This window comes from Prunus mume, linkage group LG1 (assembly GCF_029339155.1).
Source record: "Prunus mume cultivar Tortuosa linkage group LG1, ASM2933915v1, whole genome shotgun sequence".
NCBI classification, from domain to species: domain Eukaryota; kingdom Viridiplantae; phylum Streptophyta; class Magnoliopsida; order Rosales; family Rosaceae; genus Prunus; species Prunus mume.
The window spans coordinates 7,142,593-7,276,245 of NC_142698.1; the positions used below are offsets into that span (position 1 = coordinate 7,142,593).

General features: G+C 37.3%; 9 protein-coding genes, 2 long non-coding RNA genes and 2 pseudogenes across 17 annotated transcripts; 5 read left to right on the plus strand and 8 right to left on the minus strand.

Annotated features, from left to right (window-relative positions):
• Positions 1-13,271: 13,271 nt before the first annotated feature.
• Positions 13,272-15,396, minus strand: LOC103333508 (cytochrome P450 71AU50-like). Its single transcript, XM_008236357.3, has 2 exons — positions 14,181-15,396; positions 13,272-13,997 (listed from the first exon to the last, which is right to left on the minus strand). The coding sequence occupies exons 1-2, from the start codon at positions 15,057-15,059 to the stop codon at positions 13,380-13,382; spliced, it is 1,497 nt and encodes a 498-aa protein (XP_008234579.2). The 5' UTR covers positions 15,060-15,396; the 3' UTR covers positions 13,272-13,379.
• Positions 15,397-17,214: 1,818 nt separating this feature from the next.
• LOC103333404 (translation initiation factor) lies at positions 17,215-22,015 on the minus strand. 4 transcript variants are annotated; one of them, XM_089043842.1, is made up of 7 exons: positions 21,743-22,015; positions 19,833-19,974; positions 19,098-19,430; positions 18,927-18,973; positions 18,478-18,540; positions 17,693-17,825; positions 17,215-17,425 (listed from the first exon to the last, which is right to left on the minus strand). In XM_089043842.1, exons 2-7 carry the CDS (start codon positions 19,957-19,959, stop codon positions 17,409-17,411), a joined length of 720 nt encoding a protein of 239 aa, XP_088899968.1. In that variant the 5' UTR covers positions 19,960-19,974; positions 21,743-22,015; the 3' UTR covers positions 17,215-17,408. The 4 variants fall into 4 exon arrangements, with proteins under 4 accessions (XP_088899968.1, XP_088899969.1, XP_016646779.2 ...); XM_089043843.1 differs by having other exon boundaries at positions 19,833-19,977; XM_016791293.2 differs by lacking the exon at positions 21,743-22,015 and adding an exon at positions 20,420-20,679 and having other exon boundaries at positions 19,833-19,977.
• An 813-nt stretch (positions 22,016-22,828) lies between these two features.
• On the plus strand, positions 22,829-26,668 carry GGT1 (gamma-glutamyl transpeptidase 1). The gene is made up of 7 exons (XM_089042885.1): positions 22,829-22,977; positions 23,044-23,404; positions 23,497-24,012; positions 24,083-24,321; positions 25,026-25,287; positions 25,460-25,597; positions 26,294-26,668. The coding sequence occupies exons 2-7, from the start codon at positions 23,222-23,224 to the stop codon at positions 26,531-26,533; spliced, it is 1,578 nt and encodes a 525-aa protein (XP_088899011.1). The 5' UTR covers positions 22,829-22,977; positions 23,044-23,221; the 3' UTR covers positions 26,534-26,668.
• Positions 26,669-38,895: 12,227 nt separating this feature from the next.
• Positions 38,896-55,988, plus strand: LOC103333432 (uncharacterized). Its single transcript, XM_089042893.1, has 18 exons — positions 38,896-39,423; positions 39,512-39,601; positions 39,711-39,822; positions 40,063-40,090; positions 40,346-40,444; positions 40,547-40,594; positions 45,877-45,898; positions 45,989-46,023; positions 46,145-46,219; positions 46,315-46,410; positions 46,968-47,031; positions 47,131-47,184; positions 53,551-53,636; positions 53,757-53,817; positions 53,904-53,968; positions 54,189-54,294; positions 54,650-54,738; positions 55,464-55,988. Exons 1-18 carry the CDS (start codon positions 39,358-39,360, stop codon positions 55,621-55,623), a joined length of 1,356 nt encoding a protein of 451 aa, XP_088899019.1. The 5' UTR covers positions 38,896-39,357; the 3' UTR covers positions 55,624-55,988.
• LOC148920886 (uncharacterized) lies at positions 47,348-50,102 on the plus strand (annotated as a pseudogene).
• A 2,100-nt stretch (positions 55,989-58,088) lies between the features above and the next one.
• LOC148920887 (uncharacterized) lies at positions 58,089-62,511 on the minus strand. The gene is made up of 3 exons (XR_016123298.1): positions 62,190-62,511; positions 61,986-62,064; positions 58,089-58,327 (listed from the first exon to the last, which is right to left on the minus strand). It is a non-coding gene; the product is annotated as an uncharacterized LOC148920887 (long non-coding RNA).
• A 2,310-nt stretch (positions 62,512-64,821) lies between these two features.
• On the plus strand, positions 64,822-69,748 carry LOC103333451 (alanine--glyoxylate aminotransferase 2 homolog 1, mitochondrial). 2 transcript variants are annotated; one of them, XM_089042897.1, is made up of 10 exons: positions 64,822-65,206; positions 65,849-66,079; positions 66,398-66,568; positions 66,666-66,710; positions 67,252-67,395; positions 67,507-67,686; positions 67,888-68,113; positions 68,558-68,671; positions 68,794-68,880; positions 69,367-69,748. In XM_089042897.1, the coding sequence occupies exons 1-10, from the start codon at positions 64,931-64,933 to the stop codon at positions 69,408-69,410; spliced, it is 1,518 nt and encodes a 505-aa protein (XP_088899023.1). In that variant the 5' UTR covers positions 64,822-64,930; the 3' UTR covers positions 69,411-69,748. The 2 variants fall into 2 exon arrangements, with proteins under 2 accessions (XP_088899023.1, XP_008234501.2); XM_008236279.2 differs by lacking the exon at positions 66,666-66,710 and having other exon boundaries at positions 64,824-65,206.
• Positions 69,422-69,923, minus strand: LOC148920888 (uncharacterized). Its single transcript, XR_016122710.1, has 2 exons — positions 69,783-69,923; positions 69,422-69,591 (listed from the first exon to the last, which is right to left on the minus strand). It is a non-coding gene; the product is annotated as an uncharacterized LOC148920888 (long non-coding RNA).
• A 476-nt stretch (positions 69,924-70,399) lies between these two features.
• LOC103333461 (transcription factor TGA1) lies at positions 70,400-77,154 on the minus strand. 2 transcript variants are annotated; one of them, XM_008236300.2, is made up of 9 exons: positions 76,921-77,154; positions 75,103-75,271; positions 74,935-75,009; positions 73,865-73,924; positions 73,703-73,780; positions 73,549-73,612; positions 72,551-72,822; positions 71,882-72,109; positions 70,400-70,975 (listed from the first exon to the last, which is right to left on the minus strand). In XM_008236300.2, exons 2-9 carry the CDS (start codon positions 75,259-75,261, stop codon positions 70,823-70,825), a joined length of 1,089 nt encoding a protein of 362 aa, XP_008234522.2. In that variant the 5' UTR covers positions 75,262-75,271; positions 76,921-77,154; the 3' UTR covers positions 70,400-70,822. The 2 variants fall into 2 exon arrangements, with proteins under 2 accessions (XP_008234522.2, XP_008234510.2); XM_008236288.2 differs by having other exon boundaries at positions 73,549-73,615.
• A 16,428-nt stretch (positions 77,155-93,582) lies between these two features.
• On the minus strand, positions 93,583-97,404 carry LOC103333474 (uncharacterized). The gene is made up of 2 exons (XM_008236315.2): positions 95,886-97,404; positions 93,583-93,883 (listed from the first exon to the last, which is right to left on the minus strand). Coding segments are annotated over exons 1-2 (1,401 nt in total). The 5' UTR covers positions 97,286-97,404; the 3' UTR covers positions 93,583-93,882.
• Positions 97,405-99,118: 1,714 nt separating this feature from the next.
• LOC148920889 (L10-interacting MYB domain-containing protein-like) lies at positions 99,119-100,150 on the minus strand (annotated as a pseudogene).
• Positions 100,151-104,405: 4,255 nt separating this feature from the next.
• On the plus strand, positions 104,406-111,330 carry LOC103333483 (RING/FYVE/PHD zinc finger superfamily protein). 2 transcript variants are annotated; one of them, XM_008236335.3, is made up of 7 exons: positions 104,406-104,803; positions 105,169-105,254; positions 106,210-106,356; positions 106,449-106,557; positions 108,474-108,597; positions 109,786-109,987; positions 110,749-111,330. In XM_008236335.3, exons 1-7 carry the CDS (start codon positions 104,680-104,682, stop codon positions 110,854-110,856), a joined length of 900 nt encoding a protein of 299 aa, XP_008234557.2. In that variant the 5' UTR covers positions 104,406-104,679; the 3' UTR covers positions 110,857-111,330. The 2 variants fall into 2 exon arrangements, with proteins under 2 accessions (XP_008234557.2, XP_008234550.2); XM_008236328.3 differs by having other exon boundaries at positions 104,407-104,803; positions 109,717-109,987.
• Positions 111,331-121,070: 9,740 nt separating this feature from the next.
• LOC148920890 (putative E3 ubiquitin-protein ligase XERICO) lies at positions 121,071-121,794 on the minus strand. The gene has a single exon (XM_089044146.1). The coding sequence runs from the start codon at positions 121,703-121,705 to the stop codon at positions 121,214-121,216; it is 492 nt and encodes a 163-aa protein (XP_088900272.1). The 5' UTR covers positions 121,706-121,794; the 3' UTR covers positions 121,071-121,213.
• Positions 121,795-133,653: the final 11,859 nt, after the last annotated feature.

Consider the following 133,653-nt stretch of genomic DNA (forward strand, 5'->3'; position numbering starts at 1 on the left):
GTCTTCATCAACTAAGTTATGCTACTGGGCAATTTTGATGGACTGGACTGTAATTTCTGTGGGCAGAATCGCGTTATGTCCATAGGTTAGAGCATATGAGGTCATACCAGTTGCTTCTCTCTTTGAAGTCCTATAGGCCCACAAGATTTCTGACAATTTTTCATGCCATTGCCTTGGATTATCCTCAAGAATTTTCCTTATGATTTTAATGATCACCTTGTTGCTTGATTCTACCTATCCATTTGCTTAAGCGTGGTAAGGAGCAGACTAGAGTAACTTGATCTTGAGGCTACTTGCCATATCTTGCATTTCTCTGGATATGAAAGAAGTCTCTCTATCAGTTGTGATTGATTATGGTATGCCAAACCTATGCACAATCTGCTCTTCAATAAAAGTGATGATCTCTTGAGATGTGGTGGATTTGACTAGCTTAGCCTCTACCCATTTAGTGAAATAATTTGTAGCCACAATGATGAAACAGTGTTGTTTGCTACTGGCTGGATTGGTCCATATCTTTGGCAAGCTTCACATCCTTTGGAATACTTTATGCAGTCTTTCATCATGGTAGGCCAGAAATAACCATACCTTTTGATTAGCCAGCACATTTTTCTTCCACCTTGATGTGCTCCACAGATTCCTTCATGCACTTCTCCCATGACTTTCATGTATTTTTCCTTTCCCAAGCATCTCAAGAGTAACTCACCCTTCCCTTTTCGGACCAAGTCTTCATTCCAATGAGGTAGTTCATAGAGCCATGATTCTTTCCCTCTTCTCGGAAGGAAGGGTTGGATATTGCAGATAACTAATTGTAGGCAATCTCCAATCCTCCTCAATCATTATATGGAAAAATTGACATCTATCTCCATTCCCCTAGTCAGAACATATGGTAGACTTTTCTTCCCCACTTTGATGATTCTCTGTACACAGTCTTCAGGTATTTGCACTCTTGCTGCTATTTGAGCCATTTCATTGGCTGCGAAATTTTCTTCCCTTAGAATATGTTCCTAAGTGGCCTCCTTGAATTTTGCCCCAGAGATTTCTGGCTGCCACCAAATAAATAGCTAAGGAAGGATTCAAACACTTGTATTCCCCAGCAATCTACTTTGGAACAAGCATGTAATCTCGCAATATTTCCACAAACTGGATTCCTAGTTCTACCAACATCTTAAGACCAATGATCAAAGCTTCATACTCTGCTCTATTGTTGGTGCATTGGAAATCCAGCTTAAATGAATAACAGTGTTAGATTCCCAATGGATCTTCTAACATAATTCATGCTTCAGAAGTCATGTCGATTTTAGATCCATCAAAATACAACTTCTAAGGGGTGAGATGGACTTAGTATATGGGATTATTGAGACATATGTGAGCTCTGCTTAGCATAGATCTGTATTGGCTATATCCATGGAGTCCATGTTCTCAATCTCTTCCCTTGGATGATCTACCAAGAAGTCGGCAACAGCCTGTCCCTTGGTAGCCTTTTGAGGTCCATTTACCAATTATGCCTTCAACATTGGCCTCGTTAGCATGTATTTAATCAAATCTGTGTTGGCAATGATGTAGATGGTAAAGGGTAACATGTAATGTCTGAGTTTTATAGCAGTGAAGTAAAAAGCCAAACATAGCCTTTCAACAGTAGAATAATTTCTTTCTACTTCTGTAGAGTTCTACTTAGGTAGCAGACTACCTGTTCCTTCCCTTCCTTGTTATCTTGAACCAAAAGGCTCCCAATAGATACTTCTGATGTAGAGACATACAGTTTGAGTGGTCTGCCCCTTTTTGGTAGAGGGAGAACTGGCGAATTTGAAAGATAATACTTGATTTCTTCAAAAGCCTGATGGTGCTGTTCTTCCCATCTAAACGCATGTTTTTGTTTCAAACTTAGCAAGGAAGAGAAAGGATGGATTTTCCTACATAATTGGATATGAACCTTCTGAGAAAGTTGATCTTCCCCAAGAGACTTTGCAATTCTTTCTTGTTCCGAGGTGGCAAAGCTTCTATGATAGATTTCTCTTTGTTTTTGTCAATTTCTATACCTCTTCGAGGGACCAGGAACCCTAGGAAATTGCCAGCTTGAACCCTGAAAACGCACTTCATAGGATTCATCTTCAACTTGTGTTGTCTCATTCGTAGAAAAGCTTTCTTCAAATTGGATACATGATATCCTTTTTCTGGAGACTTAATCACTACATCATCTATGTATACTTCTAGGGAATGGCCTGTCATGTCGTGGAAAACAGAATTCATTGCACTTTGATAGGTGGCCCTTGCATTTTTCAAACCAAAAGGCATTACAACATATTCAAATGCGCCTATATGTCCTGGACATATGAAAACACTCTTGTGGATGTCTTCATTTGCTACCATTATCTAATTATATCCTGCGTTGCCACCCATGAATGATAGCATTTGGTTATGAGCAACTCTGTCTACCAACATTGCTGTCATTGGCATGGGGTACTCATATTTGGGACATGCCTCATTCAGGTTCCCGTAATCTACATAGACTCTTACTACTCCTGTTTTTCTCTTAAGATCTAGCACAATGTTAGACAGCCAATCAACATAAATGGCTGGTCTAATGAAGCCTGCTTTAACTAGTCTCTCTATTTCCTCTTTAACTTTCAATTCTGTCTCCATGGACATCCTTCTTCTGGCCTACTTGACTGGTAGGTATCCCTCTTTTATTGGCAATTTGTGCTTTACTAATCTTCTGTCCAATCTAGGCATTTCATGGTAATGTCATGCGAAACAATCTGTGAAATCATGTAGAAGTGCAATGATTTCACCCTTCAATGGTCCCTCTAGCAAAGCACTGATAAAAGTAGGCCTGGGATCATCTTTTGTGCTCAAGTTTATTTCCTGCAAAGGGTCCTCTACTTCCGGCAATGAGTCATCCAAGCTGGTGCAGACTCCAATTCCTCATCATGTAGACTTTCTTCTTGTTCTTCTGCACTTGCGTGCATGAATTCTGCCATATTAACGACTGAATTCTGCATAGATAGCCTCATTTCATCCTAATATGCCAACAATCTATTCGTACTGGATCGGATTGTTGCAACTCGATCATTCTTTTGTTGGTTTGAGCTAAACATCAGGATTTCAGAGGTTTAGGACAAAAGGCCTATTCTAGTCCTCTAGAGAACTGGCCGGACCTTCTTCAGTGAGCCTCTGGGTCGTGACACCATGGAGGTAGCCGTTCTGATTGACTCCAAAGAAAGTAAAAGATCCAAGATCATCATGATAATACCTAGCCTCGAAACATAATGTAGATGGTAGAAATGGTAGTGGATCGGCCTCTACTATCTCCATAAAACCCTCTTCATACCAGAGGGCCAACTGTTGGTGTACAGTGGAAGGAACACAAAAGATTTAGTGGATCCAGTTCCTGCCAAGCAATGCATTGTAAGTGGTAGAAGTGGTGTCTACCACAAAGAAATCAATCTTCAACTTCTTGGTTTCTATTATGACATCTACATCTAGTATCCCAGGGGTTTTAGTGATGCCCCCAACAAAATTGGTGACTGTAAGACGTGTTGGGATTAGGTCTTTTTCTGTTCTGCCCATATTAACCAAGAGTCTGTGAGGTAGTAGATTGATGGCTGCACCTCTATCCACCATTAATTTAGGGATAAGAATCCCATCAAAGTTTGCAGTGATAAACAGGGGTCTTAGATGATTGGCCATCTCTTTGGTAGGCACCGTTTTGCTGTTCTAGAACTTCTTCTACTTATGCATTCAAAACTTTCTTGGGATAGTACATCCCCTTCCATGGTGCTTTCTTGTCCTTCTACTGCTCTAAATTCCTCTGATAAGATAAACACCATGTTTATGCCCAAATCACCTTGTAACAAACTTTCCAGTTTTGCACCGAAAGCTTGAGTTTCTTCATTTAGTTTTCCATCGTATTCCACCTGTTCTTCTCCATATGCCTCTATCCAGTCTTCTTGCTCATCTGTTTCAAGAAGTCCATCTGGTTGTTTGCAGACAGTTCATAATCCACCTACTCTTCCTCGTATTCTTCAGTCTAGTCCTCTTGGTCATCTACTGGAAGAGGTCCAGACTGACCTTGTAATTGTGAAAACTCCAACTGATTATTCAAAGATGAACCTTAGTAGATGGATAATTTATTTGGAAATCCTGCTTATGTCAACTCCTCCTGTTGGTACACTGCATGCTCTACCTGAAAATCCTCTTCTGGATCATTCTCAATTCTGGCGAACTTATCTCTGCAAACACTAGTGTGTTGTCCCTATTCTTGAGGAAAGTGTAGTATGCCTCCGGATTCTCCTTATCTGTGTTTTGGTCAGCTCTAAAGTTGGTATGCCGTTCTTTCCAACAGAATACCATTTGCCTTCTATGATAGTCGCCAATGGCCTATCATTCCCAGTATTTTGATTGGTATTTCCTTATTTAGCTGCTCAGTCACCTTTCGATGTGTTAGGCAAGCCTTTGATATGATAGGATTTTGATGTGTCCGCATGGAGCAGGCGAGATCTGCGGCATGACGCCCAATTGTCAAAAACACTCATTGTGCGTCGTTTGCTCATCCAAAGCTATCTCCAGCTCGCATTGACATTTGCACTGGTGCACAACACCACCCCATTGAAATAGGATTTTTGGCTTTCGATTCACCTCTTTTGTGACTCTCCTACCAATGTTAGGGTTAACTTACACTGTTAGTTTGCCTTTATCCTGTTCTAGCTAGTTTAAATTGACCATGTTCACTTGTGGTTGAGGAAAAGTGTCTGTTGCCACTGTTGGGGGTTCTCGGCCACTTGAGCCTTTCTCTTGTTATCCTTTCTGTATGAGCGTCTCTGAAAACAACACAGCTATTGGTGGAGTGATTACAAGAGTTACTGCATTTGCAATATTGTCTACCCTTGAGTTCTTCTGACTTAGGCAACTTGTGAGGCATTTCTATCCCCCTTTGTAGAAGCATTTCATCAAACAAAGCATCAACTTTGGTTAAATCGAAAGAATAGACCTTGTTTTACTATGCTAGTTTGTTTGGGACAAACCCTTCGTAAATGGCAGTGGCTTTTGATCCTTTGGTCGCTTTATCAAAGCCTTGCAGCTGATAGGGTGCTTTGTTTTGCCATTTCTGCTACTGCTACCTGCATTTCATTTGAACTTTCTTGGCCTTCTTCTTATTTGAATTCAACTGAATGGATTAAGGAAGATAGTGTCTTGTAGTACGTGCCTTTGGAAGACTTTTTGTTATGATGCTCTTCCTTTAGCAATTCTTCATACTTGGTGGCCTTGTCTGCCAGTTCTGCCAAATCTCCAAACATCATTCTATTGAATCTCTTTCTCAGAGAAATCTTGAGGGCGGTCTAGGCCATTTGGATGAAATGTCTTTCTTCCATGTGGATTCTGCACTTCATTTTGAGCTTCCTAAATCTAGTGATGAAATCCTGGGCAAGTTCATCTTCACTCTATTTAAGAGTAGCAACGTCACTGATGGTGACTTCTGACTGAATTTTGAAATAGTAGTCATGTAAAGCGTTCTCCATTTGCTCCCATGTCTAGATAGAATTGGTTGGTAAATTGGTATACCTAGGTAAAAGCTTGTCAAGACAGGGAATTCCCGAAAAACCTAAGCTTGAGTAAGGGATTATTATCTATAGCCATGCACTGGACAGAGAATCTGCCTATGTGTTCGATTGATGACGCATAAGCGTCTTCTCCATTGGTACTTTAAAACCTGGGGATAGAGGCATCTGATTAATATAAGCTGGATATGGCTTCCTGTAAGTGGGCCTTTCTCCTCTTCTAGCTTTAGGATTCATCATTTCTCTGATCATTCTTTGCAATGCCTCTATGTCATTCAAGGCATTAATAGGAGGTAAGTTTCGTCCCAGTTCTGGCTGATTGTGTTTAGCCCTCTGCTCCATTCTGTATGGTCTGGGTATGACCTCCTCCCTATGCTCCTCTTCATCTTCGAAATTTGGATAATTTCTCCAGTTTGCCCCTAGCCTATTCCTGTCATTGTTGGCAAAATGGTTCATTCCCCCTCTGCTTGTTGGTAAAGGAGGAAATGGATTGGGATCCATCATTCTAGGTATGTAAAGCAATACGGCTGGCTGTTCAGGCAGATGTGCCACTAGCTAGTTACGTGGAACCTCTGGCTGTGGAATGTGGAAGTTCTAGCTGGTTATGGGGGCCCTGAATCGCATCGGGCCTGTGGAAGAACTGGAGCTTCCTACTCTTGGGTGGCGAAGACTCCTCCCTTTTTTCTAGCTTGGATCTCTGTTGGTCCCGGTATTCTAGGCAATAAAGGGATTTTCCTAGTATGGCCATGCCAATCCTGGTGGAGGTCTAAAAGGGAGTTCCATTTGTTGGACTACAGCATATGAATTTGGATTTCTTGCATCAACAGCCTTACGATCCTTTTTGAACTGCCTGTTAACCTACCATTACATCATGGTTGTCATGTTGTTCACACTGTTGGACTACAGCATATGGATTTGGATTTCTTGCATCAATAGCCTTACGATCCTTTCTGAATTGCCTGTTAACCTATCATTACATCATGGTTGTCATGTTGTTCACAGTGTCCTGACTTCTTTGTCAAAGCACGGCATCCTGTATCTAGTTCATCCTTTTGGAGCCGGATTCGGAACGTCTACTCTTGGTACTGCCTTGAGTTGAATGCCTAGCATCACTCTCCTCTAATTCATCTCTTTCTTCTCGGAAAGCTAGTTGATCTCTTTCCATGGCAAAATGTGGATTCTGGCAAGAACTTCCAATATTCATTCACTAAAAGAAGCTCTTTAGGAGTATGCATACTGAGAAGTTGCACTGGGCATGCCAAATTGTTCACACGTTTAGACCTAGTCTTGTGATGGCAGCGTAAAGTTCCCTATTAGCTTGAAAACCATTGGTGGTCAACAAGTCACATTTCTTTGGTGTGTGAGTATGCCACTGCTAGTAGTTTTAAAAATCCTAATAGACTTATGAAAAATAGATAACTTGTGCCCCAAGTTACTGACTTTAAACAAGTGATTATGAGTTTGGGTGAGGAATATCTCCCAAGTAAGTTCTTTTATTGCCTCAGACTGGTGAGGACTTCACAATTTATCACATTAAACTGGTAGTTCTGGCCAAAATGAATATTGAAAAACAAATCAAAATGTTTTAAGAAAAACTTCCTATTACACAACTTTCAAGACAAAAGGGGACTGCCATGTTTGAAGGGACAACAAAATATTGGGCTTCGATTTTCTGCTTGGATTGTTGCCTATAACTCAGGCTGGACTGGGTGTATCTATGCTGGATTCAAACATAGCACCTTCAGCTGATGAGGCTCAGCTGGAAATCGATACCAATGTTGAGATTGGCAGAGCTTTAATCTATCCTAGCCATGGAGAGGCTTGCTAGATGGGCAGAATGGAGATTTCTTTAGTCTGGACAAGATTGGAAGTGGCTGGATTGATGATTGCTAGCCTAGAGCTTCACCACAGTACCTGTTCTACTTGATTATGAATCATCCAAAAGCTATTCTCGCAATCCTGAGAGATCGAGGAATTTCTGTGAATTTGTTAAGGTTTTCATATTATGGCAAACCCGAATTCTGCTTGATTTGACTTACACTGAATCAAATTTGTAACGAGAGAAATCTCATTTCCTTCATAAACTGTTTCTTTAAATTGAACTGAAGTCAGAAGGCTGAGTTTTGGCTTATCTGTCTTTTGTCAATCAAAGAGGTTGGTTGCTTCGAAGTCCGAAGACTTTTGAGATTGACTGATCTTGTTTTGAATTCTGTTAGTATGACTTTGAGAGTTTTTGTTTTGTTAGAATTTTTTGGCTGCCTCCAACCCTGTTCACCTCCTCTTATATTTATAGAGAATCTGAATGTGGGCTTAATCTTTAATATTTGGAGGGGAGATCTTTCGAAAGGATTTTCTTTTCGTAATGCAAGAAAAGGGGGAGTTATTATTATGACAAAAACAACAGACTTATTAACTGTCATTTTCTATGATGGTCCATTTGCTTTTCCGACGAAAAACTTCCTTGTCTCCTGTTTATTTTTTGTAAACACAACTTGTCTGATGCAGCGCCCCAATGAGTATAGGAAGGAAACTTGCTCTTCCTTTTCTAGCATTAAATGGTTATGGGGATGTGGTTTTCCGATTAACCCTTTTACCAGCTCCCCATCACATCCTCTGCCCAGTCGAAAATTTTGACTTTTTTGAAGTCACATGGGCTTTCTTCTGAGAGAAAAGATCTTTCAAAAATATCTGCTTATTTAGAACTCTAGAATTGAGATCAACGGTGACGATCAAAATTTTTTGACTTTTGAAGAGTTTTGAAGTTAGGCCTAATCCTGAAATCAATCAGAAACTTATTTTGTTCATATTAAATCACCATTTAATGACAATTAATCTTTAATTTGTGAATTTTATCCTTGCTAATTGGTTTTACAAAGGTATAGGCATCTACAACCCATTTTAGGCTGATTTCTAACTTTTAAACAAGGCCCAAACTCCAGCTTTTTGACATGGACCAATGGCAATTTGGCTGGCGCATGGAATTTAGGCCCAAACATGTATGGGCCAATTAGTAGTATAACAAGACAAGTACGAGGTCATACCCATGACGACCGAGAAGTTCAAATTAATTTTGCACTTGGATTGCCCAATTCTAGAAACTAGAAGTTAAGGCTAAAACAGATTTTAAAGTGAGATTGAATTTGGAAACAAATGAAGCCAAATGAAATTGGAATTTGAAGTGAGAGGGGTTGTAATTGTAAAAACAAATGGACAAAATGAAATTGCAAACGAAAGCAAGTAAACAAGTGTAATAAAGAGTGGTCTTAAGGGTTGGAAAACATATTTGGAGGCTAGAGCATTTGATTCACCATAACAATCCAATTCTAGTTTATAAGGATTCAAGTGACAAGTCTAATTCAGATTCAAAGATTGATTCTAGCTAAAGTATGATTAAGCTATGGTGCCTGGTCCTAACCTTGTATTCCTAATTCCCTAATTAAATCCTTGTTGTCGAACCTAAATTAAGTATTAGAAATCCATTAAGCATAGAAGAATGTTTTAAACAACCAAGCATGTATCTAATCTCTATTGTCAAATGACCATACATACTCTTCCTATTCATAGTTCAATTAGAATTAAGGCATATGGTGTCTACTCTTAATTCCAACCAAGATACACAAATCTGAATGGTAGTTAGGCATTCCGACTAGCAAATAGGCAGGTAGGCATAATGAATAAGGACATGATCATGAATCAAACTTGAAACTTGAAATTTATAAACCTAGAATGTTCATGTTAGGTTACATCGAAGCCCTAGATATGAATTTAGCTACTCATAATGGGAAAGAAACTTAAACAGAAATGAGAAAACAAGCCCAAAACTCGCCAGCTAGGACATGAATGTCTTGAAAATTACATTGGTGACCTCATAACTAAAACATGTTTTGTAGTCATGCTTTCTATTAGAGAAATCAAATATTCCAAACGAAGCAAGCTTCGTTCACCTCTTCGAACTAAGCTCAGTATGATCCGTTCCAGATCTCCGCTTTGATTCTTCCGAGCGTGATTTTTGGTGTGAGGTGTAGATTGGAGTTCTATTGCCCTTTTTTTTTTTTTTTTCCTTCTTCTTCTTGTTTGAATTGGTGATTTTTGGAGTGGTGTTGTGCGATCTGCAATCTTTGATTTTGAGGTATTCGGTTTTTTTCTTGTGAATTCATATTCGATTTTATTATAGTCTAATTTTTGGTGATTTCATGTTCAATTAATTAAGTTGTTGATTAGGTTTTTGTAATTTTTGCTGTTTTGGAGTTTAAATTTGAAATGCATATCCAATTCTTCTCAATTTTATCTATTTATTTTTGTTATTATTGATTTGGAGGTAAGCTATTGGATTTTTTGATTTCATTCTAATTTGTATTTACATATTCGTTTGAGTTTTACATTGTGATTTTAATTTCTTTTTGTTTATAATTTGGATTGATTTCAGATTCGGTTTGATTGTGAATTTGCTCTTGTGTTTTGGTTTGAGTTGTGGTTACAAATTTGTGATATTCGATTTGGTTTTCGTATTAATTGAGGTATGTTTTTTCAATTAAATCTGAGCATATTCGTGTTTTTTCTGTTTATGCACTATTGGTTTTTTAGTTTTTGAGTCGACTATAATTCGCTGTTAAGTAGCAGTGTTATTACCATATACTGGAACTTTATAGTGGGTAGACATGCATTAGAAATAGGATTTCATAGGAAACAAGCAATGTTATTAACTTATTACCATATACTGGAACTTTACAGTGGTAGACACACATTAGAAATAAGATTTCATAAAAAAACTAGTAGTGTTATGACCCTATACTAGAACTTTACAAGCGGTAGACATGCATTAGAAATAAGATTTCAGAGGAATCCATCAGTGTTATTACCATAGACTGAAACTTTACAATGGTAGACATGCATTAGAAATAGGATTTCTTAGGAAACAAGCAGTGTTATTACCCAGTGGTAGACATGCATACGAAATAGGATTTCATAGGAAACAAGTAGTGTTATTACCCTATACTGGAATTTTACATCCATTAATCAACATGACAGTAAACTAGATGTGTTAAGAATGGGTATATGACTAAATATCTCTTTTTTTTAGTTGCTGAAAACCGACTATTTTATAGTCCTTTGCAGTCAGTCCAATAGTGAAAATCCAATATAATTTCAAGATTTTGTCCTGGATTCAAATCTAAAATATTGTTATTACCTAGACTGGAACTTTATAGTAGCAAACATGCATTAGAAATAGGATTTCATAGGAAACTAGGTGTGTTAATACCCTAGACTAAAACTTTACAGTGGTAGACATAAATTAGAAATAGGATTCCATAGGAAACAAGCAGTGTTATTATCCTACACTAGAACTTTATAGTCATTAATTAACATGACAGTAAACTAGTAGTGTTAAAATATGTATATTTCTAAATATTTCTTTCTTTTTTGAGTTGCTGAAAACTGACTATTTTATAGTCCTATGCAGTCAATCCAATAGTGAAAATCCAATATAGTTTCAAGATTTTGTCCTGGATTTGAATCTAAAATACAGTTATTACCCTAGTGTTTGCCCGTTCTTGGTTTACTCCTATGATGGAAGGGCAAAGTTCCCCATGAGAACCATAACAACTGCTAGCAAAATTTCTAGCACTTGGTTTGGAATGGATAACTTGCATCCCAAGTTACTGATTTCTGCAAACAAACGATTGTGAATTTGGGTGAGGAATATCTCCCAAGTAAGTTCTTTTCCTGTGGTGAGGACTTTAACAATTTATCTCAGTATAAGGAGGTTGCCTTGGCCAGAATGGTTTGATGGGATTTAAATTGTTCTTTAGGCGGAACTGCCTTTTACAAATATATATATATATATATATATATAACAGTGAATGCTTATATTAGAGGAAGATGAAGGGACAAGGGCTTTATTTCTGTCGAGATGGTACCGTTGACAACCTTGGCTGCTAGGCTTCAACTTGTAAATCGATACCAAAGGCTGATGGCAGAGCTTTGATGTACCTCATGCTTTTGTGAAGCTTTTGAGCAATCTTCTTAATATGCAAGTGACGGTTTTGAGGGCTTGTGGGCTAGAGCAGAATTTTGTTGAGGTTTTCCATACTTGGAGGAGACTCAAACCCTGCCTGTCTTGGTTTGCTGAACCAAATTTGTAACGAAAGAAATCTCGTTTTGAATGACTTGTTTCTCAAATCTGGATTTTGTGTATTGAAGCTGGTTTCACTTGAAATTCAAGTGGGCTTGTTGGTTGATTTTGAACTTGTCTGTTGACGGTTTTCTTTGTGTACGATCTTTGTTTGATTGGGTGATGATTTTTTTTTGTTGTTGTTGTTGTTGTTGTTGTTGTTGTTGTTTACCCTGTTCACTCCTTCTTGTATTTATAGTAAAATTTCTTTTAGTAGGGTGATTGTGTTTATTTATTAAGATATCTTCCCTTTTCTCTTCTTTAATGGAAGGAAAGAAAATAGGATTTCTTCAGTTTTGGCAGATAGGCTCTCAAATAGGCAATCACTTTGATTTTCTTGAAAAGGAACCTAATCTCTTTCCCAATTTCAACTGCCCCTTGTGATATTTTACCCGTGATGGTTAGTTTGACTCCTTTTCTGGACAGCTCCCTGCTTATCCTCTCTGAGATTGTACTTGCTTATCTCCTTGGGAGAATTACTCAATCAATATACATATATATGTAAGAGATTTGATCTTTTTTTCAGAATCAACTTGATGTCATGAACCTTCAATCACTTCTTCTATATTGCCATTGTGACTTTTCTTTATCAAGATTTTGCTCCTCTTCCTATTATATTGGGCTGGATTTGAATCGGTTTTGAATCTTTCTTTGATTTTTTTGCATATTCTGGGCCATTGGGCTGGGTGTGTCAATTTTTGGCCCAAACACCTAGATTGAAATTTTACAACAATTAATCAACATTACAGTAAAGGTTTGGTTTTTAAATGTCTTACCTTTGAAGCCTTTTCTTGTTTAAATTGTTCTCTGAAATTTTGTCTTGGTTTTGTAGGTGGAGGTTAGTGTGTGGTGTTGGTTTTTGAAAGTAGATCAAGCTTGGTGGTGGTTATGGAGTTTCAATTTGCATAGATGATGAAGATGCGTTGATGAAGACGGTGAAATGAAGAGACATTTTGCAGAGATGGTTTAATGAAGATGCGTGCTTGAAGTTACGGTTTTCGATATAGTTTTGGGTTGTAATAAAATGTTTGGGCTTTTTGTAACTCCAAAAAAAAAAAAAAATGTTTGGGCTTTTTTTATAAAATTAGGCTGGGCATGTTTTGGGTGCTTTTTGAGTTTTTTATTTTCTGTTGGGCTTGATCAGTGGTAGTCCTATAATTTATAGGAACTTCAACACCAATTTCTTATATAGTAAATGGATTTTGGGTGTGTTTCTAAAGTGCATTCCATATGAGTTTTTTTATTTTTTTATTTTTTATTTTAATTTCATCCTCTATTTTGAGTATATTAGTGAAACTCCCTTTAATAAAATCTATAAACAACACTCAAGAATTATGAATTAAGGTGATTTAGCATGAAATTTATGGTCACCTTTGGTCAATCCTAGGCACCTATATACATAGGTTGCACGTATTTCAACACTCAGTATATAGTATATAGAATTAAATACATTCATAACAAAGTGAAACTCAAATTATTATGACAGCCTTATAACACATGAGTAAATCATGGATAATAGAACTTGTTAATTTGGCTCATTGATATCCCCGCAACAAATAGTCTTACCTGATAAATTTGGTTGGTTTATTCTGACACTACCAAATATCAAATTATGAAAATGGAAATTGTACACATACATATTAGTATCGATATCATTGCTGCTGAAGGCGATAAGTAGGAACTGCCAATAGATGCTTAGCCCTAGGAACTGTTAGACCAAACTCCTCCGTCATGTCCAACTCAGATGGCAACATATTATTTGGAAGCTCCCAATCAAAACAATGAACAAGTTGTGCCACCACAAGCTGGACCATAGTTATCCCTAATTGCATTCCGGGGCAACCTCTCCTGCCAGACCCAAATGGAATAAATTGAAAGTCACGTCCCCGAAAATCGATATTGCTACCGTAGAACCTTTCGGGTATGAACTTCTCTGCATCAGTCCAAATACTAGGGTCTCTCCCAATTGCAAATGTGTTGATCATAACACGAGATTTTCGGGGTATGTGGAAGCCATTGACATTGCAGTCCTCAATGGCTGCATGGGGTAGCAGCAATGGTGCCACTGGATGAAGCCTCATGGTCTCCTTCACTACCATGTCCAAGTACTCCAACTTCTCCAAGTCTGATTCTTCCACCTCCCTCTCCATGCCCACTACGTTTTCTAACTCTTTCTGGACTTTCTTCATCACCCGCGGATGTTTGATGAGTTCAGAGAGTGTCCACTCGATTGCTGTCGCTGTTGTGTCCATTGCGCCGGCGAGCATGTCCTGCAGGAAATTTTTGGACAGAAATACCAATTATTATAAGATATGTAGTCGGGTTTGGCAAATTGTGAATTTGGACCGTTGATTAGGTTGATTGTTGCACATGGATTGATGCATGTTTTGTCCAAATTCACAATCTAACAATATAAAAATATGCATGCTAATATATTGGGTATGTATAATTACCAAAATTATAGCTTTGATGTTGGAGCGTTCGATTCGGTACTCGGATTCTTCTGACCCCATGAAGCCCAGCATGACATCAACAAAGTCCTTAGTTCTTTCTTGATCTTTAGATTGAATATGTTCATCAATGATCTTCTCAAAAAATGCATCAAACACCTTGCTAACACCCTTCATGCGCTTAGTTAGCCCCTGGAGGTCAAGTGGAGCAATAAAAGGAATGAAATCACCAAAGTTTGGGGTGGCTGCTAAATGCATGCCCTCTTGGATCACAGCCTTGAAACCCCTCTCGTCAAATTCTTCATCCATGTACTTCTTCCCAAACACCATCAGGCAGCTCATGTCGGCAGTGAGAGACGCAACCTTGCCACTGAGATCAACAGTAACACGATCACAAGCAGCCTCTTGAATAAACTTAGTCAAGATGGAAAGCTCTTCTTTCCTCATGGGCTTGAAAGAATTGATTTTGTGGCTGCTAAGCAACTCTAGGGTGCACATCTTACGCATGGTTCGCCAATAAGAGCCATATGCACCGAAGGACAAATTCCTTTGCCCATAGGAAATATGTTCAGCAGCTTGAAGAGGTGGCCTACTTGCAAAAACAAGGTCATGTGTTTTGAGAAACAGCTCAGCAGCCTGAGGGGATGAGGCAACAACAACAGGAGCAAGGCCTAAGCGCAGATACATGATGTCACCATGCTTTTGGGCTAGTCGATGCAGATCCCGGTGAGGGAACTCCCCTAACATGTGCAGGTTTCCGAAAAGTGGAAACCCTCTTGGACCAGGAGGCAATCTCTTCTTCTCGTTTTTGCTTTTGGACAGCCATGCTTGCAGTACATAAACAAGAGCAAGCAACCCAAGTATTGCCCCAACCCAATCCATGGCTAACTCTACTACACAGCTATAAGGTTGGTGATTGAGCTTGTTGGTTGTGCTTAAGTGGTTGAGTAGGTTAAGTGCTAGACTGTACTGGTTTAATATTGCACTGCAAATATTTATAGGAGCACTTTGATCTCACGATTAGTTACAATATCAATGACTTGAATTATTTTTTTCTTTTATTTTTTGGGTTTAATATTGACATGAGTAGGGGCAAGTTCAACCTCTTGTCTGAGGAGCCAAGCTTTATTTAAATATTTATCCGGCATTGAAGATGGAATTAAAAAAAATCAATAATGCTATTTGGACCATATTTACTGACTACCTTGAAGATGAAATTAAAAAAACCAATAATGCTATTTGTACTATATTTATCTACCTTATCTTTATTAGAGGTGGACCACCAATGTATGGGATCCACCTGTATTTGTGTTAGAGAGATGGTCAGCAATAACTAGTCAGTAAATGTGGTCCAAATAACAACACCCTAAAAAATCACACTCTTAGCTAAGTTTAATGTCTGGCCACGCTTTATTATTTTCTAATTTTTATTTTAATTAAGGAATGAGTAGCTTTATTTTAATTGATACCAAATTCTCGTAGACATGGATGAGATAAGTTGTTTATGGAACTGAAATTATTTTGAAGTGGATATCAAGGAAAAAGCACACTCTTGGCTAAGCTTAAATTATATTTTCGCATTCATTAAGAAATGAAAAAAACTTTATTTAATGACTCCCAAATTCTCAAGGATATGGATGACAAATAATTCCCAGTTGTTTATGGAATTTCTTGTCTCAAGCTACTGCCGACTAAATTATTGTGAAGTGAATATCAAGGAGGAATTATAATAAACAAGGGTCCTAATCTTTGTTTCTTTGTTTCCTTGTGTTTGGTAAATACTACTTAATCTTTGTTATATTTGGGTGGATGTAATATCAAGGCACGCTTCAAAATTAAAATATGATGTCGATCGTTTCTATGATGGAGTATATTCAGCCGGCAGAGAAGAATTCCCTACTGGCTTATGACAGGATTCCATCACTTTCTTTCTAGGCCTACAAGACCAATTTGATTTGTCCTCAAAACTTCAGTTTTTTTTTTATGACGCAGGGGAATTTCAGACAAAAAGGGAGTTTCACTAAAACACCCAAAATGGGATGAAATTATAAAAAAACCCAAGCACTATTTAAACATATAAACACACCCAAAACTCATCATTACACACACTCAAAACCCATTTATAAACACACCCAAAAAGTTGACTATGAGATTGATTTTGGGTGTGTTTCTATGTTTAAATAGTGCTTGGGTTTTTTTATAAATACATGTCTAGGATTGGGTTTATTTATAAATTTGTAAAAAAATTATCCATTTAACAACTTTGAACTCGAGTTACTTGAATTTATTCAACATGTTCGGAAAGGGTTCCACTAGCAAAACAAAACAGAACAAAAGAAATCACACCCAAAAAACCAAAACCAAAACGAAAACGAAAGGAAAAAGAGTGCATAATTACCATACATTCGCTTATGTAAAATTTTGCTTCATCTACATTAGAAGAAATCACACACAAATGTGAGAAGAGTAGAGGCCTTTTTTTTTTTTTTTTTTACTGTAAAGGGGGAAGAAGATTATAATAGCAGTAGAATTGCAAGAAGATGAAAACGGCGGAAGAAATTATTACCAGGCAAAGTAATAAACTTCTTTTCTGTTTCAATTCAAAGGGAAGCCACTAAAAGGACAAGAGGAAGACCAAGAACGCATGGGATATAAGACCAAATGACACTTTAAGACAGCAACGCCTGCTCTATCAGCAGATTGAAGCGAATGGGGCCGGCAGAGGCAAGAAATAAAAGTTAATGAGATACCAAAATCTTACTCATGACATGCGCCTAAACATGACACAAACACACATTTCTACAACACAGAAAATTACATCAAACCAAAAGTTAAAATTATTTCGCACTTATGGAAAATCTGAAAGGGGCAGACTACATTTGTATGACTAAGAAGCAAAAATCAAAGCAATGTTGGTGGATAGAAATGAATTGTGAGTAAAACCGAGTAGTCTATCACCATGCTCTGGCTTAAATCAACGTTCATGTTCGATTCTCTTGGGAAATTACTAAAACAAATGACAAAAATTACATATGAATTATATACAGGGAAAATGGTAGAATATATTTCACATAAATCCAATCTCAAAGGTGTCAGTACAATGATACAAGAGCATTTTCAGGCACTACAGTGATTGTTAGCACAATGCTAGCAGTAAATTAAAGAACCTTAGATTGGCAAGTAATGCACGGTCGTGAATCCTGACTGACCACTTGAGCCATTTCAAGCCAGTCATCCTTCTTCCGATTCTGCCCATCAATCCAGAAATTAGAATGAAAGCAGAAGAAATGAAAATCTTCAGTTTAAGGGACATATTATTCACTCCCATACATTGTATCAGTCCATCCATTACATAAAAGGGTATATTTGCCATAATCTCACAAAAGGAAGAAAGATAAATTTGAAATTCAAAGGCCCAAATAAATTCCACTTGATAAATGGCAAGCATGTGCTAGTTGTAGTGTTGATATTTTAAACAAGAGAGAGAACAGGTACTCATTGGAAGGGATTCATACCATGTATGGCTTCCATGTTGTCTTCCTTGTAAACACCAAGGGGTGAGCCATGGACAGATAAAAGCATCTCCCCAGGCTTCGGGAGCCTTCGCGTCTTGGGTGTCATCCCAATAGACAGCCTCTGGCTACTCACCTGCAGTGTCAACCAGGGCTGATTAGATCATACGGACTGGAAGAGCCATCAAGATGCTCTTTTTGCTCAATAGTATATCCAACTGTACAACAGCAGAGAGTTTTAGGACAATCAACAACTATACTGGCAGTTAAACTAAGTACTAACTTTTGCATACTCTTGTCACAACTCAATACCTAGAAAACTTGTCCTAATCACTTATTTTTCTCTCAACACAATTAAGGTCACTGAAACTTAATAATATTTTCCGGTTTTCCCCTTTACATATTGATGTCTATGTCAACATTACTGTTATTTTTTTCAGAAGTCCAGAACTTTGGACTCTTCAACATTCTGAAAGGGCTTACAACATAATCTCCCTAATTTACGTAAATTCAATAAAGCAACAAGGGTTCGCTCGTAGTTGTTAGCACTAATAGAAAATCAGCTTAGCACTTCTTTTGGGTCCTGATGATAGACATTGATAGCATCTATTCTTCTGGAGCTCATGCACTTCAGTAAGCCGTTTAGGCCTTCTACTTATTCAAATTTATGGTAAAAGAATTTGAAATCTAACCAAAAGCCATCAACAGAACAACACAAATTGTCATAATAAAACCAATTGCAGCTCAAATAGACCTAAATATGATAAATCAATCGAGAAGCTACAAACCCCAGGAGTTTGGAGAGTATCTTGCTTCCCTAGCATCAGAGTATCAAATGGCTCCTCTAAACCCTACAATAGAAATTTCAGCATGGTTTTAATCTGTATGTGTATGAATGGATGGATGTACGCATTACGTACGCATATGCATGTGTGTGTGTGCATATATTTGCATATGCATGTGTGTGTATGTGCATATGCATGTGTGTGTATGTGCATATACATGTGTGTCTGTGTGCATATACATGTGTGCATATGTGTATGTGTGTGTGCATATGTGTATGTGTGTGTGCGTCTGTGTCTGTTTGTGTGCACAACATGGAATTGAACCTTTACTATATATTAATTGCATGTGTGCTACATAAGCATATAAAAATGTATTTACACATTTTGATTTTCGTGTTAGACACATTTGAAAACTCCACTATTCTAGACGTGTATATAAGAAGAGAACATACAAAGTCGCTGATCTGCAGATTATCAGCACCCAGAAGGCTTGTTCTATCTGCCACCAACCAACTCAATCATGTGAGATATAAAAAACACACAAACAAAGAGGGGTACAAACTCATTCCTCAAATTCGAGATCCCCATGTCCAAAAAATAGGAGTTTCTAAAGTTGTTAATACCTGCTTTACTAGAAAACTCAAAGCCACCAAGAGATGGAATTGCAGCTGAGCAACCAGAATAAGCAATGGACAACCGGCGAAGAAGAGTCTCATGTAAATCCATTCCATCATTCATGGATATATTGCCATCCTTGTCAATCCATTGCACTTCCATTTGTCCATTTTCTCCATTTCTTACAATCGACAGGTTTTGAAAGTTCTCTTTAAAATATTGCAATAAAGGGGTTCGCTGCTGTTCCTTGTTGAAGTAGGAGCGAAGCAAACGCAAATTAGTCAGGAGATGTTCAGTCTCAACATCACGAATAGCCCTAATGGCAGAAATTTGTCGCTCAACTGTGAAAACACAAACAAACAATACAAGCATTTGGTCACAAATTAATTGAAATTTGAATTCTAAAATATAATTTAGCAACTTAAATGCCCAAAAATTGCTCATTGAATCTGGATTTTGGACAGATGACAATAAAGAGGGGATTAGAAAATCAAAACTTTTTAAGACTAATAGAAGGATGGACAGCCCCAACATCAAAAGAAAAATAAAGACATCATTCTTTTCCGATGGAGAATCAGAAGCAGAGTTTCTCATTAACATGGAAACTGTATTACAACTACCCATTGAATGTTTACAATCAACCTATAAAAAGAAAAGAAAAAAAAAACCCAAAAATGTAATAAATTAAATACAAATGCTGTCAGTAGAAACACAAATATAAGATGCGCGAAGTGAAATTATACCATCTGGGTCTGTGAATTGAGCTTCTTGTTTCGCATTTTGGGGCTCCTTTGCCTCCGCAACATTGAAATCAGTCCCTGGTGACAAGGCAACTTGTTTTACAGTTTTCTTAGCTCTTTTTCTTGCCATTTGAACTGGTAAATTCTGCTATCATATCCACACAAAAATTCATAAATCAACTATAAAATTTATTCACGACACACAAAATTGTCAATTTTTCAATTTGTGTTCAATGTTAGCTTCATGCGTGAAACAACAACCAGAGTATGTTAAATCAGAAATGCCAAGCAACCCAATTTGCATACTCCAAAAAGAAGGGGGAAACATTTTCAGTTCTTTCTTTTCTTTTCAAATGGTAAAAAAGAACGTCAGTTCAATGTTGCAGAAGATTGAAAACATAATACTAAGGGCCGCTTTGATAGAAAACAAGTCAAGCACAAAGCAACAACAAAACCCGAAAACACAGCAACAACAAAACCCAGAAACACAGTAACATCAAAACACAATAACAGTCCAAATATCAAATACCCACAGCCTAAAAACACCAAATCTGAAACACCCAAACAGTCCAAGTCAGAGAATTTCATACCTTTGATGAAAGTCCAAAGGAAGAGAGAAGAGGCAGATTGAGAGTTGCGAGAGAGAGGGTTGAGAAAGCGAGAGTGAGTGTGAGAGCGAGAGAAAAAGAGTTCAGAGGGCGAGAGCAAGCGTGAAAAAATAAAATAGAAAACTGAAACCTGAAATTGATTTTCGGTAGCTTTCAAAATTATGTCTCATTTTGAAATCAGTTTTCAGTTTTCTACAAACTAAAAATTATAATTAGTTACCAACACATTTTCAATTTTCAATTTCATGAAAACTGAAAATGAAATTATTATCAAACAGACCTTGAAAAAAAGATAGGGTGTGAAGAGGTGTACTTACCACTGAACTTGAAAATAAAAGCGATTACCCGATAACCCATAAACATTTTAACATTCCAATATCACCCAATCATACACTTTTTTAATACTCATAATAATAATAAATAAATAATTAACACGCTAAACTTCGAATATCATAATAACACCCAATAATATCATCAAACACTATAACATAAACTTGTAATCCAAACATAATTAGAAAAGTTCACAAACAGTCAAACCTCGTTTACATTGTCATTCTTGTACTACTCAAAGGGTGACACTATCTCGGAGGACTCACGATCAACCGAGGATCAAACTTCCTACACTGGGTCAACTGGGCTCTCGGGGCCCACGACCTCCGATTTCCAATCTGAAAGTTCTTATGGGTTCAACAAGGTTTACTATACATGACCTTTAAGTTTGGTCCGAATCGAACGGTCGGATCGCTCAAGATCGCACGATCAGATGGTTATCGTTTATCTAAACTTTGAATTATTGAATCGGAGTATCCGGGACTCCTATTATCGATCCGCAAAGTCATATATGAACCTAGAAGTGCTTAGATCACATATTTGAAAATGAAGTTGATCCAAAGGTCTGAACATATCAAACCCGGATAACGCGTAATATCCGATATCCGATCGACAATCAAACGGTAACCAAATTCCTATCCGAGCATACCGTCATGCTCGGGACGACATGAGGATCATTTTAGGACTAAGAGGGACACCTAAACAGTGCCCACAAGCCGCTACACAAGTGGACAGCGCGTGGGTGTCCAAAGCGATTCCGGCAATCAGAAAATCTTCAAACCGCCGGTCAAGCAGAACAATGAATGGAGCAACTTTTGTTCTTGGACCAACCCCAAAAAGCAACCAGAAGTGGCCGAAATCGAGGGCCGAAACCGGCCAAAACTTTGATCGCTTAAATCCGTTTCAAAACGCAGAAATTAATCCTAAACAACCCAACCAGCAGCTAAAACACACTGAGAGTATGAGAAAGCATACCTAGATCGCAAGATTTGGTAGTCGGAATCGCCCGAACGAACTCCGTGAAGTTATGGGTCAAACCGGCCGGATTTTTGCGAATTCCGGAGAGATACGGCGGCGGCTGGGGCGGCGAAGGGTCAGGATAGCAAGGTGACGTCGCGCTGGTTCTTTTGGTACCAACCTCGTCGAGTTTGGTGGTCGGAGGTGGTGGTGGCGACCCAAAAATGGGTCGGATGAATAGTAACAGCGCAGGGGGAGGGGCTGATGCGAACCAGAGGGAGAAGGGAGCAGAAAAAATAAGGAAAAATAAAAATTTGAAAACAGCCCGGTACTGTACCGATACTGTTTACTACAGTAACAAATTTTAAAATTCCCATTACGTATTTTTTGTTTCTAGACCTTTCCTCCTTTATTATAATTTGAAATTGGGTGTGCCATGTGTATACGAACTCGTTTCGATGAGCCCAATGCAACGGTGTAACCCAATTCCCCAAATTTTTTCCCAAACACAAAGTCACTCTTAAGCCCATTAAAATATTTATGGAGTAAAATTGTCTTTTATTTGAATACTTTAATAATTAAATATTAATTTATGATCGGGTTATTATAATTTAGTTGTCAGAAAGCGCTTTTAACTCTTCAATAAGCACTCCAAAACAGTTCCATTACTTCAAAGTATTTTTGTTAAGGTTTTTAGTTTTAGACATAAAAACCATTACTTCAAAATAAAAATTTTTGTAAAATTTTTGTTATTGCAAAAGCATCCAAACACAATGTTCAACATTTTTTTTTTCTTTCCAAAATTGTACTTCCAATCCAAAATAGAAATTCTAATATAATGCTGTGAGAAATTCCCTCTCAATGTAATTTAGACAATCGTTTATACTAAAAAAAATTAGTGTTATGTAAAGCAAAACGTAGCTTTAGACACTCTTATTTGGGCTAATATTTGAAAACTAAACATCAAAGCCCACTCGACCGGTGAAAACTTTAATGAAAGAAAGTGAGTGACTTTTGAACTCTCTCGCTCTCTATCACGAATCTTTGAATTAGTCTCTCCTCTATCGCTTATCTATCGCCTAATCCCAACTATGACGTTCTCGCCTGTGTGCTTTCGCCACCTGTGCACAATTGCTATTTTAAACAGCCCATTGGCGGCTTGTAGATTGTCTTCTTCTGATCATGTAGACGAAGAAAAAGGTGAAAAAGCAAGTGTTCAAGCTGAGCTTTGTACGGGGTGGTAACCATGCAATGTGAGTAACTCTGGAATTTTCTTTCATCTGTTTCAGCAAATGGGTTTTTGAATTCATAATTTGTAGATGCTAATTCTTTGGTTGCAGATCCGCGCTGCTGCTGCTGCTGGTTACCATAATTCTTTGGTTGCCTCCTACTTCAAGCCTTGATGCTACCAACAGTACAACCAAAAAAAGGCGAGAGGTAATTTCAGGACGCCATGCTGCTGTTGCCACGGATGATGGCCGATGCTCCAGAATTGGGATGCATGTTCTTCGCGAAGGTGGTCATGCCGTTGATGCATCAGTGGCTGCTGCTCTTTGCTTAGGGGTTGTGAGTCCAGCATCAAGTGGCATAGGGGGAGGAGCCTTCATGCTTATCAGGCTAGCCAGCGGGGAGGCACAAGCCTTTGATATGAGAGAAACTGCTCCCTTGCTAGCTTCTGAGGTTTAGACCTGCTTTATACTAAAAGCTCTTTCTTCCATTAGACTTGAATGAGTTGCCTGGTGCTTATGATTTTTCTTTCTTCCTACTTTCAGAACATGTATTCTTCCAACACTACGCTGAAAGGTAAAGGGGCTCTCTCCATAGCAATTCCAGGGGAACTTGCAGGCCTTCATAAAGCTTGGAAACAATATGGAAGGCTTCCATGGAAAAGGCTTGTAAGTCCAGCTGAGCGTCTCGCTCGTTTGGGATTTAAGATTTCACCATACCTCAACATGCAGATGCGCAGAACAGAATCAGGAATCTTGGCAGATGAGGGACTTCGTCATGTATTTACATCAAACGGAAGTCTCTTGAAGACAGGTGAGACATGTCGTAACTGGAAACTGGCGCAGACACTCAGAGACATTTCGAATTTCGGTCCCAGAGCCTTCTATAATGGATCTATCGGATCCAAATTGGTTAGAGATATTCACAAGGTTGGAGGAATACTGACAATGAAGGATTTGCAAAATTATAGGGTTAAACTGAGCAAGCCTATATCTTATGACACTCTTGGGTTTAAAATACTTGCTATGCCTCCTCCTTCCGGAGGTCCTCCAATGATACTTGTGAGTATATATCTCTGTTCTTGCATTCTTTTCTCTTTCTTTTTTTTTAACTCCAATTCCACTGTTACAGATGCTAAACATTCTTTCTCAATATGGAAGAAACGTTTCTGGAGTTTCTGATCCTCTTTGGGTCCATCGAGAAATCGAGTCCTTGAAACATGTATTTGCGGTGAGGATGAATCTTGGTGATCCTGAGTTTGTTAATGTGACTGATGTTCTAGCTGATATGCTTTCTCCTAAGTTTGCTGAGGAGTTAAAGAAGACCATATATGACAACAGGACTTTTGACCCAAGCCATTATGGAGGCAGGTATGTTGTCTAATTGCCAACAATATTTATTACCTGTTAGATTATACATTCGTTTAACTAATTATTCTTGTTTTGGTTACCAAATTTTCTATCTCTTCTGTCCAAGATTTATTAATATAAATTCTGTTTCTTGCTAATGCATGGAATAGTACATATATGCACTTTAGTAGCAATGCTTCAATGTGCATAGAACTAATGTTGTGAGTTCCTGATTATACTACTGAATTCGTTTTCTCGGCGATGAGGAAGTGGTTTAAAAATGGTGGCGCATTGAGTTTGTTTTGTCTCTATTTAATTTGCTACTCAAGCTTCTTATACATCCATTTAGAAGTCCATTTACTTCTAATGCGTCTAGTTTCATCAATTTCAGATGAAGGGAATGCTATCCACATGTATGCAAGCATGAGTACAAAGATGTACTAAACCATTTTTCATCGTTCACTAATTCATTCATGTTGGCAGTCAACATTGGATAGAAAATGGTAATGTTGCGATATGAATGTTGTGGGATTTTAGTCTAAATTATATGCAAAATCTGCCTAACTAAAGCAGTAAAGCCCTGTTTCCCAAAAAAAAAAAAAGTAAAATCCTGTGTAACTTGCTCTCACTCTCACGTATTTTGCTTGTGCTTGTAGAGGCCCTTTTACATATTCTCCTAATCCAAGACTTTTTGTTTGTTTATGCTAATCCTTGTTTCCTAACAGGTGGAACCAGATCCATGATCATGGAACCAGTCATTTGTCCATCATAGATAACGAGCAAAATGCCGTCTCCATGACTACTACTGTGAATGGATATTTCGGTGCGCAAATACTGTCGTCAAGTACAGGAATAATTTTAAACAATGAAATGGATGACTTCTCTATACCTGGAAATGATTCTACAGTTCCACCTCCAGCACCGCCCAATTTCATCAGGCCAGGAAAGAGGCCATTATCATCCATGACACCTACTATAGTCCTGAAGGTAATGCATAAGTGATATGGAGAAATGAGGAGAGAGAGAAGTAGAAGAGGGAGTGAAAGAGAGAAGACAGGGGTAGATAAAAGAACAATAGGAAGTTTCAACTTTAATGTTTTTCTATGCAGTGTGTATTCCTGAGCAATATTTTCATGTCTTCCTATATATGCTCTGACAGGATGAGCAACTGAAAGCAGTAGTAGGAGCAAGTGGGGGAGGCATGATCATTGCTGCAACTGCACAGGTTCTTTTGAATCATTTTGCAAGGGGATTAGATCCACTCTCTTCGGTCATGGCTCCGAGGGTCTATCATCAGGTTTTCATTTAAGTCCCATTCTGATTACACACACTCTCACGCACGCAAGATATACCTTCAGTGGAATTTATACTTTTCATAATAAGTTCAGCCATTATGCTGAATGGTAAAGATGGTAACTGCTAATGCTGACATTTTTAAACAGAAAAATGGTACCTCATTGGGTTTGAGATATGTTATGTGACATAGAACCATAAGTTCCTGATTACGGTCAAGTTTCAGAATAGAGCTGAATCTCCAGTTTAAAACGTCTTTTTGAAAGTTGATTTGTGGGGTCTGTTCAATATATAGCATGTCACTGCAGGAGTGATAGTTGTAGCGTTGCTTGATTTAAAACTGACTCATAATGAATTTAAGGTAGTGAAGACTTCACCCATATCTTGTTATGGGTAAAACATGTCTTGGATAGCAGCTGAATAATAGGATTAAGGGATATTTTAAAAAAAAAATTCTTTTTTATGATTCATTTCTGTAATTGGTTAACATATTAACTCTCCTTAGGTGATGGTCCATCCTTGAGCAACCTATCGTTGCTCTAACCCTGCCGCCAACTGCTTCAGCTTTTCCAGTATTGAGCTTTTGCATTTTGTTTGATTAGAAGAGAGGCTTACTCTTTTACCGTTCATAAAACGTAAAGTTCAATTTAGTTATCCATTAAATTAAAGCTTCTAATCTGGTGCATTTCTGTCTTAACAGCTATTACCTAATGTGGTTCAGTATGAAAATTGGACAACCGTGACTGGCGATCACTTTGAAGTTCCTGCTCAAATCAGGAAAGCCCTACACAAGAAGGGCCATGTCCTAGATCCCCTTTCTGGTGGATCAATTTGCCAGTTTATAGTTCAACAAATAGAGGCTTTGAAGAACAATGGAGGCACTAGGGAGATTGTGGCAGTTAGTGATCCAAGAAAAGGCGGTTTTCCTGCTGGTTTCTGAAATTGGGGGATGGTGTAAGTCGCTACGGAATTGAAGCTAGTTATTGCCTTTGTTCCCATGCTAGTTTTCTCCCCCCTTGTGGTAACTAATTCAAAATTTCTATTATATAACAAGATTGACAATTTGTTTAGTGCAGTTCATTTTGTTTTTATCCTTTGCTCCACAAAGAAAAAGGCACGATGGTTATGATATTGCTAAAGAATTTGAGAAAATAATACTCAAATGTTAGTTCTTCTCAACTCAAAGAAGGTGCATATTCCACAAATAGTCTCAAGAAGACTCCCAACTCAAACTTGAGGAAATGAGTGATATTAGCACTTGAATGAGAGATTAGTTTATACAAGCCAAGAGATTAGCAAATGCTGAAGAGATACAGAAAGTAAGTATAGGGGAGTGAAGAGATAAAGTACCACAACATGGTTGAACAGCAGCAAGATGCTGTGTTCGGGTTTGAGGTGAACTCACATGATTCTGTTGTGGAGTTGGATTTTCTGCATGGTTTGCTTTGCATTCAATCGTAAATTTTCATTAACCGAACCGGGTTGCTTTCGAAGATGGCAGCTTATTTGTAAGGCACCGGAATTTGAAACTAGGCCTTAGTCTCGGAGAGATGAAGGCTAGGATGTAGGGGAAGACTCCTCAATGCCCAAAAGATGATGGAGAGGGCCAAGACCCTCTGTCTAAAATTCTTGCCAAGCGTGGAGAAATATAAGAGAGAGCAAAGATAATGGAAAGGGTTTGCTTCCTTTTTCTTCGGCTAACTATACAGATTGCCCTGTGTTATCAAATTTGTTGGACCTAAGCGGAAGTCTCAAGGCTTGTATAAAAGCTACACTGACTGAACTGTGTGAAGAATTGAAAAATGCAGCAGTCTTGATAACATTTTGGTGCTGGAACAAAAAGCTTCTAACTCTTGATTTAGCCGTTTTTAGTGATTCTGCACTGATAGAATTAGGTTATCTTCCTAATCTGGTATTGGAATGGAAAGTACCAAATACTTAGTCATGGATGAAAATTTGAGCTTCAAAATAGACCTTAAATTCACTTATGCCAAAAGAAGAGAGAGCTACTAGTGTTGAAGAAATAGTCCCACATCGACGTACCGAGTTTAGACAGAACGCTTTTTAACCACAGTAAGGCGACGGAACATTGCCGAGCTAAGTAACGAGAGCTTGTAATTTGAGTGGGGGCATTGAGGTGATGGAACTTTGGCCTAGAATTAACGGGTCGGGTTAGATGTGTCTCTTTACTTGCCCGCCCATTCCAAGCAAAGAGTTGTTCCATGTGATCTGAGCGATAGCTTTTGGCCACGTGGCTCCTAAAGAGGAGGAGGCCACCGCGTGAGGCTGGGGGGTTGGTGCCACCTTGATCCACTGCCCGCTAGACTAGTCCAAGCGAACATAATCTTCCTTTTTTGGTTTTATTTCTCATCACATCGCTTCTTCCTCTCTCATCTTCATGAACTCTAAAAAATTCATTAAGTTCGTTTGTTTGTTTTAAATTAATTTTATGTCGATTTTGGTAATGTATTATGGAGATTCTCTTACAAGAGGGCTTTATAAACATTGCTTTGAATTCCTCTATCAATTGTAATGAAGCTTTCTCTTTTCCCTTTTTTCTTTAGAGTACAATTAATTTTTTCTTCCTCATCATACATTCACCATTAGGTAAGAATAATTCCTATTAGAATTGGTTACTAAAAATTACAAAACGCGAAGACACGGTGAAATCCCCGTCTTCCTCAACAACTGAAGACGACGAGTCAACGAACCGCTGTTGTTGTGCAGTCCTTCTGAACAATCGAGGTCCTCGGCTGTCGTTTCCCTGAGACAACGTGTCGAGATCGAGGCTCCTTTGATATCACTGTACAATTCTACCATAATCTCAATCTAATACCTTCGTCCACAAATCTACAAGCAAAAACAAAAATATGAAGAAGAAAGTATATGAGAATGAACTTGGAGAGATCAAGATCGAGGTGATCCGATTTGGCGAGCTCAGGCTTGGTCCCTTGAAAAAGTGTCAGAGCCAGCAGTGGAGAAGAGACATAAACATCCGCACAATCAAAAAGTCCAAAGAGAAAGATGATTTCAAAATAAAAAATGGAAGAACAAAAACAGAAAGATGGGGTTGAAGATGAAGATTGGAGACTAGAGCTTGTGAAAATGAGCTCTGCTCTTGCTTCAACGCCAAATAAAGGGATTAGAATTCCAATTTTATGTTAAAAGGGCAATAAATGTATTTCATTTTATTAATTAAATTAATTAAATGTAAAGTTGTTGATTTTTTAGTTTTGGGTTTTTTTTGGGCTTGTTTATAGAAATTAAATGGTATAGGATTTCTTTATATCATTATGTCTAGGAATGGGTATTTAACTAAATTTGAAATTTATCTATTTCATAAAGCCTTCAAAAGTTTCAAATGATCATTTTCCATAGATTTTTCAAATATTAAAATCAACATGCAGAGTTAAATCTTTCGTTCTATTATTTTTACGTTCATTACTTGGATGGCATGCTTACTAATCCTTAATTGGATTAGGAGGAATTGAATTGATTTGAGGAGAATTAGATTCTGGATTCCTATTGAAGTTGTTTACTAAATCATATGGATTGAGAAGAGTTAGATTACGGATTCCTATTGAAGTTGTTTACAAAACCATATGGAATTAGGGTATGAGTGGTACTAATTACTAAAGGGTTATTGACCGAAATGTTCCCCCAACTATTACTCCAGTATTATTTTGGTCTATCAACTAAATTTTTCATTTCAATAGTCCTTTAACTCTTCATTTAGTATCAAGATGGTCTTATCATGACAGATTCCATCACTTCTGATCATGACGATGACCACGTGACTGAGTTTTGAAGGGTACATACAACTTTTTGAGAGGCTCTATCCTTTAAAAGCAAAATAATTAAAGTTTGGTCAATGTTTCTATCATTTTAGACAATTACCATGGACTAAAAGGGATTCTTATGCAAGTCGCTGAATTGGTTCGTGCTCTAGTAGTATGCAAGTCGCTGAATTGGTCAAGTTAGTGTGTAATTTCAATATTAATTTTGGAGTTTGAATTTGGGAGTTTGGGTTAGGGTTTGATTTTGGCGATTTTGGGAAATTCACTGCTTGCTAGTAATGGAGTTCGAATCCCATTCTGGTGAAGAGGCTCCTAAATATGATAAGGGCTTCTGTAATGCATTTTATATTGTTTTTGTTTGCAAATAGATGAGTTGTCCTTGTCTGGAAGTGCGGTTTCTTTATGTGTAAAAGATTCTTTTTCCTATTTTTGTGTTTGACTTTTTGGTTGTTTTTGTTTAAAGTAAGGGTAAAGGAATCATTTTCCTGTATGTGGGTTTAGCTTTATGCTACATTGACTACAGAATATGGGGTTTTTTTTATGTCTGTGGTCCCTTGCTTCACACCAAACTTAGTAATTGTTGTCCTTAGCATTAATAACAAAACTATGACTTTAAAGTAACATATTGTTATTTCAATTTTGCAGCTACCAATGGAATATGCACTATAGAATTACAGCATGGAGGCTGGTTTGAAAATGGGGTTTATAAAAAGAGTAAGGTATGTAATTTGGACAATTTTGTAGATGATTTTCTGTCTTTGTTAGATTTAATGAAAATAGGGAGAGGTCTTGGGTATATGTTGACATTTCTCAAGTTCAGCAAAATTTGAAAATTAGGTATAGAAATGTTGAGGGTGGACTGGAGCTTCTTACATTTGATGCTAAAGTGGTTGAAATTGTTAGTCACATACCACCCAATAAGGTTATTGTGTTATACTATACTCATATTGAAATTTTTAACAGAGTTGGAGTCAAGCATCTATTGAGTGGTCTAGTTTGGAAATGAAGATTATGACTATGATGTAAATGCAGAGAATTGTGGTAGGGTTGTGACGTGGCCTTTCATTGATGAATTGGCAAATAATGACTTTTCCCAAGTGAAAGAGGTGGCTTATAATGAAGATGAGGAGACTTTTGAGAATGTTGGGACAAAAGTGGCAAATGAAGATGCAGGGATAGAATTACCAAATCAAGATGTAGTGGCAAATGTGATAATTGATGATGAAGGGGCAAAATTACCAACTGAATATGAGGATTTAGAATTTAAAGACAGTGACTATGAGTTCAGTGAAAATGAGGTAGAGGTCAAGGTTCAAGAGAATATAGCAGATGAGGGGACTACTCATAAGGCTCCAAGAAAGGTGTCATCAGATGGTGCTAACATATCAGAATTTCACACTGGAAGTGAGAAAGAAGATGAAGGTAACATTAAAAAAAAAAAAAAAAAAACTACCAAAGTTTAAGCAGTATAGAAGAGATGTGGATTTGAAAAATCCTGAGTTTAGATTGGGAATGAAGTTTGCGAACAAAAAAACTACTAATAGAGACTATCAAGGAGCATGCAATTATACATGGTAGAGAAGTGAAATTGATAAAGAATGACAAGAGACAAGTTCAGGCAAAATGTGTGGAAGGATGTTCATTCCAAGTATATGGATCAAAGATTAATACAGAGGAAGGGACATTTGCAATAAAAGCTTTGAACCTAGATAATGAGTGTGGGAGGGTGGACAAGCTTAGGTATACCACATCAAACGGCTTTGTGATAGATATGCAAACAAACTCAAGCGAAACTTAGAGTTTGATTTGGAATCATTTCAAGAAGATGTGTTGGAAGATTACAAAATAAATGTTACAAAAATTCAAGTTTCTAGGGCAAAGAAGCTGGCCAGAGATTTAATTGAAGGTACTTACAAAGAACAATATGCTAGGTTGTGAGATTATGCAGAACAATTGAAGAATGCAAACAAAGGTAGTACAATTGCAATTAAAACTCAAATTGTGAGGGATGAGAAAGTGTTTCAAAGGATTGCAATTAAAACTCCCTTTTTTTTTCCTAAACCATTTCTTTCAATTTCTCTTGTAGTTCTTTCTTTTATGCTTCCACAAATCTCAAATTTTCCTCCTTTACTCTACCTTCCTCCTCCATTGCTCTAAGTCTTCTAAGCAAACCAGGGACCACTTGTTTTCCTCTTGGACAAGTTTCATTATCCACCCACTTGAAAAAATGCATACCTCTTCTGCTATTCTGCAAATAACCAATTTTAGACCTCACCAAGAAATTGGAAAGAATCTTTTCGGCATGTGGCTTAGTCGTTTTAGAGGAGGGTACTGACCTAAAAATACGATTTTGTCCCTCAATTTCACGTGATAGTTCACAGACTTTGACAATAGGACCATCTTAATACCAAATGAAGAGTTGAAAGACTATTGAAATGAAAAATTTAGTGGTGGACCAAAATTATACTAGAGCAATAGTTGAGGGACCATTTCGGTTAAAAACCCAATTACTAAAATGTCCTTGTTGTTGGGTTAAAGTAGATGGCAAATTTACGTGAGGATATAATAGGTAAAAAAGATGAATTCCTAATGGGTTAGTTCTCTAGGAATTAGAATACCACCTCCCACCCAAGAATTGAATTCCTCTAAAATCAAGAATTTAATTCCTAATTTTGTGTAGGCCCCACTCTGTGTGTGTGTGTGTGTGTGTGTGTGTGTGTGGTGCATATAGATGGGAAAAAGATGACAAAAAAATGAAGAAACATGGTAGATTTGAGGAGGAAAAGGAAGGAGGCGAAAACATGTACATTTTCGTTCCTTTTTCTTTCCTTTGTGTATGTGTGTTTTTGTTAGGAAAGTTTATTGTGATATTGTTATACCTTCCAGGTTTGAGAGATCAATGAAGAAAGCGAAAGAAACAGCTAAATGGGGGAGACCGTGAGGCTGATCTTCTCAAGGGCTTAGTTTTGCATGAACGCTTCTCTAAGGGCCCAGGTTGGCGTGAACATCGGGTTGTGGATCTAGCCTCTCGTGCATGTTGATCCTTGGATTTAATCTCAATCGAAGACTCGATCTACTTTGAGTGAGGCTCACGAATTCTTGCGACATGCCGACATGCTAAGCACACTCTTGTCCTTCTCCTTGTCTACTTACCCCTGCTCAACCTGCATGAGACCTCTCAAACTACCTGCAGGTGAATTTATCCATCCTTCTATCTTCGCCTTGCGGTCTAAGGCCAAAGTCTCGGACCAAGTCAATCTGGTTGAGGAGCTATCCAACCAAGTTGTTTTGGTCTTCCACTCTTTAAGTCAACTGGTCAACTCTAAGACTAAAGTCTACTTGACTTCGTGGATCAGGAAGAGAGAATTGCTTAGAGCCCAATTGCACACGGGCTAGGGTTTCACTAGAGGTGTACACGGGAGTGTACGTTGAGGCGTGACTTGTGTCGGCGGTGGCTGGATCAGGCCTACGAGCCTAGTTGACTTAGATAGTGGGCTATGTAGGCTCAGTTGAGGCCATTTAGTAGTTGTAATTGTAATTAGAGTTTGTTTTAAATTGGTATTATGCTTTGAGAGTTGTATTAAATGTTTATGAATTACTATGCAATCGTTTTTACTTTCCAAGCATGTTATATTATGTTTAATTGTGTGGAGTTGGGAACGACTTAGATAACCGGATTTTGGCATGAATAAGGAATTAATTAAATGCTTGATTATATGTCTATATTTAAATATATGTTCGGTGGCTTGAAATCGATGAATTATGGATACTAGTTTTCTCAATAGTATGTTGTACATATTTGAATGTAGGTTGAGAACAGTTTTGAAAGATTATTTATGGTCAAAATTCAAGTTAAGGAATGTTGGGATTGATCCCGTTTTAAAAAGGGATTTTTGGTTACTATTTAAGAACTGATTTTTTGGAAAGTTGAGAAAGGATTTGGAAAATAGATTTGTGGGAAAAGATGAATTTTATGTTAAGTTTCGAAAAATGGTTTTCAAATCCACCACAGGAGTACCCCTCAGTTGCCTTCGGAACAGTCTAGTCATTTATGACAATGCCCCATAAGTCTCAGGGACGCCTGAATCATGTGGTGCGAGGATTTGTGTTCTCAGGTTGATTATATCTTCCTGAATTCTGCGAGGGAATTTGACGGATGTGCATTTTGGGCTGACCACGTGTCCCCCGAGTTCTGTGAGGATATGCGTTCTCAAGCTGACCATATGTCTCCCTAGTTCTTCTAGGAAATGCGTTCTCGGGCTGACCATGTGTCCCCCGAGTTCTGTGAGGATGTAACATATATGGTACTTAGAATTGACGGAATATCATTGGAATTGAGGGATTATGATTGGGGGTACGCCAAGGTGGAGAGTATTTGAGTTTTGAGATGTTTTAAACTAAATTGTTGATTTTATCTTGGTACTTATTGGTGAAAGTTTTAATACATGTTTTCAAATTTATGAGACAAAGATTGAGAGTTTTCTAAGTTTTAAGGATTTTATACGATTCACAACTATTTTCTTAAGTGATGAGGTTGTTTTTACATGTGAAAGATGGAAGCATGTTTTATTCAAACCGTTGATATTGATATTGAGGTTTCACGTGGCTAATGTTATTTTAATAATTTTCTCGTTTTCCTACTTATCTGTAATGAGCTATTATTTATATATATATATATATATGTATGTATGTATTTGCATATGCACATATGTGATGGGTGGAAGATCAATACTTTTGCTTAAGTTTCAGCAGATTGATTAGAGTTTGAAGTTTTTGGTTTTAGGAAAGTGTGAAAGAATATTTAATTCATGTGCTTACATATGGGTTGAATTTTGTTTTCTTGTATAAAGAACTACTTGTGACTTGATCCCTTGGTAAAGGTATGTAAGCAACCTAGAGTTACTAGGTGTAATCGCAAGATCAAGTGCTGAAAATTTGTTCAGTTAGGTCATTTTGGAAATTGTTAACGTATCCATGTTGTTCTGAGAGTTGAGACCATATTCAGATGGTTGAATGATTTATGTAGTATAAAGAGGCCTGATGCCATTCAGATTTAATTGTCTAATGCATGCTGAACGATTGAGATTTTTTTTAACTGCATATTTTTTTTACAAGTGGAAATTTATTGGGAAATGTCTGTTTTTCAAGGGAGACTCTGCCGGTTTTCTGGAAGAAGTTAAACCCATAAGTGTGTTTTCGTTTTGCGGTTCAAGGCAAAAAGGGTATTTTGGTCATTCGTACACAACACCTACCAAGTGTCGGACATGCACGAGGTTCAACCTGGATTCCAAAGTGGAATTTGGGTCGGGTCTTGTTAGATAAAATCCAGAATATTGTAGATGTCATTTAAAGAATATATGTTCTCATTATCATGTATTGGATCCCAGACTAGCAAATAAGGAGCATGAATTCCTCATACTTACACAATTGACAAATCAAAGCCAACAAACATAGAATATAAATTCACAATCCTTTATGTATTGAGATCTTATTACTCTTCGTGATTATGAGTCATTGCATCATTAATGATAACCTTTTATGTATGTAGGAGTATTCCACTCATTAACCATTTCAAAATTAGTCTTTAGGGCTAGAAACTTTTGACAACCATTAAGGCACTTTCATATTTTTTATTTAATCTATTGGCTTTGAAAAAATGGTTAAATGCTGAAATAATCCTTGTGTTTTATCAATTTCGCTAATTTAGTCATTGTGTTTTTAATTTAGCTAATTCAATTCACGTATTTCATGTTAGCCAAAACACAAATTGTTTAAAAACAAAACTAAGATTGAAAAAAGAAACAAAACACTCTCCAACCATGGAAGTGATGGAAAGAGTAGGGGTGGGCATCAATCCGACTGAATTGACTAAACCGATTGATTTAAACCATAATTATCGGGTTGGTTGGTTTTGGCTAAGAAACAATCAAATGGTTTAGAAATCAAACCAAACCGTAAATGGTTTGATTTGGTTTGGTTTTGAGCTTTCACAAACCAGCCTAAACCTTATTGGACCTTCTACTTGTATATTTATTTATTTTAAGTTTATTATACATGTGTAGTTCTCTCATTGGATAATAACTAGATATGGATGTTGACTTTTAAGTTTTATGACACGTTTATTTATTTATTTATTTTTTGTTGGAAATACAGCAATAACAAATTATAAAATACAAGGAAGGGGGCCTCAAAGATAACAAGGGGTTTCAATCCTGGGTGCCAAGCATTTTGAGTTTTAGGATGGTTTGATACACTAAAAAATGAAAAATAAAAAGCATGCTATGATTTTGTGTCGTTGTATTTGGGCTAAAAATGTTGAAAAAAAATACTAAAGGAAAAATAATTGGGCTTAGGCCCAAATCAGCCGAACCAAAACGTCTTCAATTGGTTTGGTTTGGTTTGGTTTTCTCCATAACTTTTGTCAAAATCCAACTGAACTAATTCGTTATATTGTAATTGGTTAGGTCGAGGTTTTGTGGTAAAACTGATCCAATTCGAACCGTACTCACCCCTAACAATGACTAACGTAGTTGTTTGCCCGTTTGGCGTTCACTGTGATGGAAGGGCAAAGTTCCCACGCTTTGAGAACCATAAACTGGTTGACAAGTCAGCTTTCTTTGGTGTGCGTGCCATCGCTAGCAATACAAATTCTAGCAGACTTAGTTTGGAGTAGATAACTTGCCCCAAGTTACTTGATTTCTGCAAACAAACGATTGTGAATTTGGGTGAGGAATATCTCCCAAGTAAGTTCTTTTTCTTGCCTCAGACGGGTGAGGACTTTAACAATTTATCTCAGTATAAACAGGCTGTTCTGGCAAGAATGGTTGATGGAATTTAAACTGTTTGAGAATCGATGGGATTTAAACTGCTTTTAGCGAATGATGGAATTTGAATTTTTAGCGTAATCGATGGAATTTGAACTTTTAGGCGTAATCGATGGAATTTGAATCGCTTTTTTAGGCGTAATCGCCTTTTACAAAACTATAACAATAAATACTCATGCTAGAGAGATGAAGATACAATTGGAACTCCATTTCTGGATGGGAGGCTCGGTCGGACTGAAATGTCCGGCCGAAATCGGGCCTGGATCGAATGTTGACAACTCGATTGCTAAGTTTCAACTTTAAATCGATACCAAAGGTTGATTCTGGCAGAGCTTCAATGTACTTTAGGCTTTTGTGAAGCTTCCGAGTGGCGCGGCTTCTTGGGCGTATGGGTCGTTTCGAGGACTTGATGGGCTGCATTGTGAAATTTGAATGACTTATTTTCTAAGTCTGAACCTTGGGAATTCTAATCTAAAGCTGGTTTTCACTTGGAATTCAAGTGAGCTTCTGGTTGAGTTGTTTGTTTGTGTCTTGGCTCGATGAGCTTTGGTTGCTTCAGTGTTTTGAAGTCATTTTGAGTTTTTGTTTTTGATTGATTTTTTGGTTTTTTGAGTGTCCTCTACCCTGTTCACTCCTTCTTGTATTTATAGAAAAACTGTTTCTTCTCTGGAGTAGGGTGATTGTGTTTTTTTATTGGGCGGCAAAGATATTTTCCCCCCTTTTCCTCTTTTCTTCAATTCTGGCAGATAGGCTCTCAGATAGGTGATCACTTCCCTGTTTTCAGCTGCCCCTTGTGATGTTTTACCCGTGATGGTTAATTTGATTCTTTTTCTGGACAGCCCTCATGCTTTCCTGCTTATCCCTTTCTCAGATTTGTGACTTGCTTATCTATCTTGGGAGAATTACCTTCTCTGTAAAGACAGGAAAATCTCTGTATATACATATATAAGGGGGACTTAATCTTCAGTTCTTCTTGATATCACGAAACCTTCACCACTTCTTCTATGGCGTTGTTATTGACTTTTTTCATTTCAGAGGTCGCTTTGCGACTTTTCATCCTCGACTTCCGCCATTGCGACTTTTATCCCAGAGGCTGCCATGTGGGATTGTTCCCTCTTAAGTGGACTCCTCTTCCTATTATGTTGGGCTTGTGAGGCCCAACTTTGTTTGTTACGATGGGCCTTTGGATGTGTCAATTTTTGGCCCAAACAGTAGTAAAACACATAAATTGAAACATAGGTACCACATTGGTGAAATGGATAAAATACATAGACCATCTTAGTATTTAACCCTTAAGAAAATGCCCTTCCTTTTTTTAAACTTTTCTCCAACCTACAAAAAATTGGACTAGGCAAATTCACCAAAAAATTGCTCAAATTGACCAAACCGAAAATGCTAAAAACCAAGTTTTATTGCTTGTAATCTATATTGCACAAATACGAATCCAGGTATGCCAATACGTATGATTCACCAATATGACAAATCTCAAAAAATTAGAATACGGATATGGCACCGATACGGCAATTAAAATAATATATATTTTTAAAAATAATATAAATAAGTCAATAATGGGCCCAAAGAATCATCAAAGTTTGGGCATCTAGGTTGGACTTACTTATAAGAACCCAATTTGGTTCTCATTGGCATTGTTATGCTGTGAAAATAATCGCGATTTGTTGTGAGAGAAATCAGAGAGAAAGCAGTTTGACGTTTGGTAAACTTTTTGTTAAAAGTATTGTTGGTACTATTTCCCGAATAATCAGAAAATGATTCCCGCATAATTATTAAACTCAACGCCTTTTCAAACCGATTCCAGATAATCAGAAAATGAAAGTACCTCATTAGCTACTTTCCCTTATAGCTTTCTCTAATAGCAATTTTTAATAATAAGTTATTTTCTTGTAGTTTACCAAATGGGCTGGACTTCTCAAAATTTTAAAAATCACTTATCACCCCTAAATAAGCAATGTCAAACGGGCATTTATAGTGTTCTTTTGTCAAAACTAGGGACGGCAATGGGCCGGTTAGGGCCGGTATGGCAACACCATCCGCTCCCCATCCTCGCCCCTGTCCCCCGCCTAATCCTGGTTTAGGTTTTTCGGGAATCCCGTCCTCGTCGAGGAAGTGCCTCCCATACCCGCCCCAATCCCCAGTTTTTAATAAGATATTTCTTGTTAAAATAATTTCTAAAGCATAGTCACATCATTGTGAAATTTTAAAAACAACCACCACAAGATATTTTTTGTTAAAATAATAACTCAACAAGGCAAAGAAGGAGGACACAAAACTTGAAATAATTTCTATCCAAATCTTTAAAAACTTTTTTAGTAAGCACAATAAATCCATCTAGTCTCTAGGATAACTTTGTTTATTATATTATATTAATATATATATATATATATATATTGATTATAAATAAATATATTACTTATCGGGCTGGGTTTGGGGATGGGGATAATAATCCCATCCTCGCCCATCCCCGGTCGGGATTTTGCAAATTTGAGGATCACCGTACTCGGCCCTGATTTCCCCCCGAAAACTCCCGTTAGGACCGGGGACCTGACCCGACATGTATTATTGTCATCCCTAGTCAAAACAAAGCTTTTTGGGGTCTGATTTGTCAAAACAAAGCTGGCCCATAGCGAAAGCATGCAAGTAAAACGATGCGTATTGTCGTTGGGGAACCTAACATCTTCTTCTTCACGAGTTAGCCGCCTCTTCTCCGCAGAGCAACTAGTTGCTCTGGAGAGCGCAAGTAAGTTCTTTTCTTCTTCCTTCTTATTCTTTCTTCCCTACCTGCGAAACCAGTAAAAACTAGCCTCTATCAAATCCAGAAGAAGAGCTAAGTATATTGCGAAATAACTCCCGCCATATCCTTGACCGTATCGCTTGTGTCCATGGCGTATCGAAGACGTGTCGGATGGTCAACATAACAGGAATGTCCACGATACGTTTGCCGTATCCGATACGTACAGGAGGCGTATTGTATCGGAGGAGTAGCAGTGCAACGTAGCTTGTAACAGTTCGAAAATTGGTTCAATTATCACCCATCTCTTTCTCTCTTCCTTGCCGTCTGTTTCACTCTAAGATTGGTCTTCCTCGCCGTCGCTTCCCCTCCTTCTGCGGTTTAGAACTTAATCACAATGAAGGTGAATGTAATATCTCGGTCCACAGATGAATACACTAAAGAACGAAGCCAAGACCTCCAGGTGAGTTTTCACTTCTCTCTTACTCTCAACTCAAATTTCTTCATTTTTTTTCTCTATAAAAATATGATTTTTGATTTAATCTCCGTAGAGGGTATTCCGTAATTTCGACCCCAACATCCGAACGCAAGAGAAAGCAGTGGAGTATGTCCGGGCATGTAACGCCGCAAAACTAGAGAAGGCATGTTTTGGGATTTGGATTTTTTTTTCTGAATTTTTTTATTGCATTGCATATTTCGGATGCTAAATTTGATTGAATTATGTTTTTTTTTTTTTTTTTGGTAATTTAGATTTTTGCGAGGCCATTTGTTGGAGCCATGGATGGACATATAGATTCTATTTCCTGTATGGCAAAGAATCCAAACCATTTGACAAGAATATTTTCTGGTTCAATGGATGGAGGTACTTTGTTTTCTCTTAAAATTTGTAATGCCTTTTCTCTCTAGTTGGTATCCTATACTACTGCTAAATCTAAGAAAAGCAAGTACCAAGATTTCATCTTAAGAAAAAGAACCATGGAGATTTCTAATTAATACTTTTAGATTATAGAACTTTTAATATACTTTGTTATTAAGCTATCGAGTTTGAATTTGCTTTAATTTCTCAACCCATTATAGTGTTTGATATTTTTTTCTTTGGCAGATATTCGGCTCTGGGATTTAGCTTCCAGGTAACCACACACTGCTGAATTGAGTTGCTCAATTTCATACAGATGGGTTAGAATCTCAGTATTAGGCATTCTTCTGTAGAGAATCCACATATGCTTTTCTTGTGTGGAGTGTTATATGATTTAATTGAGATTTGGACCACTGTCCCTTTATTTGTTTTTTAATCTATAGTTCAGATCCTTTAATAGCATTTTCAATACTTCATGCATAAGTCATTGAAATTTATTGTATTTGTTATAATCATTGGACCCAAAAAGGCGAACAGTTTGTCAATTTCCTGGTCACCAAGGCGCTGTGCAAGGTTTAGCAGTATCTACAGATGGGCGTGTTCTTGTTTCTTGTGGAACGGACAGCACGTAAGGCATAACCTTCTGGGTTACTCCCACCTCTGTACATTTGATTGTATCTATCTGTTTATGAAGATTGTTCATGTTGAAATCACTATCTTCCATTTTCAGTGTCAGGCTTTGGGGTGTACCTGTTTCTACTCTTCTGGAGGAAGATGTCTCATCTGTTAAATAACTCGCCTTCTAGATCTTGTTCTTTGATGTAACCGACGGCAATAGACTAAACTAGCAAATATTAAAACACTTAGAAACACACAAGAATTATACTGGTTCGGCAGAACTTTTGCCTACGTCCAGTTGTGATTTCTCTAGGTAGAGAAATCACCGCTCCTTTGATTAATAATAGAGATTACAGAACTTTTGCAACCCTAGAACTAATCTCAAAACTCTTGGCTGTCTCTGGCTGTTTTTCCTCTCTTTAAAATAAGCCTTGCCACACCCTATTTATAGATATAGAGTTGGCTTACATGTCCCAAGGCTGATTGGATTCCTATTCCTAAATAGATTAGGAAATTACACTTATCCAAATCCTAATAGACTTCTAGAAATCCAAACCTGAATTGAATAAGGAAAACTGAAATTCTTTCCTAATCCCTCTAGGACAAGAATTGGTATACCTCTAATTTTCCTAAAACAATCCTAAACCAACTAGGACATATTTGACGAGCCAAAATCCTAACAATCTCCACCTTGGTGAGTCAAACCAAGTCTTGATCGTTGCACCCCAGAGTATCTTTGAACCTCCTTGAAGCAGCTCTGGAAATCTTCAAGAGTCTTCACCTTGGCAATCTTCTTCTTGCCTCATTGCACCTCAAGTGAGGAGGTGCTCCACTTTAATCAATCAACGAGATTGATCAAGTTCAAGCAATGCTTGAACTTCTTGGCCGGCACTATCTTTGTAAGGAAATCTGCAGCATTGTCATCCGTATGAATCTTTTCAATCCAAATCTCCTTAGACTCCACCCAATTTCTGATTCTGTGATATCTTGCTTCAATGTGCTTTGATCTTCCAGAAAAAACTTGATTCTTTGCCAAGTGAATGGCACTTTGACTATCACACTTCAGCTTCACAAAATCTTGGGTGATTCCCATTTGACTTACCAAGCCATTAAGCCAAATTGCTTCCTTTCCAGCTTCGGCCAATGCAATATACTCTGCCTCTGTGGTCGACAAAGCTGTAATTGGTTGCGAGTGTTTCCAACTGATCGGTCCTCCTGCGCATGTAAACACATAACCAGAAGTTGACCTTCTCTTGTCCAAGTCCCCTGCATAATCAGCATCCACATATCCCAACACCCTTGCATTTTCTTTTTGCTTCTCAAACATAATCCTTTGTCGCCAAGAACCCTTCAAATAACGCAAAATCCATTTGATCAAGGCCCCAATGTTGCTTTCTGGATTTCCATGTATCCGAAACGACATTGATTGCTTGAGCTATGTCTGGACGTGTGCATACCATTGCATACATAAGGCAGCCCACGGCATTAGCATAAGGAACCTTCTCCATTACTTGCTGCTCTTCCTCGGACTTAGGACACTGTTGCCCACTTAACTTGAAGTGAGCTGCCAAAGGAGTCGAAACTGCCTTTGCTTCTTGCATGTTGAACTTCTCAAGAACCTTCTGAATATACTTGGCTTGTGATATCCAGATCCTTCCAGCGGTCCTATCTCTCTGAATTTCCATGCCAAGGATCTTTTGTGCTGCACCTAGATCCTTCATGTCGAACTCCTCGCTCAACATCTTCTTCAAGTCTTGAATTCTAGACTTGTCTTGACAAGCGATTAGCATGTCATCCACATATAACAACAGCAATATGACCATCCCATCTTGGAATACATGATAGTACACACAACACTCATATAAACATCTTCTAAAATTGATTTTCAGCATGAAGTAATCGAACCTCTTGTACCACTGTCTTGGAGACTGTTTCAGGCCATACAGGGACTTCTTTAGCTGACATACTAGGTTTTCTTTCCCATATTCAACAAACCCTTCTGGTTGAGCCATGAAAATTGTCTCCTCTAGATCCCCATGAAGAAACGCTGTCTTCACATCCATCTGCTCAATCTCCATGTCATGCTGAGTTGCCATTGCTAAAAGCAATCTGATAGAAGTATGCTTAACTACGGGTGAAAAGATCTCATCATAATCCACCCCTTCCTTTTGTGAGTACCCTTTAGCCACGAGCCTTGCTTTGAATCTCACGGCATCTTGTTCATGTAGTCCTTCCTTTTTCCTAAATACCCACTTGCATCCAACTAGCTTTCTGTCTTTGGGCTTAGGAACCAACTCCCAAACAGAGTTCTTGTAAAGAGACTCCATTTCTTCTGTCATAGCACTTATCCAACTATCTCGCTCATCACTTGCTATAGCTTCTCGATAAGTAGTTGGATCTCCTTGACTAATGTTGAGAGCATAATTAACTTCGTCTTGGTCAAACCCAAACCTGTCAGGTTTCTTCTTGTTCCGATTAGGTTTGTCCAGTGCTATGCATCTCTGGAATGCAGGTGGATTGTTGGTTGGAGTTCTAACCCTTTGGGATGTCTGGCGGATTAGAGTGCCTTCAATCTGCCCTATTTCTTGCTCCACCTGATTCCTAACTGGTGAACGATGCTGATGCTCTTCTTCTTCCTCAAAACCATCAGATTCAGCATCTTGCTCAATTTGCTCCACCTGAGCGCTTCTTCGTCGAATCGATTAACGGAATCTTTGTTGCTTCAATTTCAGCATCGTCTTTCTTCTCCCTACTGCTCTCGACTTTATTCAGAGGCATGGTTGTCTCATCAAAGACAACATCTCGGCTGACAACCTTTTTCCTGTTGTTGATATCCCAAAGCTTGAAACCCTTCACTCCTTTCTCAAAACCTAAGAATATGCAATGTGTAGACTTTGGTTTGAGCTTGGACCTTTCATCGCTTGGAATATGTGCATAAGCACTGCAGCCGAATACCCTGAGCTTGGAATAGTCCACCGACTTCTCAGACGATACCTCTTCTGCACTCTTAAAACCGAGAACTGTAGATGGTGATCTGTTAATCAAAAACTTGCATGATTAACAGCTTCTGCCCAAAAACTATCAGGCAATCCTGCATGAAATCGCATGCTCCTCTCTCTCTCTCCATGAGAGTTCGGTTCATCCTCTCAGCAGCTCCATTTTGTTGGGGATTCTTCTTTACTGTGAAGTGCCTTGTGATGCCTTCTTGCTTGCAGTAATCGGTAAACTCATTACTTGTATATTCACCTCCATTGTCACTGGTACTTGATCTTTCTTCCAGTTTGATTCTCGGTTTCTGTTTTCCATTCCTTGAACTTTGCAAAAACCTCGGATTTCTGCTTCATGAAATAAACCCAAACCTTCCTAGAAAAATCATCCATGAAAGTAACAAAATACCTGGCTCCACCATTTGATTTGGTTGGTGCAGGGCCCCAAACATCTGAGTGAATATAGCTGAGTTGCTCCTTGCTTCGGTTATCTGCACTGCTACTCGTGAATGATACCTTCCTTTGCTTTCCAAGAACACAATATTCACAAAAGTCCAGTTTGCAAGATGACACGCCTTCCAATAAGCCTTGCTTGTGTAATTCTTGCAACCCTTTCTGGCTTATGTGCCCGAGCCTATGATGCCAGAGTTCAGTCTTGTCTTCTATACCTTGATTTACAGAAACAGCTGCTCCCCCAATTATAGTGGTCTCAATTAACATATACAGCTTATTGGGTTGTAGGTCACCCCGCATTACCACCAGTGATCCTTTGGCTACCCTGAGTCTTCCCTTTTTAGACTCGTACTCATAGCCGGCCTCATCTAAAGTACCCAAGGAAATCAAATTCTTTCTTAGTCTAGGGACATATCTAACGTTCCCCAAAACTCGTATCATCCCATCAAACATTCTGATTTGAACAGTGCCGATTCCTTTTACAGGACATGAAGAATCGTCCCCCATTAAAACTTCCCCGCTGTTGACTTCTTTGTAAGTATCGAACCATTCTCTTACTGCACACATATGAAAAGTGCATCCGTGTCCAAAATCCAATTTAGAAAGCCTTGAGCTCGATGTTACAAAGAAGCTCCCGTCACTCTCATGCTCGGTGATCGCACTAGCTGAACCCGAGCTTCCTTCCTCTTGGCTTTCTTCTCTTTCCAAATCTTGCAGCCTTCTTCCAATGATCGGCTGAACCACATTCAAGCAACCTTCCTTCTTTTCCTTTTTCTTCTTGGATTTTGACCTACCTCTGTTGCTGTTTTCTCTTCCTTTGTCTTTTCCCGCCCCCTCTCCTTGCCTTTGGCATAAAGGCCTTGAGAGCTTTCAGTTATATCATCTAGTTTAGCATATGACTGAAGAGCTTGAATCACGTCTTCAAGCTTCAGGGACTCTTTTCCAAACATTAGAGTTGTTCGAAAGTGCTTGAAAGACGAAGGTAGAGACCTCAGCAAGATGATAGCCATATCATCATCTTTGTAAGTTTCTTCGACCTTCTGAAGATTAGTTATGCAATTTTGAAACCTGCATACGTGATCTTCAATATCACCTCCTTCTTCCAGTCGAAGTCCGAATAGTTCATCCTTTAGAAAAAGTTTATTGGACACGGTTTTGCCCATATAAACATTCTCCAACTTTTCCCATGCTTCTTGGGCAGTCATCTTTTCTGTGATGTGTGACCGAACTGATCTTGTGAGATGGATCTCGATGGAACTCTTGGCTTTCTTGAGAACCTTAGTCCATGCTGTGTCTGTCATGCCTGTTGGCTTCTCACCGCTGAGTGCATCATCCAAATCTTGCTGTATCAGTACGTTCTTCATCATCCTTTGCCAATCCGTGAAGTCATCCTTGCCGTCAAAGGGCTTTAACGCAGGTCCTAGATCCGCATTCATCTTCCCTTTAGACATCGTAGAACCCCTTAACCTAGGCGCTCTGATACCACTTGTTAAATAACTCGCCTTCTAGATCTTGTTCTTTGATGTAACCGACGGCAATAGACTAAACTAGCAAATATTAAAACACTTAGAAACACACAAGAATTATACTGGTTCGGCAGAACTTTTGCCTACGTCCAGTTGTGATTTCTCTAGGTAGAGAAATCACCGCTCCTTTGATTAATAATAGAGATTACAGAACGTTTGCAACCCTAGAACTAATCTCAAAACTCTTGGCTGTCTCTGGCTGTTTTTCCTCTCTTTAAAATAAGCCTTGCCACACCCTATTTATAGATATAGAGTTGGCTTACATGTCCCAAGGCTGATTGGATTCCTATTCCTAAATAGATTAGGAAATTACACTTATCCAAATCCTAATAGACTTCTAGAAATCCAAACCTGAATTGAATAAGGAAAACTGAAATTCTTTCCTAATCCCTCTAGGACAAGAATTGGTATACCTCTAATTTTCCTAAAACAATCCTAAACCAACTAGGACATATTTGACGAGCCAAAATCCTAACATCATCTGATAAATCTGCTGTGGTATTGCCTTACTAATAGTGTGATATGTCGTTCCAATGAATGATTTTTCTTTATTGTATGTACCTAACTAATTATAAATGATATTTGCAGCCACTGGAAACTTATGTTTGGAAGAATGCATTTCGGTAAGTTTCTTATTGAATTCTCGGAGGAGATGTTACTTAATTAAGTTAGTTGTACAAATTAATAGACATGTGCTATGATTTTTATGGGTTTTACTATTAAGGTTTACTTTCTCATTTTCAGGGCTGTTGATCACCAGTGGAATTTTGATCGTTTTGCTACAGGTGGAGCTGGAGTAGATATATGGAACCACAACAGGTTTTGATCTGGCCTGGTTATTCTTCTATTAAGATGAAGAAAGAAAAAAAACTGTTTATCCCTCTTACCATGACAATATACTTTGTGTTGCATAGGTCTGCACCAGAGCAGAGTTTTGAATGGGGAACAGACACAGTTGTATCTATAAAATTTAATCCTGGACAGCCAGATATCTTGGCAACATCCGCAAGGTCTGCATTATTGCTTGTAGATAAGATACTCATCTAGTTCTTAAAAACTTGTACGTTAACCATATTAGATACCATGTGCTTGTTTGTAATGATTTTTGGTCTGGATACATTAGTTTCTAATTTGAGTTTTGAGTTACATTTGTTTTGCTTAATAAGGAATAGTACTGATAAAAGACTTTAAGTATTTAGCATCTTGGAAAACAAATGGTTTCTTGTAAAAGAAGGTTCAGCTGCAAAGGGCAGCTTGTCTGCTGGTCAGCATCCATTTTTTCTTATGAAAACATCTTCCTCTTCCCCCTTGTACTCTCTTCCTCTTAATATGCCATAAATTTGAAGGAAATTCGAAAATTCCACATTGTAAAATCTGAATCTCTCTTTGAAAATTGTTGTGAACATGTGGCAAAGTGCCAAACCAACAATTAGTTCATCCATTTGAGGAAGTTGGTGGTTCTATTGTTACAGTGGACATGATTGTTTTCAATTCATGCTTACTGTAATGATTTTATTTTAGTTTATTGTATTTAGGAGAGAATAATATATGATTTTTTTTATGGCAGTGATCGCAGCATAGCAATATATGACTTGCGCATGGGTAAACCAGCAGCGAAGTTTATTATGAGGGTATTGTTAATGTTAACTTAAGGGTTCTTAGCAACATCCGTACAGTCTCTTAAATTTTTGCATGTATTGACCTTTCTGACTTACATTTTCTTTGGACAGACAAGAACCAATTCCATTTCTTGGAATCCAATGGAGCCAATCAACTTCACTGCTGTAAGCATGTAACCTAAAGTTACTTAAAATTTTGGATTTTGTCATAGTTTTTTATTTCTGATATTTGCATTACGTAAGGCATTTGCTTCAGATTATCTTTGTGCATCCTTTTCATGGTTTTAGGATGTTTGATCATTACATATGTTTCTGAGTTGAGTTTGGAATGGAACTTTATATCTGTCTACCGACTGCAATTTGGTAATATGATTTGGAGCAACTTCCTCTGTGCAAAAACCTTCTAATTATATGTAAAATATTTGAATATCATGGTTGTTACACTTATTATTGGTTTTTAGGATCCTTCAACCTTCGATCTTCCTATGATGTAAAACATAAACCGTGTAATCTGATGCCTTCCAGTTCGAGTACACCAATGCTAGAATACGTGGACTTTCTTCCTTGTGTAGCATTTTATTAGGGTGTGAACCGGGCGGCCGGAGCCGTGTGTGGTCCGGAGCCGTGTGAAGAAAAAGTGTGATGCAGAATGCATATTATTAGTTTTCCTTATTCTACTTGGATTAGTTTTCCTATTATTAGTTCTCCTAACTCTTAAAAGGCCTTCGGGGCTAGGTTTCGTAGAGCTAATTTGCTGAGTTTATTTCTACCCAAATTCCTTCTTGTTAAAGGATCGAGTCTTATTAGTTCTAATTTGATATTATCTCTATTTCTTAAAGATTACATTATTTCTCTTGTCCTAGGCTAAAAAGGGTTTTGTCTCTATAAATAGAGCTGTTAATGTAAGATCTTTTATCCCAGGGGACTTGATTAATTGATAAACTTCCTTACTTTAAACTCTCTGATTCCTTCCCTTTCCCTTCGTCTCTTCGATCTCTAATTCTTCTCTTCGATCCCTTATTTCTTCCCTGCTCTCTTGCTCTAGTGTTTACTCTAAACCTAAAGGCTATTTACTCTAAACCCACGGGCTGTTCTACATCAATTGGTAATCAGAGCCTTCCCTCACTTTCGTTTGGAGTTTTCTCTCTACCAATAGGCACCCCAAATGGCCAGCCTTGCAGTTGTCCAACTTAACAATACAGGGCTTCATGCGTTCCGCGACAAAGTTTCTACGATATCGCTGGCATGGAAACCCAACTCTCCAAACTCAGCGTTGAGAAAGACGAGTTGGTACAGGCTCACACACATCGTGCGAAGACGGAGTTGCCCATCACCAAACTCCAAGACTCCGTTCAGTTCGCTTATCAATCACTTTCGGGCTGGACGTGCTGATCCTTCTACCTCCGGTGCTCTCAAGTTCATCTACGCCAACACCAACGAGTGGCCTTCTGCCCAATCCACGGTGGATCAAAAACTCAAAGGTGCCATACGGCATGTCGATGGCTAGATGGCCCAAGGTCAAGGATGGTCTCGCCAGCCATTGATGACCCAACATGACGGGCCCTCCTCCCGTTTTGACTAAACTCAGGCTCATACCATGCCACCCGTTCCACATGATCAAGCCACTCATCGCCATTTTGGACAACGATGTCATCCGCCACATCAAGCGATCTACCGCTCCTACTTTTGATGGTCGTGGGGATCCTCCGATGTTTCTTGATTCGAGGTGTCAAGCCATGGAAGATTACTTTGGAAGTCGACTTGCAGATGCTCATAAACTTCGCATTGGTAAGATGACGCTACAAGTTGAGCCGCTAGACAATCAATTGGAGTTGATTCTGTGGAAGCAAAACTCTACCAATTTGGACAGCCACCTGATGACTCTCTGGCGACGAGATGAAATTAAGAGCTCATCGCGAACGAATATCTTCCCACCTTTTATCGCCATCAATTGTATGACCAATTATGGACCCTTTCACAAGGAAGTTTGACCGTTACTGAATCCATGCTCGCAATTTTTCAAGTTGAACATCCAGATCTTTGCGGGGATTCGTGACCAGAACCCGACATCACTGTGTCTCGCTTTATCCTTGGTGCTTTCGTGATGATATCAAACGTGAAGTTCGGTTTCTTTGGAAGATGCATATTGCCAACGCAGGAAGCTGAAACCATTTCTTCGTCCCAAACGTAGATATGGCATCTTGGGCAGACGTCTTCCACTCCTACTCCAAACCGTAGTACTCCTAGCTCTAAATATGGCGTCTCCGGGCTCTAATAGATGAAAAGGACCTTCCATCTCTTTGTTAGCTTTTGCCATAGTCGCTCTCATTGTCCCCAGAGAACTTTAACCCTTGGTCCCTCAATGAGGACTCTTGTTATGTGGAGTTGAACTTATGACCCAGAACTTGTCACAATTGTTAAGGAAATTTCACCGTTATCGTTGTATTTATTCACCTACATCTCCACCTCCTGATTCATGGAAGCGCACAAGTATCTTTCAAACTTATGTCCCTTGCGGTAACAGATGCCAACTAGTTATTGATGCTTCTGAAACGTTGAATGTTATTTCTAAAAGCTGTCGATCGCCTTCAACTTGAGGGTGAGCCACACCCATCCTTTTCATGTTGGCTGGGTAGATAAAACCCAGGTTACCTACCGAAAGATGTCTTGTTCCTCTCCAATTGGGTACTTGTCATGAGCAACTTTATTGTGATATCCTACCCATGAGTGTTGCACATGTGCTACTAGGCCGGCCTTGGCTTTATGACCACCATGTGAAAAGTTGCGGCAGGGAGAACACCTATACTTTTCAACATGAGGGAAAGAACATAACACTAAAGCCTTCCAATCCGGCCATCAAACCAACTAAAGATGTTCAACCAACACTGTCACCTAAAGAGAAGGCTTATAAGCATCGGTTGAGTATTTTATCACCTGTAGACTTTGCCCATGAACTGCAAGACACTGGCGTGGTCTTTGCTCTCTTGCTTAAACCGGCATCTGATTGCACCCCCACTCCACTTGTCGAACCCATACAACAACTCCTCCTGAATTCTCGATATCATACGATGACTTACGGATGACTTACGAAGAGAGATTCGATGCCATGGTGACCTTGTTCTGGCAAATTCCTAATCTTTCCCATTATCGATGAATCCACGAGTAACATCAAAAGTAACTTGAATCGACAAATTCGAGGATTAGAGCCGCTGAAGGTGAAGAGCTTCATGGTCATAGTTTAAGTCCTTGTGCTGGGTATTTCATTCTCTTAGAACCCCTTAAAAAGATGAAAGGGCTCTGGCGAATGTGTGTGGATAGTCGGCGTAAATAAAATTACAGTTAAGTATCGTTTCCCCATACCGCGACTTGAGGATATGTTGGATGACTTGGCTGGTTCCCAATGGTTTTCTAAGATAGATCTTCGCAGTGGCTACCATCAGATCCGCATTCGGGAAGGAGATGAGTGGAAAACCGCGTTTAAAACCCCTGATGGCTTATATGAGTGGCTTGTTATGCCCTTTGGCATGTCCAATGCACCCAGCACGTTCATGAGGGTGATGACTCATGTGTTACGACCTTATATTGGTAAATTTCTGGTAGTTTATTTCGATGACATATACTTATATACAGCCACTCTCATGAGGAACATCTTCAACATCTTAGGACGATATTCCTTACTTTACGAAAGGAAAAACTTTATGCCAACTTAAAAAAATGTTCGTTTCTTCAACCACAAGTTTTATTCTTGGGGTTCAATATTTCTTGCTGGGGATAGCACAGATGCCAAGGTGGAGGCTATTCTTGGTTGGCCAACACCACGACGTGATCTACGCTTTTCATGGTCTTGCCTCTTTTTATCGACGTTTTATTCCGGGTTCAGTACTATTATGGCACCAATAACTGAGCGCTTGTATGAAACAAGGTGCTTTTCTTTGGACCTCTGCGGCTGCCAAGGCCTTTACAATTTTGAAGCAGAAGATGACGCAAGTCATCACACCTGTTCTTCGACATCCTGATTTGACTAAAGTCTCTTGAAGTCGCATGTGACGCTTCCGGAGTTGGGATTGGTGGTGTGCTTATTGCCAAGAAGGACATCCCATAGCATACTTTAGTGAGAAACTTAATGAAGCAAAGCAGCGTTATTCTACTTATGATAAGGAGTTTTATGCTGTGGTACAAGCACTTCGGTCATTGGCAATATTACCTACTGCCGAACGAATTTGTGTTGTATTCAGATCATCAAGCTTTGAAATATCTGCACTCGGATCAACGCACCATTAGCAGTCGACATGTTAAGTGGTCCGAATATCTCGGATCTTTACATTTGTTTTACGACACCGTCCGGCATTGACAATAAGGCAGCCGATGCCCTTAGTCGCATGGCTAGTATTTTGCACACAATGAGTTCAGGTAACCGGGTTTGATCGTATTAAGACTGAGTATTCGTCTTGTCCAGATTTTGGGATTATTTTTCATGAAGTTTCCAATGGTAACCGTCGCGAATATGTGGACTTTATTATGAGGGATGGGTTCCTATTTCGAGGAACACAATTATGTATTCCCCGTACATCTCTCCGTGAATTCCTTGTTTGGGAACTACATGGTGGCGGCCTCGCAGGACATTTTGGCAAAGACAAGACTATTGCCTTGGTGGAAGATCGTTTCTATTGGCCGTCGTTAAAACGTGATGTTGCTCATCTCATTTCCCAATGTCGTACATGCCAGCTAGCTAAAGCTCGCAAACGTAACACAGGTTTATATACCCCTTTGCCGATACCTCATGCCCCATGGAAGGATCTTAGTATGGATTTCGTGCTTGGCTTACCTAAGACTAGTCGTGGCGACTCTATTTTTGTCGTAGTTGATCGTTTCTCCAAAATGGCACATTTTCTGCCTTGTGCTAAAAATACTGATGCTTCTTATGTGGCCAAGTTATTCTTTAAGGAAGTAGTCCGTTTGCATGGGCTCCCCGTCTCCATTATTTCTGATCGCGACGTCAAATTTGTTAGTTATTTTTGGAAGACTTTGTGGAAGCTCTTCGGTACTACTTTGAAGTTTTCTTCTGCTTTCCATCCCCAAACAGATGGTCAAACTGAGGTGGTTAATCGCAGTCTTGGTGATTTACTCCGCTGTTTAGTTGGGGATAAACCTGGTAATTGGGATCTTTTATTGCCTGTGGCTGAGTTTGCTTATAACAACTCAGTTAATCGAAGTACCGGTAAGAGTCCTTTTGAGGTTGTTCATGGGTTTTCTCCCCGATCACCTGTTGATTTGGGAGTTGCTCTTCCACCTGTGGCTGCCCGCGCATCAGATTCTGCTACGTCATTTGCTGAACATATTAGGCAACTACATGATGATGTCCGTAGGCAGATATCCATGCACACCGACACTTATAAACTAGCAGCCAATGTTCATCGTCGTCAACAAGAGTTTCAGGAAGGGGATTTTGTTATGGTGCGTATTTGTCCTGAGCGTTGCTTCCTAAGCATGATCTTTTAAGAAGCTTCATGCTCGTTCGATGGGTCCTTATCGTATCATTAGAAAGCTTGGCTCCAACGCTTACTTGCTTGAGTATAACTTGCCTGCAGATATGCATATAAGTCCCATTTTCAATGTTTCTGATTTAACTCCTTATCGGGGAACCTTTTCTCCACCTATTTCTATGGATGCTGCTCAGGGTTCCGCTCCTTCTATGGTGCCGCGTCTTCCTGCTACTAGTTCTGCCATTACAGATCAGATTGAGTAAATAGACCACACGTCTTGGAGGCCCTCATGAAGTTGTGGCCTCGTCTACTGGAGGTTCTACCCGTTATCTGGTTCGTTGGGTTGGAAGACCTGCTACTGAGGATACTTGGATTACAGAAGCTGAATTTCGCCAGTTGGATCCCACTCTTCTGCACAATTATCAGGATGCTCTTCATGATCTTGATTTGGCTGCATCCCGTCCTCCCATCATCCATACTTACAAACGTCGTCGTCATCCTTAGTCTTGGTTTACTCGCCGGTGTCGAGTTCTTTTTCGATGGGGGAGAATGATGCAGAATGCATATTATTAGTTTTCCTTATTCTACTTGGATTAGTTTTCCTATTATTAGTTCTCCTAACTCTTAAAAGGTTCCTTCTTGGTAAAGGATTTCTTATTAGCTAATTTGCTTTCCTATTTCTTAAAGATTCCTTCTTGTTAAAGGATCTCTTATTAGTTCATTTGCTTTCCTATTTCTTAAAGATTACTTTTCCTTGTCCTAGGCTAAAAAGGGTTCAATTGTCTCTATAAATAGAGCTGTTTGTAATCTTTTAAGGGGACTTGATTAATGATAAACTTCCTTACTTTAAACTCTCTGATTCCTTCCCTTAGGAAACATCCCTTCGTCTAAACTTCGATCTCTAATTCTTCTCTTCGATCCAATGCTAGAATACGCGGATTTCTTCCCTGCTCTCTTGCTCTAGTGTTTACTCTAAACCTAAAGGCTATTTACTCTAAACCCACGGGCTGTTCTACATCAAAGTGCTAATCTAATTCCTCAATGACAGGCAAATGAGGACTCCAATTGCTATAGCTTTGATTCTAGAAAGCTTAATGAAGCTAAGTGTGTGCACAAGGATCATGTATCTGCTGTGTAAGTTGATAATTTTTCAATGGAAATATTTGGTCTTTTTCTCCACTCTGAAATCCATTTTTCCTGTTGTATATTTAATATGAAAGTTTTATACGCCAAACTTCTTTTTTCCATTTCCAGGATGGATATTGATTATTCTCCAACTGGTCGAGAATTTGTCACTGGATCTTATGACAGAACAGTGAGTTCATTTCTTATATGATTTTGACAATGTTGTCAATGTGTATATATGGCCGTACTTCTTAATCAAAAAAATTTCATTTGCAGGTGAGAATTTTCCAGTATAATGGTGGTCATAGCCGGGAAATTTATCATACAAAGAGAATGCAAAGGTTTGGTCTTCATGTATTTCCCTTACTTGGGTTCTCAGATTTGTTGAACATATGTAATTAGCTTTTATATGCCAATCACTTTGTGCTCCATTTCTTGAACTGTGCGGACATTGGATTCCAGAGTGTATTGTTTCCCATAACAAAATGGAAACTATAGCTTTATGTTGACTAATTTCATTATTCTGACTCTTGTGTTTCCCTCTTCCTGCTTTTTATGTAGGGTGTTTTGTGTCAAGTTCAGCTGTGATGCCAGTTATGTTATTTCTGGGAGTGATGACACTAATCTTAGGCTTTGGAAGGCTAAAGCATCAGAACAATTGGGAGTTGTAAGATATCTCTTCCTTTCCTCATGTTTCTGTTGTTGACCTTGGGTTGCAATATGGCTTTCTTCTGCTTCCATTACCTATGTGGAATTCACTCATTTACTTCTTGTATATGACATTGCAAATGTTGAACTGCTTCTTTGTGCGTAGTATTTTTTAAGGGGTTTTTTTGGGATGGATGAAATAAATACATAAATGGTTTGACCATAGAATTTTATTGGTACCATGCACACTATAACCAATGTAGGCTTGAAACACACAGACTAGTAACTGCGAGTTGAATGGTTTCTGTTGACTTTTTCGACATCCCTTCTTTTAGACATCCTATTATAAACTTTTAACTACTTGTTACCTGCAGCTTCTTCCAAGGGAACAGAAAAAGCATGAGTATAATGAGGCTGTCAAGAATCGCTACAAGCACCTTCCCGAAGTCAAGCGTATTGTGAGGTATGATAAAAGGATGCCAGCAATTTGCCTCTTAAATTTGCTATTTTGTTTTAGAAAAAAGAAAGTAAATATTGTCAATATATTTCCTATTGAGATATTACAAGATCCATCATCTTTGCATGTTTCCTATGAAAGATTGTGGGAGTATTTGATGATTTTGTGGGCAGATGTAATAAGCATAGAAAGATGCCCTTTTGATAAACTTCCATGTATAAAACCACCATTGTCCTTTTTTTTTTTTTTTAAGTAGCAAATTTTTAATGTATTTAGGACCCTTCCCACATTAATCTCTATAATATATGAGCTGGTTGCAACTTGTTATAAGTTTAGGTCGGGCTTGCAGATTAGCGGTTCCTATATCTTAACATGTGAACCTCATTCATTGGATGTTCCTAAACTAAGCATTACCTTACGTATTTAAGGGATAGCATGCAGTTTCTGCAGAACCCTACAAAGATTGTATGGCTAATTTCAGAGCCTCTTCATTAAATAATAATTATTTTATTATTTTTTATTTTTTATTTTTTATTTTTTTGTGTGGAAACAAATAGTGAGTAGCATATGACATATCAAATGGTTAATCGTTGTGCCCTACAAAGATTTTATGGCTAATTTCAGAGTCTCTTCATAAAATAATGATTTTTTTTTTTTTTTGGCGTGGAAACAAATAATGAGTAGCATATGACATATAAAATGGTTAATCGTTGTGAATGATGATTCTGCAGGCATAGGCACCTACCAAAACCAGTATACAAGGCAGCTGCAACATTGCGTGAGATGACTGAATCTCGAAGAAAGAAACACGAGAAGAGGAAGGCGCATAGCGCCCCAGGAAGCATCATTGAAGAGCCATTACGGAAAAGAAAAATCATCAAAGTTGAGTGATAAATGTGGGTAGTTTGTAATCAGCTGATGCATATCCATGTTAGAGAATGGTTCTTTCATGTGCAATGTTCGTGAGCTCCATATCAGTGCCTTTACAGTTCCAAGTGATTTCCCAATCACCTATCCTCCTCTTGCACGTGCCCTGTCTATGGTGGCTTTGACGGACAATGTTTTCTTCATGCTATAGTAACTTCAGGTCAGTGTAGTTTATTTCTCTTGTTTAGCCTTGTGCAATTTTGTCTGGAAAATTATGTAACTGAATATTAAAAGGTGTATTGAGGGGACTAATCTTTTTCAGCCTGTGGACCCTTAATCTCTTGTAATAGACTGCCTAACCCAAAAGTAATACATGGAATTGGAAGTCAGCCATGGACAAATCATCCTTCGCCCGTTTGGTTTGCGGAAAGGAATTGATGAGAAATCAACATTCATGCCTTTTCTTAGGATCCTTAAGAAAACAGTGAACAGATCATAGGAAGCAAGAATTCGTACCCCTTTACCAGGTTAATTCCAAACAAGGAACAGTTATAAAATCTGAAATTTTGATTGAAATCCCAACGGATATACCAGAATTAACTTGAAATTTAAAACAACTAATGATCTAGTAGTAAAATATAAATAAAATTTTTGCTATAAACTCCACCATATGCGTCAAACTAACCCACCGAATTATAAAGGATAAATAACTAGTGTGGTCATCATGCACTAATAACTAGCTTAATCATAATGAGACATTTTTGGAAGAACTTTTTTTACAAATTTATAAATAAACCCAATCCTAGACATGTATTTATAAAAAAAACCCAAACACCAAAATCAACCCCAAAGTCAACTTTTTGGGTGTGTTTATAAATGAGTATTGAGTGTGTGTAATGATGGGTTTTGGGTGTGTTTATATGTTTAAATAGTGCTTTGGTTTTTTTATAATTTCAACCCCCATTTTGGGTGTTTTAGTGAAACTCCCAAATTTTTTATGTAATCCGAGTCATCAGCTACCTGAGAAAATTTGCTTAATAGGATTCCACTCGGAAGAAAAAAAAAAGGTAGATGCTGCAAATAAGAAGAAAAAAAACACACAGAATTTTAAGGGGAAACACCTAATTTTCTATGTTTAATTACTTCTTTGTTTCAGACAAAAAATAAATAAATTTATTCTTTGTTTATTTACAATGTAAATAATCATTTTACAACAGAAAATATTTTTTATGACCACTTTAACCGAATGTGTACCTTTATCATCATCAGGAACGGACCGACCCTTTGGTTAACATGGGCTATAGCCCAGGCGATTCTTTTTTATTTATTTATTATATAGTATAAAATAACAAACGCAGCACCTACCCGAAGTTCCAATCAATATAAATGGACCTTAGCTGTGCGTTGACTTGGTGAAACAATGAACATTTTTGTTTTGAAAATAGAGAAACAATTAACCTTAAAAAACTTTAATAAAAAACCACATAAATGAGTTTTGAGTATGTGTAATGATGGGTTTTGGGTGTGTTTATAAAGTGTTTTAGGTGTTGGGTTTTTTTATAATTTTAGCCTCCATTTTGGGTGTTTTAGTGAAACTCCCTAAATTAAAACCACAACTCCTTGCTCAGCTTTAATACATCAAAAAGAATTTTGAGACAAAGAAACAAGTAATACGTCAGCTCCAACAAAAAATAAAACAAATAATAAATGTTATATATATATTTTTTTAGAGATAATAAATGTTATCTTTTAACTCCTTATACCATTTATGAATCAAAATTTTGTTTGCCAAATTTGAATTTTTTTAAAGTTAAATGTTCAAGAAAATAAATTACAATGATATAAACTAAAATTAAATTAAGAAAAAATTAAACATAAAATTATTTTAGAGTTAAATCATTTTTAAACAATTAATAAAGTTGAGTATGAGATATACATGAATAGTTCTATTTTAGATCGAAAAATTTGGGTTTGAGTTATCTAGCATTAGAGATGGACTTAATAGGTTTATATGCAAGGTAAATTTAGCTCACCCCATTTTAAAATCTTGGATCCGTCCTTGACCATCATTTTCAACACTTAACACATGTCTATAGACATAACTATAGTTAACTATTTGCTTTATATTTGTGGAACCATGATTATGTCCATGAACACGTGTTCTAATGCTGGTTGCGGTACGATTACTGCGATTTTTTGGCTAAACCGCAAACCGACCGAATATTTATTGTTTGGTCTTTTTTGAAGCCGCAAACCGACTGCGTTTTGCGGTTAACCGCATTGTGGTAAAACCACAATTTCGGTTGATTATCATGAATTAATGGTTTAAATCGATTGGGTTATTTTGGACCTAAATTACACAGTTTTAGGTCTTTTATGTTGGGTCTTTTTGTGTCATAAAAATCCAATCTTCCATTCTTTTGTAGGCCTAGTTTTGAAGCTTTTTTTGAAACCTTTCGAGTTCAAGCATACTTTACAAATTTAAGCAATTAAACTCACAACCTAACGAAATAAATTTAAACCCAAGAAAATAATGTTAAAATTTAGTTACAACCCAAAAGAAAAATGCAAAATGCAATGCAAACTTAATTAAAGTTACAACCTAAAAGAAAAATTAATCAAAGTTACAACCCAAAGGAAAAATCTAATTCAAAATTAATTAAAGTTACAAACCAAAAGAAAAATGCAATTGAAGGACCCGGTTACGATGTATTGGCACCAATGATATCTACAAATAAAACAACACAAGTTTAGTACATTTTATTATAAGAAGAAGCATAAATAACATGAACATATATAAACTAATGACTTACAAGTTGTAATATATTCCATTTCCTTGTAGAATTCAACCTTATCATCTGTGGGTTCCTTATAAAAAGAAAGTTTATCTGCCCTAAGCTAATCACAAGTACACACTAATGTCTTTACCATTTTAGGATGCAAGGAGGTTCTAAAAGGATCCACAATTCTCTTGCCTAGGCTAAAAGCATTTTCACTACCAACCGTAGAACTTGGAATTGCAAAGATGTCCTTGGCAACTTGTGAAAGAATCGGATATCTTGTTTGGTTCTCTTTCCACCAATTCAAGAGATAAATTGTTTGCTCAAAGGGCTCTCAAAAGGATCCGTCAAGTACTTATCCACTTCATTGGATATCTCAACAGATTGCTCATCCTTCCTTTTTTGCACAAATTGTTGCCTTAGTTGAAATGTGACATAAACATCGTCACCAATTTGTGCAACCTCATCATCAACCTTATCCTCATAAATTTGGCTGACAACACTGCAAACACGAAAATCTGCGACAAATGAGACAGAAAACGTGTACAAAAAAATATTTGTATTAATGAAATTTAGGGTTACAATCTTTGTATTGAATCCTCTTATTCGATCTCCAAAATATTTAAAGAAAATTTGTTTTTGATACAAGGGTCGTAGAGACTTGATCTTGATCAAACGGGTAGCATGAAGCTTGTTTGGTATTTGGGAATTTTCTAGGGGGAGGAACCGACACGTATTTGTTGTGCTTGGTGGCTCTTCCAAAGTGGGGTGAAGAATGCTGAGAGTTTTCTGTTTCTTCTTAATGCTTTGTTTTTCTAAACTCCTCTTTTTCATCTTGAGGCCTCCTATTTATAGACTCGTGCCGAATGCTTGACCTAAATAGCTTTCCTTCTTTAAGACCTTCCTTTGTGGAATTCTGATTTGATTTAAAATCAATTCCAATAATTTGGTAATTTAACCAAATTATATTTGATTGATTGACTTAATTAATATTTGATTTAAATCGAAGTCAATCACAGAAGATTCTTTCCTTTAATTTTGTCTTCACTTTGAACCGTTTGATGCACTTCGTCGGATGTCGACACGTGTCACTTTTGACAACTAATCTGATTTTGATGAGTCATACATCACATGGGTGAATTATGGGGCCCATAATTCAATCCACCGAACCCTAGTTATTTTTCTTATCTAATGGAATTTATTGCACCAAAATTTCTTTGTCTACAAACACCCCCAACCCCTTTATACTCATTATACAATCCATTCAAATACTTTACAACCTCCTTAATAATCTCATCTTGCTTTCTAGCATCCCCCTCAAGATTACCAAATCTTATTTGAAGCATTTGAAGCTTCATCCTTGGGTCTAGCACATTGCCCAAAAATATTAGCTTATTCACAATCTCAAAGCTCCCCAATATTTGTCAAATTTCAACTTCATTGAAGATGCTACCCGTTGCATAGTAGGATTCCTAGGATCCTTCATTTTTGCTTCTATTTGAACTTGTAATGCAGCCAATTCTAGGAAAATTATTAGGGATGTACAAGTTTTGGTTGCACTAAGCTTCAATGTAGCATCATAAATTTTTTTGAGAAAATGCACAAAAGCTAATGCCTTCTCCTAATCATCATCTTTTGAAGGTCCCACTCTCTTAACCATCACTTTCTTAACTTTTTCTTCCTCTAGAAAGTAAGCTTGAAACACTTCACAAGAATATGTCATCTTGTCAAAGACTTGCCTATACTTGAATGCACCTTCAAGCATTTTATAGGTTGCATTCCACCTTGTAGGCACATCCATTAGCATATTTGCCATCTTGTCCATCCTTCATGCAATGGCAAACTCTCTAAACTTATCCAACCTCGCTAGAGAAGAGTGAATAAACTTCACATGATTTCATATACCCTCAATTGAGGCACTGAGCTCCTTCAACACATCCTTAACAATTAAATTAAGAATGTGATCAGCACACCTCAAGTGCAAGCACTTCCCATCTAACATTAAGGTGTTCATTGCCTTTAGGCTTTGTGCCATGTACTCAACCACCCCATCATTGGTGGAAGCATTATCAATGGCAATTGTGAACACTTTGTATATAGCCTAATCCATCAAACATGCATTTAGGGTTTTCCCTATGTCAATGCCCTTATGACTAGTGATCTTTGTGAAGCTAATTATTCTTTTGTGCAAGTTTCAATCACTATCCATGAAGTGGATGGTCACAACCATGTAATTTATATTTTGGATCGATGTCCAAGTATCAGTTGTGATACTAACTCTTTGTCCACCAATCACACTTATTATCTTTGCCTTTTCAACCATGAATAACTCCTACACCCCCTCAGCAACCTTCTTCCTACTTGGTACCTTCAAACGAGGTTGCACCTCGTACATCATCATTTCCTTAAAACCCAAGCCCTCAATGACTCTAAAAGGATGCTTATCCTTAGTGAATGTGTGAGAGACCAATTCACTACCCATTGTATTCGTTGTCAAGGAAGGTGATGCAGATAAAGAGCCAATAAAATTTATGGGGCATTTGAATCAAAAGCATTAATAAGTTCAATGCATGAACGTTTTGTTTTGGCTTCTAATAAATTCCATGTATTTGGAATGGAATAACTAGAGTCATAATTATTTGGATGGGGCTTAATGTATCTGGATTAATGGGTTAATTAATTTAGGTGCTAGTTCGATGTATGCGATGAGAGATTAAGTCTTTAAATACTTGTATGCTCATATTTCTCAAGGGGGTGGTGGTTGTTGATAATTGAAATTGAAAACAAAGAGAGTGTTCTCTCATCTTTGCTCATAATCTGGGTATTCTTAGAATTAACGAGTTTGAGCATTTTATTCTATCTTTTATGTCAAGTTTCTGGTATTCTTAGACTAAACGGGGCTTGGTGGTTCGTGGTTCGTGTTTTCCAACATCCTTGCTCGAGTGCTGCTGCATCAGAAGGTTAATTTGCATCACCTTGTTGTTGATAGAGAGGAGAGAGCTTGCATCTCCTCTCTATGTGATTTTTTAAACCCGTTGTCCCATTTTTTCTAGGGTCCACTAACATCTCCACTTTGCAATAATTGCAAACCCCTATAATATTCTCTATCTCATTACCATCATTCTTTATTTGTTTTATGCAATGTAACCGCACAATCAATTTTAGGGCTTTCCTCCCATCTCCCACCACAAGCCCCTCATGTGTGGGATTTTGTGTTTAAGTTGGAGGTTGTGTTTCGGGTTTTTCGATTTGTGTTTGGGGATTATAGGCATTAGGTGTGTTAGAGTGGCTAGACTCCATGTATAAAATACAACACAACAAGAACGACATAGAAGCATATTAATAACAGATTAAACACAACCAAATTAAACTAAAAAAAAGAGGAATCAAATATTTAACTCAATTCAACAATTTAATTCAACTCAATTACACCCTAAAAAATGTAAGCATTATCAAATTAAACCTCCAAAACATACCAAATTAAACTAAAAAACCAGAAAGAAAATCAATTCAAAGATAATAAAAAACAGAATCCAAAACAGAATACTCCCAAACCTCCAAAAAACACAATTTAATTAACATACAAAACACATTATTTAGATTTACCTCCGAAAAAACATATAGCAAATTATCCAAGCTCAGCAACCACTCCAACCTCCAAACCAAACCCAGCTCAGCAAAAATCCTTGCCAAAAATCAAATATGTCATTAGAAAAGCTTAGAAAACCTTCATTTAACCATAAATTGAAACCTTATTATGCCCAATTCCATTCAAAATTCTAAACCCTCAATTTCAGAAATCAGGTTTACCTGATTGATAGCTCCAAATCGATGACGACTGATTGCGGTGGAGAGGTTGAGTTAGAAAGGCACAGCTGGAGAGGTTGACTGGAGACAGACTTGAGAGAGGTTGAGAGCGGCTGAGGTTTAGGGTGAGAATGGTGGCGGGTTTGAGTTGAGATAGAGATCTAGTTGAGAGAGGCTGAGTTTGAGTGAGAGTGGTGGAGGTTGAGTTGAGACAAAGATCGAGTTGAGTTGAGAGGGAAGAGAACTGAGATCGAGAAAGGATAGAGTTGAGTTGAGTTGAGTCTAAGATTGAGAGAGAGAGAGAGAGAGAGAGAGAGAGAGAATGAGTGAGTGTAGAGAGAGAGAGAGAGAGAGAAGGAGAGACGAATGAGTGAGTGTAGAGAGAGAGAGAGAGAAAGAGGCTTAGGTATGATCGTAGCTGTTAGACGAATGAGTAATTAAAAACAGTTTGCGGTTGCGGTTACCACAAGTTTGGTATTTTCCAAACCGCAATCGCAACCGCTATTGCAGGTCGGTTCCTCAAACCGCAAATTGCAATCGGTTTTCTCGCCTATTCGATTCAAATGTGGTAATATCTCTGTTGGTTTTTGCAATTTTTCAGTCTAAAATGCCACCCCTAATGTGTTCACTGTTGAGAATGATAATAATGATACACCTGGTAAGCAAAAATGCTTCCCTAATCTACATCTTCTCTACCAAATCTGGCAAAAGGTATAATTTGCATATGCATATTTGGCAACCACTTGCACCACTCATTTTCTTTTTAATATGTCACCTCAAGATTTTAAATCTCCAAATGGACGAGTCAAAAATTAAGGCAATTTTTCCTTGAAGGTTTCCATAAAGTAAATTTTGTCTTGTTGAAATGTTGAAGCTTTCTAGGCATTTGCTTAACCATTTGTCCCATCGTTTAGTGACAAATTTTTAATAAGGTAAATTTTGAAAGCAATGATGAGCATGAAATGAGATTTAGTAAAATAAATCAAATTTCTACGACCTTTATTTTAGTGCTGCTAAACAAACCTTAAAATTAACAGAGTACACCTTATGATCTAAGTACACTCTAATATTTTAATCAAAATATAAAATTAACTAAGTACACCTTATTTAACTCACAAAAATACCCCTTGTACACCATAATATACTATATCACACAACACCCTAATATCAATCCTAAACTAGGTTTCTCTTTTTACATGAATTCGTTCCCTCTTTTCAGATTTTGGGTTCGCGTCAAAATCTTTAATTTCGTAAGTTGTTGCAGGAGTAGATTTGCTAGCTCCTTCAATTCAAAGCTTGATTCTTGTAAATCCTTGTGATTTTCTTTGCAATATGTGGAGGGGACTCAAACATCTCTATCAAATTACTAGTAAAATGCATCATTCACCAGTCCAAAATCCTTGAGAATTTTGGATGCTTCTAAGTTAGAAGAAAAGTTTAAACACCCTAGGATTTTAAAGTCATCCACTTCAACTTTATTGTATGGATGATGTTGAGCTAAGAAGTCATATGAAACAAACTTTTTCATTCAAATATGGCTGCCCATCTTTTGCATCAGAAAGAATCAAGTACAGTAAGAAACGCTGACACTTGTCTTTCGCTGTGTTTGTAAGAAGCTCTAAGCCTTTGAAGCATCAAAGACCCTTTAAATTATACCTAAAATTCTCTATGTTTGATTAGGATTGAATATGGTGAGTAGGGTAGACTTATTAAAATTATATTTGTTTCACAATTCCATATATTCTTTTTAGTCATTTTATATCAAGGTAAATTATTAATTCAATAAATACTTTGGTAGTAAGGTGTACTCAATTAATTTTAAAGTTCGTTTAACATCACTTTTTTTTTCTTTTTTAAATTCAAAAAGAGCTGTGACTTGATTATTGAAGACGGGTAAGGTATGTAGGGCCTACAAAATATTCACCTAATTCATTGTCTATTAATAAGATACTGAATGATAGCTTTAAAGCATTATATTATTATATCATAATTATCATGATGGAACCTAAAAAACATGATCTTGATCACCATGAAATTTTTTAAGTGTTGAGTTTAGTCCAATCAATTAGCAATGTACACAATTTAGGTTTGCATATTTACTTATCAGGAATAAATATTCTATATCTGCTTATGTGTTTATCAGCTAATAGTATTAAAATTATTCCAAAGAATTATGTGGATTTTACATTAAAATACATAATTTAATGACTCTAAAATTAGTCCAATCAAACCTTTATGTTTAAAGAGACTCATCCAATCTCTAGAATATAGCTCGGTTTTTTTATACTTATTTCTCCTTTATCAATAAAACATTATCGCTTTTTGCATTAAAAATAAAAAAAGAAATAAAATCAATTAGGGAATAGTTTATCTAACTTCAATTAATTTCTGATAAGTATACATTCTCGATTATGCTTGCTCTGTTCTTAATAAGTAAACATGCCGCGGGAGTGAAGCGAATCATATATATCTCATACGAAGGAATCTTTTGAGTCAGAAGCACGCAACACTAGCTGACGCCGATTCTTGTAATCTTGTTCCTCCTCACCAACAATCAAACAAATCCAGATAATCTAAAAATATTGAAAGTCCACGTCATCACACACTGTGCCTGACAATACAAATTCACACATGGATTCAGTTTAACACATCCGCTTTCTCACTGAAGCTCAGAAAACCGGGTTTCACATTTCATCTTCTTCTCCAACATTTTCTCTGCCTTTTGGTCTCTTTGAGAATCAGCCATGGCATTGCAGAGGCAGTTCTTAAAGAAAGCTCTAGGGGAAGCCAAGACCAAGATTGGTGGCTACCATTTTCGTCACAGGCCGTCTCTCTGCGGTTCTTTCTCTACGGTGCCTTCTTCTGCTGCTGGTGCTGGTGCTGATCATGAGGCTTCTCTGCCTTTGCTGCCGCCGTTTGATTACGAGCCAAAGCCTTACAATGGACCTCGGGGTGATGAGGTCTTCCAGAAGCGAAAGAAGTTTTTGGGTCCTTCTCTTTTCCATTATTATCAGAACCCTGTATGTTTGTTTTTCTCTACACTTTCTTTTACCATTTGGATTAAATGCCGCATTTTTTTGTTTTGGTTGAAATCATTTGCGATAACTTGTTTGTTTCTCTGTCATTGGGCTTCAGTCTCTCCGGCCGTTTGGCTGCTGAGAAACCAGAGGAAAATTTAATCAAACAGTATTTTCATGGGAAAATTTTAAAAGGAACTGACTAAAATATAAAACAAAGTATCAATTTTGCTTTTCAATGGCTCTGTCTGATAAAATAAAGAATCATGTTGCTTCTCTTGCTATGCACCAATCAATAAGAAGTGAAATTTGAGTGACTTTTGACATTTAGCCAAACTCTTTCAATCTTGTATTATTGGTAAAACTGCTTGCCGCCGAGCAATTATACAGTCAAGTTATGTGGTAGAGTCTTATGTTGCATGTATTTCATAGTCGAAAAATTCTGGTTCCAAGGCATAAGGGTGTTCCTATATGATTTATTGCCTTTGCTCAACACCACCAGTTCATTTGCTAGTGAATAGAAATTATTCTCTCCTCGCCTGTATGATGTTGCGTTTGCTTTTGTGCTACCGGATGTCCGCTGTTATATTAACACAGTTTATGCAGAAACTGATTTCTTTGTTTTATTTATCGTTGTGTAAACAGCTCAATATTGTTGAAGGGAAGATGCAATATTTGTTCGATGAGAATGGCAGGCGCTACCTTGATGCTTTTGCTGGGATAGTAACTGTTTCTTGTGGACATTGCCATCCAGAAGTTTTAAATGCTATCATGGAGCAGAGCAAGCTTCTGCAGCATGCCACAACCATTTACCTGCACCATGCAATAGCTGATTTTGCCGAGGCATTAGCTTCAAAAATGCCTGGAAATTTAAAGGTTCAAGTTCTTCAAACTAGATTTCCAGACAATTTCTGACACTAAATTTTATTTTTTCTTAATGGTAGACAATTTCTTTGTTTAATTACGGGCTGCGTAAGCTATTATATTTTAGCCTTCCCTTTGAAATGTTAAGTAATAGTACTGAATAGAGCAACAGTGTTATGGTTTATCTGGTTTCAAAACTTGAGATATTTCTCAATTACTGTAAGGACAGAAGACTTCTGGGACTGTTGTGTAATCCATTTTATGTGCTTCATTTATCACCTGTTTTTTTTTTTACTTGCCAACTACTGAATAAACAGTTGTAAAATGCAGGTTGTTTACTTTGTGAATTCTGGGACAGAAGCAAATGAATTAGCAATGTTGATGGCTCGTCTATATAGTGGTAGTCTTGATATGATTTCATTGAGAAATGCATATCATGGGGGCAGTTCTAATACAATTGGTTTGACCGCTTTGAACACTTGGAAGTATCCAATTCCACAGGTTTGTACAATCAGTAGTCAGTATAGCTCCAAAGATCCATCTTCTGGCATGCTATGTTTAGAATACATCCAAATTTGATATGTCATTACTTTTATAGAGAAAGTGGGGAGAACCAGAGTTCCAATTCAGAGAGGTAGGCAAGGTGATCCGTTAACCAGTTTATCACATTTTAATTACAATCACATGTAAATTATTAGTGTTCCAACATATGTTACCTGTGATATGCGTCTATGCTGTTCAATTTGGTCTCTTAAGGTAAACCAGGGTTATGGAAGAATTGTTTCTCATCTTTCTGACATAATTTATGCTTTTGCAGGCACAATATTCTCAAAATAAAAGTTCTAAAAAAATGTTAATAAGACTAAATTTAATTAAGTTATTTTTTTCCATTATGATTAATAGTAGTTATAAATACACATGGTAGGAAGTTCACTAGAGATAATGTCCTATCATCGCAAACTTTCTACTCTATGATGAGATTGTTTGTAACTCATTCTAACATAGCAAAACATGCATATGCAATGCACATTGATCAATTCATACCCTTGCTGAGTCTTCAGTCTTTGGCTCATTACTATTCTTTCAGTGTCACCAATATAAAGTTATACAATAATCATGCATGAACACTATTGAGACACCAACTTCTCTATATTTTCTACTTACTACTTGCTTTATCATTGCAGGGTGAAATTCATCACGTTGTAAATCCAGATCCATACCATGGAATCTTTGGCTCGGATGCCAAAAGTTATGCTAAAGATGTACAAGATCACATTGCTTATGGAACTTCAGGAAAAGTTGCTGGATTTATATCTGAAACAATTCAGGTTGGTACTGAATGTTGTTTCAGATGCGGCTTTAAATTGATACATAAAACGCCCTGTGCTTAGGAATCTGATACTTAATTCAAAATTTTTTTTCACATTATCTAACTGTAGGGAGTTGGAGGAGCAGTTGAATTGGCACCTGGATATTTAAAACTGGTTTATGACATTGTTCGCAAGGCTGGTGGTGTCTGCATTGCTGATGAAGTACAAACTGGGTTCGGGCGCACAGGAAGCCATTATTGGGGCTTTGAAACGCAGGGTGTCATTCCTGATATAGTTACCATGGCTAAGGTCTTTAAATATCAATTGATAGTTTGTATTTTATTTTGGAAAAGTTTGACTTATGTGGTTTGGTGTTACAACAGTAGTATATGGTTGTGTTGCATATTTTCATTGCCAGCCTTTTCCTATAGATGACTTTGATTTTTGTGAAACACAATAACTTATTTACTGAACTATTTACCAATTTATTCGTTTGTTAAAAAAATTCAGGGCATTGGAAACGGTTTGCCATTGGGAGCAGTGGTGACAACACCAGAAATAGCTAGTGTACTAGCCCAGAAGATTCAATTCAACACTTTTGGTGGAAACCCTGTATGCTCTGCTGGAGGGCTTGCAGTGCTCAGAGTTATTGATAAGGAGAAGCGTCAAGTTCATTGTGCTGATGTTGGCTCTCACTTGCTTGGGCGTTTGAGAGATCTTCAGCAAAGATATGGAAGTAACTACCCTTTGAACTCGATGTCTTTAGAATTCTCACTATTATAGGCGTGTATCCCTGGAATTTAAATATTTATCTATAGCCCATGTCATGGCCCTTTGTTAATGGGGAAATCAGCTGAGCCAGTTTTATATTTTTGAATGTAAGCAAAGCTTACTCTGTAGTAGTACACAGAACTACTCTAAGGTTTGTCTCATGATATTATATTCCAAAAGATGGAGTTACTCGTTTCCTTTAATTTCCCTACATATAGTTAGCTAACCTCATTAGGTTTATTGTGCTTAGACTTGATTCTATTGCCTCGCTTTATACTCTGCCTTGTAGACTCATTTGATTCCTAACTGATTGTTTGCAATTTGGCTCTCTCTTTCTGGTGCCGTACTTTGGTCTCTGAATCTGTCAAATATTACCGCAAGTGTTCTTATGTATTATATTCTGTGTCAGTCATTGGAGATGTCAGAGGCCGAGGCTTAATGGTGGGGATAGAGCTTGTCACTGACAGGAAAGAGAAGAAGCCTGCGAAGGCAGAAACCACAGTTTTGTTCGAGAAACTCAGAGGTATCAACACACACACTCTCCCAGCTCATAGTATAAATTATTTCAATGATCCCAAGTTAAATTACATTTATCTCCATGAATTCCTTTCTACATACTAATCATCATTTGGTTATTGATTGAAGAGCTCGGAGTTCTAGTTGGCAAAGGGGGACTACATGGAAATGTTTTTAGGATAAAGCCACCGATGTGTTTTACCAAAGATGATGCAGGTACTTTTTATGTCTTAGGCTTGGTATGAATTAGCCCAAATGGTAGCTGGAAAGCATTCTATGAGCTGAGAGACAACAGCTAAATCTACACAACACACACACACACACACACACACACATTATTTATACATGTGAATATAATAATTATTTTCCCCCTCCCCGCTCGAAGTGCAGCCCACGTAGAAGACAATCTTGAGGCAACTCAATATAATACTCCCCCCTCCCCCTCCCTAGCGAATGACAAAAATATATATAAATATATATAATAAATATTTTCTAATAAGGTCCATAACTTCTGTCCCGAAGAAGGTCCTTCAATGAAGACATGTTTTTCAACTGTTACACATGAATGGTTGATATGCATATTTACTGTGAGCGTGCATTTGGACGTGCGCGTGTGGTGACATATAACAGATGAAATAATTGTTTTTGGGTTGTGTTTTTCCGGTTGAGATACATACTTAGGTTAAACTTTTATGTCTGCAGATTTTCTTGTCGATGCTTTGGACTACTCCATGTCAAAGTTGTGAGGGCTAATACATGAAGAACCAAATGATATTGTGGATTGTAAAGAACTTTCAATAATGTAAAGTTAAATTCCTAGAGTCTGTGCTCATTTTACATGAGAAATATCAGCTTGGTCATCTCCCCGAAGGTGTCTAGCAACCGTTGGATGAAATCGATCCATGTACGACGAGTGAGGATGCCAATCTGTGCACCAAAATGGATTCCGCTACCTTATCATTAGATGCCATTAAGAGAGCGAGATAACCATTTTTCTCTTCTTTTTTTGGGGGGTGGGAGGAGGAGGGGGGAGAGAAACATCACAACTCTAAATTTTGGTTTATCAAGTTCATATTTGCAATTCAAGTACTCCAACACTCACGTGGAAGAGGGACTACCTGCATGAGAATGTTTTTGAGTTCTGGTTTTTCTTCCTCCAAAATGTCACCTCAAAGTGGAAAAGTGTTGAATAGAGAGCCAACCAACATTCTGTAAATAAGAAAGAAAAATTGTCAGTGGTGCGTGGGTTATTTTCAACACTCACAAACCTCATGATCCAAAGAGGGTTGTTAAAATTACATTCCAAATAGCTTTTCAATTCTTCCAGCTAAAGTTATAAATAATTATAAGTAACCCCTACGATTATAACTTAAGCGGCCTCTAGATACTCTTGACGGATGTAAAGGATGTGATTTTACAACTTCCAAAATTTTATCTCACATAAAAACGCAGCATGAAAAAGTAAGCTCAATCTGATAAATTTAGCAATGACACAGTTGGGAGTTGGCTCGCAGCAAAGATTGTGTTCATTGGGTCAAAGACAGCCTTGCAGCCGAAACATGCATATAGCAAGCTCCAGCAGTCAGCTTCCATGCCACTTCTGGTAAAATATTGCAGTGATTCTATAACAGGAGCTCAGCTCACAGCTCTGATTGTAATAAGTAAAAACTATCTTCGTTGAAGTCTGCAGTGCTCTGTGAAAAGTTCAAAGACAGACCTGAAAGAGCATATCCCATACATGCCAAAATGTCTTATTTTAACTTTTCCATCTTCAAAGCACAATGATACCCTCACTACAAATGTACCTGACCCATTTGAAATAAAGAGAAACCCTCAAACAAACATTTACATGATACAGTTCCGTAGGTAGACTCAAAATGTAAGTGCTAAAGAAATATTTTCTAAGACAAAATAATATACAAAAACATTGAGAATAATATATTTACAAACTTCCTGCAGACAAAATGGTTACCCATATTTACAGCTTCTCAAAACATGGGATGCTGCTTGAAAAATGTCAGCAGCTTCAATTATGTCTGCATATATGCATGGAACAACATTACCAAAGGGACCTGTGGTTGTAGATGCATGATTCTTTTCTGCTGGTGATTATCTTGTTGAATATTGAGCTTGGCAATGTATGCTCTTCGTGTTAAGATTAGGCAGGCTCACGAGGACGAGTAGCCCAGAGCGAGCTCAAAGCCCGAAGGCGTTGGAAGTACTCCCCCAAGGCAAGAAGGCCGCGAGCTGCCTGGCGGATTGTTAGGATGCATGACATCTGCTGTAAGGTACCCCGCCGAAGATTATCAGCCTGTTTGGGTAAAAAGATCATTTAGTCAGAAAACATGTCATTGAAATGTTAAGAAAACTAGCACAGAACTAACATTACAAGGAAAATTACATAAAGTTAACACCAAATACTACAAAAACAAAAATATCACAATGATTCACGTAAGATGAAAATCTCAGGCAAGAGCATTCGGATGTAATGAAATGCACCCCAAAACTTTTTGTTCACCCGTTAACATAGAACTCATTATGTGATTACTTTCTGCCTTGTCCTGGTGGAAGCTGTACATTACCAAATAGCTGAGTAGTTCTAACCCTATTTTTTCATTAAGTTAATATCACAAATTCACCGTGTCAGTGAAATTTCCAACAAAACTGTTCCTCTATCTTTAATTAATCCATTCATAAAAATACAAGTCAGTCTGTACTATCTTACCTACCCAATAATTCAAAAGATTCATTATTTCAGCTTCGATCGAGACATGAGAGACGTAAGAGATTAATAAGGGTTCCTTTTGACATTAGTGTTCCTTCTAGTCAAATTTGATGTGAAAAACTTGACTTAATTTTTTTTTAACCTCAGATTTTGTTAAAAATAAACAACACCAAGATGGCCCTAGTAAAAGTTTACAAGCTGTAGATTATAACCACAGGAAACAGGGGCATAAATGTTTTCTTCATTCAGTGACAAAGTTATATCCCACTCATTCCATTTGTAATATGAAATCTAAATGGCTTCACTTTTGATAAAGCCGAAAATAATTCATGGCACCTACATTTACAAATTAAAGCCTACAGAAAGCACCAACATTTCCAACATTTCCAACATTTAAACAGACAGTTTTGCAAGATTAGATATAAAACACACTTGAGTCGAAGTTTGGAACAAAACCATCCAACAGGTCTATGGATACATGCAGTACATTACCTGTTGCACAAAGCTCACGAGCTCTTCCAATTTCTGCATGGCATTAGCCATCTGTGGCACATAACTACCTTCACCCAGTTGACCAGCTGCCACAGTGTCAGCCAGAGTGAGCTGGAGTTTATCCATACCTTGCGAAAGAGCATCTTCTGCTTGTTGACATGACTGCCTAAGATTGTAAACATCCAAAACTTGTTGGTCTGTCAAGGGGTCAAGGTGAGGCTGAAGAACCTGTAATCAACACAAATATAAGAACTAGCTTTACCCTAAACTCACGTATGGAACTTATTGCTGAAAGAATATGCCAAATGAAGTCGTTTAAAGTATAATAGTGTGCCACTAAATACATCAGTTTGCAAAGATATCAAAACTGTAATGGATGATCTGCCTCCAAGTTTCCACATTCTCAACGAGAAAAAGGAAAAATAAAATAAAATTTGGCCCGAAATGGAAACTCTGCTGCACTGCTGGTACAGTCAACACTCTTCATTTAAAATTCATCAAAAATATTAGATTAAAATGAACCAATTCTCATTCCCCTTCATCCTATAATTGGTGATTTGGTTTTAAAGAATAACTCTAATATCCTACAAGTTCTAATGCAACGCGCAAGTCTCGGGAACAAAAAATGCATTATCTTCAATTAATGACTTCTAACACACCATACATTACCTTAAGAATCTCTGAAGGGCGGAACCCTCCAATCCATGAGAAAAACCGTTCAGCTGATGTTTTCCACATCCCAGACATCACATAGAATACGTCAGCTTTTGCGGCAGTTAATTTCATGCCGAAAAGTTCAAAATAGTGACTCATGCCACTATCCACAAGGAATCGAAGCTCTATATCACTTATATGAGCATGCAAAGCAGTCCTCAGTTCATTAATTTGCCTATTTTGTTCTTCCACCCAGTGTCCATACTCCATCTCAAATGTTGTTACACCTGCATAACTTGGAGTTTCAAATTTTATATTACAAGGACATGAAAAAAAAAGAAAAGTCATGATACAATAAAATAATGTACCAGAGGAAACATACGCATAAAGATATATAAAGAAGCATCCAAACATTAGAGATTATGATGTTTGAAAGACGCCCAGGTAAACCTTCTAGAGAGCTTTGTTTTTACAGGACGCATGAATGTGTCCCTGTATATATATATATATATATATACATACACCTTTTGGATAGAGTAAGAGTCTGGACTTCCCTTCAGGCTTCAGGTTGTCCTGAGTTTCGGAAATTATCACTTTCTATTATTCTTGTAGATTGAGCATGCAGTTCAATAGTTTCCATCACCATTTTTCGTATTATTGATGGCTGGCTCATAGGGAATTATATGCCTTCTTTGTTGTATGTGGTGGACACGTCCACAATTTTCCATTATTAACAATGCATAGACTTTATAGCCTTTTGCACAGACATTTGATGTTGAAGAATGGAGCACTTATCCATTCTCATCATCACAATACCAACAAAAACTCATAACCAGAAGGGATGAAAAGGAAAGAAAATTAAAACAAGATGTGGCATTTTATTGCATAGAATCAATAAATTGCTTAAGCTGCTGACCACTCCAAGTTTCATATGCAACCCTATAATACATATCAACATTCTAGATTGACAAGATAAAATCAAAGATATGGCAGAAGCACACTAACAAACAAACCTGAGTTTATAGTGCCCGAGAATCCTAGAGGACTAGCATCCAGTCCACTGCCAATATAAATACCCTGCTATAAATTACAAGAAGAGAAGTTATAATTTTTTTCTTTTCTATTGAATCTAGTAATAAATTGTAGAAAAGCTAATCTTCTCCTCACCTGTTGTCTTGCTCGGTCAAGCTCTTGCTCTAATTGAATAAGCTTCAAACGACTTGTTTCTAACTGCTGAACATAGGCCTGTATAGGAAAAGTCATCATATTAGTCCATATACATCACTAGTTGCATATATGATATATTTTCAAATGCATACCACTTCCTACCTTCTTTCGCATCCGGCTTTTACGAGCAGCCTCCCGATTTTGTGCAAGACGTCTTTGCACCTAAATAGTTTAACACATAACCAAAGTATAAGATGCTGGTTTGAAAGTTCGCACCATTGAACTCCTAAAATGAATTACTACAAAATGCATCTGGAAGAATACAGTAAATCTTTAGTTCACAAACATCAATTTCAGTCATAAATTGCTAAGTGAACATGACCAATCCCCAGTTATTTAAATCCACTCCAAAAGTAACCATATGATTCACAAATAATATTTTAAATCTAATAAGAGCCATAAAGTAGGCATGCGAGCAGTAACTAACCTCTACTTTTTTCGTTTTAATCTATACCTCAAAACCAAGCCTCAGACTTGAGGTTTGTACGGAATATTCTATCTAGTTTACACAATTTAAAAGGTGGCCAAACCAAAATCAACTTTGATAAACGAAATTAGACAAGAAGCTAAGGTCTAGCACCCAAATCCCAAGGAAAAATAAATTATAGAAAAGTATACAGTAGTAAACAATTTCTTCAAAAAGGAAAAAAGTCCACAACATTTACCCATTTGAACTCCATAGACCTGTTTTCCTGATTTAACCATACATATCAATGAACGTTACAATCTCAACTAGTATTTCACAAATCTCAAGCTCCATTCATGACTAATGTCTGAAATCATGAACAGTAATAGAACAAGGATGAAAATAAAAAAGGGATCCACCTTGAACTATACTTCTTTACTACAGAGATCCCTGAATCTGTTATATATTACTCCTTTACTACACCCAATAAGAAAACGACACGCTGTGACAAAGTATATCAATTGGACATATTTGGAAATGAATTTCTATGTGTTGTATACAATATTCATCAGCCATTTGTAAGAAGCAATTTCACAGTTGGTCAAAATACTAGGTTATTAGTTTTAGAAAGTCAGAAGCGATAGTGCCAGTGGTGAAATTTCAAATTTTCAACCAAGGTTTGTATGTCAGTACGATTAGCCTTATGTTTTGCTAAAGAAAGAAAGAGATCACCAGGCGAGTGATGCAGAAGCTCAATTTCTCTTACCTTGTCTGTAGGTTTAGTTGCTTCTTGGTCATACTTGCTAGAAGGTCCCAGGATTCCATGAGAAGCATCCTCTGACTAGATAAATTTAAATGATAACACAATGCATAGAAAATGGATTAATGTCACTCTAAGAAACAAGAACCAAAACAATTAATATCAAATACTCACCTGATTATCTAATTTTGTGTCAGCATCAACGATCATGGATGCTGAGGCATTAAAATTACCATTACTCTTAAAGCTTTCCTCCCACATGCTAATCTGGTGGATAGGCTCATAGGCTCCCATCCTTCTTGAGGTGACAAACTGGGTGGATGGAGAATTCATGTTTCTTCAACTGACAATGGAAGGAATCCAATGAATTTTTGACATAAAAGGATGTGATGTAGAACCTAGAAGAATTTCCAGAGAGAGAAGTAGGATAACCATATTTCTGTAATGTCAATCAATATGCAAAAACTGAAATCCAAAACAAATGGCCTACTTTTATATGCAGTCCAATTAAACTAATAAAATACTGCAATTACGAAAAACATAATTGTAAAATTTATATAAAACCAGCCTCAATTCCATCCTTGCACCAACAGTAGAAACATTTGAAATCTCCTTGTTATGATCCCAATTAGAGTATGACTCGCAGTTGGGGTGAAAAGGCCAATATTTGAACAAAATTCATATCAACTAGCTCAATGTTAATATAGTAGCAACAGAGATAGGAAGGGAAGTGAAAACCAAGGCATGAGAAGTGTAATGATTATTTTTATATATAAGAAAATAGGAAACAAAATATTATTGAAGAGGAGAATGAAAGGTAAAAACAGTAGACAAGACGGACTGGAGCAAAAATCTAGAGTGCTCTAAAACAGCACCAACAACCTAAAATACAAAAGAACACCAGCAAAGAGCAATACAATACTAAAATACAGCCGCATTCCAATTTGATAAAAACTGCAGAGAGAGAACTCCTAAACTCTGAAGAAATCAAAGCCCAACAACTATCTCATACCCTCATTTAATACCAGTCCAGTATCAAGAGTTATGAACCTAGATGCACATCAACATAGAGAACAGAAACAAAAGAGATGGAAGAACAAGAACAGGAAGGACACATTTTCAGACACAATATTGAATGAACTGAGCATGTTCTTGGTTTTCTAGAGTTCCAATTTTTCAGAAAATAAGACTCTAAGTTCCATCATAGCATAACTTGAATATCCAGATAAGCAATCGGGTACAATTTCAGTGGTGTCCTTAAAAGCTAGCACCAAGCCCACAACTTTTGAAGTTACCAAAGTACATACTGATCACAGAAAAGTAGCACCTTTCATTATGCACACAGCTACAACAAAAAGATGAAGAAAACACAGAAGTTGGGGGGAATTTACGAAATGATCGGTACCTTTCACCTTGTCATGCTGAATTTCTCATAAAGAAAAAAAAACAGTAACTACAAGCCAAGTTTAGAACTTTGCAGGGTTCCAAAAAGCCTAACCACCAAAGACTCTCAGTTCCTTTAATCAGTAAAAGTTTGACATGGATTTTGTACTTGTTGCTTATCAACTATACAGTAAAAGTTTTTAGTACAAGATACTCAGCTCCTCTTATCAGCCACATAAATACAGATGAAAACTGAGAATCCTTTTCTCATTTTCTTCATCAAACCCATGAGAGCCCAAAACAGTATTGGCAATCAATCATAACAATAACAGAGCAAAACTATGTAACAGAGGGCTGAGATAAGAAAAACTTCTACTTTCTTAAGCCAAGCTGCAGCATCTTCATTTTCGACCCCCAAAAAAAAACCAAAAAAGAGCTGCAGCATCTTTGTATCAAAAACTAAAAACTGAAAAAAAAACCAAAAAAAACCAAAACTCAGACTTCCTTTTACTTCCTTTTTCTTTCTTCTGCTTTCTTTTCTCGGAAACCAAACATGCCCAAAATGAAATTTGAGGGAAAAAAAAAAGAGAGCAAAAACAGAAAGTGAACCTTTGAAAGGCCAGTCTGAGGAAGTCAAGTCTACTTTTCCCGCTCTAAATTGAAGCAGAGGAAGCAGGGAGACCAAACCTTCTGCAGAGTAGCAATGGAAACCCTATCTCTCACTGCAAGTCCCATCATCTCGCAGAAGAATCGAGTGAGAGAACACGACAGCTTAATAGACAACTTTCAAACTTCCTAATCCCTTTTCTAGTCTTTCATTAAGATATTAATAAATTCCCAATTACAATTATTGACCATTTTCCTCTCCCTTTAAATCCATTAATTTCTAATTTTATACAAATTTTTTTTATAGAAAATAAAATTTGTATTTTTCTGAATGTGTGAGAGAGAGAGAGAGAGAGAGAGAGAGAGAGAGAGTGTCAAAGACTACAGAGAAGATGAAAGAGAGCGTCGTAATCCTCATCCTCCTCCCACTATAATATCCCACCCACTGCTAATGTGCGCACCAGGTGGATCGCTCTGCGACTCTTTCCTTAACCTGCGCACACCCCGCGAGTGATTCGCTGACGTCATATTCCGGCGTGTTACCTCGCCGGGTGTTTGGGATGCGCCGGAGATATGAGCGAGGGCTTGAGTTCCGGTTGGGATTTGGTGCGAACGCGCGAGGCGAGCGCGTGGAGAGGTACTGGGGTCAAGTGGGAGTTGATAATTTCGCGGGAATGGAGTGACAGTTAATTGGTATGGGGTCGGCTTAGCGTGTTTCTGTCTAATTCTCTAATTTGTCTAACTGGTTTTTAATTTTAATTTTAATATTTTTAACTTTTGGGTTTTGACTTTTTTGGGTTTTGAACTTTTTGAGAGTGGGAACAGTAACGGCTACATGAACATGATGATTCGCTTTATGAATTTTGACTACTTCAAATTTGAGGCCATGCATATTTTGATATTTGATATTGCACACAAAAAGGGGGATTATCCTAGTTTCTAGGAGGGAAATACTTAGCCTCATTTTCATAGAAGTAGAAACTTTCGTTTTCCTACTAGTTACAGTTTGACACATGTGTAGAATTTTTTTTTTTAAAATTTTTTGATGAATTATTTTTGCATATATATAAAAAAATTGTCATTCTATAATACTTAAAATCATCGAAGAAAATATATTGTCCTGTAAGGAAAAAAAGGTCTCATCATTGCCATAGTTTCATACTGCCATTCTGCAATACTTCAAATCATTGAAGAAAATATTTTATCCTAGAAGGAAAAAAGGTCCTATCATTGCCATAGTTTCATTTACTATCATTCTACAATACTTCAAATCATCGAAGAAAATATATTATCCTCTAAGGAAAAAAGGTCCTATCATTGCCATAGTTTCATATTGACATTCTACAGTACTTGAAATCATCGAAGAAAATATATACTTTCCTATAAGAAAAAAAAGGTCTTATCATGCCATAGTTTCATACTGCCACTCGATACTAGTAGTGGAGTGGAAGATAGAAACAGTAATAGCATGAATAAGGGAGAGGAATCAAAAATGTCAATGACCATGGAGTATGTGAATAGTATGGAATCAAAAGAATATAATAATAATAATAATATTTCTACCCCGATTTGGTGGAGTCAAATAGAGGAGTCAAGCAAGGGGATTATATTTCAAGTGCTTAAGAGTAGTTGTACCTGCATCCGAGGTCATGTAATCCTCCTCTACTAATATCACTTGTAGTTAAAAAAAAATTTGGAGAAGCCAAAAATTAAGTATGATGCCTATTTGCTCCACCACATTGGTGTTGGGCTCCTTCACCTATGGAGTTGAATATGACATTTTACTTTATTTTTCTCTGTGTTTAAATGTCGGATCTTTATTACCATTCTTTTTACGATTTCTTCTGTGTGTAGTTTTCACCTATCATTTTGTGAGAGTTTTTCACATCTCTTTTGTGAGAGCTTTTCACCTCTTTTTTGTGAGAGATTTTTATCTCTCCTTTTTTAGGGTTAAGCTAATATTTTTCTTGGCTTTTGGGGCTCCAAGTAAAATAAAATAATAAAAATAATAAAAATAATAATAACATTTTAAATAATTTAAAATAAATAAATAATCTAAAACAAACCCTTTCTCCTTCTCTGAAAAAAAACAATTCTTTCAAATAACATAGGAAAAAAAATCCCCAAAATTTAACAACCAAATCCCCCAACAATAAAAGTTAAAATTTAATAAAACCCACAAAATTTAACAACAATAACCTAAATCTTATCACTGTGAGAAGGATTTCTTCACTCTGCATCCGCTTCTCTATGTGAGAGAGAGAGAGAGAGAGAGAGAGAGAGAGAGAGTGATCGTGAGAGTTGGGATAGAGGGAGAGATATGGAGAGGGAGAGTTGAGAGAGTCAATGAGAGAAGGAGCAATGAGAGGAAGAGAGAGAAGGGGAGAAGTTGTGATTCACACAAAGAGAGGAAGAGAACGAAGCATAAGAGAAAATAAGTTGAATACAAAGAAGAAGAAAAAAACGAAGTGGAGAGAGAAAAAAAAAGTAGAAGAAGAGAGAGTTGGGAAAGCAGCCAAAATTTGATTGGTTTATTAGATTAAAAAACAAAAAACCGCACTATGGCACACAAGAGACGACATGTGGCAAGGAGGGATAGGCTAATATTTGTGGAAGTAAGGACATCTTGTAAAATTTGCACCAAAGTCCAATATTTTTAAATCTTGCTCTAGGCTGGGGCCCACTCTAGCCTGTAGATCTGTTTTTGTTTGTATTGTTATGGCTTGATTTTTTCAAACTTTATCCCTTTTTGATTATTATGAGTTTGCAATCTTAGTTGAGATCATATCTAGAGTTTCTTCAATCATGTGTGATCGTTAGTAGAGGTACACCAGACTGTCTTAATTTTGATGTTAGATCACTCTGTTATTATAATTGCCCTTTGTGGTTTTGTAGCTAGTAGCTTTTTTGGCTGAATTATAAATGCAATCCCATAATTTCTCAACCAAAAAAAAAAACTCCATTTTTAATTAATGTTGTCATTTTTTTTTAAATGACTCATTGGTTTAGCGATAAATGCACTCTATTGTTAAGGTATGGAGTTTGTCATCTCCAAGTTGGGGGGATAAGATTGGTAAAAATGTATAATTTCTCAAAGTTTAAGGCTTAAACACCAACTAAAATTAATCTACACATCAAGGGGTTTGTAGACCAAACGGTTAAGAGTATTTTCTCTTACACTCAAAGTCCTAGATTCGATTTCCCCCTCCCTCAATATCCCTTGTATAAAATAATAATAATCTACACATGCTTGTTCAAAGATAATGAAGAGTTATTACGAGGATCCAATCCTATGCTTGAATTTTCTCTACTAGGTTAAGAAGTGTGTGTGCTTTCATAGACCATTCACATAAATGCATACGGCTTCGAATGGGGATCTGAATTCTCTGCTTGTTTTTTCTCTGTCATGATCTGCTTGACTTTTATTTTTGATACGCCACCTCATTGAAATTTAATCCAAGGGACTTTAAGTTGACACATCATCTTTAAAACAAAACCCAATTATCTCATAATAATAAAATAATAATAATAACCCTAATTGAACTAACAAGAAACTTAACACCGTTAAACTTTTCTCTACACCACATCCTCCTCCCCCTTTCACACTGTGACCTCTGCAACTAATATTTGAGTTGAGTTACTAAAATGTAACTTTGAGTATAGTTGAGAGACCATTGCTACAAATAACCCTATATATGAGGTGGTGTATTCAAAATAAAAGTCAAGCAAATTATGGCAGAGAAAAAACAAAAAGAAGATCCGGATCCTTCGAATGGATGCCATCTATGCATGTTTTGTTTAAATATTGTACTTGCCAAAAAACCATGAGAATTTTTTATTTTTTATTTTAAAAAAAGGGATCGTTATGCTCTTCATGGTTATCGTACCAATGAAAAAAAGTAATTTAAAAAGAAAAGGTAGTTACTTGCCTTGTTTAACAAAACAATAGCACAAAACTTTCTTCTTCTTCTTCTTCTTCTTTCTTCTTCTTCTTCTTCTTGTTTTATATGGTAAACAACAGTACAAGTTGCATTCGCGTAGCACTTTAGAATAAACCTGCTTGTCTTACTTTAGAACAGAAATCTCACCACTCTCACTTTTGATTATATCCATATCTGTGAAGACCAAACAGAATGCATGGGTCCCCCCGTCCTTATGCAATGCAATGCATACAGGCTTCCACAATCTGAAGTTAGGAAAATAATCTATATTATCTTAAATTGAATTCACACTTGGTGAGATTCCAACGTCGAACCTTTTCAAGTATTGCCAGATTTACCATGAAGAGTTATAGATGATAATATATTATATCTGGAGTGCCAATACTATTTAAGAGAGAACAAAAAACAGGAGCTAATACTTTTTCTTTCTTTCTAATTTAGGGTTAGGAGCATGGAATGGAACACAATTGACTAAAGAAGCTCAGGGAAACAGACACACAGAGAGAGAGAGAGAGAGAGAGAGAGAGAGAGAGAGAGAGAATATTAATTGTACTTGTCGCTAATAAGTTGTCTTTAAAGGGCAAGTTCGATTTGGGAAGTGAGTCCATTGGCATCACCAAAAATATTAGCAATAAATTAAGGATTGGATTATCTTAGAGAAGAGTTGATTTGAAAAAGAAAACAAGTAGGATAAGATTAATAATAATTATATAATTAATAAGGTCTTGGTGGCAATGATGTGTATAAAGTTGGGATGATGGTGGTGGGTGCCCTACGAATGGTTGGCCGATTCCTTAGTGATTTTCCCTTTCAAATTCTCCTGTGTATTTGTTTTGAATAAACAAAAGAAACGTCACGTAAACAATTGCTTTTCCTGTTTGTGGTCTTATTCTTAAGTGCAATCTAAAGTGGCGTGCCACTGCCACTAAGAATGGCTAGTGTTGGCGTCACCAATTTTCTGTTTCAAAAAAATCATGAAAATTTTAGATTCTCAATCCAAGTTTGGATGCGATTTTCCTTTCTCTTGTGTCCCCGAATATGTATGCTTTGTTGAAAATAACTGAATTTCATTCCTTTTTCACATACTCACGAACATCAAACCTGTATTTGGGCTTTGTTGAAAATAAGGACTTCAATATTAAGTGTTGCAGAGCAATAAACTTAAAAGATAACTCGGAGTTGTCAACTGGATATCTTAATACAAAGGAAATTAGTTGAGTTCAACGAGATTAAGTGTTGATTGAGTGTGAAATCTTTTTTTGGGAGAATAGTTGTGTGGCTATAGAGCTATGCTCAGCTGGTATATATAAGCTCCTTGGTTGATGAAGGGATGGTTGAATCTACTATGAATCCTTTCTTTGCAGGTTGAACTGGTGAACTTAAGTGCTTTGATTTTTGTGTCGACAGTGAGAACTACCCAAGCATGGCCTTTCTTCGACAAGTTGGTTCAAGAGAAGCTCATGGTCCAAGTCGCATTTAATGTGGTTGCTCAGCCTTTTTTTTTGCCGCCTAACTTCTTCCCAGTTGTCGAAGTCAACTTTGAGCTTCGATTTGGGTAAGCGTGCCTTTACTCGAGTAAAAGGTTTTCAAATTTGTGAGCAGCAACTTTAAATTAAAAGGTAAACATTATTGGGAGGCATGAGACATCCTCATACAAACGTCGTCAGACCTAGATGAAGCCTAGCTGCCAAACTGCTGCACGAGCCGTGATCCAGCAACCAGGCCACGGCGCGTCTCGCACTCCTCAAAATCAGCATGCTGCTCTCCAAACTGGGAAAAAAAAAACAAAAAAAAGATACGCAGCGACAATCACCAAAGCAGCCACCATTGCAACCACCTAGGCTACCACCACCCAGGCACGTCGGTTATCTCCTACAAACACGGTGACAAGCAGTTGGGCCCACCCCACTGGTCCTCCCTCTCTATAAAATAGAGGACTCAATTTAAATAGGAGTGAAGAAGAAGCCGACATCCTGGGTCAAGGAGACAAGAATTGCCGCAACCATATTCCTCAGGCCTAAACCCTAACCAAATAAGGATTATTCTCTCAAAACCCTAGCACACAAGGAGGCTATAAATACATGGCTACACAAGGCATTCAAAGTAATTCTTGTCTAATTCCCAAATCCTACGAAAAAGCCCTCTCTCTCTCTCTCTCTCTCTCTCTCTTTGTTGTCACCCATCTCATATCTCCTTCTCCCACACTGCTAAGTACCACACTAAGGCCACTTGGCTCTCCCTGTGAGAGAAAACTCTATCCATTTTAGTTATTACTGCATCTTTTGTCAGAGATCCAATTAAATTAACTTAGGTATTGGAGGGCCTTTGGCCAACAACCCCCGAATGTGGTCTATATACTGATGTTTACTTCGCAGGGATCAAAGAAGAGAGAGAAGGAAGCTCAGGGGGAGAAAAATCTACATGCGAATATTCTCCCATGAGAAATTTGCACAAACACTTAGAATCATTCCACTAGTCAAACCACTGGTTGTAGTCCTTTTGAGGTTGTTTATGGGCAAAATCCTATAAGCCCTCTAGATTTAACTCCTCTTCCAATCAAAAATCAGTTCAATGGTGGTGTAGAAGAAAGAGCTAAAAGCATCAAACGATTGCATGAACAGGCCCACAAGAAAATCCTTCAACAAAATGAAAAATACAAGAAGAGTGCTAACAAGCATCGGAAACATGTAGAATTTAAGGAAGGTGCACCTTGAAAGTAAGCCTAGGGTTGATGGTCCATTCAAAGTATTTAAGCGCATAGGTAATTGTTTGGGCCAAATTTCTGAGTGCCCAGCCCAACACGGAAGAGCCCAGAATAAAACCACAGGCCCAAGCGAGTCTGGGCTTTGCGAAATAAACAGGAATTAAGGGCCCAAAAGCCAACAAAGCCCAGCCCATAACCTATCACACCATAAGAAATACTTGAGCTTCGAAGAGTTCCAAAAAGGGCTTGGCATGATTAAAGGAGAAGAAGAAGCCCAAAAGGAAACAGACCCACGTGAATCTTTTTTCTCTCTAAAAAGTCAACAATTTAAACTGGGTTGATAAGGAGTTGACAAAGGAAGGCGAAAAAAAAAAGGGACATCTCTGAATCTCTGCCACCAAAAGATCAAATTCCTTTTACATATTCAGAGATATTGCTTCAACTCTAAAGAGGGCACCATCTTTTAGGGGATACGCAGACTGTGTTTTCTAAAAGAATAAGCAGGAAACATGGAGTTGTTCAAACTGAAAAAAATCAAACTAACCATCACAGTCTAAGCTCTTACAAGGGGCAGTTGGAATTAAAGAGGGGTTAGGTTCTCTTTCAAAAAATAGGGAAGTGATTGTCTTGAGAACTGACCATTGAGGGCTTATCTGCAGAACAGGCTGATAAAACCCCCTTTTTCTTTGCATTTAAAAATGAAAGATCTTTTGAGAATTTTTCCGCCCATTATTAAAACAAAAAAGTCCCACTCCAAAGCATTTTTTTTATAAATATAGGAGAGGGTGAACAGAACAGACAATCAATCAAACAACCAAAAAATCAACCCAAGACATGAACTCAAAATAATAACTTGATCCTTGAGAACCCTCAAACAAACTGAAGCAACCAAAAGCTCATTCAAGCCACAGAAAAAGCCATCTATAAATCAGAACTTCCAAGTTCAAACTTAGAAAATAAGTCATTCAAAACGAGATTCTTCTCGTTACAAATTTGGTTTAGCAAAAGCCAAAACAAGCAGAGTTTGAGTTTTCACAAATATGAAAACCTCAACAAATTTATGGAGAGCCCTCACCAAGCAAAATAGGCACCATAGTGCGATTCAGCTCAGTAATCCTCAAGTCCACCATACGCCGTTCGGACCAAAGACATTGCAGATCTGCCCGTTCAAAAAGCCTTTAAGGCTTGAAATAGATTAAAGCTCTGCCAAACTCAAACTTTGGTATCGATTTACAGCTGAAGCTTAACGATTGAAGTTGTTGTGATTCAGACCAACACAAACATACCCAGTCCAGCCGGATCAGAGACTTCTATCGGCAGAAATGGAATTCCACTTTCTATTTATCTTTCTATAATTGAATTTTTTTTCTTTCTAGTTTTGTAAAAGGCAGTTCTGCCTAAATCAGTCCACTTTATTATCAATTATTCTGGCCAGAACCACTAATTTTGTATTGAGATAAATTGTGAAGTCCTCACCAGTCTGAGGCAGGAAAAGAACTTATTTGGGAGATATTCCTCACCCAAATTCACAATTGCTTATTTAGAAATCAGTAACTTGGGGCGCAAGTTATCTATTTTAAGAAGTCTACTAGAATTGTTATTGCTAGCATTGACACGCTCGCACATTAAAGAAAGTTGACTTGTTGACCAGTCAATTGTTTTCAAGGCAATAGGGAACTTTACCCTTCCATCACAGGAGCAAACATTAAACGGGTGAACAATTTGGCAAGCCCAGTGGGACTTCTCAGTATACATACTCCGACATAAATTTTCTAAAAAGTACATGAATATTGGAAGCTTTAGCCAAAACCCATGCCACGCCATCAAAAGAGATCAGGTAGCTCTTGAGAAGGTGAGTCCGAGGAAAGTGATGTCGGACACTCGGCTCATGGTAGTAGGCGGACATTCCAGGCGGCACCGGGAGGTTGAATCGGATCTGAAGTGTATTTCGACAGAAGCTACGGACAAAGGAGCCATGATACTCTGAACAACATGGCAGCCATGATGCAATGACAAGTTAACAGGCGATTCGGGAAAGGACCGTGAGGTGCCATGGCGAATTCCAAACCGGATGTTGTAATCCGGAACTAGACCTCCCTTATGGCCATCCACCAAGATTGGCATGGCCATACCGGAGAACCTCTCATAGCACGGATGGCTGGAATCTGTGGCATGGAGAGATCCAAGTTGGACAAAGGAGGAGCCCTTCCCATCCAAGAACATGAGGCCTCGGCTCGGCGAAAGGCCTGCATCGGTTCAGTCTAACAAAATCAGCAGAACCTCTGCCTATTCCACGGCCCGTGGCCCCACATGATCAACCCTTGGCACTTCTACCTAAGGCACCGGTGTGCTACCCTATAGACCGAAGCATGGATCTCAATCCATTCCCTCCACCGCGAGGCGAAGAGGCGGATGGGAATCAACCAACAATGACAAGAACAGACCGTGGGCAAGCTGGAGGAATCATCCAGTTTTGAAGAAGAGGAAAAACACGGGAGGAAGTTACGCCCGGCCACACAGGATGGAGCACAGGATTGACCACGCCTAGCCGAGAATAGGGACGAAATCTGCACCTTGTCAACGCTTTGAATGACATGGGGGCACTACAGAGAATGATTAAGGAGATGATGGAGCCAGAAGCCAGAAGAGGAGAAAGGCCCACCTACAAAAAGCCATATCCTAGCTTACATTGATCAGATACCTCTGTCCCCGGGTTTCAAGGTCCCAAACTTTACCTTGTTCAACGGAAAATATCCTCATGCTTCATCATTGAGCACATAGGCGAGTTCTCTGTCCAGTGCATAGCCATAGAAAATAACCCTCTATTAAAGCTAAAGTTTTTGAGAATTCTCTCTCTGGACAAGCTTTCACTGGTACACGACCTACCTAATTACATTTCAAACACGGGAACAAATGAAAAATGTTTTCCATGATTACTATTTGAGATCCACCAAAAGTCACCATCGGTGATTTTGCTGCCCTCAACAAAGATGAGCTGCCAAGACTTCATAACCAAGTTCAAAAAGATCTCTACGAGAAAAGATTTGATGGGATGTTGTTTGGAGATCTGGCAGTGAACAAAGCATCTAAATATGAGGAGCTGCTCGGGAAGAACAATAGAAGAGGAACTCTTCTAAAAGCACATACTACAAGACTCATTCTTCTTCTGTTCATCTGGTTGAGGGGGAATCAGAAGAAGACACAGAAGGCTCGGAAGAAAGAGAAATTGTAGTGGTAGAAATGGCAAAGTTAAAACATCCAATTAGCTGCAAAGCCCTTACAAAGCCACCAAAGGACCAGAAGCCACCACCATTCACAGGAGGGTTTGTTCCAAACAAACCAAGCCAGAACAAGGTCTATTCCTTTGATCTAATCAAGGTTGATGCTCTGTTTGATGAGATGCTGCTACAAAAAGCAATAGAGACATCCCACAGGTTGCCCAAGCCGGAGGAACTCAAAGGTAGACAATATTGCAGATGTCACAACTTTTAGAACCATTCCACTAACAGTTGTATTGTTTTCAGGGATGTCATACAGGAGGGAATAACAGCAAGAAGGTTAAAGCTGGCGAAGAAACCTCAATCAATTACAACAAATCTTTTCCCCAGCCTCAAGTCAACATGGTTAACTTCAATTGGCCGAACATAAGAGAAACAAACCGCGAAGTTAGCTCCAGCAAGGCGAAGAGTCATGAAGGAGGCTAGTCGGAGGCCCAAGGCAACTATCTCATTTGGGGTAGTATTGTGCAGAAAAGTGCAAGTGTGAGAGTGAGCTAGAAGTGATTACGGATAGACAGAATCAACACACACCTAAGCGTTTTTGGCGAGATTGGAACATCACACCAAGAAGGTCCGGTTACGCTATATCTAAAGACAGAGTCAGACAGAAGGACTATCTAATGCCTGCCCAACACAACAAAAGAATGGCAGAGCAACCAAAGAAAGAGATACCAATCAGGATGCCTGGAAATGACAAACCTTTGGCAACCATCATAGAAGGCAAATGGCATTCTGTTGGAAAAAGCGGCAAACAAACTCGAAGATGAGGTTCAAAGACAATACTGTACCTTCCTCAAGAACAGAGATGACACGCAGTACTTCCGAGACCAGTTACGCAAGAGAGGAAAAAATCTGAAATAACTCCTCAGGCAAAACAAACAACCCGTCGGCTACAAAAGGCGATAAAAGCGAATCTCGAGCGGATATTCCACCCATCTTGCCTCATCTTGATCAATTAGCTTGAACCTTCACAAGTACAAGGAGAATCCGAACCTATTCCAGTAGAAGGACAAGAAGACTGGTGAAGAGTATGAAAATGAAGCAGTTAGACTATGAATCGTCTGCAGATGACAGTTGGGCTCCTCAAAGCAGAAGAACAAGAGGACTGGACAGAGGAATATGGGGAAGAACATGTGGAATATAATGGAGAACTAGATGAGGAAATTGAGGCTTTCGGTGCAAAATTAGAAATCCTGTTGCAGGGTGATCTAGGCATCAACATGGTTTTCATCTTACCAGATAAGTTCATAGCGGCAGAAGGACAAGAAAGCACTCTGGAAGAAGACGTGTTTTCTCAAGAAAGCTTTGAGTGCAGGCTAGCAGAGGTAGAGGAGGTGCCAGAACAGCAAACACCTCTGCCAAGGACAGCGGAACGCCATAAAACTAGCTGCACAACAGTTATGTTTCTCCAAACCAACCAAGGAGATGGCCAATCACCTCAGACATCTGTTCATAACAGCAAACTTTGGGGGTATTCATATTCCCAAGGTGATGGTAGATGGAGGTGCAACCATTAATCTTTTACCCTACAGATTGCTGAGCAAAATGGGCAGAACAGAGAAGGATTTGATTCCAACACGCTTAACTGTCACCAACTTTGTTGGGGGCATCACTAAAAATCAAGGAATCCTGGATGTGGATGTCATAGTTGGAACCAAATATTTAAAGATTGCTTTCTTTGTGATAGACACCACTTCTACCACTTACAATGCATTACTTGGCAGGGACTGGATTCACCAAATCTTATGTGTTCCTTCCACTCTGCATCAGCAACTAGCCCTATGGAATGAAAAGGGTTACATGGAGATAGTAGAGGCCGATCCACGGCCATTTCTGCCCTCTGCCATGTGTTTTGAGGCAAGGTATTATCATGATGACCTTAGACCTTTCACTTTCCTTGGAGTCAACCAGAACGGCCGCCCCCATGGTGTCACGGCCCATAAACTCATTAAAGATGGTTTAGCCAGTTTTCTAGAAGACTGGAATAATCCTTTTGTCCCAATCAACAAGAAAAGGATCGAGCTGTAACAATCTGATCCATTACAAAAAGATTGTTGATATATTAGGAAGAAAGGAGGCTCTTCATGCAAAATCCAGCCATTAATACGGCAGAATTCACCCATGAGAGCACGGAAGAACAAGAAGAAGAGAGTTTACAAAAGGAAGTACTAGATTTTGCACCAGCAACACTGGATGACTCTTTGCCAGTGGAAGATCCATTACAGAAGATAAACTTAGGGACAGAAGATGATCTAAGACCAACTTTCATTAGTGCACTGTTGAAAGAACCACTCATGAGTGAAATCATTGCACTTTTGCATGATTTTGGAGATTGTTTTGCTTGGCATTATCATGAGATGCCTGGACTGGATAGAAAATTGGTGGAACACAAGCTGCCAATCAAAAAAGGCTATCTTCTAGTCAAACAGGCCAGAAGAAGAATGTCTATGGAAACATAACTAAAAGTTAAGGAAGAAATAGAAAGATTGCTCAAGGCAGGATTCATCAGACCGCCCATTTATGCCGATTGGCTAGCCAATATTGTGCTAGTTCTGAAGAGAAAAACAGGGGCAGTTAGGATCTGTGTGGATTATAGAAATCTGAATGAAGCATCTCCCAAGGATGAATATCCTATGCCAATGGCAGATATGCTTGTAGATGGAGTTGCTCATAACCAAATGTTATCTTTTATGGATGACAATGCAGGTTACAATCAGATTATGGTAGCAGAAGAAGATATCCATAAGACAGCCTTCATGTGCCCAAGGCACGTAGGTGCTTTTGAATACACTATAATGCATTTTGGCTTAAGAAATGTAAGAGCCACTTATCAAAGAGCAATGAATTCTGTTTTACATGATATGATAGGACATTCTCTAGGGGTGTACATAAATGATGTAGTGATTAAATCCCCGGAAGAAGGAGAGCATATGTCAAATCTAAAAAAGGCATTCTTAAGAATGAGACAACATAAGTTAAAAATGAATCACAAGAAATGTGTTTTTGGAGTTTAGACAGGAAATTTCTTAGGTTTCTTGGTTCACCAAAGGGGCATAGAGGTTGACAAAAATAAAGCAAAATCCATCATAGAAGCTCTACCACCCCGAAACAAGAAAGAACTATAGAGTCAACCAGGAAAAATTAATTTTCTAAGAAGATTCATATCCAATTCTGCAGGAAAAATCCAGCCCTTCTCTTCCTTTCTAAGATTAAACCAAGAACAGACGTTTAAATGGGAAGAACAACATCAACAAGCTTTTGAGGAAATCAAGCACTAGCTCTCAAATCTACCAATTCTGTCCCCAATAAAGAAAGGAAGACCACTCAAACTTTATGTTTCTGCATCAGAAGTGTCCATTGGGAGTCTGTTAGTCCAAGATAACAAGGAAGGAAATGAACATGCAGTCTACTATCTGAGCAGAACTCTGACAGAAGTATAAATGAAATATTCTGCAATTGAAAGGCTTTGTCTAGCCTTATACTTCATTGTTGTAAAACTCAGACACTACATGCTGCCATTCACCATCTACATCATTGCCAAGACAGATTTGATCAAATGGACCCTTGCTTTGACAGAGTTTGCTTTCAGATATGTTCCTTAGAAAGCTGTTAAAGGACAAGCTGTAGCAGATTTTCTAGCAGATCATCCAGGGGAAGAGATTGAAAACATGGACTCTTTGGATATAGCGAATGCAGATCTGTTGACTAAAGCCCATACTTGCCTTAACAACCCCATCTATTCAGTTCACCTCACACCTTGGAAGCTGTATTTTGATAGATCAAAAACTGATGTAGCTTCAGGTGGATTGTTTTAGAGGAGCCACTAGGGATCAGACACTGTTATTCTTTCCAGCTAGATTTCCAGTCACCTATCTTTGGAGAGTTGTTTGCTTCTTTTTAAACTCCCCATTGTGTTCTGCTGGGATATTGAGTATTGAAATGGAAAGTTAGGTTCTTTTGAACTTATTATCCTTCAACTCTGTATCTCCTTGGAGGATTCCATTGAGTGGTGAGTTCCCTTGACTCTATATCCCAAGATGAACACTTTGGGTGGTGATTTCTGGATCCCTTGAGTGTATGTTGGGTGGTGAGTGTTTCTTTGTGCTTTCGATTGAGCCTCTGGTATCACAGTCGCAAGCCATTTATTGGCCGTGTCGGCACAAGGCCCAACGGACCATCCCATTTAAAGCCCATTTATTATATTATAGTTGTTTCTAGATAATAATAATAATAATATTGCTATATCTATATCTTAAATTTAAGTCTTATTTCCTTTTTCTAATAATAGATTTTAAAAAACAATGTTTTCTTTATAAATAAAATAATTATTTTGTTCTTCAAGTGGAAATCTTTTAAGCTCGAACAAGAGTCTAGCAATTTTCTATCTTCATGTACTTCAAAAAGAGGCATTGGTTTCTTTTTCCAAAAAATAAGAAATCTTGTTAATATATAATAGTTAAAAATATTGAAATGAAATTGTCAAAAAAGAAATTTACAAAACATGAAATGCATAAGTCAGGCTTGGTGTGGGCCCGTATAAGCCCAACCCATCCCTATATGGGTTTGGGCCACAGACTCGAGCTGGACTTAATGATTTTCATAAATGGTTGGGTTTTGCCCCTGATAAGGCCAACTTCAAACTGGCTTTGTTTGCTACTCATATCGGACCGACCTTATATGGGTTAGGATTGTGGACTTAGGCCCGACTTAATGATTTGCATAAAAGATGGGCTTGGCCTAGCCTGAGCACAGCCCAAAGCCCATCCGGCCCATTTGACACTTTTAGTCCTACCTTACGCGTACGCACGCCAGTCTTAGACGAAGCCTGAAGGGCAAGGTAAGGTCCCACAAACCAGGAAGGCATCCTCCATACAATCTTTCTTACTAATTCCCCTTCCCATAATTGGAGGGTCAACCCTCAATGCACCGAAAGCAAGCAATAAGCTTGCTATTTATGAGAATACCACGGATATGATACGAAAGCCAATTTTATGAAGCCTCTTACTTCGTGTAAGAAAGCCAAATTCTAAATGTAAGCAACCAACAAATTTATTACAAGTACAACCTTGAAGCTTCGGACATTAGCAAGATCAAGTTGGCTTGCTAGCCAGTGAAGGTGAACTCAATAAATTCCTCTCATAGAGCTAGCTGTTAGCCTGCTACACAGTTCACTTAATAGATGAGGGAAAACTTGAGCAAATCATATATCCTTGTCAATTGTCATTTATCAACATACCTCAACAAAAATCAACTGTCTAAAATCACGACTGAACTCAACATGAAATTTACCTCCTGTAGACAACAATCCAACTGAGGGAATGTCATAAAAATTTTCCGAAAAACTAAAGAATCTTTTCCCAACTGGTATCGTACAGGTACCTAAAATTCTTGTGGCATACAACATTCTCATGCTTATTCATGTGCCTTGATAATGCCATTAGACGAAATAGTTTCTTTAGCCAACTGAAAGATGTTTCGAGAAACAAGCTGCTCATCTATCTTACTATGCCTTTACATACAGGAATACTCTTCCAGAACTCTAGAAGGGGCCACAATTAACCTAATCACTCACTAAACTTATTATTAAAAACCAATTAGTATAATTTCAGATTCGTTTCAGTAGAACCCTTTGAAAAGAAATAATGAATGCATAAGGCATATTGCCTGAATTGCTCATTAAGTATTTCTTTTATCTGTGAACAGGGCTGAGAAGAAAAGAGAGATGAAGAAATCATTAAGCAAAATATAGAAACAAGAACTAGGAGAAAAATCATTCAAAAAGTACAATGAAGAGAAAGTAACATCCAGAAAACCAGTAATTCAAATTCCAAACCAAAGCTCAAAGAGGGTTAAAATATGAATGCATCAAAAGCATTGAAAACGAAATAATGGAGGCTTAATTTTAAATTTATGAAGAAAAAAAAGGTTCTCCAATTTTCCTGCTATCCAAATATCTCTGACTTTGCAGGGTTGAATATTCACATGAAAGATGAAATAATACTTTAGAATGGGATGATAGCAGAACTATGACTCCGATCGTATTCTTAAAAAATAGACATACACACTAAAAGTACATACTTTTATTTTATAAAATTTAATACATGGACCTGTTAATATACTAAAGACTCTGTGAATCCCCAGACCTACATTTCTATGCAGCCCTTAAACCTCCAGGCATGAATAAAAAAAATGAAAATAAACAAAACATAGGGGGAACAAAAGGCCTCTTACCTAAAATATGTATTTCAGGCAAGAGGCTGCCGCTACAACTTGGTGTAAGAAGAAGATAGAAAAAAACCTTACAAGCAGTTAGCCAGCCTTTTGCTTATTTATGATAATAAGACCTCCTCAACTAGCTACAGGTAACTAAAATGTTGAAATAGATATCTCGTATCATAATTTCAAAACTAGCAAATTAAGTAAACTTTCAATATATTTGAAACAGTTTAACCAAACAAAAGAATGTTTCCCATAACAAGGAATTAACACAATTCCTCAAAAGGTCATAAGCTAAGAGGAGTGATCTTAATGTGAAAACTAAAAACCATTACATGGGGATAGAATAGATTGATCTAAGAAAAGAAAAAGAAACCAAAAATAGAAATGAAGGGAAGGAATAAAGATAAAACAAAGATCCAATATCAAACTGATAATAACAAATAAAAATCACAATAGACTAATAAGCAAATAATATATTATAAAAATGGGGAAAAGGCAGGAAATGGGGTGAAACACGAAAGAATAGTCACTGAAAAAGAAAAAGAAACTGAACATTAAAGTGAAACTGGATGTTGTCAATTCTTACAAAATAAAGGATGTCAAAGATGTGATGAATTAAAACATTAAAAAAAATACAAAAAAGGAACGTCCACCAAGTTGCTGTCGAGCTTGGCCAAATTTGAAGTTATGGACCATGAGAAAATTAAAATACAAAGTCTTCCAAAAGAAAAACTTCCCGGAAAAGTGTTCAATCCAAAGCAAGCTTTAAGATAAATATTCCTTAGAGACATGATCATCCTTCCTGATGTTCAGCGACACTTACTCTGCAAACATACAGCCCAAGAATGTAATGCCAAGAAACACAACAATCTCCCTTTCAAAGGAATTATCATCCCCAAACCGTCAAAACAATTAAAGCTTTAAATATATTTTTTTTTTAAACTGAAAAAAGTGAGAAAAACATTCATGCTCAAAGAAGTTAAAACATATGTCCAAGTGATCCCTGTTACAAAAATTATGAGCCATGGCATCATGATGGTATAAATACAAGGATTCAGTGAACATAATATTAGATTCAAATGGCAAAAGAAACTAAGGAGAAGGTACACATTTAATATAGTATAGTAAACCACCAAAAAGAAAAGTGGCTGGTTAATGTTAGAGTAACAAACTGCACAAGTTTACAAAACAGATTTCCTAAATGAAGTTAAAGACAGTAAACACTTTAGCCCGTTTACCAAAAAAAAAAAAAAAACAGAAGAGAATTGAAAATTGAAATGGAAATTATCCAGGAGGGAATTAAAAACTTAAAAGACTTTTAAACATTTTTATTCATAAAATACAAAATACTAAAGATACCGTCGTTAGTTAGTAATATTATAAATATGTGAAAAGAAATATTCAAAGAGAAAATCATTTGGGGAAATTTGGGAAACGCTATAAAAAATGTCATGAGTCCGACCAAATAACCCCAAACTTCTGTATAAATTCTGTAAATTCTCATTGCACTAATAAGTATCTGATATTTAAAAAACAAGTAAGAAATTCTAATAAATCTGATCAACGAATATTGTGCGCGGATGAAAAGGTTGGATTCTTACATACAATGTTATGTCATCCTCTGATGAAAGTACGAGGATGATTATCTCAATCAACTTAATGTAGGAAGAAGAGTCTTTAAGAATCTTAAAATCATATTTTACTAGAATTAAATTAATCCATAAATGAGCTACGTGTGTGAATTCACAAATGCTTAGTTTCATGTATTCACAGAAGTTTACAACAAAACAGTACATCTTAGACTGGTACAGTACTCAAATGAATATAACTTAGTCCAAAGGTTTGATAAAATTCAAACTCATGAACCCAGCAGAAAGAAGTAAAATATAATAAAATAATATAAATAAAGAAAGGTTCATAATCCAGCTGGAAGCCAAAAAATAAAGAACCTGACACCACATAAGTGGGATAGGAAATAACTAGCAACAGAAAACCAAACTTCCAAGAAAAGAACTATCATGGAAACTGGCGAAGAAGCAACATGCAAAGCAGCAAGGCTTATTGCAGAACAAAAAAAGTAAACCCTTAGACTTCACAGACTCTAACCGCGAATAAAGAACATAAACAATATGCCTCGGAGACTCAGAAGAAAAATGACCACCTCTCTTTTGTTTACCATAACAAACAGTAACATCTATTTAAGGAGTTCTAGAGCCTCTTTTATGGTAATCTGTTCTCGGCTTACTTTCTCTATGCTGAAATTGATTAAGCTCACCAAAATCATCTACTTTCACCCAATAACATAAAATTTTAAGTACCTTATCAGTTGTCTATGTGCATTCAGGTTTTGTATATAAAAAATTGTTCTTCAGAGACTTAGAAGGACAAGGTCTTTATTCTGCATACCATAACAAACTGAAACAGTAATGTCTGTTACCCAACCATTCTAACCTATTTTTGGCTTACTTCCTGTATGCTGAATTTATTTAAGCTCACCAAAACTATCTACTTTCAATAGATAACATACAAATTCTCATCTTGAAATTCTCCTTTCATAACAACCTATGCAGATTATGAAACTCATAAAATCTCAGTGAGTTACATGCATACAGAAAAATTGATTCAGTTCCCACAAAGCAAACGCTCGATATTTGAGAAAGAGTCAAAATACAAGTACTTGTAACCAAATTAGACATTTTAAATCCATATAAACCATCGTGCAAAACAAATTTTACCACAAAACTACCAAAAACTAAAACTGAATATGCATAAAAAGCAAGATGGAGAACACTAGGACATGAGAAATGTAATTGCAATATGGCATACCACATATATGATGTATACCCAGCGAATGACCCACTAGCCCTCTGAGGCCTACCAGAACCCGGCTGCTGAACCTGCGTATTTGGGTAAACGTGCTGCAGACCCTGGAGCATAGGAAGAGACCCACTCGTCCCATATGCACCAAGCAATGAGGGGTTACTCACATGAGATCCTCCACCCAAACTGAGCAACCCATGAGACCCTCCACCTAAATTGACCAACCCATGAGACCCTCCATTGTACCCACCAACACCAGCACCCACCTGGCCCACTTGGCTTACCGGAATAACACTTGGGTTCAATGCCCCTCCCATTATACCCGGGTTCAATGCTCGGGCCACCATACCCGGGTTAGCAGACCCAGGAACAAACCCACCACCCACATTGCCCATTAATCCACCGTACAATGGGTTAACGTTCGGATGCTGACCGAACAAAGCCATATTCTGCGCTGCTGCCACAGCAGCCAGTGTCGGCTGCTGCATTTGCCCTTGCGGGGGCACCACAGCTGAGTTCTTGTTCTTGGAACCTTCGGCCGCCTTCTGGCATTGCAATTGGTGCCCTTCAAACACCTTGAAGGGTTCTTCAAGAGCCTTCTTCGCACCCTCCACAGTCTTGTACAGGAACAGAGCGAAACCCTTGCATTTTCCGGTCTGCGAATCGAAACCCATTGGCCCAGTTTCGATTTCCCCAAATTTAGCAAAAAAATTTCTCAATTTCTCACCATCAACATCATGCGGCACGCTGCTCACGTATATTTTTCTCGATGCCGAGTCCGATTGAGCGTTAAACGACGACGAAGTCGTCGTGTTGTTGTTGTTGGCCGGACCCACCGAGGCCAATTGACAGGAAGCGATTCTATTGCTGATGTTCTTTTTAGGGTTCTTCAACGCCTTGGCGGCTCCACGGCGCGTTTTGAAGAGGACGAAGCCATAGCCTTTGGCCTTGCCCGTGGCTTTGTCCAACACCAAATTGCATTCCTCGATCTCGCCAAAGGGTTCGAAGGCAGCGACAAGGGTTTCGCGCGTGGTGTCCCAGCCGAGGCCGTGGATGAAGATCTTTCGATGCGAAACGTCGCCGTCTGCGGCGTCCCGAATGCGGTTGAAGAGGGCCGAGTCCTTGGAGGCCGCTTCGACGATGAGCTCGATGAGCTGGTCCTTGGTGTAGGCTTGGAGTAGTTCAGGGAGGTTCTCTACGTCGGACTCGGACGAGTCTGAGTCTGAGTCTGAGACGGAACCGGAATCGGATTGGGGTTGTTTCTGGTTAGGGTTAGGGTGCTCTTCTTCTCTTTCTTCTTTTTCTTCTAATTTTTGCTTGGGGTTTTGGGTTTTGAGTTTTTTCTCAATGGTTTTGTCGGATGTTTTGATGAGCCTGCGCTTCTTCGTTTTTGTGATCTTCGCCATTGGAGCCACAGCCACCCACAGAGTCAGAGCAGAGAAGAGCAAAGCAGGAAGAAGACTGCGAACGATGTTATTGCTGTGTTGTGTGCGTTTTGAAAGGTACAATGAGTCCCTCGGTTTTTAGAATAAGGGTGTTAATTTATTTATGAGTTTTTCGATTTAAACCCCACGGTTATTTTGTTCACCCAAATACTTAATATTTAATCCTAATACATCTATACACACACTCCACTAGAAACAAGTTTAAGTACATGGCCAATGGCGGAGCCAGAAATCTTAATACAGGGGGTTGGGGGTTTTAGTGTAAAAGTCCAAATAAATCACAAAGGCACCCTAGTGGCGACAGCAAGGGAGGAGATAGAGTTGAGGGTTTGGGGGAGTTGGGAACTTGGGGTTTGGGAGAGAAAACAAAAAAAATTTGGGGTTTCGAATGGAGGAATCGATGCTATGGAGAGATGGATACGCTGGCCTTTTTTCTTTTTTTTCTTTTTTTCTTTTTTGGTTTCAGACCTGGCCCAAAACGAAATCGTTTTGCCCAGGTTTTTTTTTTTTTTTAAAGTACTATGCGCAGCCTTCTTCTCCAATTGCAAACCTTTCCTTTAAGTCATTTTGTCGACCACTTGGTGTGCAGCTCCAAGAGGTTGCAACAGCAGCTCTAAGGGATCTTTAAGCTTATTTTCATGGCTTCCAAAAGGTCGTGCCACCCCAATGACCCCACTGTGGCTCCGCCATGTGCATGGCTCAATATCCCACCGCACACCACCCCTCCTACTCCTCATCTCCTTGTCCATCAAATCCAAAGGACTGTCACCAGCTAATATTAAGTCATGGTCCAGTTGCTTAAACAATGAAAAATTGGGATTTGAGGGTTTTGGTTGGTGAATTGATTTAAGTTTTGAAAATTAGGAAACACCCCAATTTGCTGGACACGGAGCTTCCATGTCACTTAACGAGGGTTTTGAGCTGCAACCCAATTGAAAAACTCAAGGGAAAGAACATAGTCCTGCTTAAATCTTTAGCACTATATGTTTCACTCTGAAAGCAATTTGACCATTGGACAAGGAATTGAGCTTAGCCCAGTTATAGTGAATTAGATGGCTGTTTGCAACATTAACAAAATCAAGGTCCTGCCCTTTGGGTTCAGGAATTGTTCTTTGGGGTATAGGAGGTGGGTTCAAATTCCTATTTTCCAAATTTCCCAAAAATTGTGGGGTTTGTAAAGGTGGGTTCTTTTGTAATTGAATTGGCAAACTACAAAACTGACGAAATAGGAACTTAATAAGTTATTAGATCAATTTGAGGACTAAGTGGGGTGTGTGTAAATTAATACTTAATTTGAGGGTAGTTTGGGAAGATGGTGGGGTTTTCTTAGAAATTGTGAACCATAATTGTTTTGCAATTCATCACACAATTTTTTAAGTACATCTTTGTCCATCCTAAACATGTTATAGAAAGGACTTTCATTTCCTTGTAACACTCCCATCAACCAAATATTTCTTGTATGATGGTCATTCATATATGGGGTCATATGAATATATTTCACGTAATAAAATTCAATAAAATGGGAAATGACGCATATAATTTGGTTGATCTCCTCCTTATCTTTTGGAATAGACATGCTCTAAAAAAACCTGCAAATGTGTTTATTTCCTTCAAATAACATTTTAATTGTGCATGCATGTTTATATAACATAAAATATAATGACAAGAATTAAAATATTATTTACAAATTCAAATAAATGATCATCCGACATTAATTCAAATATCACTCACAAATTCAAATAAATTAACAACACAACAACAAAACATAAATTAAAGTCACTAAACTATCAAATTCTAGCCTTCAGTTAACTCATGATTAAGAAATTGAAGCTTGAGGTTAGGATCTTCCATGACAACAAACATCTCTATCTTTTCTTAAGTACAAAACAATTTAGTTGCAAACCACCACAACTTGCTACAACACTCTGTCCCAGGTAAAGTTGCAACATCTTTCATCACTTCAACAATACTAGTTTCTTGTGAAACTGTATTAGCCATTGATGTTCTAGTTCTCCTACTCTCAACCACCTCAACAAGACGTTCAATTTGCAATGATAATTTTGCAGCACCTCCCATTTTCTCCCCTCATTTACCTTTTGTCTAATTATTATTTTGAATTTCAAGTGATTGATTAGTTCTCTTTCTTGGCACATTGTTTGTAGTTTGAGTGGTTTCAATTGACACAAACTCATTCGAATCATCGTTAATTTCAAGTGGTTGACAAAATCATCACTTTCAATTGGAAGTACACCAGATGAAGGTGCCCAAGAATGCTTACCAGTGGCTGTGACGTTCAAAAACATCATATCTAACTTCTCCTCCATCTTAGGACTAATACCCTTAAATTGGAATATTTCATATTTGGATTCTGCCTACATTATGACATATATAAATATTATAATTAATTTTTAAACATAATTATATTTTAAAAAAATGGATATTAAAACAAGAAAAAAAAAATTCAAATACCTGAATTTTATCTTGCCACCATTCCTCAGATACATCAACCTTAGCGACATTCCACCCAAGACCCGTTTCCTTTCCTTTTAGATCTTTCCATAATTTCCTTTCTTTTTTAAGTAAATCCCACTTGATTTTCAATTGTAATTTTTCATATGATCTTCCTATCTCTTTACTAATATTTGTAACCAACCTTGCCCATCCAACTTTATGAAAGTGAATACTGGAACGATTGCATAGATCCACCTCCTTGATACAAAGGTCAATGAAGATAGCTATAGTTTGAGTATTCCACAATGCTAGCAATTTTCGGGATCCACTTGCAACATTTTCAATTGTGGTGAAGTTAATATTCTTCTTTGCCATCTTATTGCAACAAAGACATTATATATAAGCACAAAATAAATAATAGGTTTATAAGAGAATTACAATTCCGTATATGAGTTACAATTCCTGTGAGGTATGGCATGAGTCATAGCCCAATCAACTTAGTGGATAAAGACCTCTCTATTTCATATATTGCTGGACCTTGCATGTCAAATTCAAAGTTTCCGAGGATAGAGACTAGTCATGCTCCAATGCTGTTTAAATGACATAAGAAGAAATTGCATGTTTGTCCCATACGGATGAGTTAACTAGAACCTCATATTTTAGCTCTTGATCTCACTTCCTAATTGAGATAATGTCGTTTCTTCATTCATAATGGCCTAATTTTCCACATATGTAGCATAAGTCATTTAGTCTCTCATAAAAATATTCCACTCGAACAGATTGGTGAGCAAATATTGGAAGCCATAATCGCGTGAAAAGGCTTGAGGGAATCAATGACAACCTTCACTCTGAGATATCTACTAGATGGCCTTGTGGGTCATATGATCTTCCACATCAATTACTTTTCCAATCTTGTCCCAATCATCTTTGCATTTGCCAAGTTCATCTTTTTAAGAGTAAAAGTTGAAACTTGAACTCAATAGAGTACCAAATGGTCTTAGACTTCTTCAATCATGAGGTTTGAAGACCAGACCACCACATTGAAGCAATAGTTCATGATATTCCAAAGACCACCCTCACTAGATGTGGTGATAGTGAAGATATTCTTCTTATAGTGTGCTATCATAAGACTCATAAATCGATCCTATGTAGACGTAAAGCCCTTTTATACTCTCAATATTAGGAGTAACATATGCAATAATTACTCCCACCAACACAACATCTGAACAAGCCTGATCAAGTCTTAAATAGTCATGCTTAGAGGTAAGAGAATTAGCAGAGCTCATGGTGAGGACCACACATGACCATGATATCAAAGGAAAGAGATGAGGTAACAAGACAAAAGGCCTAAGGTATAGAGCAACATGAATGAGAAAATGAGCTAATAGGGAAATGTACCAAAAAGATAGAGCCATAAAAAAACTACCATTTGGGTATAAGAGAAAGAACCTACAAAAGGGGAAAACTACAGACTAAAGGCCCAATCTCAACTAATAGAAGACAACTAGGTTACCCATTGAAGGAGGCACACGGTATACGGAACCATCCCCTTGAGAGGAAAGGCTCAAGGCTCTATTGTCGTCAATTGGTCTAATCACATTAGGTAAGTTGAGAGAGAGAAACCTTGATGACACCCACAAGACACCTCCTAATTCAATTTCAGACACAATTCAAATCTCCCACCAACTAATTCAATTATAAAAGATTTCAAATATGCCGCATTTAATTCAATTACAATTCAAATCTCCTCTATATAAACACCCACATGTTTTCAAATTAGTCTATTCTCCAATTCTCTCTACTACATCTTTTTCCAAAATAATCCTCTTTATTTCTAGATTCTTCCAAATCTCTATTATGGATATAGGGAAGCTATGTGTATCTAGTGTCTAGATCTAGGAGGCCGTTATATTTTACCAAAAATGCCTTTGGTGATGAGATTGTTGCCTAGAACACCATCCCCATCTCCATAGATTCTTGTAATCATACCTATGAAATAAGGTTGAGCTCCACCACCCTACTCATAAAATGCACCTGGGACATGTAAGTCTATTTGATTTTTGTTTTGTATTTTGGTTTTCTTTTCAAACACAAGTTACAATTTGGGATTGACAAAGGGATGGTACAACTGCACTGGAGAATATATAGAAAGATGAACCAAGCAAGAAGAGGAAGAAGGCACTAGAGGCAGAGGTTGAGGACACATAAGAAGGAACGAGGGAAAAAGAAGAAGAAGAAAGTGCTAGAAGTAGAGGCTTAATGTGACAAGCAATGGAAACTACATGCATGCATACTAACTCAAAGTGGACTGGTATAAGACTTATCATATGATTATTTTATTTCCACAATCAAACATGAATTCTACCTAAAATTTATGTTCTTGTGTATCTTTGTATGTATATGCGCATATAGAGTTGTACGTAGCAACATTATAACCTATACCAGTTATGGTTTATACTATTGAAAAATTTAGGTATTTATTTACCTGCCATAGGTCAAAGTTTACTAGATGAGGTATCGATTTACTCACTAATGTTGCTCTTGCTCTTTCTATGCTTATTTATGCTTTCTTTAAATACGACCAATTGGTTAAGGGCTTTCATAGACTTGGTTTTAAAGACAAACATGTGTTTTTTTATGTATTTTAGCTTCAATAAGTTTTCATATTCTTTCGATACGGAATTTATTGAACTTGTGTATACATAATGAGAATGGAGGGATATTCTGCATGATTGATGGTCTTTTCACTTGCTTTATGCTCAATCAGTCTTCCCCATAACTTTATATAATTAACTTGGAACATGTTTTCTTGCTTAACTGGACTCTCTTTTTTAATTCATACGTCTATCGAGACGAATTTTCACCTGCATGCACTGGATTGCACTAAAGGTAGTTTCGAAGGTGGCTTGTTGATCTTTTTTATTGTTTAAGGTTTTTCTTTGTTTGGTTCCCATACCTTTGTACGATTATCCTAAACCCACGCCCAAAATTACACATCCACGACGCCAAAACCGTTCCCACTACCCAACCATTTCTTCTTCCCCACTCCATGCAAAGCAGTCAACACTAACACACTAAAAATCCACATTTATCTTTGAAAATCGACGTCTAGCCTAGACCAACGATGATCAGACTAGACACTAACAACTCATTCAGACGCTCTTATATTTGACTTCCTTTCTTACAAAAAAGGCATTACATTATGGATCCATAAATTCACTTCATAGCCCAGAGCATGGCACTTGGGGCTACCAAGGAGCAGAATGACCAATTTGTCCTTTAATGAAATGAGAGGGAATTAAATTGGGCGGAAGCCGACCCATTTATTTATATCATTTCACAATTTGCAATATGTAATGTTTCATGACTAGTATTGGATTGGATAATTCTTAAGTTACGTTGGAAGAGGAAATGCTGGTAGATGTTAAGGATTTTTCATTTTGAGGGGATTAGAAGGGATAACTTATAAAGTGTTGTTATCCTATTATTTGAGTGGATGGCATGAGATAAGATTCCTTCATGAGTGATCCCTCTTCTACCTTCAACTTGGACAACGTTTCTTCATTTCCTCACTCAACATGTCTTAAATATAGTAAGTTATCAAATCCAATCCTAGTCAACAAACATGGATCATGGCATAACAACAATAATACAATTCGAGAGTGTAGCGATCCAAACTGAACTGCACCTATACTTAAAGTTAATTGATGAATTGAGTAAACAAATGGACCATTTTGGTATTTATCACAATTTATATCGTATAGAGCTATGGTCTTGGGGTTCGTCACTGTGCCTAGATCGAAATTTTTGGGTTGGGGTTGAGCTTTAAGGGTTTTTTTTTCCAAGTTGGGATGAGGTTTCAAAGGGCTTAGCCTGGGCCCGCCCATCGAGCCAGGCCTAGACATGCCTAATGGGCCTAATGGGCGCCACCATAGGCCTAAACTGGTCGGGCTATTAAATTTTTTTTTTCCTAAGTCTTTTAAATCTTTTTTTTTTACACCTTTTTTGTTGTTGTCATAATTAATGGATAAAGAGTCTTCTCTTAAACAATAGTAAAGATTACTACATAACTTAAAAAAAACAAAAATATAATAGCCAAATTCTTTTATTAAATCTAGACCAAGCAATAGCCAATAAATTTAAAAAATATTATACCTAAAAATGAATATTATGAAAATGTGTTACTTCTATCCTAAACTAGGATTGACATCATGAAAATTAAAGCAATTTGTGCCATTAGAATTAATAAAACCAAAATAAGCTTTCAAATTCTTTATTGAATCATTAAAGTTGAACTTGAAAAAAAAAGGGGCACTAAAAGATATAGTGTATATATTGCTTTGTTATAAAATTTTAGACAACATTGAAAAATTAACTTAATTTATAACATATGTAAGTAAAATAAGAAGTTTATTAGTTTATTATACATATTACATTATTTTAATTAAGTATAAAATGAGGTTTGGGAGTGCATCAATTAAAACTTCAAAAATAAGGGCATAGGCGGGTGGGCCGAGAGTTTCAAATCGTAAGCTCAAATCCGACCCAATTTAAAAATGGGTCAAGTTAGACTTTGGCCTGTCGAGCTTCGGGCTACTCACTTTAACCCGAGTGCACGGCGGACCAAATGATGAACCCTCCTTCAAAATAAAAAAATGAAAAATTGAAGAAGAAGGAAGCGCACCAAACTAGGACCACCATTCACAGACACAGACTTTTTGCTTCTGCTCTTTTCTTTTTGTTTCCCCCAGTTGTCATAAGACCATTCAACAAACGAGTAACAGAGGTAGAATTGGGGGAATTAGGTTTTTTGCTTAATGCAATCATTCGAAATTAAAAGTCCCATTTCTCTAAATCTAAACCCCTGAGCAATTTCACTGTTTGGTTCACTCGCTCGTAATTCAATGGTGGATCACTCGGACGCTTCGCCTCTCATCGCTCCGGCGCCGGTCGCCGAGCCCAGCGAGATCGACCTGGAAGCGGGCCCTGGTGAACAAATCCAATGCCGAATTTGCCTTGAAAGTGATGGTATGTCTCATCCAATTTACTTCTGTTTTATTAGGTTTTGACAATTCGCTCAATTGGGTGTTTGGTGTCTGATAAAAAGATTAAGGAGGAGTGTAGAATTTGTAAATTTGAGTTCATGTATTTCTGTTTGCTTGGATTTTGGAAAATTGTCATTTCTCTTTTCAAGTCAACTAACCAATTAGTCTTGCAAATGGCAATGTTACAGAACGCTTTTCAGAGTGATGGTTCATGTACATAGTTAATATTTATTGTTAATTTTAGGGTAAAAGTGTAAAGTTGTACTTATTTTGTTCCTTTTAAATTTAAGTGTTTAGTAAAGTAATGTAGCTTATCAGTGGGTTTTTTGCTTTCTATTTTTCACTCAGGTAGGGACTTCATTGCTCCTTGCAAATGCAAAGGGACTTCAAAGTATGTTCACCGGGAATGTTTGGATCATTGGAGAGCTGTAAAGGTTTGGTTGCCATCTATATTTTTGCTTCTTTTTCTTTTCCAAAATTAGTAATGTATACTATTATAGTTTGGCATGCAAGCTTGGTGATCCCATCCATCTACTATATCGTTTCTGATTGCTTCTTGCTGTTATTATTAAACAAAGCCATGGTGTATGGGATGTTCTGGAATTCACTAAAACCCACTTTTAGCTGTCATCTAACTATCCCTTTTGATTCTGGGACACTGTCCTTGTCTTTGAACTTCTAAGTATTGGTGTAACTTGAATTTATTGAGAGAGACAGAGTGATTCTGAGATCCTGTGTTCGCTGTCATCTAACCATCCCCTTGATTCTAAGGTGATGTCCTTATGTTTGAACTTATAGCATGGGTGTAATTTGAATTTATTGAGAGAGACAGAGAGAGAATCGTGTCTGTGCATTTGTTTCTTTTACAAAAAGAAAAGAAAAAAAATTTCTTTGTAAATTATAAAAAAATCAGAATGCACATAGTTGCTATTTGGAATCTAGAATGATGTGTCATTTATGCACATTAAAATGTGCTTGTTGCAGTTAAAATATGAAATGAAGTTTATTGAAGTGAAGTTCCTTCAACACCAATGTCTCTAGCATAATGAAATGGAATAGACATATTGATGGGTTGCAATGTCATGATTCGTTTATCCCCTGTTGTGTTAAGAGGATATTTACGACAGTGTGTCTCGCAGGTGTAGGAACAGGTAGCAAATTAGTTTTTCTTTCCTTGTAACGCGACTAATTCACTAAGTTTTAGACTTTTAGTGTATTGCAGTAAGGTCATCTTTGGAGAACTCAGAAATGGGCTTTTAATGGTCTTTGAATAAGGTGTAGGATTTAGCTGATTAAGACAAACTAACAGCATATATACACATGTTCAGGTTTTGCTGCTCGTTAGTGGTTTCCCATCTGTATCTGACTATCTTGCTTTAATTTTTTCAGGAAGGGTTTGCATTTGCTCATTGCACAACCTGCAAGGCTCCTTACCATTTGAGAGTTCATGTTATTGCTGATAGAAAATGGCGAACCTTGAAATTCCGATTCTTTGTCACTAGAGACATTATTTTTATATTTCTGGCTGTTCAGCTTGTAGGTCATTAGTAATTTACTTTAGTTGCTTTCTTCACTTTGATAGCTGGCATTGGATGTGCATTTTGAAACATTTCTATTAATTTATGCAGGTGATTGCTTCATTGGCATATTTGGTGTATCTAATAGATGGTTTCCAGCAATTCTGGCTTCGTCTTGCATGGGGTTTTGACAGTGAGCTTAGTTTCTACTATATCTCTGGTAAAACCTCAAGTTCTTATCTGAATGCTTGTACTAGAAAAATAAATAGTATTCAATGTTGTTATACGTGTGTCTTGTTGCCCGTGTTGGTTACCATATATTTGTTGTGGTATTATATGCATGGCATCTTAGCCCGAATTCCCTCTGTTTGGTGACTGATGTCTGCTCAGAACTTTATCACTGTGATTGTGATAAAGGTTTTTGAGATTCTTATGTTCATCAGATTGTCCAGCAAAAGAAAAACAGGAAGATCACACTTCTAAGATACTGTTAGATATTTAGATTTGATTGCGTTAATACACTTATTTTACACTTTTAAAACATCTTTGGTTCATTTTCCATGTCCTTATTTAATTAAAAATTAAATTGAAAATGACATAGTCAAAAATAAAAAATATGAAGATTTAGTAACATGCTATTGAGTCAGCATGTGAATGACCCAGTAAGCAAGTAAGCTAGTTAGAAAAGAGAAAGAATAAGAAGAATAAAGAATATATATTGGTCTGTATATGCATGTATGTATCCTTACATCATGTTTTCAGGAGGGTAAAAATGTATCAAATTTTTGTTTTTGTTTTCAACTCTATCCTTAATTGCCATGGCAGGGACCTCTGTATTGCTACCACTTAGTGGTCCTGGGTTCTAACATACCTGTTAGCGAGGTCGTGGTTCAATTTTTATAAGAACTTTTGGACCTCATGGCCCACTACAGTATTGCTACCAGTATTAGACCAGTGAGGGCCATAGAATCAGTGGGTCCTGTTTGGGTATTTAAACACTGATCAAGGCCTGGTCATATTAGATAAGTTTGGAAATAAGATCATTACATTTTAAGATGTCTAATTGATCAGTAAAATAGGAGGTGGAAAAATGGAGACTGGATATGGCTTTTAAAAATTAACCAGCTGGATTCTTTGGAACTTATTGTTTTTATGTGTTGAAGGATGCTGATTGAAAGAATTGCCATTTATGTATGGAAGTGGTGAATATTTTTAGTTCCCAAGCGAGCACATGGGTTTGTTTCACTTGCTTTTATGTTTTCAGAATTCTGATAAGGTGGTTTCGCCAAAGTCATGATCTTATCATGGTCGACTGTTTATGAAATAAGTTTGTGTTTGTCACCTTTCTGAAATTAAAGAAGCAGTTTACGACGGTCAAAGTTTAGGAAATATATAATAAGGATGTGGAAATACAGTCTAGTAATACTTTCTGTAGCTATGTTGAAACCAGATAATCCTTTACCCCAAAGAATAAAACGGTAAAAAATCAGAGACGGAGGTGACCTGCATGGTGTACTGAGTGGAGGAAGGCGCAAACTGAAGGGAAAGTAGATTTATTCATTAGTGTGACTGGGTTACAGATTTGTTATGGAAGATCATGATGAACACCATGTTGTTAGATAATCACATTGGCACTTTATTATTTTGCACAAAATAACAACAATTTGAAGATAGTTACAATTATGTATAATTAGATAAATTTTTCTTTAATGATTTGTATTTATCTCTTACAACTTGTTGTCTGCGTTATGTATATTATTTTTACATTTTACTCTGTTTCTCCAATCCTTGTGGAAACTCTCATCTTCTTGTAGTAGAAATTTCTTTGGGTGGAGTGTCATTGCTAACTTCTGAGTACAAGTAGTACCTTGTTTTAAGTGGTTGCTGGTGGAGATCTTTTTATTTCTTATGGTTGAAAATCAAGAAAATTTATGTTTCCTTTGACAATGATGAAATCTTGGCTGTAGCTGCTTGTTATAAATTTTCAGTTTTTTTGCTTGGGAATTAGTTGATTAAAACTTTGTAATATAAATTTACTCTAATGTTAGGGCACATGCTTGCTCCTTTGTTCTCTGCAGTAATACATCTTTGCTTTTTCGGTTTTGGTAATTTACGTACTTCTATTGTTGAATACAGGAGCTCTGTTGTTTTTCGCTTTGCTTGGGTTGTCTGGGTGCTTCATTACTTGTTATGACCGAAGAGTGCGCAATGATTTGGCTCAGCCTTGTCGAGAATTATGCCTTTGTTGCTGTCAGCCTGGGTATAAGTCTACATTTGGAAATCTTTGACCTAGTTGCTACACATGTCTACACATGATTTGATTCTTCTGACTGTTTACCTGATCATCATTATCATCATATTATCATCTCTAAATGGAATGGATTAATTAATCCTGTATATTTACAAGGGAGAGTTTCTATGATATAGATCTATAGATTGATAGCACCGAATTAAAACCAAAGGCACTCTTGGAAGAAATTTTTTCAACAACCTTTATCTTTGAGAGGCCAAAACAATTTTGTTGCATGAATGTCCATTCAGCACTGTGTTATTTTGTGATATTTTTTGTTATCTATTTCTGTCAAGCTTATTAAATTTTATTTTGACCATTTTCACACCGTAGAACCCTGTTCAATAAGTGGACTGCATTAGCTGTCCACTTTCAGGTTGGCAGTAAGGGTTGGAGAAGGGCAATCACTCATTATTAAAACCAGCATTCTTAAGACCAAAAGCATAATCCGTTACCTTTTATCATTTAACTGCTTCATTGGCAGATCAGGAAATGTGTTTTCCTGACATATTCAACGGTATACTAATATGGTTATTTTGCATATTTTTTCATCAAAAATCATGGTCCTACCACTTTTTGTTGGCTTGCTATTTACTGCAGATAGGGTTCGTACATATTATCTTAGACCAAACTTTCTACTTGTAATCATCATGATTCAAATGATGTAGTAGGTATTCACTTTTTTAATTAATTACGTTTTCCAACTTTCTTCCTTTGTGCTCAAAATCTTATTGTGGAGGTGAGTTTGGTTCATGCACAACATGATGCATTAAATATTTAATTACTGCTCAATACTATATTATTATTAATATGAACTCTCTGGAAGTTTGGAAATGTGAGTTGACACCTGATTACATGAACTTAAGTCTTGTGTTTGTTTCTTTGTTTTGTTTTTTTGGCTAACTGCCTGAAGAGTTGGATGTTGTATTATCTACCACAACCCAAATACTTAATGGTTTGTGCTACATCCATCCGCTCCATTTATCTGCTTAGCAGGAGATAATGTCCATTCATTGGTTCGTATGACAATGAGGTGTATTAATGAAATCAGTGTTTACAAGGTCATTCATTTTTACACAATTCCTGCAGTGTCTGCGCAGACTGTCATTTACCAGGCACACTTTGTATGTGGACTGACTGTACCACGTGCTGGGGTAGCTGTGCAAGTATGGCAGGTGAATGCGGTTGCTTGGGAGGTGCTGGTGAAGCAGGGCTGCCAATACTATTTATAATGGCTCTGATTGTGCTGGGACTTTTTACAGTGATTGGCATATTCTACAGTGTGCTGGTAGCTACAATGGTTGGACAACGGATATGGCAGCGGCATTACCATATACTTGCAAAAAGGATGCTGACAAAAGTGAGTTAGGGACATCTTCTATCATTTTTTTTTAATTAAATATTTTTTTGCCATGCTTTTATATTGTCTGCACGCTGCAACACTATAAATTACCATTTTATCGAGCACTAAGTCAACAAGTGAAGCTCAACAACTGAACAAAGTTTTGTCCTAACTACTAGGGCCTAAATTGTAGCCGAATTCAGTAGAGGGGACACCTCCTGCTGACTAAGCATACATGATCAAACATGTGATTGATGAGAAATAGTTTAGTTAAAGATATATTCTCTAAAGCGAAAGATGATTAAACTTTGAATCTACCTGCTTCTATGGGGCTGTCCTTTCTTTACCAACTGACATGCATTTTTTTCCTTTTTCGTTTTTTGAAAAAGAAACAAAATTTTATTGCTTATAACAATAAAATACAGTGGCGGCCAAGATGGCCACAAAAGAAAATATTTTGTCTTCTTGTTCCCTCCATTGGATTCAGATGCGTTTCCAAGGTCCCTCCATTGTATTATAAGATGTTAATCATGTCTTCTTGTCCCATTTACGGAACAAGAAACATTTAACTTTGGGATCTTATGTCCTCTACTTAGCTTGGATCTGTGAGTTGTTTTTGACGAATTAGTGGGTTTACTCAAGTCCGTACTGAATGGCTAAACAGATTTTTGCATACACTAGATCAACAATTTATCATTTCTGGATGTTTTAACGCTTCTGGATCATGTCATTACTGCATAAGTTACCAGATATTTATTTGAAAATTTATTTACTCGTAGGAATATGTTGTCGAGGATGTTGATGGTGAGATGACTGGATCTGATTGGTCTCCACCAGTTCTCCCACCTGAGCATATTCAGCAGCTGAAAACGCTTGGCCTGCTATAGATTTGAAGGGGTATTCTTACTATTCACCAAAATAACATGATATTGAGATGGACTGCCTTTCTATTTGGTGGGGTCAGTCTTTGCTATGGGCTTCTGAGTCTCATTCGCTTTAATCTAAAATGAGTATATGGTTTCTGGAAATATCCCAAAGTCATTTCTTCCTGGTTGAGTTATATTTGTAAAATTTTGTACGTGATTTGTGAAAAAGTGTTGCCTCTCTCTCCCCCCCCTCTCTCTCTATTAGTGTAAGAAATCAAGAATAGGATATATCAAATAACTAACATGTATATCAATGATGCTTTCGATCCATAAATTGCTACTAGACAACTCTTTTGCATTTCTTAGTTTTGGGGAATGACTGAATATTCCCTTGGTAGTAAACATGACACCGTTTCTGCTATCTTTGTATTTGTATAATTTTTTTTTGGGAAAGCAACATCAATAAGAAGTCTGATGTGTATAGCTATTGTATGACGGTGTGATGTAGCAGTGCCCTCCCTAGATTGTTAAGGTTAGTTTAATATTCAACCAAGTATGATTTCTCTAATCAAACAAATGACGGGGCAAAGATAAGGTTGATCTTTATATGTGCTTCAATATAATCTTTTATATTCATTTAATTATTATCATTATCAGGATTTAGCCTAACAGATGGTATATGGTGCATAACAGTCTGTTCAAGAGAGAGAAAAAAAGGGTTAACTACATTAAACACCCTAAACTTTGGGGTGATTTTAAATTGGTACTCGTTCTTTGAAACCCTACAAACCCTTACTAAAACTCACGAAAAACTTACACAAACCCCGTTGTCACCGACCGTGCAATGCTAGACTTAATTTGAGCACTATATGAGCTAATATTTGAATTCGAAGACCAAAATACAACTCCGAGCCCATTGCTATAATTAAGCCCTCAAAATAATATGCACGCATTTGAGTACTAAAAACACATCGCCTAAATAACCGAACAGCCTAACACAGATAACTTGCCGTAACCTCTAGGAAAAGACTGAAAAATAGAAAGCAGGCCGAAAGAAAAATCCAAAGCAGATTGACCAAAGACGGAAATGGAAAAGAGAAGAATCAAAGACCGACATAGGAAGGTTCGAGGTGTGGTTTCCTTAACCTATGGTTTTAGGCTTGTTTTATCTTTCAATGGTTTCCTTAACATCCATATTATTTTTCAATCAATGCCTTTTAAATCCACTGAATATTCGGTGCAATGGATTTAATCTGTCTCAAATAGTCAACAAATCCCCATTCAAAATCAACTAGGTTTTTGTTTAGCGGTATTTGTCTTCTTCGAATACGACGTTAATAATATATATATATATATATATTTGTGATGCGTTGGATACTTCCGAAAAATTTACTTTTATTCTTCTGCATAATTTAATTGTAAAGAAGTCGGTTGTAGATCATATGAATTAAATTAATATATGAGACAGGTGTTGGCACTTCAGAGGTGAGAGTTGAGGAGGCTTTCACTTTCAGCTTTGATTTAAACAGGCGCTCTACCATTAAACAATCAACACAAAGGTACCTGTGGGTGGGAACCCAATAGCGAAAATATTATATAAAAAGAGTCCACAGGAAACCAAACCAGGGAAGAACCAGTAAAGCCATGTTCAAAACCACCAAACCAACAACACCACCCGCATTATAAAAATAAAATAAAGGTGTCGGAATGTTAGCCCACTTACCTCTAATCCTTATCCACTTCTTCATCTGTTTAACTGCCACTTCTGCATCTCATCTCCCTATAAATATTTGTCCCAACATTACCACCTTCTCCATCAAATTCAGTCTCTGCAAAACCATTTTGAAAGCAAACCACTTTGAAAGCAAACCATTTTGAAAGCAAGTTACAGGAGAGAGAGAGAGAGAGAGAGAGAGAGAGAGAGAGATGGCAGATATTGCAATTTTGGTAGCTGAAGAGTATGAGAGGCGGGTGAAGAATGCAAGGAAGGCTGGGTCTGCTGAAGGAGATCATCAGCTGGAGACTGACTTGTTTTCCTGCGTTTCAGTTATGGCTCACTCCCTCCACAAGAAGATTGGACAAGAAAAGATGGAGTTTGTCAAGTGGGTTATGGAGCCCAAGAGCCAGATTGGTCTTGAGGCCTCCAATGGCTTCTTCTCTGCTTGAATTTTCTTTGCTTTATTTTTATTTTTTTTTTGGGGGATCTTTTTATTTATTTTCTTGCTGTACATGTAACATGTAACTTGATATCCAGCTTTTCTTTCGTTCTCATTTCATCTTTTTTTATAATTCAGATAATCTGTACATATTTATCTTTTTATTTAAAATGTTCTGAATGAATATGACTTTTTATTTATCGCATTTTCTTTTTTGATAAATATCATAAGGTTTCTCCACACTCGAAAGGTGAGATTAATCTCAATTCAGATTCGGCTTTTTCCTGACCACAAAGTGATTGCTATTTCAGAAGGAAAAAAAAAAAAAAACCGGAAAAAAATTGTGAATTTCATAGAGTTGAATTTTGAAATCAATTACCTTGCGATTGGGATGGTTTGCCGCTGCTGCCGACACTCGAAAAAGATGTAACTTAAATTGAAATATAAGGTATAGATGTGGTTTTTTTAAACTATAGAGATGAAATTGAAAATGCAAACATACTACATGAACTCAAAAGTGTAATTTAGTCAAAAGATAATTATAATATTCAAAATTCCCAAAGCAGATGTAATTTGGACTTTTAATTTTTTATTAATTTTAAAATGTTTCTTCAATGTTACATTGCTAGGCGTGAACAAATACGTCATACATCATGCGGAAAGTTTATCTTGCTGCTACTGGCATTTTTTTTAAAGAATTAACGGTTCAGAAAATGCTTCTAAAGATACTTCCACGTCACAAAAGTTAACTCGTTCTTTTAATTAATATTTTAGTTGTACAAAACAAAAGATCTAAAGTAAGAAATCTCTTCCATCTCTATTTATGAGATCAGAGGTTTGAAACTCCAGATACTCAATGAATATTTGTGTAAACCTTTCTCAATCACTTATACTAAAAAGAGAGAGAAAGAAATCTTGTTGCTTAGCAAACATTACCAAAAAAAAAAATTAACAATCATCCTTGTTCAATTTCATCTCCTTTTTTTTTTTTTTTGTTCTTCAAGAAATAGAACTATGATATGTTTTTTGGTACAATAAAAAGGACTACATTATGTTGACCTATGATCCTTTTCGGCCAACTTGGTCAATTTATTCGAATAGAATAATTGATTGGGCTGAGCGGAAGTGGTAACAAAGACGTTATTTTTGGTGTGAGTGTGCATGGCGTGCCAGTACCACAAGTTCTAGGCCTCGACCACAAGGCCTTTAGAATGAGCAAATGGTTGGATGGTGTCACCGAGCTCAGTAGCTTGGTGGTGGCACTAAGCTCCATAGCTCAATGGTTTCAGATAGCTTAAGAAATGCAGGTATCCTAAGAAATTTGGATGGATTAGATGGTGCTCAAGAAATAGCTCAAGAATTGTGGGTATCTTAAGAACTTCTTGTTGATATATTGAATGAACGATCGAAATGGGGAATGCCCAAGAACAAAGAACGGTGGCTGAGTTCGTTTTAACGAGAGTTACACTAAATCCTAAGGAAAAGCATTAAAAATTATGAACTACATGATAAAGGGTTAAAGACTGCATCGAGCAGCCTTTGGGCTTGATTTGTTTGATTAGTGTTGGACCCTTGTCTCATGGTTCTCCCTTCTATTTATAGATTTTTATTTCTTCGGCCGAGGAAGTTTTTCTAACCGCACTTCTAACACCCCTCCAATAAGATTTTGTAGCTTCTTTTCTATGCTTTATTTGTGACTGGTTAGAATGGACGGTGGCAAAGGTAACCTTTGGCTTGATTCTGACATCTTCAAATGTGGATCCCTGACCTTGGTTCGGCCTCCCGTTGTTGCTCTCTCGGTAAGGCAAGTACTTCTGTGGTCAAATTATTTTGGCCTTTGCCATTTGTTCTCTCGGGTGAGGCAAACAATTGGTCTGCAAGAGTAGACTATCTCCTTTTGTGGTCGAGCTCAATTCTTTCAAAACTCAAGTACCAACTAAGCAAGCTTCCCTTTGTTTGTTCTCTCGGTGAGGCAAACCTTTTCTTGATTTGAAGATCTCGACTTCTTTCCTCATTCAGGCCACTCGTGTGGGCTTCAAAAGTCCTTTCTTAGGCCTGAAGCATGCTTCTTCATTTTCTCTAAAGGCCTACTCATTTTAAGCCCATGGGCGAAAAAATCTAGGTCTTATGATGTTATTTTATTATTTCTTTTCAATTAATGTACCTAGAAAGTAATAAACCAATAAAAACTATGTAATAAAATAATATTTTAATTTGACATGTGGGGTGGAATATAAAACACTATTCTATTCCAAATTGCCACATAAACCATGTTTGATATTTGACATCTCCATATACTTCATAAAAAAACTTTATTCATTTTATTTCATTAAATTGTGAAGGACTTTGTGATGTTTGGAAGTTTGTGGCTCTTCGTTTCATGCAACCTTTGGCTCTTGGTCTTTCATCTAATTAGTTTGATGAGGCTGTAGGAGAGAGTTCAGATCATTTAGGCCCAATTTCTCTGTACCATAGCCAATTTGTTGACACCTGGACACTACTTTAACTCTAATTGAACACTGTTATGTAAAAAAATTTATATAAAAAAAAATGAAAAAGAAACAAAAAGCCTAACAACCACAACCCTGATGACAACCCACCACCTCCTCCTAGTCGCTCATCCTAGTCTTCATCAACATTAGAAAATTGACCCAGCATATAATCCTAGTCTTCCACAAGACACGCTCCATCGCATAGCCATGGACGCTGTCCTGCAAGACACGCTTCACCAGATCTTCTCAAGCCTTCCCCTCCGTCAAGTCATGATCTATCGCTCACTCTTCAAGTTCTCCAATTAGCTCTTATCCTTCCCTTCCTACCTTCACGTGTTCGACCCCGATGACAACCAATGGCTCAGATTCACCCTAGATTTTCTCCATTCCGCTCCCCCTACCCCATGGCCTCTTCCCTCGGCTACGACCTCTACGGCGAATTGTCCAACATGCCCGAGTCCACCAAGTCACTCGTCGTCTACAACCCTCGACTTGCCAGTTCTGTGTCCTACCCCACCAGGTCGGCCTGGTCACACATGAGTCTTCATTGACTCTGAAACTCAAGTCATTGTCTTCATTGACTCTGAAACTCAAGTCATTGTCTTCACCGAGCTCGCCGCTCTCTATTTCTCCGCTTCAAACTAGCGACTCAAGTTCTCATCCAACCTCCCATCAAAACCCATAACTTCATAAATGGAAATTAGAAGAAAATATTGATTCTAGTCTTCATCAACTTCAACAACTTCAAGGCCCTTTGTTCCTCCAAGTTGTCCATTCCTCCACTTGAATTAGCTAAAGTTGATATGAAAGAATTTGTTACCGTTTTCTGCTAATGTTGTCATTGCCATTGATGCTGCCTTTGCCCTTGTCTTTGCTTGCTTTGCATTCCGTTGTTGTTGCTACCGCCGTTGACCTTGCCTTTATTTGCCCTTGCTTTGCCTTTGACATTGCCTTGTCTTTGCCTTGCCTTGCCTTGCCTTGATTTGCCTCACCTTTCCTTTGCCTTCCCTTACCCTATTTTTTAGGGTTTGGTTTTGTCTTTGTCTTGCCTTGATTTGCCTTGCCTTACCCTATTTTTAGGGTTTGGTTTTGCCTTGCCTTTGTCGTACCATGTCAAACAAAAGTAAGGCAAATATTCAATTATGCTCATCTCTTTATTCTTCTCCAATATGGAGGTATTTATAAAGAAGTACAACCCTAAATAAAATAGGAAATAAATCCAAATTACAATAGAAAATAAATATAAATTACAATAGGAAATAAATCTCAATTATAATAGGACTAGATAAATGGGTAAGTAACCAAAATCCTAACATAGTAAAGAACCAAAATCCTAACTAAGTAAGGACTCTCCAACACTCCCCCTCAAGTTGGGACAAAGATATTTTGCATGCCCAACTTGACAAGCGAGTCATAGAACACCATACTTGGCATTGACCAATTGAACAACTGTAGAGAAGGCCTTGTCATAAACCACAAATGAAACAACTAACAAACCCTAACAAATTGGGCATATAGAAGAACACATAAAAACAGAACACAGAAACCCTGTGAGCATGACAATAGGTACGGCAGAACACAGAAATCATGTGAGCAAGAAAGTAGGTAAGGTAGAACACAGAAATCCTGTGAGCACGACAGTAGGTACGGCTGAACACAAAAATCATGTGAGCACGGAAGTAGGTAAGACAAAATATAGAAACCCTGTGAGCACGATAGTAGATAAGTATGAAACATATTCAACAAACTAGGTTTCATATTGCGCATCATCCAACTTTTCACGGTAGCATCATCAATTTTCCAGTTTCCAAATTGTGGATATTTGGAATTTGGGGCATTAGAGTCACGAGTTAGGTAATCCAATTTTCCTTGTGAACTAGCATAGAGTTTGATCATCGAAGCCCAAATTGCATAGTTGGATCCATTCAATTTGAATCCCAAGAGTAGGTTGGTGGACAATTCAGTATGAACCATCACAATAAGGGTAGGAGAAACAGTAGGTGAAGTAGAACCAGAAGCATGTGAAGAAATAAAGGCATCAACATTCAGCATAGTGATGGACGATGAGGTGGCGGCAACGGCAGCAATAGTGAACCAAGTGAAGGAGAATTCCTCCATATCCTACTATACCTAATTCACGTATACACAACTTCTCTTCATTCCTCTAAAGAGAAGGGTCGTCAGAGTCAAGAAATATGCAATATCTTCATGGGAAAGAAAAATATATCTTTTTCTAATTTTTCTGTTTTTTATTTTATTTTTGACTTAACATTGTCAAAGTAGAGTTAAGTTAGTGTCTAGTATCAACAAATTAGCTAGGGAATAGAGAAATTGAGTCAAGATTATTTTATTAGTCCATAAACTTAGACTCGATTTGTATTTGAGTCCCTTAATTTTCAAAATCGTTCCCGTGATCCTTCAACTTCAATTTCGTTAGGACAAATGGTTCTACCGTTAATTTTGTTAACTTTTCTGTTAAATGCAAGGGCAAAATGATATTTTTCTATCAAATATGAATAAAAAATTAAAATTAAACTCTCTCTCTCTCCCCATCTATCTCGATTTCTACTCCCTCCAAACTTTATTTATTTTTTGTTTTTTTATTTGATTTTCTTTTTTTGTTATTTTAAATATATGATTTTTTAATTCATTTTTTTTATTTTAATATAAAAATACCATTTTGCCCTTGCATTTAACAGAAAAAGTTAACAAAATTGACGACAGGACCATTTGTCTTAACAAAAATGAAGTTAAAGGACAACGGGAACAATTTTGAAAATTGAGGGACTAAAATACAAATCGGGTCTAAGTTTAGGGACTAATAAAATGATTAACCCATCTGAACTTGGTATGAGGCTATAAATATTGCCTTTTCAACATCTTTCTACACACATGGTCTATATTACAACATCATATTCTCTAGTCTTCTAAATTTCTTGAGTTCATTCTTGGGCCAAATAAATGAGTGCCCTTAATTTTGGTGGAGCTTTAACCTTTTTGGTTTTTTTTTTTTCCGTCACAAGCAAATTTCATTACTTAGGAAAGATTATAATAGGGTGCACTTACAAAAAAGGTAAGGTTCAAAAACATAAAGGGGCAGTTCCTCCATTCACATAAAGTGTGCCTAACAAAAGCACCACAAAAAGGCCAAAGGCCAAACAAAGCCTTCAAAAGGGTGAACACCACATATCAGACACTTAACTTTCCCTCACCCAAGTAATGTGGGGTTGTGCACCACTCCTCTCCTTGGAGACCCGATATCCCCGTTACGAAGAGCCAACTCTCTGAGCATATATTGTCCATTTTGGGCCTCGCCCACATAGATTTGTTCTAGGGCCTTCAAGCCCAAAAGCGTCGTACTAAGGGAGACGGACTTTGAACATATAATGCACTTAACTTTCCCTCACTCAAGCGATATAAGGCTGTGGCACCACTCTTAGTCATCACAGTGGTTAAGGGGAGAAGCTCCCACCACATAGAACTACATTGCAGTAAAAAAAAAAATTCTACCAGTAAAACCAAAAATCCCTCCCAACATAGAAATACAGAAGCACAAATTCAGCTACTCAAGATTGTTTCGTTACTATATTCAGTATATTTGTACAGCTACAATGAGGACAAAAAAAACAGTGTGATTGCTAGTGAATGGACCTTATTATATTAGTCTCCTTCCATAAAGGGATCTTTGAAATAAAATTATTTGAGGGACACCCTTTGGGGTCCAATATGAATACTTTTCAACAATCCAAATGTCTATTTTTCAAATCTTCATTCATAGATCATTTTTGCAAAAAAATTAGACAAATTGATAACTATTAAGATATCTAATTGTAACCAACAAAATAGACGAACATGGTACTTCCAAAAAGCACTTCAATGACAACAATTAATTGAGTGGTCAAATGATTTGATTAGTGATTTTTTTTTTTGCGTAGATGGTATTTGAATAAATACCTAAAAGATAGACAGTTTGGATCATTGAAATTCATTGTGGAATGGGCCCATAAGGGTGTCCTCAAATACTTATTTGAGAATCCTTCAATTGAATATATATATATATACACACACATAGATGCAAACGTGCGGACGTTATTATCGTTCGCACGATAATAATGTGCGGATGCCTGTGTAAGAGAATAACTATATGTTTGCACATTATGCCATTGTATATAGGGAGAAAACAAAGAGGTATAGTAGAAAATACGTAGCGTTCGCACAATAATAACGTCCAAATCTTAGCAAAGGTGAATTTATATATATATATACACACGACAATGAATCCACCTACTCTGTTTTGACTGGCTCACCATTATCTTTCGTGTTAATATATCATGAGTGTCCCAATGGACAACGCACAAGTTGTTCATCTGCTAATAACTCAAGTGGAAATGGCAGTAATGGATTTTACTAACTTTATCAGGAAGGATCGCTAATTAAGCAGATTGCAGAAGACAAGAGTATTTGTGAATACATTGTACAGTTAATAATTTCAAATTTTAATCTTGCTAATAAATTGCGGTTGAAAAAAGTGCAAATAGTAGGTTAACATTATTGTATTAGGTGTAGAACTCCATCAAATATATACCATCAAATTTACCTACAAATATTTTATATAATTATTTGAGGAACTATCATTGTAAACTTTAGTCAGTATACACTAACTTCTGGTTTGGTCACTCCAATTTAGTTCACCAAATATCCACTTTGTTTGACCCTCCGGGCATGCCAAAGCTTACCAGTTATCTCCAACCAAACCCAAGTCCCTAAGTTTTGGACATCTATTTTGAATCCAAGCCAAATACGTTAACCTAGCAAAGATATATTACAACAAAACTTCATGCAAGGTTCCAAAATTAAAGTTATAGTGCAAGCAGTGAATATGCAAGAAAATATCAAATGAAAGCAAGAAGTTATTGGCCCCAGCTTAACCCCACTTGAAATGCGTGAACAAATGCGTAGGGTCTATAGAAACACAAGGATTCAAGACAGTGTCACAATCGAAAGATCACTTTGGATAAGATATTCATCTCAGAAAATCTTGCACTCAAACTGCTTTTGGATAATTCAATGTGCTTTCTATATACAATTTTATTGCAATAGATAAAAGTAACTTGCACATTTAGTGCTTTTGGAGAAAGCACCTCTCATTGGAAATGCTGTAATGTAGACATGTGCTTAAGCACTTTTGCTTTGTTTTGTTTTGTTTTGTTTTGTTTTTCTAGGGAAGATAATGGAAATTCATTCATTGAAATAAAGGTTTACATCTTTCTCAAGTGTTGGGAGCAGCCAACTAGGAGGCAAGCATACCTAATCACATGAGACAGAAGATTTAAATGCAATTATTCAGCTACCAAACTAGTAGCTTTGTGAAATTTTTATATGTTTTTAACAACACTATTACGAACAAAAAATTTACAAAATATGCTCCGTAAAAGGCTACATAAAAAAATTATTGTTTTTTTTATAACCAAAAACACCTTACAAAAATCTGAGAAAAGCACATTCCGAATGATATTTAAGTTCCGATATCAATCGGACTCAACACACAATGATAAAGCAAAACAAGCTAATCTATAGGCCCCGAATAGAAGATAAAAAACAGGAAGGGAACAGTAAAATTCATGCTTTAACATTTTATGTACGCACATAGCTAGGGAACAAAAACAAAGAAGAAAAAAAGAAAAAAAAAAAAAGAAGAAGGCATACTAATTCTTACACGAGAAACTCTGATTAGAAAAATCTATGTAAGCTGTTACCCTGTAACGAAGATAACAAGAAAATAAGCTCCTCATCGCTGCCATCATATTGTACCTGATTTCTCAGCCGATGATAGCTGGCCACAACATCGTCCGACAAGACCTTAGTCCGGCAAAGAGGACACGTGGCCCAATACTGTTGGAGCCACCTGTCAAGGCAGTTCTGGTGGAATGTGTGCTTACATTTGAGCTGCCTAATCTTGTCACCTTCCTCAAACTCTGATAAGCAAACTGAGCATTCTGTTGCCTCTGGCCTCACGCTCCTCAATTTTTGTGTGTAACACGTTGTTGGATTTTTTTGCTCTATGAGCTTGAGGTATTGTGTGGTAGTGATCACACGTTTGCTCGAATTCGGATTGAGACCGGCAATCGAACGGACGAGAATTACAATTTCGAGGATGAGGAGAGTGAAGAAGATTAGGGTTATGGTGTAGAGGTGGGAGAAGAATTGAGAGAGAGCTCCCATGGCTGCCGAAGACTAATGAAATGAAGATAGAGGGGGAGGTCAAGTTAATACAATGAGACTTTTCGCCTTTTTGGATATAACAGCGAATGTGGGCAAGTGCAGTGCCCTTGTGTTGTCACATCTTTTAATATCTTACAGAATTTTTAGGATCGTCATGTTTTGGATTCGAGGGTTATGGGATTTTGGTGCAACCATAGTCAAGTTGTGACATGTGGATAGAAAAGAAAGAATGTAATATCACTATAAAAGCATTAATTTTTGGCTTAATTATAACAATACCCTCTAAAATGCATGAAATGTATTATGTTTTTGCACTTGTGGTGTCACATGTCATGCTTATAAGAAAAACACTGGTTCTTTCACAAACCATGCCAGTCAGTAATCTGCATGGAAATTGGATTGATTTGACGACGAACAAAGTGAATATCTAACAAGCAATCAACAAGGACTTGTAGTTCATATAATTAAGAGCATTTGTTTGTGCTGGTTTAATTCTCTCCTCCCACAATCACTCCTATAAATGAAAACCCAACAATCATGATTTAATATAAAAAGAACCACATGCTTCTAATTAAAGAAGAAGAAGAAGTAACAAACCTTGTCAACAAAGTGTAATCCGATAGAAAATGGCACTGATTTGCAGACTAGTTGTGTCTTAAGTTTGAACTACTATGACATTTTTATGGAGTCTAGAGTGTATATATGAGAAACCCTGCTCCCCCTTCCTAACTTTGGCCAAAAAAAAAAACCGCTGATGATTGTAATTTGATGATAAATTTTTGCTTTTATGTGGCGGTGGCCAACTCACTCAAATTATATTACGGTCCTGTGTGGTTCACTGAAAAAGATTTGATGGGAAATAATTTCCCATGTCTTTCCCAAAGGATGAAAAATGGACGATTTCTTTCTCATATTTGGTAATGCTGGGTAAGTTACCATGAAATACCACTTTATTTCTTTTCACATGTTTGGTTTGCATAGGAATGTAAAACAAAGTTTGTTTAATTTTTCAATTAAACCTATATGAAATTAAATAAAAAAAGAATGCATTAAATGCAATATTGTAATTCTAAATTATTAATGGGGACAAATAGTCATGAAAAATGTATATTTAATGTTGACTCATTTTCCCAAATTTTTTCACAATGAGGGAAAACAAAACAGGGCCAAGGGGAGGAGGTCCCCACCCACCTCTCTTTTCTCATGCCTGGAGTTATCAAAAATGAGAAAGCAATTAATTTCCTATCTTTAAGCCTCTTTTCCCATAAACCAAACAGAGTCTAAGTGTATACTCATTGATTCTATATCTTAAGATATAAAATAGTACCTCGTACTTTTTACAATTTAAATGAACAAAGTGGTAACACCATCATCATCACACCATTATTATTATGATTTGGTTGAGTTTAGGGTGATATAATTCAAATCATTGCACTGGTGGAGAGGGAAATGAACGTGAAGGGCAGGTAAGATTAGGACATGTCGTTGCGTTTGTCATGTAATGGGTATGGCGTTCATGGGGTGGGCCCGCACAGCTGCCTCCTTTTGTTGCTTTCACTGTTTTCTTTCTTTTTAATTTTTGCACAAAGAAATTGAAAGAAGCCAAATGAGTGTCAATTTGATTGGCAAATAGCCAATGCTCTCTCTCTCTCTCTCTCTCCCGTTTGATCACGGCACGGACCATATTCAAACCCTTTTTAAACGGAACTGTCTTACTGCTTAAAAAACCTTTCAACGCGTTCACTTGTTACAATGAAAGAGGATCGAACATTTGATATAATCTAATTTTAACCTATTATTTCCACTTTTTCAAAAGTATAAGAATGGTTTGAAAGGGTTTATAACTCAAGTGGTTAAGAGCATTTATTCATGTACCCGAATAAGTTTGGTTCCCTCCTTCTTAATATCATGACTCCAAATGCTATGTTTTTCTTCTTCTAATTCTTCTTCAACCTTTTCTTTTCATTATTATTCTTCACTTGGTTCTCAAGTTCTCTATTTTATTCTTCCCATGAAAGAAAAATAAATCATACCTCTCCTTAAACAAAAAAGAAAAGGTTGAAGAAGAATTAGAAGAATAAAATATTCTTTATTGAAAACCCTTACAACTACTATATCCTAATCATATACCCACCTACTTTTAAATCTTTATTGAAAACCCAAATTTAAAAAAGGTTGTCATGTGAGTTAGATTTGTCCTAATATTATTAACTAAATTACATTATATGCCACCTACCTTCATATTTAATTTATAATTTATTTTCAAGCATGTCATTAATTGCCTTAATTATAATTAATACTCTCTATTAATAGCATATCAATCACCCCATTTATTTTGGTTGGCATTTAATGTACCTAAATTACAAACAAAAAATGTACCTTTAAAATAAACAAACAAAAAATTCCCTCTACACATCGCCAATCCCTAAAATAAACAAAAAAAAAAAAAAAATCCCTAAATTACATATCCAATAAATAATGTACCTTTAAAAAAAATATAAATATGTATATAATATAGGTATTTTATTTGTATAAAAAAGGATCCGTTACTTTGTAATTGAAATTTCTGTAAATATTTTTATAAATTAAAATTAGGGTACATTATTTACAAAAAAAATAATATAAAAATAAAATAAAAAAACTTTTTTGGGTCTGAAAATAAATATGTTGTGTAATTGAAATTTCTGCACATTTTTCATAAATTAAAAATATATACATTTTTAATTTTTTTAAAAATAGGTGTGTTATTTATAGGTACACAAAATAGGGATATTACAAAAGAAATGTAAAAAATAGGTGCGAAAAATAGGTATAGTATTCATTAAAAAAAAGGGTGGAAAAAAATAGGTACAAATAATAGGTACATTATTTTATAGTGCTGCTAAATGAATCTTAAAATTAACTGAGTACACCCTATGATCTAAATACACCCTAATATTTTAATCAAAATATAAAATTAACTAAGTACACCCTATGTAACTACCAAAAATATCCTTGGTACACTATAATACACTCTGTCACACAAAGTAAAGAAACAAAATCGAAAGCCTTTGGAAAGAAAAAAGAGAGACGTATCCCACTAATAGTGGTTCCTCCCACAACCACAAAGTGAAAGGAACCAAATGCCAAGTGTCATTCAGCTAATAGATTGTATAGCTCAAATGCCAAAGTCTTACCTGCATAAAAAACCACAAAATTAACTGAACCAAACAAAATATCACCTCAATTGCGACCACAACCATGTCTCTAGAAAATCATCTTCATGTTTCTTGTACAACATCATCAGTATCCTTGTCTTTATTTTCAATATGTTTCCGACCATCATCTACAACAAGGAAGCAAGACAATAATTCAAAGTTTAGCAGATAAATAGAACAGAGAAATAGCCTCTTACAAGTTTTAAGGCAAGACAATAATTCAATGCAAAAATCAATTCAAGTTCAACGTAGGACCTTCGAACATTCAACGACACCTCCTTGCCCCTTCCCCCAATGCTAGCTATTTGATTATAATTGAATATGTGGCAAGTAGGGTGTACTTATTTAAATTATATTTATTTCACAATTCAATATATCTTTTTTGGTCATTTTATATTAGGGTAAATTAGTAATTCAATAAATAGTTTGGTAGTAGGGTGTACTCATTTAATTTTAGAGTTCGTTTAACAACACTCTTATTTTGTGCTAAAACGTTATAGGTATATTAATGTTTCTTCATAAATTCAATAGGCCCTAAATGTGACTTTTTGAGATACTAAATATTATTTTTTTTTAAAAAGAAAAAAAACTTACCCTAAAACTTCCTAAATTTAAGCCACTTTAAAACACCATTTTCCTATCTAAAAAAAACACCATTTGAATATTAATGACATTGAATTGCAGCAAATATGTTCAAAGTATATTCAGCACAATCAATGGAGAAAACAACAATTGCAAATACATAGGGGTATTTTGGGAATCAGAAAATTACAATAAATCAAATCTTGAGCTTGATAAGGTAACTTAATGAGATGCATCATAGTAATGAGTTTTTACTTATAAAAAAGAGTGCTACTAAACGAACCCTAAAATTAACTGAATACACCTTATGATCTAAGTACACCTAGTATTTTAGTCAAAATGTAAAGTTAACTAAGTACACCCTATTTAGCTACCAAAAATACCCTTGGTACACCCTAATGCACTATTACATAACACCCTAATACCATTCAAGAGTTGGTTGCCGAACACTATTAGACCACCAAACCCACCTTGCTGCCGAATACACTATTTTTCATCTTTTTCATCTTCATCTTTGTTGTGAGTGAATTTTGGGATAACATATTCCTTTCCCATTTTGTTGGTTTTGAGCATTTATAACCATATCCATGTGGATTCCTTTCACTTTAATTTTTCATCAAAGTTCTCCACAGCTCCGAGTTGTTTCAAAATCCATCAATTCCTACATATTACTTTTTTCAATATGAACAAGGATTGAACTAGGTTCTTCACATTTGAAGCATAAAAAGTCTCTGATTTGAATTCATGAAAAGAGCTTAAAAAAGAACATAAGGTAAGGGGTATAACAGGTCAAAGTTCAGAGGGTATGGTTAAGTTCACACCCATCCCTCCTCCCTCCCCCTCATCTTTAATTCAGAAAGAACCAGATGTGCATAATATAGATTAAGATACATTTTTTAAGTGAATGCATTTTGTAATTTTCTTTTGGCTTCCCTTGACAATTTTGTAATAGGACAATCATTGTAATTTCCTAAGCTCTAAGTTTAGATTAAGAATTGCTTCTTTAGGTGTTCTTATCTAGCTACATTCTGATGGACAACAATGTGTTTTGACAAAGGTAAACTCTACATTGCATTCACTAAATTTCTGAAGATTATGACTAGTCATCTTCCCTTTGTATGACTAGTCATCTTTCCTTCGTATGACTAGTCAACCTTTGTTTCCATTAGGATTTCCAGCTCACTGTTTCCAACTAAGTCTTAACCTTTTTTTTGTCCTTTTCTACGAATTTCTCAATTGCTATGTGTCTATTCTAACCTAGGAATTTTTGGGTAAAAGCCAAAGAATTCCTCATTTGGCAGTCGTCTCTTTTGTGGGTAAGTTTTGGAAAAGTTTCTTTGCAAACTTTCTCTTCTTCTTCCTCAAGAGTAACCTTCATATTTTTCATCTTTGAGTTTTCCAAATTGATTTTTTGAAAACTGCAGTTGAAATATGAAAACTTCATCTTGCTAGATCAAACACTCTCTCATATATATCTAAGTCAGATTCAAGATTGGTTTCTTCAAGAGTATGGTTTCTTGAAGAAATTAGTCATTTTCTCCATGAATCCAAATTTCATTTTTGTTTGAGTTGGAGCTAGCTAGCTAGTAGCTGGTGCCATGGGATGAAAGAGCTGAAGAAGGAGCTATCATTGCCATGAAAGATTAAGCTGTTGGTTTTGCTAAGTTGGAGAAGAAGATTGCACAAAGGAAGTATAGCTCATCTTTCTAAATAGACCTAGGATTTCTTGAGCTTGCTAGTGTTTCTCTGTAAGAATCTTTTTGCTTAGTGGATTGCCTGGTCGGTTGATGACCCCCAGTTTTTCCTAATAGTGGGTTTCTGGGTGAACAATTTCTGTTTGCATCTTTGTAATTTTCTGGGTTTGTGTTCTTGATAGTTGACTAGTCATCACATGATGTTCATGTATTTCTGGGTTTGTGTTCTTGCGGTTGACTAGTCATCATTTTTTGCTGTTTGGTGTTTACTTGATTATGATGTCTTCACACACTGTCACCATAGTTGTTGCTAGCACAAGGGATGCCTAGATTGACGAGTCCTTCTAAGTGCCTAGGTTGTCACTAGTAATTCTCTAGGCTTGCAAGTACATCTTGGTATGCTTTGTGTATGTTCTTGGTTGTGGTAATTCATGTCTGACAGTTGACTAGTCATAAAAGTATTTTGTCAAGGTCTATAGTGTGTGAAGTTTGTTGTGTCATGTTTGAATATCATTTAAATTTATCCCTCACTACCTAAGTACCAATTTCACCTTTCCCACTTTTTAAATGTCTAATATTTTTAATAGATTCTTTATGTTCTTTTCCTGAAAACATTTTCAAAGCAGCCTCTGTTAAATCACCTCTTTAACCCTTCGGTGGCTTTCAGCCGAACACCTCTTTAACCTTTGGTGGCTTTCGCTTACATTTGATTAGGGTTGGATATGATGAGCAAGGTGCAATTATTAAAATTACATTTGTTTCACATATCCAACCCTAATCAATAAATAGTTTGGTAGTAGGGTGTACTCAGTTAATTTTAGGGTTTGTTTAGCAGCACACTAAAAAATCATAGGAACAAAAAGTGATGGATTGAAGTTAAGGAAAATTCAATTTGGAGGGGGTAAGCCAAATTACTAAAAAAAGAAAGAGGAAATCTTTCCATTATCTTCTGAAAATCCAATAGAGAATAGGATAACTTTTCAAAATCAGCAGCACAAATCAGGACTTCTATAAGCTCTATATGCGTTTTTGCTAGTTTCACCCATATCTTTCTATTTAATTTCTCTGTTTTTGCGTGTTAGTGTATGCCTCTCTCCTCTGGTCTCTGGTGCTAATTGTTTGGGACTCAAGTATGGGGAACTCAGTATGACAGGCTAGAGAAAACGGCAAACCTAATAAGGCTGGCTAAAAAGAGAAAATTGATGCAGCAGTTTGAACAAAGTAAACCTTCAACCAGAGATTATCAATCGTGATGAGGAAAACAGCTCATCTTGCTAAGCTCTGCAAAGCTCAAGTGTGTGTGGTTGCTTATAATGGGCCAAATGCCAAAGTTAAGGTCTGACAAGAAGATCAGGACATGGCCAAAGCCATAATCTGCTAGTACAAAGAAGCAGTTCTCAAGTACAAAGGCATGCCCAAAATTCAAAAGGTTAACCTCTGTGGGTTGGTGGAAAGGAAGATAAAGGAGCTCGAACAAAAGATGAAGGCTGATAACAAGGAATTGGACAAGTTATTGTTGGCGTGACTTGTGGATATTGACTTACTTTCCTTACACACCAAGGATTCCTATTTTATTTGTAATTGATTTACTTTAATTCCTGATTTCCTACTGCAAATAGATTTAGGAATTTATTATTTACTTGCCCATTCAGGTTTTGTTGTATTATAAATATGACCTCCTACAAGGAGAAGAATACATAGAAAATTCCCACAAACAAATATTCTCTCATAGTTTTCATATTTTAGCATGGTATCAGAGCGGCGATCTTGGAATTGCTGACTTTAGTTTCAAACCCCCGCCGCCGCTATGGGGGTTGATGATTTTTTCAACCCTCATAGAGGTAGCACCACCGACTCCTTCTCTCCTTCTCAACCAACCATAGCTGAGTTGAGTGCCCAAATAGCTCAGCTCCTACAGATGCAGACTTTGGCCCCGAATTTGATCATGAATCAAGATCCTATTTTGATGACCCGAACCCGATCTGGAATCAGGATCCTATTTTGACGACTCCAACCCCGACCTCGACTATGACGACGACGACCACGACCCGACTCAAGACGACCTCGACCCGACCGATGATGACCACAACCCCGAATTTGTCTATGATTCGGACCTCGATCCCGATTTCGACTCGACTCAGCCGACTCGGGCTCGGATCCCGATCCGAATTCCTACTTTACCTATATCCTATGCATCTTCCGCTGCACAGATTATGACTTCTCGACTAACGACACCGACACATGGACTAGATTGCGCATATTGTGGTGATCCGAGACACACTCGTGAGACTTGTTTTAAATTGCATGGCTACCCCGATTGGTGGGCTACTCTTAAAGATCGAGGACAATGCAATACTACCAGTAATGGTACTGGTTATGGATTCCATACTTCCGATAAGATTGATTCCAGGAGTTGGATAATTGATTCCGGTGCAACTGATCATATGACGTTTGATCCTGATGATTTTCTGAATACTACACAACCTCGACGAACCTGTATTGCAAATGCCAATGGCGTTACTTATCCTGTGACAGGGGTTGACACTGTTGCACTCTCATCCTCTCTCACACTGTCTAATACTTTACTTGTTCCATCTTTATCCACTAAATTGTTGTCCGTTAGTCAGCTTACTAAACAATTGAATTGTTGTGTACTCATTTACCCGAGTTTTTGTTTGCTTCAGGATATTCACACTAAGGAGATTTTTGGTTGTGGTACTAAGAGAGGGGGGCTATATTATGTCGATGACTTCAGTCCTGGCATGGCTAACAGTATGACGCATCCCTTTGATAGCAAACAAAAGCAAATTTGGTTGTGGCACTGTCGATTGGGACATCCGTCTTTTAGTTATATGAATCATCTTATACCAGATTTATTCTCAGGTTTCAAGGACTCCGACTTCACATGTGATACTTGTATTTTGGCTAAGAGTCACCGTGTGCCCTACCCGTTGAGTACGAACAAGTGTACTACTCCATTTACGTTAATTCACTCTGATGTCTAGGGACCTTCACCTATCACTGCTCCTTTTGGTGTTCGATGGTTTGTCACATTCATAGATGATTGTACACGGATGACATGACTTTTTTTGCTACAAACAGATAAAAACTCAGTTTAATGCTCAAATCTAGATTCTTCGCTCCGACAATGGTGGAGAATTTGTCAATCATGACTTTCAGACTTACTTCCAACAACATGGAATTATCCATGAGGCGACTTGTCCTCAGACACCGCAACAAAATGGTGTTGCTGAACGAAAGAATCAACATCTTCTTGAAACTGCCCGAGCACTTCTGATTGGCGCTCATGTTCCTCGCCATCACTGCGATGATGCTATTGTCACTGCAGTTCACCTAATCAACCGCATGCCTTCTGATGTATTGACCTTTAAAACTCCATTACAGGTGCTTGCGTAACACAGACTTCTGCCCTCTGTTTTGGTACTCACACCCCGAATATTTGGATGTGTGGCTTTCGTTCATCTCCACAAAAATCAACGTAGCAAACTTGATCCATGTGCGATTTGTTGTGTTTTTGTGGGTTATGCCACTCATCAGAAAGGTTACCGTTGTTATCACCCTCCTACCCGACGTACCTATGTCACTTTGGATGTGACCTTTCTAGAATCTAAGCTGTTCTTCCATGACCCATCATCCAATTCTACGCTTCAGGGGGAGATACGAAGTGAAGAGCAGAATTGGAGCAACTTGGAAAACGAAGAAATTCTCCTATGTACAGAAATGATTGATCATCCCGAGTCTGGAGCACAAGATTACTCTCTGTCGAAAAGCGACCAATTGCCCATTCATAGTGATCAATTACCTGACTCACCTGATCCATACGAAGATATTTCTGATTAGAGTCTCACACCTATAGACAATACAGAACAACAAGATGAAGACCTCCCTCTAACTCAATAGTACCAACAGACCAATCTCCTGATAATATCCTTGAGGTAACTACTCCTACTAGACTTGTGCATTTAGAGGATAAAACTATTGAATATCAATTACCTTTCAGGCAAAATCGTGGGAAGCCACCAAACCGCTATTCACCTGATATTGGTAAGACATCCAAGTATCCAATTGCAAATCATGTATCTACTGAGAAGCTGTCTGAACTACTCAAGGCTTTTGTGCATCAGTTGTCTGCTATCCATATTCCAACCAAGGTCTCTGAAGCATTGAAAGATCCTAAGTGGGTCCAAGCTATAAAAGAGGAGATGAAAGCTCTTGAGAAAAATCAGACTTGGACATTGGAGACTATACCACGAGGAAAAAAACTATCGGGTGTAGATGGGTGTTTACTATAAAACACAATGTAGATGGATCTATCGAGCGATACAAGGCAAGACTTGTGGCAAAAGGGTACACACAGACCTATGGTATAGACTATGAAGAAACCTTTGCTCCAGTTGCAAAGTTAAACACCGTCAGAGTCTTATTGTCCCTTGCAGCTAATTTGGATTGGTCACTACACCAGTTTGATGTAAAGAATGCTTTTCTACATGGAGAACTCACAAGGAGGTGTACATAGACATTCCTCCTAGTTATAATACTACTCAGACTGGAACAGTTTGCAGGCTACGAAAAGCATTGTATGGGTTGAAACAGTCACCACGTGCATGGTTTGGACGGTTCACCATGGCAATGAAGAACAATGGTTTCAAACAGTGCAACTCAGATCATACTCTGTTCTTGAAACATCGGAAAGGGAAGGTAACAACATTAATAATATATGTTGATGATATGATTATTACTGAGAATGATAAACATGAAATATCACAGCTACAAGACTATCTGGCTATAGAGTTTGAGATGAAGGATCTAGTGGACTCAAGTATTTCTTGGGAATTGAGGTGGCTCGATCGCAACAAGGCATATTTCTCTCTCAAAGGAAATATGTCTTGGACTTGTTGACAGACACAGGAATGCTAGATTGCAAACCTGCGGACACTCCTATTGTTCAGAATCATTATCTTGGAGAATATCCGAATCAAGTTCCAACTAACAAAGAAAGATACCAAAGGTTAGTGGGAAGATTGATCTATTTGTCACATACTCGATCAGACATTGCTTATGCAGTGAGCATTGTCAGTCAATTTATGCACTCTCCAAGTGAAGACCACATGAATGCAGTTCTTCGGATACTTAGATATTTGAAGTCTGCACCTGGAAAAGGACTTATGTTCTCAAAGCATGGTCATCTAAATATTGATGGTTATTCAGATGCAGATTGGGCAGGTAATGTAACAGATAGAAAATCCACATCGGGTTACTTCACATTCGTGGGAGATAATTTGGTGATATGGAGGAGCAAGAAACAGAATGTAGTAGCTTTATCCAGTGCAGAAGCCGAGTTCAGAGGCATGACTAAAAGGATTTGTGAACTTCTTTGGTTAATAAAGTTTCTTATTGAACTTGGGTATAAACCTACATCTACAATGAATCTCTTTTGTGACAACAAGGCTGCTATAGCTATTGCATAGAATCCGGTTCAGCATGATCGTACTAAACATGTTGAGGTGGATCGACACTTCATCAAACAGAAGCTTGAGGCTAAAGTGTTTCAGTTTCCTTTTGTGAAATCCGATGATCAATTGGCGGATATTTTGACAAAGGCGATTTCCAGTAAAGCATTCCACAATTCATTGGATCAGTTGGACATTGGCGACATCTATGCACCAACGTGAGGGGGAGTGTTGGCGTGACTTGTGGATATTGACTTACTTTCCTTACACACCAAGGATTCCTATTTTATTTGTAATTGATTTACTTTAATTCCTGATTTCCTACTGCAAATAGATTTAGGAATTTATGATTTACTTGTCTATTCAGGTTTTGTTGTATTATAAATATGACCTCCTACAAGGAGAAGAATACATAGAAAATTCCCACAAACAAATATTCTCTCATAGTTTTCATATTTTAGCAGTTATCTGGGGAGTCACTGATGTGTTTATCGACTTTCTTGGAGAGCAAGTTACAAAAATTGGATGGTACAAAGAAAAACTATTGCTGATATGCTCTATGATGGAGAGAGAAATGTTGGGCAGAGCATAAATAATTGTGATTACTTGCTTCACAAGGAACTACACCAGCCATTAATCCCTCACGTGTTCAATGCAGGCTACTCAAACAATGGAACTTGGCCATGGAAAAATTATGAACTTCGTGATAATAGTTTTCAACTAGGCTTTGCAAATTGCTCCAACAATGGCACCATGACAGGGTTAGCTGACCAAATTGTGTCAGCTGGGATAAGTGATTATTCTAGTTCAACTGGTGAATGGGGGATGCAGTCTCAGGTTTTGGTACAGAATAAAATGTTGCTTCGATGGGATCGGAGAAGTGGAGAAACAATTTTCGACCAACATAAATCAATGGCATTGAGAAAAGCACAAAGCTTTGGTCATGTGGTGACACAAAACAGAGTGAATTATAATGTTCCTCAGCAGTTTATGGAGGCTGCTCA

Bases quoted from the DNA above. Each gene is read 5' to 3' on its own strand.
- GGT1 (XM_089042885.1), top strand. From the start codon at position 23,222: ATGCATGTTCTTCGCGAAGGTGGTCATGCCGTTGATGCATCAGTGGCT. The intron at 23,405-23,496 runs GTTTAGACCTGC...TCCTACTTTCAG, and splicing joins CTCCCTTGCTAGCTTCTGAG to AACATGTATTCTTCCAACAC. The intron at 24,013-24,082 runs GTGAGTATATAT...CCACTGTTACAG, and splicing joins GAGGTCCTCCAATGATACTT to ATGCTAAACATTCTTTCTCA.
- LOC103333474 (XM_008236315.2), bottom strand. From the start codon at position 97,285: ATGGCGAAGATCACAAAAACGAAGAAGCGCAGGCTCATCAAAACATCC.
- LOC103333432 (XM_089042893.1), top strand. From the start codon at position 39,358: ATGAAGGTGAATGTAATATCTCGGTCCACAGATGAATACACTAAAGAA. The intron at 46,411-46,967 runs GTCTGCATTATT...TTTTTATGGCAG, and splicing joins ATCTTGGCAACATCCGCAAG to TGATCGCAGCATAGCAATAT. The intron at 47,032-47,130 runs GTATTGTTAATG...TTCTTTGGACAG, and splicing joins CAGCGAAGTTTATTATGAGG to ACAAGAACCAATTCCATTTC.
- LOC103333508 (XM_008236357.3), bottom strand. From the start codon at position 15,059: ATGGATTGGGTTGGGGCAATACTTGGGTTGCTTGCTCTTGTTTATGTA. The intron at 13,998-14,180 runs GTAATTATACAT...AATTTCCTGCAG, and splicing joins ACATCAAAGCTATAATTTTG to GACATGCTCGCCGGCGCAAT.
- LOC148920890 (XM_089044146.1), bottom strand. From the start codon at position 121,705: ATGGGAGCTCTCTCTCAATTCTTCTCCCACCTCTACACCATAACCCTA.
- LOC103333461 (XM_008236288.2), bottom strand. From the start codon at position 75,261: ATGAATTCTCCATCCACCCAGTTTGTCACCTCAAGAAGGATGGGAGCC. The intron at 75,010-75,102 runs GTGAGTATTTGA...AAATTTATCTAG, and splicing joins ACACAAAATTAGATAATCAG to TCAGAGGATGCTTCTCATGG. The intron at 73,781-73,864 runs GTAGGAAGTGGT...TTTCCTATACAG, and splicing joins AAAGCCGGATGCGAAAGAAG to GCCTATGTTCAGCAGTTAGA.
- LOC103333483 (XM_008236328.3), top strand. From the start codon at position 104,680: ATGGTGGATCACTCGGACGCTTCGCCTCTCATCGCTCCGGCGCCGGTC. The intron at 106,357-106,448 runs GTAGGTCATTAG...TAATTTATGCAG, and splicing joins TATTTCTGGCTGTTCAGCTT to GTGATTGCTTCATTGGCATA. The intron at 108,598-109,716 runs GTATAAGTCTAC...CAATTCCTGCAG, and splicing joins CTTTGTTGCTGTCAGCCTGG to TGTCTGCGCAGACTGTCATT.
- LOC103333451 (XM_089042897.1), top strand. From the start codon at position 64,931: ATGGCATTGCAGAGGCAGTTCTTAAAGAAAGCTCTAGGGGAAGCCAAG. The intron at 66,569-66,665 runs GTTTGTACAATC...TTACTTTTATAG, and splicing joins GGAAGTATCCAATTCCACAG to AGAAAGTGGGGAGAACCAGA. The intron at 68,114-68,557 runs GTAACTACCCTT...ATTCTGTGTCAG, and splicing joins TCTTCAGCAAAGATATGGAA to TCATTGGAGATGTCAGAGGC.
- LOC103333404 (XM_089043842.1), bottom strand. From the start codon at position 19,959: ATGGCAAGAAAAAGAGCTAAGAAAACTGTAAAACAAGTTGCCTTGTCA. The intron at 18,974-19,097 runs GTATTAACAACT...GGTTGGTGGCAG, and splicing joins TGAGTTTTCTAGTAAAGCAG to ATAGAACAAGCCTTCTGGGT. The intron at 17,826-18,477 runs GTTTGTAGCTTC...TTGACACTGCAG, and splicing joins ATACTCTCCAAACTCCTGGG to GTGAGTAGCCAGAGGCTGTC.